A 144,179-nucleotide genomic window follows, 5' to 3' on the forward strand; every position below is an offset into this window, starting at 1 on the left:
AGAGTAGACAACCCTGTCTTGTTCCTGATTTAAGGGGGAAAGCCTTCAGTTTAGTGCCATTTAATATGATGTTAGCTGATGGTTTATCATATATGGCCTTTATCATGTTGAGATATTTTCCTTCTATACCCATTTTGTTGAGAGTCTTAAACATAAAATTGTGTTGTATTTTATGGAAAGCCTTTTCTGCGTCTATTGATAAGATCATGTGGGTTTTGTTCTTTGTTTTGTTGATATGGTGTATTACATTAACCGTTTTACATATGTTGAACCATCTGTGAGATTCTGGGATGAATCCCATTTGATCATGATGTATTATTTTTTTAATATGTTGTTGTATTCAATTTGCTAGTATTTTGTTTAGTATTTTAGCATCTGTATTCATTAGAGATATTGGTCTGTAGTTTTCTTTTTTTGTACCAACCTTGCCTGGTTTTGGTATGAGGGTTATGTTGGCCTCATAAAATGTGTTTGGAAATATTGCTTCTTCTTCAATTTTTTGGAAGACTTTCAGTAGAATAGGAACCAAGTCTTCTTTGAAGGTTTGATAAAATTCGCTGTTATAGCCATCTGGGACTGGACTTTTATTTTTGGGGAGGTTTTTAATGGTTTTTTCTATTTCTTTTCCACTAATAGGTCTGTTTAGTCTTTCTGCTTCTTCTTGACTCAGTCTAGGAAGGTTGTATTGTTCTAGGAATTTATCCATTTCTTCTAGGTTGTTGAATTTAGTGGCAAAAAGTTTTTCATAGTATTCTACAATAATTCTTTGTATATCTACAGTGTCCATGGTAATTTTTCCTCTTACATTTTGGATTTTGTTTATATGAGTTCTTTCTCTTTTTTCCTTGGTAAGTCTTGCTAAGGGTTTGTCAATTTTGTTGATCTTTTCAAAGAACCAGCTCCTTCTTCTATTAATTTTTTCTATAGTTTTTCTGTTCTCTATTTCATTTATTTCTGCTCTGATTTTTATTATCTCCTTTCTTTGGCTGGTTTTGGGTTGTCTTTGTTCTTCTTTTTCTAATTCCTTAAGGTGTGAAGTTAAGTGGTTCACTTGGGCTCTCTCTTGTTTGTTCATATAGGCCTGAAGTGATATGAACTTCCCTCTTATCACTGCTTTTGCTGCATCCCATAGATTCTGATATGTTGTATTGTCATTTTCATTTGTCTGTATATATCTTTTGATCTCTGCACTTATTTCTTCTTTGACCCATTCATTTTTTAAAAGTATGTTGTTTAGTTTCCACATTTTTGTGGGATTTTTTCCCTCTTTTTTGCAGTTGATTTCTAGTTTCAAGGCTTTATGATCAGAAAATATGCTTGGTACAACTTCGATTTTTCTGAATTTGCTGATGTTGTTTTTGTGGCCCAACATATGGTCAATTCTTGAGAATGATCCATGTACACTGGAGAAAAATGTATACTCAGTTACTTTGGGATGAAATGTCCTGTAGATGTCTATCATATCCAGGTGCTCTAGTGTTTTGTTTAAGGCCACTATATCTTTGTTGATTCTCTGTTTGGATGACCAATCTAGAGCCGTCAGCGGTGTATTGAGGTCTCCAAGTATGATTGTATTTTTGTCAGTTTTTGTTTTAAGGTCAATAAGTAGCTGTCTTATATATTTTGGTGCTCTTTGGTTTGGTGCATATATATTAAGAATTGTTATGTCTTCTTGATTCAGTGTCCCCTTAGCCATTATGAAATGGCCATTTTTTGTCTCTGAGTACTTTTGCTGTCTTGTAGTCAGCATTATCAAATATGAGTATTGCTACGCCTGCTTTTTTTTTTGGATGTTATTTGCTTGGAGTATTGTTTTCCATCCTTTCACTTTGAATTTCTTTTTATCCTTGTTACTTAGATGAGTTTCTTGTAGGCAGCATACAGTTGAATTTTCTTTTTTAATCCATTCTGCTACTCTGTGCCTTTTTATTGGTGAGTTTAATCTGTTTACATTTAGTGTAATTATTGACACTTGTGGGTTCCCTATTGCCATTTTATAGATTGCTTTCTGTTAGTTTTGTGTCTTGTTTGATCCTTCTCTTTCATTTTTCTATCTTTTGTTTTTATTTGGTTGTTTTCCATACATCTTTCCTCTGTTGCTATCTTTTTTAAATCATGTGCTTCTGTGGTGGTTTTTTCAATGGTGGTTACCTTTAATAATGAAAAGGGTTCCTACCCTGTTCATTGTAGTGCACTATTTTGTGAGTACTTTTGCACTCCATCATCTTTTGCTACTGTTAATCTCCATCCTCTACCCCCCTTTCTTTTTGTTGTTGTCACAGTTTAAATTTGGTTTTATTGTGTTCTTCTTGGAGCTTTTACTTGTGGCTTTTTTTGTTTTTTTGTTTGTTTTTTGTTCTTTGTATCTGATTGGAGAACCCCCTTTAGTAATACCTGGAGTGGGGGTTTTCTGATGATAAATTTCCTCATCTTTTCTATATCTGTGAATGTTTTTATTTCTCCTTCATATTTGAAGGATAGCTTTGATGGGTATAGTATTCGTGGCTGAAAGTTCCTCTCTTTCAGGATTTTAAATATTGGGGCCCACTCTCTTCTAGCTTGTAGAGTTTCTGTTGAGAAATCGAATGATAATCTAATGGGCCTTCCTTTATATGTTGTATTCTTCTTTTCCCTGGCTACCTTGAGAATTTTTGCTTTGTCATTGGTTTGTGCCAATTTCATTATGATGTGCCTTGGAGTAGGTTTGTTGGGGTTAAGAAAACTTGGAGTTCTGTTTGCTTCTTGAATTTGAGGCTTTAGTTCTTTCCACAGGCTTGGGAAGTTCTCATCTATTATTTGTTTGAGTATGTTCTCCATTCCATTTTGTCTCTCTTCTCCCTCTGATATACCTATTATTCTTATGTTATTCTTTTTGATGGAGTCAGATAATTCGTGTAGGGCTATCTCATTTTTTTTAATTTTTGAGTCTCTTTCTTCTTTTCTCTGTTGTGCCTCAAGTTGCTTGTCTTCTATTTCACTAATCCTACCTTCTATCTGGCCTGTTCTATTAGCTAAGCTTGTTACCTCGTTTTTCAGCTTGTGAATTGAGTTTTTCATCTCTGTTTGATTTGTTTTTATAGTTTCAATTTCCTTGGAAATATATTCTTTGTGTTTATTGAGTTGTTTTCTGAGCTCCCTAAATTGCCTTTCTGTGTTTTCTTGTATATCTCTGAGTATTTTTAGGATTTCTATTTTAAATTCTCTGTCGTTTAACTCCAAGGTTTCCAATATATTAAATTTTTTCTCCATAGATTTTTCCTCATCTATCTGTGTTACCTCTCTTTCTTTTTTATCCATGATATTCGATTTTCTCTTCCTTAATGGCATCTGAGGGTGGTTTTGTTGATATTAATGAGATTTAATAAAGAATAAAAAGTTAAAAAAATAAAAAATCAAAGAGTTGTTTTTTTAAAAAAAAATTAATAATTAAATAAAGAAAAATAAAATAAAATAAAAATTTTTTAAAAAGAAATTATTCCCTCCCCTCCTTTTTTCCTCTCCTCTTCTCTCCCCTCTTTCTTGAGAAAATGTTTTGGTAAACTGTGAATTATATTGTACTAAATAGAACAAACAATGCCTGTAATGGAGGGCCTGAATTGGGGAGAAGTAATAAAGGGGCCAAAAAGAAAAAGAATAAAAACTGGGTTATGGTCCCACAAAAAGCAAATAAGAAAAAAATTTGGGTCAAGAGTAAAATGATTTGCTTTTAGGTGTTGGTTGACTAAGAGTTATGATGAGAGGAATAAGAGGGAAACAGGAAAATGGGGGGACAAATTAAAAAATTACTATTGTATTTAGTGGAATAAGAACTAGATAAAATGGAGAGCCAGGGATGGGAGCACTGCTAGTGAGTTAAAAAGGTGAAGTAAAAACCCCCCAAAATGCCACAAACTTAAGTTTGAGTCCCAGATAAGATAATTTGTTCGTTATTGACATTTGAATGAGAGGAGACGTAAAGGAGAAAAGAAGAAACTAATATAGAGGGAGAAAAGAAAGAGAGAGAGAGGAAAAAAAGAGGGTACCACTTATTGTCTTTAGCTGTGCAAAAGCTTTTTAATTTGATATAGTCCCATTTGTTTATCCTGTCTTTTATTTCACTTGCCCGTGGAGATAAATCAGCAAATATATTGCTGCGAGAGATGTCGGAGAGCTTACTGCCTATATTTTCTTCTAAGATGCTTATGGTTTTATGACTTACATTTAAGTCTTTTGTCCATTTTGAGTTTATTTTTGTGAATGGTGTAAGTTGGTGGTCTAGTTTCATTTTTTTTGCAGGTAGCTGTCCAATTTTCCCAACACCATTTGTTGAAGAGGCTGTCTTTACTCCATTGTATGCTCTTCCCTCTTTTGTCAAATATCAGTTGTCCATAAAGGTGTGGATTTATTTCTGGGTTCTCTGGTCCATTCCATTGATCTATATGCCTGTTCTTATGCCAATACCAAGCTGTTTTGAGTACAATGGCCTTGTAGTATAACTTGACATCAGGAAGTATGATACCTTCGACTTTATTCTTTTTTAAGATTGCTGAGGTTATTCGTGTTCTTTTTTGGTTCCATATAAATTTTTGGAATATGTGTCCTATATCTTTGTAGTATGTCATTGGTATTTTATTTTATTGAATCTATAGATTGCTTTGGGTAATATAGATAATTTTAATAATTTTAATAATATTTATTTTTCCTAACCATGAGCATGGTATATGCTTCCACTTGTTTGTATCTTCCTTGATTTCTTTTATCAATATTTTATAATTTTCCAAATACAAGTCTTTAATTTCCTTGGTTAAATTTACTCCTGGATGCTTTATTTTTTTGTTGCAATAGTGAAGGGGATTGTTTTCATAATTTCTTTTTCAGACAGATCATTGTTGGTATATAAATATGTCTCTGATTTCTGAGTATTAATTTTATATCCTGCCACATTGCTGAATTCATTTATCATGTCCAGTAGTTTTTTGACTGAGACTTTAGGGTGTTCTATATACAATATTATATCATCTGCAAATAATGATAGTTTTACTTCTTTTCCAATTTGGATGCCTTTTATTTCTTCTTCTTGTCTGATTGCTGTGGCTAGGATTTCTAGGACTATGTTGAATAAGAGTGGTGAAAGGGGGCACCCCTGCCTTGTTCCTGATCTTAAGGGGATTGCTTTCAATTTTTGCCCATTGAGTATGATGTTGGCTGTGGGTTTGTCATAAATGGCCTTTATCATGTTGAGATATGTTCCCTCTATTCCTCACTTTGCTGAGAGTTTTGATCATGAATGGGTGCTGGATTTTATCAAATGCTTTTTCTGCATCTATTGAAATTATCATGTGGTTTTTGTCCTACCTTTTGTTTATGTGATGAATCACATTGATTGATTTGCAAACATTGTACCAGCCTTGTCTCCCCAGAATAAATCCCACTTTGTCATGGTGTATGATTCTTTTCATCTATTGCTGGATCTGGTTGGCTAATATTTTGTTGAGGATTTCAGCATCTAGATCGGTGGTAGTCAACCTGGTCCCTACCGCCCACTAGTGGGCATTCCAGCTTTCATAGTGGGCAGTAGTGGAGCAACCAAAGTATAAATAAAAAGAGAGATTTAATTATAGTAAGTTGTTTTTATAAAGAATTTATTCTGCCAAACAGTGAAAATCCAACTTAAAGTACTTGGTAAGTAATTATTATTATATGTTTTAACTTGCTGTAACTCTGCTTTATAAATTTTATAAAGTAAAGTTACTTCCCTGCTTTATAAATCACCATCGCTGTGAAACCAGTGGATGGTTAGAAAATTTTACTACTAACAGAGATACAAAAGTGGGCAGTAGGTATAAAAAGGTTGACTACCCCTGATCTAGATTCATCAGGGATATTAGCCTATAATTTTCTTTTTTTGTGTTGTCTTTTCCTGGTTTTGGAATCAGAATTATGCTGTCCTCATAAAAGGAGCTTGGAAGTCTTCCTTCCTCTTGAAAATTTTGAAATATCTTGAGAAGGATAGGAGTTAGTTCTTCTTTGAATATTGTGAAGGCATTGGGCCCCAGGCTTTTGTTTGTTGGGAGTTTTTTGATAACTGTTTCGATCTCATTTGTTGTAATCAGTCTGTTTAGGTTTTCCAATTCTTGCCAATTGATTTTTAAAATATTATGTTTCAAGAAATTTGTCCATTTCATCTAAGTTGTCTAATTTTTTGGCATACAGTTCTTTATAGTATTTTCTTACAATCCTTTGTATTTCTGTAGTGTCAGTTATTTCTCCACTCTCATTTCTAATTTTATTTATTTGAGTCCTCTCTCTTTTTTCCTGGTGAGTCTGGTTAAAGGTTCATCAATCTTGTTTACCTTTTCAAAGAACCAACTCCTTGTTTCATTGATCCTCTGTATTGTTTCTTTAGCCTCTATGTCATTTATTTCTGGTCTGATCTTTATTATTTCCTTCCTTCTACTACCTCTGGGCTTTACTTGCTGTTCTTTTTCTAGTTCTTTTAGATGCAGGGTTAGGTTGTTTATTTGAGCTTTTTCTAGCCTTTTAAGGTATGCCTGTAATGCTATGAACTTCCCTTTCAGGACTGCTTTTGCTATGTCCCATAAATTTTGAGTTGTTGTATGCTCATTATTATTCATTTCCAGGAATTTTTAAATTTCTTCTTTGATCTCATTGTTAACCCATTTGTTATTTAATAACATGCTATTTAGTTTCCATGTGTTTGAATATTTTTCAGTTTTTCTGTTGTGGTTGATTTCTAATTTCATGCCATTGTGAACAGAGAAAATACTTGATATGATTTCAATCTTTTTAAATTTGTTGAGACCTCTTTTGTGCCCTAACATGTGGTCTATCCTAGGAATGTACCATGAGCACTTGAAAAGAATGTATATTCTGCTGCTTTAGGATGAAAAGTTCTGAAAATACCTATTAAATCCAGTTGATCTAGTGTGTCCATAATTCTGCTGTTTCTTTGTTAATTTTCTTTCTTCAGTAACTGTCTAGTGATGTTAGTGGGGTATTGAAATCCCCTACTATTATAGTATTGCTGTTGATCTCACCCTTTATATCCATCAAAGTCTGCTTTATATATAATATGTTGATGCTCCTATATTAGGTGTGTAGATATTTATAATGGTTATATCTTCCTGTTGAATTCCTCCCTTTATCATTATGTAGTGACCTTCTTTATCTCTTACTATAGCCTTTGTTTTAAAGTCCATTTTGTCTGATATAAATATTGCTACCTTAGCTTTTTTTTTTCATTTCCATTTGCATGAAATGTTTTTTCTATCCTTTTACCTTCAGTTTATGTGCATTTTTTGTTTTAAGGTGTGTCTCCTGTAGACAGCATATGTATGGGTCCTGTTTTCTTATCCACACAGCTACGCTATGTCTTTTGATCAAATCATTTAATCCATTTACATTTAAGGTTATTATTGATATGTAGTTGTTTATTGCCATTTTATTCTTTCAATCTGTATTCCTTTTTTGCTATATTCTTTTCTCCCTTTGTTCTGTTTACAACAGGCCCCTTAACATTTCTTGCAGCATTGGTTTGGCTGTAATGAACTTCTTGAGTTTGTTTGTTGTTGTTTTTTTTTGTTTTGTTTTTTTTGTCTGGGACGCTTCTTATTTCTACTTCAATTTTAAAAGCTATCCTTGCTGGATAAAGTAGTCTTGGTTATAGGCTCTTGTTCTGCATTACTTTGAATATTTCTTGCCATTCCCTTCTGGCCTCAAGTCTCTCTGTTAAGAAATCATATGTCATCCTTATGGGGGCTCCTTTGTAAGTGATAGTCTTTTTTTTTCTAGCAGCTTTTAATATTTTCTCTTTATCACTTAGCTTTGGTATTTTAATTATGATGTGTCTTGGTGTAGATTTCTTTGTGTTTCTCTTTAATGGAATTCTCTGTGCTTCTTGAACTTGTGTGACTTTTTCCTGCATCAATTTAGGGAAGTTTTCAGCTATGATATGATTGAACAAAGTCTCTATCCCTTGTTCTTTCTCTTCTTATTCAGGAACCCCTATGATGCGGATATTATTTTTCTTCATGTTGTCACAGAGCTCTCCTAGAGTTTCCTCAGACTTTTTGAGTCTCTTTTCTTTTTTCTGCTCTGCTTCCATGTCTTTGTTTATCTTGTCCCTTAACTTGCTGATTTGATCTTCAGCTTCATCCATCCTGCTTTTAATTCCTTCCATTGTGGTCTTCATTTCTGATATTTTATTTTTCATTTTTGACTGATTCTTTTTTATTATTTCAATTTTCTTTTTTATACTTACTATCTCTTTATTTAGTTGTTTGTTATGACCATCTATTGTTGTTCTAAGATCTTTGAGCATCCTAATAATCATTATTTTAAACTCTGCATCAGGTAATTTGGTTATATCTGACTCATTCAAGTTCTTTTCTGGCTATTTCTCTTTATTCAACTGAGTTGCATTTCTCTGCCTTCTCATTTTGTCTGTGTATAGGAAGAGTGTGGCCACAGGAGTCCAGTGAGTGTGGTTTCTGTGTGGTCACAGGAGTCCAATGGGTGTGGCCTCTGTGTTCCCTATGTGTGATCTGTCTGCAGGCCCACCACCCCCTCTGCCACTGCCTCGGCATTTGAGTATGAATGGGCATTGCTGGCACCAGCCGGCTGTGGCTGTCACTGCTGTTTCTGCCTCTCCTCCATGAGAGGGGCTGTATTCATGTGCCTGGGTCTAGAACCTTGCCCCCATAAGTGGGGCTACGTGCTGCTCCCGGGCCGCAAGCCTCGGCACAGTAGGCAGGGGTGAGCACCTTTGCTCAGCCACAGGTCTGCGCCTGTTTCCAGGCTTTCGCCCCACCCTTGCAGTTGGAGCTGCACTCACAAGTTGGGCCGCAAGTTCCAGCTCTGTGGGTCGGGTGGGGCTGTGTGTGGTGCTCAGTCACAAGTCTCAGCAGTTCGCAGGCTTTTGCCTTTCCCCTCCAGGCAGGTTTTCAGGCCAGCCCACAGCCTGTGGGACCACTTTGGTGTGCCCCTTCTGCCCCCACCGGGAGAGACTGAGCTCACACTGGGCCTCAGTTGTGGCAGGCCCCGCTTCTGCCCCTGCCAACTTGACTGTGCTTCTGCGTCCCACCACTGCCTGCCCTCTGGCTAGCCTTCAGCAGTTTGGTTGGGGGCACTGCAGCTCAGACCCTAGCACTCAATACTATATTCCTTAAGGCTTCCTCCTTCTAAGTGACTCTGCTCTGAGTGCCACTGAAGAGCTTGTTTGACTGGTGTCTTGCTTCCCTTTGCTGGTATTGCTGGTTCCAGGGGTAATACTCACTTTAGATTTGGGGAGTAACTCAGCCTAGGGATTAGGGTGGCTGTCCCTCAAAGTGTTTCTGCCTGTGCCTCCTAGATTACACTCTCTTCCTGCTAATCTGAACCTCTCCTCTCTCCCCATCCCCCAGAACCCCGGGTGAGTGGTTGTGAAAGAGGTTTTCTGCATGGTCCCTTTAAGAACAATCCTGGGTCTGAGAAATATGTCTCTTTCTCACAAACAGTATTCTGACTCATTTCACAGCTAAATACTGTGCATACGCTTCTTTTAGGCTCTGGAGCTGCAGGCTGGGGCTTTGTTTCTGGGACCCAGGACCCTCCCTTCTCCCCTAAACTCACTTCCCACCATGTGAGTCTCTCTGGGCTGCCATTTGCTCCCAGGAGCTGGGCACCCCTTTCTGCATTTCCGCTTTTCCTACCAATCTCAGTGTGGCTTCTTTGGTATTCCTTGGTTAAGGAATCCTCTTAGTTTAGTTCAAAGTTGGTTTTTCCAGATGATAGTTCTTAAAATTAAGTTGTAATCTGCTTTGGTTCTGGGAGGTGGAAGTTGGTACGTCCACCTAGTCCATTGCCATCTTGCTGCCAGCCTACTACAAACATTTTTTAAAAAATTCTGTCAACATCATTTAATATGCAAGAGCTCTTTTTATTTTATTTTTGTTTCATTTTTTAAAAAAATATTGCCCAGCAATTAAAAGTATTAAAACATGTATTTTCTACACAATTTATTGTGAACTGATCAATGTTAAATAAAATATTAATTTTTATCATTTGCTTCAATGCATTTCTTCTTGACCATTTTTTTTGTTTTTCTATCCAAAATCTGAGCAAATCATGTTTTGCATGCTACATCTGAGGTAATGAAGAAATTTTAAATACCACAGCTACCTATATACTTGTCACATGCAATTGTGCTCATAGGGGTTTAGTCATCCTTTGTGATACATTTTTAGAAAACAGTCATCATGACAACCTTCATTCATCTTCAACTCATAGGTTCTCTATTCTATTGCATCTTGAAAAGCCTGGTGACAGCCTGTGGGCTATATGGCCAATGGTACCTCATGCAACTTCCTCTGACTGCTGCCAGATGGAAAAACCCAAGAGCTCTTTTTATGCTATTTTTTTATAATATGTATACTATTTCTAATTAATTAAAGTCCATACTGTATTCATATTTCCTTAGTTTGTATCAAATGCCCTCTTCCTATTTGAGGACACCATATTACGTCTCCTTTAGTTCTTTTTGGGTCTGACAGTTTCTCAGATTTTTATTGTTTTTGATTACCTTGACAGTTTTCAGGACCATTGATGACTATATTGTGGAATATCCCACATTTGGGTTTTTCTGATGCTTTTCTCGTGCTTAGACTGGGCTCATGTGTTTTTAGGAGGAAGACTACAGAAGTGCCCTTCTCATCACTTTATATCCAGGATACATATTATCAACATGTTTTATCATTGGTCACCTAGCTGAGGTCGTGTTTGTGAGATGTTCTATTTTTTCCTCTTTTCCATATTGAACTCTTTGGAGGAAAGTCACTATGTTTATGCCCCACATACAGAGGAAAGAGTTGTGCTTCACCTCTTTGAGAGGGTAGCATACCCATCAATTATTTGGAATTTAGTACAGATGTGTTTATTCTTCCCCATTTATTTTATTCATTAAATTATTTATTTATATCTATATCACTACAAACTCATGGATATTTATTTTATATTTTGAGTCATAGTTCAATACTATGTTGTTTATTTTGTTTCTCTTGTGCCCTTATGACATGTCTTCACATTCTTTGTGTGTGTCCTTTGTGAGCATGTCCTTACTTTCTTGCACTACAAGCTACTCCAGGCCCATCTTGTATATCCTTTGCCGTGGCCCTGGAATCAGCCCAGCTTCTTATATTGGAGACAAGACCTGGGCTCAAGGTGTGCTATTGCTACTGGGACATCATTGCTTCTAGGCCATCTCAGCTGGGAGAGCAAGCACATAATTTGTGTGCTGAATAATTTTTTTAACGACTAGTTCTCATTTCAAGGACACAATATATTTTCATTTTCTCTCTCTCTCTCTGAAGCCTGCATTAATATTTTCTTTTCCTTTGGGAATTTCTTTCTCCAAATACTCTGTTTCTTTCTGGATGCATTTTCTATTTGATTGTCTTAATTTTCTTTGCCACATGACCTTGGGCTGTCTAATCAGATTCAAAGGGGGGATAGTTCTGAGCACACAGTGGGGCCTATTGATGCCAAGATTTACTGCTGGGCAATCCCGGGAAGTTTGGGGGGGGGGTTGATGCAGGGGAAACAGGCTTTTCCTTTAGGCTGTAAGGCTTCCAGAGAAGAGCAGGAGTCCAGGGGCTGGTGCTGCATGAGCTGCCTGGAGGAGGATGGCTGAGAGCCACTGGTCAGCATTCAGTCACACAGTTATACAGCAGCCTTGTTTCCATACAGTTTCCAGGCCCTCAGCTGTGCCCCCCCCCCCCGGCTCAGACATCCTCTTTCTTATCACCCCCAGACTTCTGCCTTTCCCACTGTTTCTGCCCTTTCTCCTGCCATGTACTCACCTGAACCTGACTGCCATGCCCAGGAGTGGAAGCCCAGCCCAGCAGGACCATCAGAGCCCTCCTCTGGAGGTTTTCAAACAGCATTTAGGACAGAGGGCCTGACTCTTGGGTAGTGTAAAAGCAGATGACACAGGAAAAAGGCCAGCACATAAATATGGGGACATGAGGAACAGTTTGCCCATGACTTCCAAGGCCTCAACCTGGTTCTCTGGCCTGCAGTTCTGAGGCCAGCTCCAGCCCTGCCTCTCCATTTCCCATGCCCCCAACCCCTCCAGTGTGAAAAACCTCTCAATAATTGCCCTATTGGTTTAAGTGCAATGTGGTCTGCTATAACAGACATCTGAAACAGTCATGACTTGCACCCACCCCCTGCACCTCTTTGGTCCTGGTAAAAGGTGGGAGAAGGGACTGGGGAGGCCAGCATGAGGATGCTCACCCCACTGCATACATGATCTGTGACCCACCCCCCTGAGTTCTTGCTACATCCTCATCAGGCTGAGACCATCACCCACACCATCCCCACAAAGCTGAGGCTAGGAGAAGTGAATGCTTTGTCCAGAAGAGGCCAACTAAGTGGCGAGCCCACTGGAACCCAGGCCAGTTAAGGATGGATGATGAGATTAGAGTCATGGACACATGTCAGCACTCTGGCCCTTGGCCAGCCCCAGTGCCCCTAGCACGCCCCTTTCAGGGAGTGAAGATGGAGCTCTTCCTTCTTCCTGCACTCTCTTCTGCTTAGTGTCCAACAATGCAATCAAGGAGCCAAGTTAAGGGCAGGGGAGAAGCAGTGAGGTCTCAGGAGGAGGGAAGAGCTGGTGGCCTTTATCCCAGAAGGTATACAGCCAGGACCACAGAGCTGAAGGAGAGGGGGAAGGGGACAGTGGATGAGTAGCTAGGATGCTGGCTTGAAAAGGTCTTCATCACACTAGGAGGGTGAGCAGGCCAAAGGTAAAAGCCCCAATCCAAAAAACAAGCCAAAAACCATGGCATCCTTCCTGACCCATTCTCCTCCCTCATCCTACCTTTACCATTTGACAATTTCATAGCTCTCTCTCTCTCTTTCTGAGAAAAAGGGAAATAGACCTCCATATACACCCTTACCAGGATCCACCTAGCAACCTCTGTCCAGGGCTAATGCTTTAATCAATGGAGCTATCCTCAGCCCTGAAAGCTGACACTCAGGCCAACCAAGCCATCCTTAGCACCCAGGGGACCAAGCTCGAACCAACTGAGCCACTGGCTGTGAGAGGGGAAAAAAGAGAGAAAGGGGAGAAGGAGGGAGGAGATTCAGATGGTTGCTTCTTCTGTGTACCCTGACTGGGGACTGAACATGGGATGTCCACACACCAAGTCAAAGCTCTATCCACTGAGCAAACCAGCCAGAATCTTCCCTCTCTTAAAAAGACTTTTTTTCTTTTACATCGTTCTAGTATAATTTATATGTATTACAAGTCAACCTTTTTAGGTGCACATTCTGAGTTTTGAGAAATATATAGTCACATCACCACCATCATAATGAAAATATAGAGTATATCCTGGCCCTGGTTGGTTGGCTCAGTGGATAGAGTGTCAGCCTGGCATGTGCACATCCTGGATTCCATCCCCCATGAGGGCACACATGAAAAGTGACCATCTGCTTCTTTGCCACCCCTCCCTTTTCCCTTTCTCTTTCTCCTCCCCTTCTGCAGCCAGTGGCTTGATTGGTTCAAGCTTAGGCCTGGGCATTGAGGATAACTCAGTTGGTCCAAGCATCAGCCTCAGGCACTGAAGATAGCTCGGTTGATTTGAGCAGCAGCCTATATGGGGGTTGCTGGGTGGGTCCCATGGGTGGCACATGCAGGAGTCTGTCTCATTATCTCCCCTCCTCTCACTTAAAAAAATATTAAGTATACCCATTATCTCAGAAAATTACCACATGGCCTCTGGTAGTCATTCTCCTTCCTCCACTTGACCTTTGCCACCACTAATCTGATTTTGCTTTTTCAGAATGTCATATAAATGGACTCATAGGTGATGCAGCCTTATGTTTGGCTGCTTTCAGTTAGCATGATGTTTTTGTTACTCATCCATTTGTGCTCTTGTTGGCAGGTTAGTCCTTCCTGTTGCCAGATAATAGCCCACTGGATGGCTGTACATCCACCCACTGGATTCATGCAGTTCATCCACCCACTACATTATAGACATATGGGTTATTTCTAGTTTTTGTTTTTAATAAAGCTCATATAAACATTCATGTACAGCTCTCTGTGTGGACATTTTTCTCTCAGATACATACATAGAAATAGGACAGTAGAGTGGTATAATTGGTGTATGTTTAATGTTGTCAGAAACTGCCACACTGTTTTCCAAAGTGATATACCATTTTGCTTTCCCACCTGTTGGTGGTGTATGAGATTTCCAGTTGCTCCATATCATCACAGATATTGTCTGTGTTTTGTTTTTTTTATTATAGTCATCCTAGTAATGGTTGCTCATTGTAATTTTAATTTGCATTTCCCTAAAGTTTTGAAATTGTTATACAATCAGTTCCTTTCTCTTGACACCTTACTGGTCTTGTGGCCTTAACCCTTTTATCCCTGAAACTTCATGTGCCCTAGAAATCTTTCCAAAATAACTCACATCACTCACTTTCTTAACCCCCCTCAATAGCTGTCCTTTACCTCCACAACCAGGGCTCCCAAGGGCCAGCAGGTAAGGGATGAGTGAAGTTGCAGACAGAGGTGGGTAGTAGGGAGTGGTGAAGACTATGGTGAATTGGGAGCTTTGCATAAATGGCAGCTACCACTCAGTTCCAGCTAACCACTGCCCTCTGGGAATGTAGGCCACATGTTGCCAGAGCTTCTAACTTATATAAATGAAACCATCAATTGAGATTTTTCAAGTGCAAGCTCCCAATTTTTAAGTTGGCAATTTAAAAAACTCTCTGGGGTGGCCCTGGCCATTTGGCTCAGTGGTAGAGTGTTGACTGGGTTGTCCTGGGTTCGATTCCTGGTTAGGGTACACAGGAGAAGTGACTATCAGCTTCTCCACCACTCTCTCTTCCTCTTCTCTCTCTCTCCCCCCTTCCTGCAGCCATGGTTTGACTTATTCCAGGGAGTTGGCCCTGGGGGTTGAGGATGGCTCCCTGGTCTCCTTAGGTGCTAAAAATAGCTCAGTTGCTGAGCAACAGAGCAACACCCATATGGGCAGAGCATCGCCCCATAGGGGGCTTGCTTGCTGGGTGGATCCCAGTCGTGGTGCATGTGGAAGTCTGTTTCTTTGCCTCTCCTTCTCTCAATTAAAATAATAATAATAATAATAAAAACTCTCTGGGCCAAACAAGGCATATCAGTGAGCTGAAGCCAGCTCAGTCCTGTCCACCCCGCTCAAGATCCTCATAACTGTCCATCTCCGGCAAAACCAGGTGATATGTTCAGGTTCCCTGAACACAGCATGCAGGTCCTCAGTTCTGAACCCTTGGGCCAGAATACTGGCCCAGCACATTCCTGCTGGCTTTCCAGCTTCAGCTGGGGCTTCTCCTGGCCAAGGCCTTCCTCAACTGCTTCTCCCTATCTGGCAGGCTAGATCAGCTGTCAGTCATGCTCATGTGTCCTCCCCAGATTCTGATCACACTTGGCGTAGGATCCTCTCATTTGTTGGCCTCAAACAAAATTCTGTGCACTCTTCTAAGCATGGATCAGTGCCCCCTTGTCAACTCAGTTCTTTTCACTGTATTTCATAAGTCTCCCAAAAGCAGAATCCTTTCAGAAAACAACATAAAATATGTACAGGTGTGTGTGTGTGTACACTGATTTTTGGTACTAACTTTGCTTGGGGTGAGTGCTGTAAACTCAGGGCTGGAGAATGTCTGGGAATGGCTGCCCCTTCCTATTCTGAGGGGAAGCACACAAGTGCTCCCTGGTAAAAACCACAGCTGTGACCGCCAGGCTTCATTAGTGAAAATGAAGGTGGTGAAAATTCATTTTCATAGGCCTCGATGGTGAAAATTCTGCTTCCCTGTTTTCTGTTGTATGACTGGAGCAGGTGGCAGATGAGACTGAGAGGGGGACGGTTGTGGGCAGGAGCCCACCAAGTGGCCAGAATCAGGAGCTACAATTTCAAGCCGACACTGGGCCTTGCTCAATTTCAGAAAACTCCCTCTGGTGGCCAAGATGGGAGAGGGCCTAAGAGAGATACCACGGCGGGATCCCCTGCAGGCATCCCCAAACTACGGCCCTCCTGAGGCCATTTATCCGCCCCCCCGCCGCACTCCCGGAAGGGGCACCTCTTTCATTGGTGGTCAGTGAGAGGAGCACTGTATGTGGCGGCCCTCCAACGGTCTGAGGGACAGTGAACTGGCCCCCTGTGTAAAAAGTTTGGGGACCTCTGCATGATAGAGTCTAGACCACTCCTCCTCTGAGGTTCTGGTGCCTCCCAGCCTGACTCTGGGTCACAGGCTTGCCGCCCTCCCCAAATTCTGCCACAATCTTCCGTACCCTCCTGCCCCCTCACCTCCCTAAATGGAGGGTTCTGCTCCTTTCCCCCCATTTTGGCCCCCACCCTGTAGGCCCGGGCATCCAGTAACAGCTGCTTTTTCCCTAAAGTCCTACCACCCCATTTAAGGACCACTCCGCACCGCCCCACCCCGGCCTTGCGTCCAACCTCCTAGCTTTTCCTCCGCGGGTGCTCATCCAAACGATCTAGCAGCAACAGCCAATACCCTGGCCTCTCCCACCATTTCATAGGAGCCCAAGGGGCCGGAGGGCTGCGGGAGATGCCTCAAAAGGTTAGTGTCAACCGACCCCAGGCCTTAGGGAGCCCTCGGTACTGCATTCTCTTCCGCTCATTTACAGCCCTGCCCTTCTGAGACTGGTCTGACCCAGTCCAAGCGCGCTAGCCTGTTCTCTCCTCCCCTCTGCCACTGACCGACAGGGGACACTCGTCTGGATATGGCCATCTCCTTGGCATCCACTTCCCCATCCCCAACTTCTGACTGCATCCCTATAAGCCCGTTGACAGCGAGAAGCGGAGTCCAACGCTCCGCCTTCGTGAGGCCATCACATGCCGGAGTGCCCGGCGCCGAGACGCCCGGTTCTTCCTTTAATGGGCCGGTTCCGTCCCTGTCCAGGCCGCCTCGGCGCTCCAGTTTGCACCTGCAGCCTAGAGGCCAGGCTCTCTGTCCCAATGGTCTGCTTCTCGGTTGGCTCCGCTACAGGCCACCGCGGCGAGGGACCGTGGGGGGACTCCAGGGGCGCCGCGAGATGTGCCTGCAGCCCCCAACCCGCAACGAGCCCCTCAGCCGCACCGCGCCCCTTGGTCCGCACAGAGCCCGGGCTCGCCCGCCGCCCAGCAGCGGCCCGCCCCCTGGCGCTATTGGCTGCGCCAGGCCGAATCACTGCACATTGATTGGTCGGTGTGCGGGTCGCTCAGGAGGGGCGCCGCGGCGGCGGCGCTGGCAGCAGAGGGAGCCGAACTGGAAGGGTCGTAGCGACCCGGCACCCTCATACCCGCGGCGGCTGCGGGGCGGCGGGGCGACGGGGCGGAGCGGGCGGGACGGCTGGCGAAGCCCGGGGCAGGAGCCGCCAGTCTGCCCGCCCTCCCGGTCCCCCGGCGCAGCGGCGAGAGGCGAGGTGAGCCCGGCGGCGAGCTAGGCCCGGCGAGGATTGCTCGAGCTGCGCCCGCCCAGCCGGGGAGGGGCGACGGGAGGGCGGTGCGGCCGGGGTCGGCCAGGGGTGACGGGCCCCGGCACTGGGCGCTGCGGCGCCGGGCTTCGGGCTCTGCAAGCCCCACCGACGCCCCTGTCCTCACGGCAGGCCGCTCCCCGGCCCAGCCCCAGCGGACCAACCGTGGGTATGGGGGCGCCACTCCCCGGATTGTGTGGCGCGCGGCTGCACACCGCGCTGGGATGCTCAGGAGTCTGGGGTCTGATTCCTGCGGCGACCTTGGCTTTGGCACTGACTTGACAGTTGCCCTCTTTCCCCTCGGGAAAGTGGGGACGTGCCTCCCCTTTTGGACACGGCTGTTGCCAGGCAATATGAATGTGTAGGAAAGCGTCTCGGCCGGAGCCCAGGGCACAAATGTGGACAACGGGGTTGGGATTCTGCCTCTCGCTGCTTGCTGAGTGTGTAGCGAGAACTCCCTCAACTCCCTCCTCATCTGCCCGGCGGACCCCATCCTCGCGCTCCCCCGGTGCCTCGTCATTGCTCACTCAGTGCCCAGCGAAGCCAGAGCGGGCCCTGCCCACCTCCCCTTCCACTGCCCGCACCCAGCGCAGCGCTCTGTCATCCCGGCCATCTTCTCACCTGCCTTGAACGTGCAGCCCCGTTTATTTACCTTAGGACCTTTGCACTTGCTGTTTCTAGGGCTTGGAGTTGTCTCTGAGTTCTTTGCACAACTGGCTCCTTCTGGTCAAATGTTTCATTTAACATGAGGCCTTCTTTAACCACCCTTTTCGTTCAGGCATTGTTTTGTGCAGTTTTTTCCCCTATGAAAACACATTATTTATCTGATTGTCCACCCTGCTTTATCCCCAGTTTAGAAAGCACACAGTAAGTACTCAGGTGTAGCAGTTCAGGGCATTTAAATTAGGAGTGCATAATCAGTTCAGGGCATTTAAATGGAATGAATGACTGCCTGCCTATTGTCTCTGCTTTATCTGTTTTTTAGTGACTTCTGAATAATTTATAAAACATTGAAGCAGTTGGATGCTTGTTCTCATTTTAATGTCCTGACCCCTTTATTTTGTAACACTCAGAACAAGCTGTGATATAAAAAGCTTACATTTTCATAATGTTTTAGCTCTAATTCCATACATTCAGGATACATGTACTGAATTCTGCATTAATTAGGTCAGGCTTTCTGCTCAGCCTTGAGGACAAATACAACGGCAACACGTTGCCTTCCTCCAGAGACCCCTAAAACCCAGCAGTGAAGGAGGACACACACAGTGCCAGTACAGTGTGAGGTCTGCTGTAGTGGAGAGGCTGTACCGTGGAAACCTGGAGAGGATGACAGTTGGTGGTGGAGTTGGGCCTTGAAGGGTGAGAGAAATTTACCAGGGAAGGAGAGGCACATAAGTGGGAAAGGGCAGTGTGGGGTCTAGATTCAGTCTGCAGCACCAGGAGTAAAAAAGACAGGTGGTGAGAACCCTGGAGAACCAGACCTCACCCAGCAATTTAAAAAAAGAAGTCTGAACTCCAAATTTTTTTACTCTCTGGATTTTAAAATATTAGCAGTACCTAATTTAAAAAGTTTTTATATGCTGTGAGCCAAGCAAAATACAGATCTGATTCAGCTTTGTTGAAGTATTGTGGACCTCTAGGGCCGGCAACACAGAAGAGAAGAGGTACCGTGAGCCAGAAAGGTAGCCTAAGGCCAGGGGACCTGGTTAGCACAGGAGCCCTGTGAGTGGCAGCTGTGAAACCCATTTCTACAGCAGAGGAAATGAGGGTTGACAGTTTCAGGAGTTTGCTTCATAGCAAGCAGCTGGGAGGTGAAATTTGAACCCAGGTCTTTCCCAGATTAGTGTGCCTTCCTGGATCCCTCAGCTCCAAGCATTCCCTTTTGCTTTTTAATTTGTTCTGGAAGAATAATATCTTATCTAGCTAATGTTTTCCTTCATTTAACCTTTTTCCCTCCCTTTAGAAGGATTGTCCAGCTATTTTTGGTCTAAATATGTAGTTATACTTTACTCCAGGTTAAGAAGGTGACATTTTTACAAAATTTTCCTTGAGAATAATTAAATTTGTGCTTGGCCTTTTGTGATTGGTGAACTAATTTCAGTATCAGTCTTAATTTCAACTGTTTATTATGAGGACCTTCAAACATATATACAGGTTAGATAGATAGCTTTACATATGTCTCAAAAATAGTATCCAGCTTCAACAATGATCAACTCCTAGTCAATCTTGTATCATCCCTAACTTCATCTACTTACACCCTCACCTAATATTATTTTCAAGCAAACCCTAAATAGGTTGTTTTATTCATGAATTTTTCAGTATGTCTCTAAAAGACAAGACTTTTTTAAATTTGGAAAAGCATAATTTCTTTTTTTAGTGAGAGAGAGAGAGAGTCAGACAGACAGGAACAGGGAAGGGAGAGAGATGAGAAGCATTGATTTATAGTTGCAGCGCCTTAGTTGTTATTGATTGCGTTCTCATATGTGCCTTGACTGGAGGGCTCCAGCCGAGCCAGTGACCCCGTGGTCAAGCCAGTGACCATGGGATCATGCCTATGATCCCAGGCTCAAGCTGGCGACCCTGCACTCAAACTGGTGAGCCCGCACTCAAGCCAGCAACCTCGGGGTTTTGAACCTGGGTCCTTAGCATCCCAGGCCAACGCTCTATCCACTGCACCACTGCCTGGTCAGGCAAAGCATAATTTCTTAATATAACCAAATGAATGATCAGTATTCAAATTTCCCATTGTCCCATACATTTTTTACTTTCTTTAATTGTTTGTTTATTGGAGTCAGGATCCAGATAAAGTCCATACATTGTGATTAGTTGATAGGTCTTTTAAGTGTCTTTTAATCTATAGATTCCCCCTCTAGTTTTTTGTTGTTGAAGTGATTGGGTTGTTCTATAACATTTTTATAGTTGGGGGTTACTAATTACATCTCTGTAATTTTTTTTCTGCAGTGTAATTTAATGTGTTTCTCTGTATTTCCTGAAAATTCATAGTTGGATCTAGATGAAGCTTGGTCAGATTCAGAGTGCCTGCCTAGGTAGGGTGCACTCTCCTGTCTGGAGGCAAGTAACACTGCCTGGCCCCCTGGGATGTTAACAGCAGTTGACACTCAGTCATAGACCCATTGAGTCATTAAGAGCAGTGGTCCCCAACCCCCGGGCCACAGACCAGTATCGGTCCGTGGGCCATTTGGTACCGGTCCGCAGAGAAAGAATAAATAACTTACATTATTTCTGTTTTATTTATATTTAAGTCTGAACGATGTTTTATTTTTAAAAAATGACCAGATTCCCTCTGTTACATCCGTCTAAGACTCACTCTTGATGCTTGTCTCGGTCACGTGATATATTTATCCGTCCCACCCTAAAGGCCGGTCCGTGAAAATATTTTCTGACATTAAACCGGTCTGTGGCCCAAAAAAGGTTGAGGATGACTGATTAAGAGGATGTATTATTTGGGAGACAAGTTTGTATATCTTTTGCCCAATAAGAATTCACTTTTTTAAGAACTGTGGAGCCCTGGCCAGGTGGCTCAGTGAATAACACCTCCACCCTATGCACTAGAAGTTGTGGGTTTGACCCCCAGTCAGGGCATGTAGGAGAAGCAATCAATGAGTGCACAACTAAATGGAACAACTAAGTGAAACAACGAATTGATGCTTCTCTCTCACATCAATGGAAAAAAAAATAAGAACTGTGGATCTCCAATTTTATATGGCCTTTGAATTGCCACTTAAAATGTTTTGTTTTTTCATTGATTTGGGATAGAGAGATGGAAAGAGAGAGAGAGAGACAAAGAAGCATTTTTTACTCAGTTGTTCCATTTAATTCTACACTCAGTGCTTGCTTCTCCTAGGTGCCCTGACCTGGTTTTGAACCCGTGACCTCCATACACAGGGATGCCTCTCTATCCATGGAAAATTCTGGCCAGTGGCCGTCACTTAAAATGTTTTTAATTGATGCCTCAAGTCCTCTTTAGAAAATGTTGGAGTATAAATTAGTAGATACAAAAATATTGAATGAGAGTAGTCATCATTTTAATACAGGAATTCCTTACAGCTGAGAAAGTTTACTAAACGTTAGAAAGTGAAATTCAACAAATTTGATGTTATTTAATTTATTTGGTTTTGGTTTTTATTTGTTTTTTGGTCCTATAAAATATTCCACCACCACCATCCCTCCACAGCTAATTTTACCTTTGTATCTTTCCTAAGCAAAGACTATATATATATACTATGAAACATTTCACAAATATTAAAAATAGATTCTAAGGGTAAATGAATTACAAATTAGATAGTTCTTATTTTTTCTTAAAAAGGAGGCATTAATATTAACAAATATGTTAAATAGGATCTGAAATTGCTTTTAAAATAACTTTTTCTAAAACGAAAAGTATGTGTGTATATATACATATATATTTTTTCAACATATATTTCTATGGAACTTAAGTGATTTAATTTGTTAGTCTATTTAAATATTGCATATCTCAACTGATGCTGCTACTAGCTTGATTTTTATACTGGGCACGAGAGTGCAGCCCAGGTAATAAATCCACCAGCTCTGATTCTGAAATCAAAATCTGTTTCACCAACTTTTAACTGTATTCTCAGAAACATAGTTACTATTATATACTGTGAAGCAGATATCTTCAAAATAATTCTTGAAGCATCATCCCATCTGCCACACCCTGGAATGAAAGTAAATTGTTTGCATTGCCTCCTGCCTGTTGTCTTTCCCTGAGGTGCTTTCCCAGTATTAGTCATGGCATCAGCTCTTGCACTTCCCAGATTTTAGGTCACATTTTCAGAATTCACACATTTGTTTGGGGAGCAGTAATGGGTGTAGTAGCATCTGTTCTAATGTCAGCTGCCACTGGGGCACTGACCAGTGCTGGGCTCTGTGCGAGCTCACCTCTAAGGTTGATGCTGCAATTATCCCCATTTTACAGATGAGTGTAATGATTATTTTACAGATGAGTACAAATGATTATTTGCCCCAGGTCACCCAGTTAAGTGGCAGACCCACTGCCCTTTGACTCCAGAGTCTTAATTTATTTTTACATAGATGTCTTTTATTGTTTTATATACCACAATTAAAATTTTGAATAGCAAATATATAAATCCTAATATAGGCAGCTATTTTGACAATTGTGAGAAATATACACTCTAAATCTTGTCTGTAAACTGTAGTTTAGAGGAGGATAGTACATTGTTTTTATGTTTTGACCTCTGTCACCTATTTCTCCTATCTCCAGCCCCCATCTCTGGCATCCACCAATGTTCTCTGTATTTAATTTGTTGGATTTTTTATTGGATTTTTTATTTGCTAATTTGTTTTTGTTTTTATATTTTACATATAAGATTGTATGGTATTTGTCTTTCTGTGTCTGACTTATTTCACTTAGTATAATGCCCTTGAGGTCTACCCCTGTTGTCACAAATGGCAGGACTTCCTTCTTTTTACGGCTGAATAATATTCCATTTTGTATATATGCCACAATTTCTTTACTCATTTATCCATTGATAAATATCATGCTTAGGTTGCTTTCATGTCTTGGCGATTATAAATAATGCTGCAGTGAATATGGGTGTATATATACTGCTCACAAAAATTAGGGGATCAGGGAATGTGCAGATATTCCAGTACTTTCAGGCTTTTGTATAGTGCATTTTCACCAATGAAATAAAAGCTGATTTTGCACCTCATTTGCATAATCAAACAACTTTCTTTTACTTGTTGGCTTTTCTGATGTTCTTGTTTAATTAAAAAAAATCAAGTGCTGCTTTTTTTAATCGTTTCATATTTATTTTTGAAATATTCCCCTAGTTTTTGTGAGCAGTATATATCTTTTTAAATTAGTGTTTAATTTTCTTTCAATAGATACCCAAAAGTGGCATTACTGGATCATATGGTAGTTCCATTTTGTGTTAATTTTTGTGTATGATATAAGATAGTGATTGTTTTACTCTTTTGTACAGAGCTGCCCAGTTTTCCCAGCACCATTTGTTGAAGATCTCAAAGAATATACAGTGTAATTAATTAATCCTGTAGATGTAGATTTATTTCTGGGTTCTCTGTTCTGTTGATCTCTATGTGGGGTTTTATGCCAGTACCATATTTTTATAATTTTGTAATATATTTTGAAATCGGGGAGAATGATGCCTTCAGCTTTGTTCTTTTTCCTCAAGACTGCTTTGGCTTTTGGGGACCTTTTGTGGTTCCGTACACATTTTAGGATTATCTATTCTATTCCTATGAAAAATACCATTGGATTCCTTATAGGAATTGCATTGAATCTGTAGATTGTTTTGAGTGTATGTATATTACTTAACAATATTCTTCCAATTCATGAGCATCGAATATCTTTTCATTTATTTGTGTCTTCTTCAATTTCTTTCATTAATGTAATGTATACTACAGGTATTTAACCTCTGGTTAAGTTTATTCCTAAGTATTTTATTTTTGTTGCAATTATAAATGGGATTTTTTTCTTAATTTCTCTTTCTGAGAGGTCATTATTACTGTATACAAAAATAGCAGATTTTTATCTATTGATTTGTATCCTGCTACTCTTCTGAATTTGTTTATTAGTTCTAACAGGTTTTTTTGGAATTTACCCTCTGACTCCAGCATCCTGATCTAAACCACTGCATTAGATCTAATGGCTGCCCTACCCATTTATTCTCCCCCTCAGTTTTGCCTTCAACAAATGCCTACTGGGCACCCACTTTGTAGTTCGTAGGGGGTTGAGAAGTGAGTCAGACATATTTTCTTACCTCAAGGAGCTCACAGAATAGAAGTAGAAATAGACTTGCAATATAAAATGAACACAGGTGGTGGTAGCAAAAAAAGGGGCATGCCTGACACAGTTTGAAGGAAAAGGCTGGAGGGGAAACTTGCAGAAGAAGCAAGTGCTTGCACTGGATTTTGAAGGAGGACGAATATTGGCCAGAACAAAGGGAGAGGGAAGTCGTTTCAGGCAGACTGAACAGCTCAGGCAGAGACTGAAGGTGTGCAATAGCCAGTGTGTCTACTGTTCTCAGGTGATTTGGTATTCCCCGAGAGGGCCAGAGGGCATGCAGATTCCTCTGTTGTGGTAAGGATTAGAATTTTACTCTCAAGTCAGTCACTATTGAAGGCACTTAAATGGAGAGTGGCATGATCAGTGCATATTTTCAACACATCTCTTTTTTTATCCTTTTTTTTTTTTTTTTAGTGAGAAGTGGGGAGGTAGAGAGACAGACTCCTATATGGTCCAGGATCCACCCAGCAAGCCCCCTACCAGGGGATGCTCTGCAGCCTACTGCATTGCTCGGCAACCAACTATTTTAGCACCTAGGGCAAGGCCTTGGACCCATCCTCAACACCTGGGACCAACTTACTCCAATCATTCAAGCCATGGCTCAGGGAGGAGAAGAGAGAGAGAAAGAGAGAGAGAGAGAAGGGGGAGGAGTGGAGAAGCAGATGGTCGCTCTGTGTGCCTTGACTGGGAATCAGACCTGGGACTTTCAATGCCAGGCCGATGCTTTACTACTGAGCCACCCAGCCAGGGCTTCTTTTTTTTTTTTTTTTTAATTTTTTTAAATTCATTATTTTGAAATACAGTTACCAGAAGTTGCAAAAATAGTACAGAGAGATCTCTGCACCCTTCACCCAGTTTCCCCTAATGGTTGTATATTTTTATAACAATATACAACATCAAAACCAGGAAAGTGTCTCTGGTACAATGAGCAAGCACTTAAAGTTCTATCATTTTATCACATATGGAGATTTGTATACTACACTGCAGTCAAGATACATCATCCCATTTCATTACCCAGAGGTCTCCCTTGAACTGCCTCTTTATAACCACACCACCTCTCTCCCCACTGTGGTCCATAACCCCTGGCAACTGTTAATCCATTCTATAGCTCTACTTTTGTCAACTCAAGAATGTTGTATAAATGGATTATACAGTGTGGATCTTTTGCAATTGGCTTTTTCACTAAGTATTGCCTTTAAGATCCACCCAAGTTGTGTCCTTCAATAGTTCACTCACTTTGATTGCTTAGTGGTGTTGCATGGTTTGGATGCACAGCATTTTGGTTAACTATTCACCCAGTGACAGACGTCTGGATGGTTTTCAGTTTTGAGCTATTACAAATATAGCTGCTGTGAACATTTGTGTACAGGTTTTGTGTGGGCAAATCTCTCTTTCTAAATGGAGTATGTACAGTGGTTTGGAGATAGTGGGACTAGAGGCTGGGAGAGCTCTTTGGCTGCTGCCATGTCCAGGGTATGATGAAAAGGCCTTACTGAGTACCTTGGAAGTTGGGCTGGAGATGGGAGAACAGACAAGCCCAAGGACCTGCAAAGGGCTAGTGGGGAGGAATCCTCACTGGATCCTTAGTATCCAACTGTGGGTGATGTGATAACCAAATACAAGTTGTTCTTTATATATGTACTATAGCCTAAGAACCGATGTTCAGAAGGATGGCCCTGAGTTGCTATAGCAGCTAATCAATAATCTTGATTATTGAAGAAAGATTAAGTTGTGCAATGATATTTTTAATAAGGATTAAAGTAGGAAAAAACGATTTGATTAAAATTTTAGCAGCAAGTATTGAAGCAGAGAGTGTACTATGAAAATTTGCTTTTAATAACAGCAGTCAGTTAATTTAAATATTGCATATCCTGAGTATTCTGAAGCCATTAAAAAACAATGCTTGGAATTCATGTATTGACTTACTGACATGAAATAATGTCTAAAATACATAAAATAAATAAGGTAAATTAAAGAGTGCACACAGTAAGTGTCAATCTATGGAGAAACACACACACACACACACAACATGCTAGTAAGTGCACAGATACAGTGAAATGACACTTTCACTCTTCCATTTATAGCTTTCTGTTCTGTTCTGTTCTTAGTGTGATCAAAGGTTTAATTGAGCCTCTGAGTGACTGAGTCGTCTTCACAAGAAGAAAAAGTATCTAGGTGGAGTGAAGGCAGCAAGATGAAGTGGAGATCAGTCCTTGGACACATCAGTTTATTTTCTAACTAAAATTAGAGACATTAGAATGGTGTACTGGGAAGAACACAAATACTGTAGTCAAGCACACCAAAATTCAAACCCAGGCCATGCCACTCTCCACCTCTTCAGCTCTCCAAGCTGTGTCCTCAGTTGCAGAGTGGCAACAGTACTGTGCACCTCAGACGCTGTCAAGAGAGCATTTATAACTGCAAACTCAGAGCCCGGCCTACGCTCCTGCCTCCAGACTCATCTCTCTCCAACCCATCCTCCCCACGAAGGTCAGAGTGACCACTCTGCAGCTTTTCATTTAAAAGTGTTTGTTTAGTTAGTTTTTGTTTAATGTGAAATATGTGCATGGCTACCAAAAAACCCCAGAACAGAACAGAAAGCTATAAATGGAAGAGTGAAAGTGTCATTTCACTGTATCTGTGCACTTACTAGCATGTTGTGTGTGTGTGTGTGTTTCTCCATAGATTGACACTTACTGTGTGCACTCTTTAATTTACCTTATTTATTTTTATGTATTTTAGACATTATTTCATGTCAGTAAGTCAATACATGAATTCCAAGCATTGTTTTTTAATGGCTTTATTTTGCTTCTTGCCATAATTTTTCAGTCATTCCAAGTTTACATATTATGTTATTTTTAATTTTTTGCCTGTTACAAGAAGTGCTATAAACATCCTTGCACAAACATCTTTGAATATTTGTCACATAGTTGTCAATACATTTGTAGGATTGTAGTTGCCAGTTTGAGTCATCTGCATTTGAAATTTTTATTAGATATTACCTCTTTTCCTTCCAAAAAATCTTTCACCAATTTATACTTCTCACTGGCATATATGAAAGTACCAGTTTCTTCATACCTGGGTTGATACTATGAAAAAACTTGCTTTTAGGTCTCACCTCCTCCAGGAAGCCTTCCTATACTTCACCTCTCACTCGCATACTCCATCTGCTTGTTCACACCACTCCACTAGGCTCTTGCCATGTGGCCTGTGCACACCCCCATGGCACTTTGGATGTGGTATGATAATTATGCTGTTGGTGGTTTGAGGAAAGAGACTGTTTGGTTAGTGCTCTCAATAGCCCCTGCCTTAAGCTTTGTATATAAGAGGCCATCAGGACATGCTTGTTGGGAGAACCTGGTGAATGGTAGCTGACATCCCACAGGGCTGGGACTGTGTTCTGTGCTGTTCTTTCCCACTTTAAGAGTTGAAAACTATATGAAGCTGTAGTTAGAGCAATTTTTAAAATTTATAAATTATAACCAGAGATTTAATATTATATTTATAGTACCTAAATTGCTTATATTTAGAAAAAACTAGAGTTGGAGAGATTTTTTTTTAAGTGTTTCTTACTCTAGGTTCTAAATAGGTAGGAATGCTTTTCCCACCAGTATTTATTTATAGCATATCTTGGGTTTACTAACTATTTGGAGAGAATTCTCCAGGAGTCCCCAGTGTTAGAGAAATACAGATTTTAGATGAGTGTGTTTCATTCAGCAAGCATTCAGGAAGCGTCATGGATAGTGGGAAGACCATGGGGGGAGCCAGATGCCGTTAGCAGAGGCCATGCTGATGCCTTTCCTCTAGGAGTACACCCGCCACACTCAGGTCTGAGAAGCTTTTCCAGTGGATCAGTGGTGGGCCTGGACATTTCTTAAATTTGTCACGGAATGCTGTAGGAGAGGGAAGACTGGCCTTCCCTGCTTTTGAGGAGCCCCTGGCCTAGTGGGCACAGGTCCTACTGCTGGGAGCGAGGTAAAGGAACCAGCACCCACTGGGGAGGGACATGAAGGCAGTGACTGCAGCTTCAGTGTGTTGGAATGTTATTGCATGAGGGATTCTTTTTTTAATTTTTTCACTGATTTGAGAGGGAGAGAGGTAGAGCGAGAGGTGAAGGGAGGGAGAGAGAGAGAAGCATCAACTTGTTCCACTTAGTTGTTCCATTCAGATGTGCACTCATTGATTGCTTCTCGTATCTGCCTTGACCAGGGATCAAACCGGCAACCTTGGTGGGCTGGAACAGTGCTTTATCTGTTGAGCCATCAGCCGGGTCCTGCATGAGGAGGTCTTATACTTTCCAATTTGAAAACTGTCCTTTGAAACCCAGTTGTGATCCATTTTGTTGAAATATTATCACAGGAGAGTTATTTCATTAAGAACTAAAATTCATGAAAAACTAAATTTTATCACGTTGCCTAGAGGTTCTTTCTCTTGTGCTCATGAGGCCCAAGCTTGACAAAGAAGTTGGTTTTCACTTAGGTGCTTTTTTTCCTGCCCAATGAAGACAACTAATTTTAATTTTAAAATTATTTGAAATCTTGAGATGAAATTATATGAATAAGTCTTGTACCTAATGATGTGATATAGTCCCAAAATTTACAAAAGCTAACCTGATATTTTAACAGTCAGACTATAGGTCATAACAGCTGTAGCAGAGAGAGTCCCCCACTTGCTCAACAAGGTTGAGACTAGTTTATGCCAGTCTCAGTGTGGGCAGGTGCACCAGAACGGGGCATCTCTGTGCCACCAGATAATCCAGGGTGCTGGTTGGTGGGGGACTGTAGCATGTGACTTCCATTTCTGGGTTTGTGACAGCTAATCTCGCAGCCAGCAGCAAGAAAGAAAGATAAATTGGACAGCAAGCAGCTTTCTGTAAAAAAAAAAAAAAAAAGATGTGGAGGTAGCATACATTACTTAATGCTCACACCTCATTAGCCAGAGGTTGGTCATCTCGCTACACCCGGCTACCAGGAAAGGACCGGATGTTGTCTCTAGCTGGGCAGTCACTTGTCCAGCTGGAACAGGAAGGCTCCTGTTACTGAAACAGAGAAGGGAAGAGTGCGTCCTGGAGTGCCTCAGGAGCCTGTGCCTGTCATGCTGCTTGTCCATTAGGCACTTCAGACTCCAAAGGTGAACTCATTGACTGGGCATGGTCTCCAGCCCTCTCCAGATGCTTCCCCCTCGTGTCTCCTGTCTCCTCTGAGAGCAGCAGGCTACATGCACTCTTCCTCTGCACCATGCATCCCTTTTCCTACTGCCATGATCCAGTCAGTTTTGCCAGGTGTCTTCACCTGCAGTCCTGACCACTCAGATCCACCCCTTTCTCAGCTTCTCAAATGAGTGCTCCGAAAAGCAGACCAGAGCACAGGCCTCAGGCCCAGGCCTAGGCCCAGGCAGCTCCCAGCAGCTTCCGAGCCTGTGGTGCTCTGGCCTCATTTTCTCTCCAGCTTCTTTCCCCCACTACCCAGCAAAGCTCAGTCTCAAGTGACTTGTCATGCTCAGCGGCACCTCCAGCTCTCTGCACATGCTGTTTTCCTTTTCCGCACCCAAACCATCTCTGTCTCTCTGAGCTCAGGGCTTTCCTGGCCTTGGGTCTCTTCTTGAGTGAGCACCTTGGCTGCTCTGTCACAGGACCTCACCCACAGTGTGCTCAGAACATGCTTTGCACATGACATTACAATATGGCAAAGAAATAGCAAGTGATAGTAGCTACCTGCTTTTTTGCCAAGTCTGACTCTGATCCTTTGCATTTGTACCTCACTAGCCCACCTGAGCAGTTCACCATATCTGAGCAGTCAGCTTGAGCTCTGTGCCTCTACTGTCTGTCTGCCTAAAGAGACCAGGTCAGATACCACCTCCTCCAGGAAGCTGTCTTTGTCTTCTATACTCCTGCCTATGGGTAGGTCCTCTTTTGACTTTGCTTACATTTTGCTTAAGACCCTCACCTCATTGTAACATGCATTACATTATAAATAACAGAAGCATTCCTCACACTTCTCCAAATTGGAAACTACATGCTGCTTCAAGACAGGTTCCTAGCTGCTGCTGTGTATCTCCTACATGACTTGTCACTTTCTTGTACTGTAGCAGGAAGTGACCCGATGGAGGATACACACTCAGATAACTTTATTAGAAGAAAACAAAATTTATTAAAAGCTGGTGGAGCATGCGGGATTAGTAGCTCCAAAGACACATGTTCCCCGAAGTTGATTTTCTAACAGGTTATATACCTTTTACAGAATATAGGTTTTCATGCAAGGGGCTCATGATCCCTTTGTCTAGTCACTCTCATGACTCCAGGATGGGAGGGTGAGTCAGAGGATAAGTGTTGGAATTTTTTTTAATTAATTTATTGTGTTTACATAGATTCTAGTGCCCCCCCGAATACATCCTCCCCTCCCTCATGTTCCCCAGTACATCCCCCCTGTCCTCATCCCGTAACACCCTCCCTCTTCCATCCATGATTTGCTTTTCTGCTCTCATCCCATCCTATCATCCCCTTTCCTTCTGTCCGCTTTCCTTCTGGCTCCTTTGATCCCGCCTCTGACTCTATTCCGTTCCTCAGTTCATATTGTTCGTTGGATTCCTCAAATGAGTGAGGTCATATGATATCTTTCTTTCTCTGCCTGGCTTATTCCACTTAACATCATAGTTTCCAAATCTATCCATGTTGTTGCAAAAGTTAATATTTCCTTCTTTTTCATGGCCCCATAGTATTCCATTGTGTATATATATATGTACCACAGTTTTTTAATCCACTCATCCACTGAAGGACACTAGAGCTGTTTCCAGATCTTCGCTATTGTGAACAATGCTGCCATAAACATGGGGTGCATTTCTTTTTTTGAATCAGTTATATAGTAGTGTTCTTGGGATCTGTTCCTAAAAGGCGGATAGCTGGGTCAAAAGGCAGTTTTATTTTTAATTTTTTGAGAAATCTTCATACTGTTTTCCACAGTGTCTGCACCAGTCTGCATTCCCATCAGCCATGCAGGAGGGTTCCCCTTTCTCCACGTTCTGGCCAGCACCTATCGGGTGTTGTTTTGTCAATGAGCGCCATTCTGACTGGTGTGAGGTGGTATCTCATTGTGGTTTTAATTTGCATTTTTCTAATGATTAGTGATGGTGAGCATTTTTTCATCTGCCTATTGGCCACCTGTATGGCCTCTTTGGAGAAATGTCTATTCATTTCTTTTGCCCATTTTTTGATTGGATTGTTTGTCTTCCTGGTGTTGAGCTTTACAAGTTCTTTATAAATTTTGGTTATTAAGCCCTTATCAGACATATTTTTGAATTGTTCTCCCGTTGTGTGGTTTGTCTTTTTATTCTGTTCATATTGTCTTTAGCTGTACAAAAGCTTTTTAGTTTGATGTAGTCCCATTTGTTTATCCTCTCTTTTATTTCACTTCCCCGTGGAGATAAATCAGCAAATATATTGCTGTGAGAGATGTCCGAGAGCTTACTGCCTATGTTTTCTTCTAAGATGCTTATGGTTTCATGACTTACATTTAAGTCTTTTATCCATTTTGAGTTTATTTTTGTGAATGGTGTAAGTTGGTGGTCTAGTTTCATTTTTTTGCAGGTAGCTGTCCAATTTTCCCAACACCATTTGTTGAAGAGGCTGTCTTTACTCCATGGTATGCTCTTACCTCCTTTGTCAAATATCAATTGTCCATAAAGGTGCAGGATATTTCTAGGTTCTCTGTTCCGTTCCATTGATCTATATGCCTATTCTTATGCCAGTACCAAGCTGTTTTGAGTACAATGGCCTTGTAGTATAACTTGATATCAGGAAATGTGATACCTCCCACTTTATTCTTCTTTTTCAAGATTGCTGAGGCTATTCGTGTTCTTTTTTGGTTCCGTATAAATTTTTGGAATATGTGTTCTATATCTTTGAAGTATGTCATTGGTATTTTAATTGGTATCGCATTGAATTTATAAATTGCTTTGGGTAGTATAGACATTTTGATGATGTTTATTCTTCCTAACCATGAGCACGGTATATGCTTCCATTTTTTGTATCTTCCTTGATTTCTTTTATCAATGTTTTATAATTTTCTGAATACAAGTCTTGAACCTCCTTGGTTAAATTTAATCCTAGGTACTTTATTTTTTTTGTTGCAATAGTTAAGGGGATTGTTTCCCTTATTTCTCTTTCTGACAGTTTATTGTTGGTGTATAAAAATGCCTCTGATTTCTGTGTATTAATTTTATACCCTGCCATCTTGCTGAATTCATTTATCAGGCCCAGTAGTTTTTTGACTGAGACTTTACGGTTTTCTATATACGGTATCATATCATCTGCAAATAATGATAGTTTTACTTCTTCTTTTCCAATTTGGATGCCTTTTATTTCTTCTTCTTGTCTGATTGCTGTAGCTAGGACTTCCAGTACTATATTGAATAAGAGTGGTGAAAGGGGACACCCCTGTCCTGTTCCTGATCTTAGGGGGATTGCTTTTAATTTTTGCCCATTAATTATGTTGTTGGCTGTGGGTTTTTCATAGATGGCCTTTATTATGTTGAGGTATGTTCCCTGTATTCCCACTTTGCTGAGACTTTTGATTATAAATGGGTGCTGGATTTTATCGAATGCATTTTCCTCATCTATTGAAATTATCAGTGGTTTTTGTCCTTCCTTTTGTTAATGTGATGAATCACATTGATTGATTTACGAATATTACACCATCCTTGCCTCCCCAGAATAAATCCCACCTGATCATGATGTATAATTTTTTTCATATATTGCTGGATCCGGTTTGCTAATATTTTGTTGAGGCTTTTAGCATCTAAATTCATCAGGGAAATTGGCTTATAATTTTCTTCTTTGTGTTGTCTTTGCCTGGTTTTGGAATCAGAATTATGCTCTCCTCATGAAAGGAGCTTGGAAGTCTTCCTTCCTTTTGAATGTTTTGAAATAGTTTGAGAAGGATAGGAGTTTGTTCTTCTTTGAATATTTGGTAGAATTCACTTGTGAAGCCATCAGGCCCAGGGCTTTTGTTTGTTGGGAGTTTTTTGATAACTGTTTCAATCTCATTTGGTGTAATCGGTCTATTTAGGTTTTCTGATTCTTACAGATTGATTTTCAAAAGATTGTATTTTTCAAGGAATTTGTCCATTTCACCTAGGTTGTTTAATTTTTTGGCATACAGTTCTTTATAGTATTTTCTTACAATATTTTGTATTTCTGTTGTGTTAGTTGTTATTTCTCCACTCTCATTTCTAATTTTATTTATTTGAGTCCTGTGCCTTTTTTTCTTGGTGAATCTGGTTAAAAGTTCATCGATCTTGTTTACCCTTTCAATAAACCAGCTCTTGGTTTCATTGATTCTCTGTATTGTTTCTTTAGCCTCTATGTCATTTATTTCTGCTCTGATCTTTATTATTTCCTTCCTTCTACTACCTCTGGGCTTTACTTGCTGTTCTTTTTCTAGTTCTTTTAGATGCAGGGTTAGGTTGTTTATTTGAGCTTTTTCTAGCCTTTTAAGGTATGCCTGTAGTGCTATGAACTTCCCTCTCAGTACTGCTTTTGCTGTGTACCATGAATTTTGAGTTGTTGTATGCTCATTATCATTCATTTCTAGGAAATTTTTAATTTCTTCTTTGATCCATTGTTAACCCATTCATTATTTAATATCATGCTATTTAGTTTCCATGTGTTTGAGTATTTTTTATTTTTTCTGTTGTGGTTGATTTCTAGTTTCATGCCATTGTGATCAGAGAAAATACTTGATATGATTTCAATCTTCTTAAATTTGTTGAGACCGCTTTTGTGCCCTAGCATGTGGTCTATCCTAGAGAATGTACCGTGAACACTTGAAAAGAATGTATATCTGCTGCTTTAGGGTTAAAGGTTCTGAAGGTATCTATTAAATCCAGTTGATCTAGTGTGTCCATAATTCTGCTGTTTCTTTGTTAATTTTCTTTTTTTTTTAATTTTTATTTATTTATTTATTTTTTACAGAGACAGAGTGAATCAGAGGAGGGACAGACAGGGACAGACAGACAGGAACGGAGAGAGATCCTGTCTCTCTGTTCATCAATCATTAGTTTTTCATTGCGCGTTGCAACACCTTAGTTGTTCATTGATTGCTTTCTCATATGTGCCTTGACCGTGGGCCTTCAGCAGACCGGGTAACCCCTTGCTGGAGCCAGTGACCTTGGGTCCAAGCTGGTGAGCTTTTGCTCAAACCAGATGAGCCTGTGCTCAAGCTGGCAACCTCGGGGTCTCGAACCTGGGTCCTCCGCATCCCAGTCCGATGCTCTATCCACTGCGCCACCGCCTGGTCAGGCTAATTTTCTTTCTTGAGTATCTATCTAGTGATGTTAACGGGGTATTGAAATCCCCTACTATTACAGTATTGCTGTTGATCTCGCCCTTTATATCTATCAAAGTCTGCTTTATATATTTAGGTGCTCCTATATTTGGCGCATAGATATTTATAATGGTTATATCTTCCTGTTGAATTGCTCCCTTTATCATTATGTAGTGACCTTCTTTATCTCTTACTATAGCCTTTGTTTTAAAGTCCATTTTGTCTGATAGAAGTATTGCTACCCCAGCTTTTTTTCATTTCCATTTGCATGAAATATTTTTTCCATCCTTTTACCTTTAGTCTATGTATATCTTTTGTTTTGAGATGTGTCTCTTGTAGACAGCATATGTACGGGTCCTGTTTTCTTATCCATTGAACTACCCTATATCTTTTGATTGGAGCATTTAATTCATTTACATTTAAAGTTATTGATATGTAGCTGTTTATTGCCATTTTTTTCTTTAAATCTACATTTCTCTTTTACTATATATATATTTTTTCTTTTTTTTCCCCTCTCACTTTGTACTGTCTTCAGCAGGCCCCTTAACATTTCTTGCAGCATTGGTTTGGTTGTGATGAATTCCTTGAGTTTTTATTTTTCTAGAAAGCTCTTTATTTCTCCTACAGTTTTAAACAATAGTCTTGCTGGATAAAGAAGTCTTGGTTGTAGGTTCTTGTTCTGAATTACTCTGAATATTTCTTGCCAATCCTTCTGGCCTCAAGTGTTTCTGTTGAGAAATTGGATATAATCCTTATTGTGGTTCCTTTTTAGGTGATTGACTGTTTTTCTCTTACAGCTTTTAATATTCTTTTATATCTCTTAGCTTTGGGATTTTGATTATGATATGTCTTGGTGTGGGTCTCTTCGGGGTCTTTTTTAATGGGGTTCTCTCTGCTTCTTGAACCTGTGTGACTCTTCCCTGAATCAATTTAGGGAATTTTTCAGCTATAATTTTTTCAAAGAGTTTCTCTAGTCCTTGCTCTTTCTATTCTCCTTCAGGCACCCCTATTATGCAGATATTATTTCTCTTCATGTTGTCACAGAACTGTTTTAAAGTTTCCTCAGACTTTATGATCCTCTTTTCTTTTTGCTGTTCTGCTTCTGTGCTTCGCTTATCTTGTTTTCTAAGTTGCTGATTCAATCCTTTGCTTCATCCAGCCTGCTTTTAATTGCTTCTAGTATAGTCTTCATTTCTGATATTGTGTTTGTCATTTCTGTCTGGTTCTTCTTTATGATTTCCATGTCATTTTTGATGCTTACAATTTCTTTATTGAGCTGTTCATTAAGTCCATCCATTGTAGCTTTGAGATCCTTAAGCATCCTAACAATCATCATTTTATACTCTGCACCTGGTAATTTGATTACTTTCATTTCATTCAGGACTTTTTCTGAGGATTTGTCTTGTTGAAGCATATGACTTATGCTTCTCTGCCTTCCCATTATTCTCTGTATGGCTTGTAGGCTTCTTCCAGTTGTGGTCTCCTTTCCTAGTAGAGCCGCTTTGAAGTCTTAGAATTTTTAATTAAGGTATGTAAACATTGTCTCTTAAAGGCTTTTAAGAGAAAAAAAGAGGAATGGTTTTCAGATAAGTTCTATCTTCTTTGCTCTGTGTTGCAAGTGGCACCAGTCCTTCCAGAGTACTATAGGAAGTAGTTAAACTATGACTAGCTGACTCAGTTGTCCCTGCAGGCTCTTCTCCCTTGCATTCTTCTTATTTCTTCCTCCTCAGGGAGGAGGGGTTGGGGGCCTGACTTTTCCTCTCTTAGTACAAAGGCACCCACTAAATATTAAGTAGAATTGTCCCCAAATAAATTAATTTTTAGAACAGGATGTTCTTTCAGATGTCAGTAGAATGTAGCAGCACTGTAAGGGAATCACTAGATGCTGTATTACAGGTTAAATCAACAAAGGTCTGTTGAAGGCCCCCATTGTCACAGGGGCCAGGCTCTCCCTGTCCTTCTGTTCTGTGGTTGTGTAATGCCAGGGTAAACAAGATAGACCTGCCCCCGCCCTCCTGGAGCATCAGGTCCTCTCCTCACAACAGCATAACTTGGTCAGCCATCTAGTGTAGTATAACATGGGGAGGGTCGTCCCACTGTGGTGTCATGAGCGGTGTGATAATTCACCTTGTGCTGTGCTGGTTTCCCCGAGGCACGCCTTGGCAGGGTACATAGCTCTCAGAGCAGTGGCTGATGTTACTGATGGCAGTACCACAGCCACTGTCCTAATACCAGTAAAAAGCATAAAGCAATGGTCAGTTGGAGAAACTAGTCATTTGATTTAAATTCTTTGTTTAGGCTTGTTTTTTTACCATTTTATTTCCATATTTAATGGAAATTCTAGACATTATTATGTTGAGATCTAAATCACCACTGAAAAATATTCAGGAGGTAGACAGTAAATATTAGATGATAGAACAAACAGGCAGGAATTTGCTGGTGGTATAGAATAAAATTTAAATTCTGTGTTTTTAAACAGTATAGAATGTTTACATATTTGATTTAATTTGGGGCATTTTAATCTTTTTAGAGAGGGGGAGAAACATTCATTTGTTCCATTTATTTATGCATTCATTTTCATTGGTTTCTTCTTGTTTATACCCTGACTGGGGGTTGAACTCACAACCTTGGCGCTGGCTTTTTATTGTTTTTAAAAAGACAAACCTAAAGAGCTTGCTGGCTTCTCAGTAAACATTGTTAAACAAGAGCCAGGAAACCATGTAAGTAAGTGTATCTGCCTGATGAGTTTCTGTGTAAAGTCATGTGGACTCCTACAGAGTAGACATCCCAGCTTCTGCCCAAAACCTGGGACAGCCACTCCAAGCCTGCCAGGTTATGCTCATATTTCATGAATGAACATTGTGGCATCCATGTTATTGATTGCCCATTAGTGATATGGGGTGTGGGGACATGTGTGGGTCCAGGACTACTCTCATCAGCTAGGAGTGTGACCATGAGCACCAGGCACATCTGCATCACCCGGCATTCGACAACCCATTGTTCTTGAACTTTTCTCTTTTCCATCACTTTAACAAAGGACTTGCTTGTGGGATCATCACTTTAACCTGCATTTGTGGACTTAAAAGAAGACTGGTCCATATGTTTTTCTGCAGGAATCATAGATGTGATTATTTGAAACAGTGCCTCCTCTGGTTGAGATAGCTTCTTCTAAACTGGTCCCACAAGAAGCAAGCTAATGAGAATCATAGAATGACATAGTTTATTCATGGCTAAAATAACGTAGTTTCTTTTCTCCAAAAGGGATTATTTTCTAATCCAGTCCTATAAAATGAGGTCATATAGAACCTCATATTTTCTTCCTTTCATAATAGTTCTGTACCATTGCATTTTTTGTGTGTTGCTTAAGTTCAGAACTTGGTCAATCTGAGTTTATGAACTTACAGCCACATTGTCTTGTGTACCAATAAATTTGAAACACTATTAAGCTAGCTATGTATAATTTCAGTAAGAATGCATATTCATTCTGTTTTTCTTTTAAGGAATCTGACGACTGTACAGCCTTTGGAATATTACATGACACTACATCATGAGTGACGGTAAATGTGATAGTCAGTTTTACAGTGTGCAAGTGGCAGACTCAACTTTCACTGTCCTAAAGCGTTACCAGCAATTGAAACCAATTGGTTCTGGAGCCCAAGGAATTGTTTGGTAAGTATGATCTGTTTCAATAGTGTGGATTGAGTTGTTTTTGTAATTAAAATGAAATAAAATTAAATCATCAGAATTTAGAAACACTGATGATGCAAATACTCTTTTCTTTGCTGTAGGTTTATGACATAAATTGAATTAATCTCTTGCTCTAGTTATATGTAGTCAGATAGATGGTAGGATACAAACCCAAATTCTTAGAATGCTGCATAAATTAAATAGGTAGTAATTTTTCTTTTATCCTTTGTTTCTTTTTTTATCTTTTCCATTACCCCTATCATTATGATATTAGAGTAATAGGTATGACAGTGAGTTGTAACAGAAATTTGGAGTTTTATTCATTTCTTCATCCTGGCCACCTTTCCCCCTCCCCCTTTTATTCCCAATCACTCCTATTCATTTCTAGGCGCCATCATTGCAGTTCCTTGCCCTTCATTGGCAGGATGAGGCCAGTCAGTGTCATTATCACCCCATGGATTAACCAGGAAGGGATGCTGTTTGAGGGCTTGGGCTGGCCGTCTCTTCCTTGGTGTCTCACTTCAACTATGTGTCCAGCCCAGGACGTCAGAACCGTTGGTCTGACCCTGAACCTTAGTCTCTTGCATGGTAAGACAGTCAGCTGCTGCGACATCACTGGCCAGCTAAAGGTAAAGTTTTTCACATGTTTTCTGGACTACTGTTACAGAACTTCCCAAACTTCTTATTCCTTAGTTTTCTGGGCAAAACTTTTTTTCTTTTTTGGTCAATAAAAACAAAATTGTCTTTGTATCTAAAGAAACTGTAATGAAGCTAAACACTCAGTGTTTCCAGCTGGTAGCAGGGCGTACGAGATGAAAGAGAGTTCTTGGATATTGTGGTAGGGCAGTTTATTTTCCTTACAGACACTGAGTTTGGCGAATCTTCACTAGCGTTTGTAACTAATCCTCTATTGTAGAGACATGTGATCAGGGAAGTCAGTTGTTTTCTTTGGCATAAGTAGCTGGAACCCCTGTGAGTTAAGAGGAAGAGGACATGGCAGTCAGAGCTTCCCAGGCAAACAAATGCAGGAAAAGGGGCAATTGGAAAGGAATGTCCAACTTATGTCTAAAATAGTAGTGATCTTAACTTCTAAATGACAGCATGCCATATTGGTACTTAAATCCAGTGTGCCAAGAGGAATTATAAAGGTAATGTAGATGGTTCCTATTAGGACACTTTGATGTAAATAAAAAGTTCTAGATGATAAGACATTCTTTTGATTTAAAGTCCATCTCTTATTTGGAATTGGAAGGTAATTTGACACAGGTAATTCCGTAAGACTGGTATCAAGGACATTTAATGAAGTACTCATGTTAAGAGACTGACTAGAAGTTCGTAATTTATTGTAAAACAGAAGGCTGTATAAAGGGTAGGCAGTTAAAATTAATGACTTTGTTATACATGATTTCAATAATAATAAAATCACACACTATTTATAAAATACTGTTTTGCAGAGATTGTTGGTTTTTGTTGTTGTTGTTGTTGTTTTACAGTGACAGTGAGAGACTCAGAGAGAGGGATAGATAAGGCCAGACAGACTGGAACGGAGAGAGATGAGAAGCATCAATCATCAGCTTTTCGTTTTGACACATTAGTTGTTCATTGATTGCTTTCTCATATGTGCCTTGACCGTGGGGCTGCAGCAGACTGAGTAACCCCTTGCTCAAGCCAGCGACCTTAGGTCCAAGCTGGTGAGCTTTTGCTCAAACCAGATGAGCCCACGCTCAAGCTGGCGACCTCAGGGTCTCGAACCTGGGTCCTTCCACATCCCAGTCCGATGCTCTATCCACTGCGCCACCACTTGGTCAGGCCAGAGATTGGTTTTGATTTTCATTTTGTATATGTTACTTCTCATCTTTATCTTTTGAAGAATGTTTAAAATATGGATGTTCATTATGAATGTGTATTTTTCATTTAAAAATTCTAGTTTTGAAATAAAAGTTCCTAATATGCCATTATATACTAAACCTTCTCTGGTAAAAGCAGTGGTTTAATAATAGGATGGAAACTTAAGAATTTTTTTAAAAATTTAAAAACTGAGAATACAGAAATAAACTCATACATCTATGGCCCAATTTTCTAAACTGGTCCTGAGATTATTCACTGGAGATAGAACATTCACTTCAAGAAATGGTGCTGGGACAACTGGCTGCTCATGCAAAAGGATGAAGCTGGACTCCTGCCTCACATTATGTAAAAAGCAAACTCAAAATGAATCAATGACCTAAATATGGGAGCTAAAACTATAAAACTCTTAGAAGAAAACATACGGAAAAACTTCATGACTTTGGATTTTTAGAAATGACACTGAAAACATGAACAGTAAAAGAAAAAAATAGACTTTATCAAATTGTATATCAAAGGATACTAAAAAGTAGTGAGAAAACAACCTATAAAATGGGAGAATATTTACAAGTAATATATCTGATAAGAATCTAGTATAGAATATGTAAAAGAACTTTTACAACTTGACAACATAAAGAAAAACACAATTTTAAAAAACAGGCAAAGGATTTGAATAGACCTTTCCCCAAAGAAGATATACAAATAGTCAATAAGCACTTGAAAAGATGCTCAGCATTAGTCGTTTGGGAAATGTAAATCAAAACCACAGTGAGATACCACTTCATACCCATTAGGATGACTATAATCAAAACTGAAAATAACAAATGGTGGCAAGAAATTAGAACCCTGTATATTGCTGGTGAGAATGTAAAATGGTTCAGCCACTCGTGGAAAATATTTTGAGGTTCCTTGATGAATTAAACATAGAATTACCATGTGACCCATTAAATACTCCTGGATAAATATCCAAAGAATTAAAAACAGATGCTCAAATGAAGACTTGAACACAAATGTTTATAGCAGCACTCTTTGCAATAGCCAAAAGGTGGAAATCGCCCAAATGTTCATCAATGGATGAATGGATACACAAGTTGTGTAATATACACATATGCAATATTATTCATAAAAAGTAATGAGCACTGATGCGTGCTGCAACGTGAATGATCCTCAAAAACATGCTAAGTGACCCTGGCCGGTTGGCTCAGTGGTAGAGCGTCGGCCTGGCGTGCAGAAGTCCCAGGTTCAATTCCCGGCCAGGGCACACAGGAGAGGCGCCCATCTGCTTCTCCACCCCTCCCCATCTCCTTCCTCTCTGTCTCTCTCTTCCCCTCCCGCAGCTAAGGCTCCATTGGAGCAAAGATGGCCCGGGCACGGGGGATGGCTCTGTGGCCTCTGCCTCAGGCGCTAGAGTGGCTCTGGTCGCAACAGAGAGACGCCCAGGATGGGCAGAGCATCGCCCCCTTGTGGGCAGAGCGTCGCCCCTGGTGGGCATGCCAGGTGAATCCCGGTCGGGCACATGCGGGAGTCTGTCTGACTGTCTCTCCCTGTTTCCAGCTTCAGAAAAATACAAAAAACAAACAAACAAAAACATGCTAAGTGAAAGAAGCCAGACATGAAAGGTAGTATATAAGTCCATTTATGTGAAATATCCAAAGTAGGCAAGGCCACAGAGACAGACACAGATTGATAGTAAACAGGGGAAAGGGGGAGGGGAAGGGGGAACAACTGCTTAATAGGTTAGGGGTTTCCTTTTGGGATGATGAAAATCTTTTGAAATTATATAGACATGGTGATTGTACAACAATTGTGAATGTACTAAATGCCACTGAATTGTTCACATTAAAATGGTTAATTTTATGTTATGTGAATCTCACCTCCATAAAAATTATTTAAAATTTTTTTTCCATTCATTTGAGGGGTAGAGAAGAGGGGAGAGAGAGAGAGAGAGATATAGAGGCATCAACTCATTGTTACACTGAGTTGTCTCATTTAGTTGTGCACTCACTGGCAGCTTCTCAGATGTGCCCTGATTGGGATCAGCCCGCGACCTTAGCATGCTGAGATGATGCTCAGTCCACTGAGCCACCTGCCGGGCCATAAATATTATTTTTTAAAATAGTAAACTGCAAAGTGCCTTAAACTAAGGCTGTTTGTTATTTTTAATGGATATTTAACTTCTAATACTATAGTATTAAATATATATTCATGTTATATATTATGCATAAAATATGTTGCAGTTTAGCAGCTTAAGTTATACATTGACAGAATCTTAACAGCAATTTCACTTAACTTAATATTTTACTCAATGATATTACTCAAATGATTTTATGACAGTTTTATTAGTATTTTCAGGAAGAGCTTTCATCTCACATACAGAAAGATAGGAAGAAAGAGGTATGTAGAAACTAAAATTTTAACACCACCCTAGATCTTATCTTTTTGAAATCCCAATTTCCATGACTTGAATTTTGGTTCTAAGAAAAGTTCAAAAACTGTTTTGCTCTTTTCTGCCAAGAAAGAAGCCATTATTTTGAATCGGTTAAGGCAGCTCTTCATGAGCCCATGCACAGCTAACAGTCACAGTCTTTTTTTTTTTTTTGTATTTTTCTGAAGCTGGAAACGGGGAGAGACAGTCAGACAGACTCCCGCATGCGCCTGACCAGGATCCACCTGGCACGCCCACCAGGGGCGACGCTCTGCCCACCAGGGGGCGATGCTCTGCCCATCCTGGGCGTCTCTCTGTTGCGACCAGAGCCACTCTAGCGCCTGAGGCAGAGGCCACAGAGCCATCCCCAGCGCCCGGGCCATCTTTGCTCCAATGGAGCCTTAGCTACTGGAGGGGAAGAGAGAGACAGAGAGGAAGGAGAGGGGGAGGGGTGGAGAAGCAGATGGGCGCCTCTCCTGTGTGCCTTGGCCGGGAATCGAACCCGGGACTTCTGCACACCAGGCCGACGCTCTACCACTGAGCCAACCTGCCAGAGCCCAGTCACGGTCTTTGATGTCATTAATTCACTTAACTTTGTAACCTAAGCCACTTATTCGTTACCAGATAAAAACATTTTTGTTTGGCTTACTTTACTGGATATATGGAAAAGGGGCTACTTGATTCAAATTATTGATATTTCCTTTTAGAGTGTTTGTACAATTATGAAAGTTATTCTTAGACTCCTGGGATGTTTCATCTTTTGGTTTTAGCTGAAGTACCATCACAGAAGTTGGTCATTAGATGGTTTGAGATCTGGTCTCCATCATTACTTTATTGCTACTTTCTCCCAGAGCCAGAGCTGGCTGTGGGGTGCTGGTTGACTGCTCATTGCTTGCCTTCCAGGCTTTAGGCTTTGTGGGCCTGCTGAGCTGTAGCAGTGCTGGTGCTGCGTGTGGTGTCCTTGGATTGACAGGAGAGAAGCCTTTCCCTTAATACTATCCTCCCCCCTCTGCCACATGTCTTCTGAGGATTTTTCCCTGGCTCTATTTTGCATAGCATCTTGGATATTAGAATTATGCTGTACAATCTTCATAAGAAAACTGTACATTGTGCAAGAAGGAGGTTTATTACCTTGTCCTGCTATTTGGATTGAGCAAGAAACCCTGGTGCCAGTAAAACTCTTTTCTTCCCCATCTGACAGAAGGGCTTGAGTGTCCTTGTTGTCAAACCGTACCTTCCAGATAACCTTTTCTCTTTAGTGATCCTTTCCCTGCAGATATGGCAAATTCTCTGCAACATCCATCACCTGTGTCCCACTGTGTTTGCTGGTTGGATTCTCCTCTGAAATCCCCTGGGTCTGCTCAGATACTATCCATGGTCTTTCAAAACTTAGATCATCTATGAAATGTTCCCCAGGGGATCTCACCTCACGCTTGGAATAGGGTCTCTTCTCAGCTTGAACCAAATGCTTGACTGATGTGTGTGCCTGCACACACACATGCACACACACACATCTCAGAGCTGTACGGGAATGTATGTTTAAAACCAGTAAATTTGTGGTAATCAATTATAGAAGCAATAGGAAAGCAATACAGGGGCAAGTGGGTTTTCACATGTTTGAGAAATATAATAGCAATCGTACTTGTTTACAAAACATCTATTTAAACCATAGCTTTATAAAGACGTAAGGATAGGTCTTCAGGTAAACCAAAGTGCAGGTACTGGTACAGGATTGAATAGAAGAGCTGGAATTAGAATAAAATGTTTGACTCCTAATTTTGAATTGTTTTAATAATTATCTTTGATTTATTGTCTCCTAGTTTTTGTTCATTACAAATGTTAGTAAAATTAATTAGGAAATAAGTTTTAAAATGTTTATCATTTTGAAGTATTCATAAATATCAGCAAGTCGTACAGTAAAATTAAGTAATTCCAAGATTTTACAGCTCTAGTGGGGCAAAATATGTGTACATTTCTCTCATATATACTCAGTTTTTCTTTGCCTTCTAAAATCTCAAGTTGTTCAGCCAGTATAATAAAGATTATTTTAGGAAACAGTTCTATGAAGTGTTGAGCTTTTTCTTTTTTTTTTTGCTTTCTTTTTTCTTTCTTTTTTTTTTTTTTCCTTTAAAGCTGTTTAATCTTAGATCTGACAGCACTTAGAAGTGACTGTTAAAACCTTAATATGGCCTGACCTGTGGTGGCGCAGTGGATGAAATGACAACCTGGAATGCTGAGGTTGCTGGTTCAAAACCCTGGGCTTGCCTGGTCAAGGCACATATAGGAGTTGATGCTTCCTGCTCCTACCCCTTCTCTCTCTCTCTCTCTCTCTCTCTCCCCCCTCTCTAAAATGAATAAATAAAATATTTTTTAAAAACTTCTTTAACATAAAAGAAAGGAAATCTTAATATGAAATGGTTGGTTTGGCTCTTAATTCTTTTTGCTTTTTTTCTAGTTCTGTATAAGCAGGAATGTTGGCCTCTTCTTACACTGTTTTATTTTCTCTATTAATATAAACATAATGTCTATAATTTAATTTCTGTAATAAAGAAGATGTATGGGATCAGGCAGAGAACAGCTGTGATTCAGGGACATGAGCTCTAAACCCAGCTCTGATCCTCAGAGCAGTAGTTTTCTGTGACCTTAACACTTCATGTGTCTCAATGGGCCTTAGTAGTTTCACCTCTAAAATGAGTGGTTTGGAACTTCTGATTTAAGATAGTGGATCACACACCTAAACAAAAGAGAACAAGAGATCAGTAATCAGTGGATGAGAGCTTTTAACAGTTTTCTGAAATATAAGAAGTAATTGGAAACTTGATACAGACAAAGCAGAGCAGAGAAAGTGAGAATAAGTGTTGAGACATTTGCAACAAGGAAGAGAACCATCTATAGTAGAACCCCAAAGAGTCTGTGGGTAGAGAGGTGACAAATACAGAAAATGGAAGTGAAACAGGTGGCTAGAAATAGGGGTGTTAATTAAAAGTGTGTCGGCCCTGGCCGGTTGGCTCAGCGGTAGAGTGTCGGCCTGGCGTGCAGGAGTCCCGGATTCGATTCCTGGCCAGGGCACACAGGAGAGGCACCCATCTGCTTCTCCACGCCTCCCCCTCTCCTTCCTCTCTGTCTCTCTCTTCCCCTCCCGCAGCCGAGGCTCCATTGGAGCAAAGATGGCCCAGGCGCTGGGGATGGCTCTGTGGCCTCTGCCTCAGGTGCTAGAATGGCTCTGGATGCAACAGAGCGACGCCCCAGAGGAGCAGAACATCACCCCCTGATGGGCATGCTGGGTGGATCCCGGTCGGGCGCATGCGGGAGTCTGTCTGACTGCCTCCCCATTTCCAGCTTCGGAAAAATGAAAAAAAAAAAAAAAAAGTGTGTCTATGAACCAGTTGTGCCAGTCAGCTCCCAACATTTTTACCCTCACCTCTGTGTTCAGCATTTGCCCCTAGAGAGTACATAGGTGAGTGAAGAATCATTAGTCTAGGATTCATGAAAGGACAGAAACCTAAAGAGAGGAACCCAGGATTTGGGACTGTCTTTACCTAGAGAGCATTTGAAAATTCAGGAGTGGGCAACTAAGAAATTGAGTAGTGCTTTGGACTGCCTTGTGGCTTGGAAACAGGATTTGAGTGTAGGGTCCTCTAAAGAGGATTAGTCAACCTCCTTTGCTTTGAATTGGGACAGGTAGAGTGCTGCATTCTAGCAGTAAGAATGAACCAGAAAGAAAGAGGCCCTTGCAGGTACTGCCACTCAGCTGCAAATCATCTCATTTGCAAATCATCTCATTTGCTGAACTTGAACTTGAGGTGAACCCAAGTTACTATCACCCCCAGGTACCTTCTGGAGGAAGACAGCATCATACTGCATATCAAATTATATCTAGATGGCAGTTTTGTAATTGCAAACTCCAGCACACAATCAGAAAAAATCAGACAAGGAGATTAGACAATAGCACAAATAACAAATAAAAGAATAGTCCTAGCTAGTTGGCTCAGTGGTAGAGTGTCAGCCCAGCATGTGGATGTCCCGGGTTTGATTCCTGGTCAGGGCACACAGGAGAAGCAACCATCTGGTTCTCCACCTCTCCTTATCCCCATTCTCTCTTTCTCTCTCTCTCCCTCTCCTGCAGCCATGGCTCGATTGGTTTGAGCACATCGGCCCAGGTGCTGAGGATGGCTCCTTGGAGCCTCCATCTCAGGCGCTAAAAATAGCTCAGTTGCAGCCCTGGCCGGTTGGCTCAGCTTTAGAGTGTTGATCCGGTGTGTGGAAGTTCCAGGTTTGATTCCCGGTCAGGGCATGCAGGAGAAGCGCCCATTTGCTCCATCCTTCCCCTTTTCCTTCCTCTTTCTCTCTTCCCCTCCCACAGCCAAGGCTCTATTGGAGCAAAGTTGTCCCGGGCACTGAGGATGGCTCCATGGCCTCCACCTCAGGCACTAGAATGGCTCTGGCCTCAACAGAGCAAAGCCCCAGTTGGACAGAGCATTGCCCCCTGATGGGCATGCTGGGTGGATCCTGGTCAGGCGCATGCTGGAGTCTGACTGCCTCCCTACTTCTAACGTTGGAAAAATACTTTTTAAAAAAGAGATAGAAAGAAATAGCTCAGTTGAAAGCATGGCCCCAGATAGGGTTGCCAGGTGGATCCTGGTCGAGGCACATGCAGGAATCTGTATCTATATCTCCCCTCCTCTCACTTAAGAAAAGAAAAGAAGAGAAAAGAAAAGAAACATCTACAGGGCAAGTGGCATTTTGGATCCAAACTTTAAAATAGCTATGGTGTTATATTCAGTATGGTAAAAGGCAAGATGAAATAAATTTGGTGGAAAGATGAAAACTTAAACGAAATAGAAATTCTAGAACTGTAAAATAATCTAATTATGACGTTAATGGATGAGTTTGACAGCATATTAGATAAAACTGAAGAAAGAATTAGTGGTCTAAAGACACTAAAGAAAGACAATTTAGGAAAAATATCTAGAATGAAGCCTGGAGAGACAAAAGGCTGGAAAAATAGAGAAGAGAAGATATATTAGTTTCCTATTGCTGCATAACAATTTACCACAAACTTGTGGTTTAAAACAATGCCCATTTATAATCTCATGCTTCTGTAGATCAGAAGTCTGAGTGGGCTTGCCCAAGTTCTCTGCTCAGCATCACACAGACTGAAACCAAGTTGTCAGCTGAACTGGGCAGTAATCTGGAGGCTTTGGGGAAAAATCTGCTTCCAGGCACTTTCAAGTTATTGACAGAACCCAGTTCCTTGCAGCTTTAGGTCTGAGGTCCCCATTCCTTCTCATGTGACACTCCATCTTAAAGGTAGCAATGTCACATCTCATCCTTGTCAGGATTCAAATCTCTCTGGCCCCTCTTCCCACTAGCCAGAATAAACACTACTCCTAAGGGGCTCTCATGATAAGATTAGCCACCATCTCCCTTTTGTTAAATCAATGAGTGGTTAGTTCTGTTGCAGGAAACAGGGTCAGTATACAAAAATACTACTACTACTAATAATAATAAAATCCCTAAACATAGGGAGACTAAACCACTTTGGAAAATAAAATATATGCAGTTCCACTGTTAGCTATCTACTCATCAGATATACATGCATAGGGGACCCAGAGTTATGTACAGGAATGGCTTTTTTAAAATTAATTTTAGTTTATTGTGTTAACATGAATTCAAGTGTCCCACTCAATATAATTCCCTCACCACCACCCCTTGTCCCCCATTGCCTGCCTCTCCCTGCTTCCCTTTGGGATTTGCTGTCTTGTTATCTGTATCTATGTGTTATGTATATATAATTTCACTAATCCCTTCACCTTCTCTGATCCCATCCCCTCATCACTCTTCCCTCTGACAGTTGTCCCTCTACTCCCTGTGACATCGCCTCTGCCTCTATTCCGTTCCTCAGTTCACTTTTGTTCATTAGATTCCACATATAAGTGAGATCATATCATATTTGTCTTTTTCTGCCTGGTTATTTCACTTAACATAATAATCTCCAAGTCCATCCATGCCATCTGAAAAGTCAAGATTTTCTTCTTTCTCATGGCTGCATAGTATTCCATTATGGATATTTACTACAGCTTTTTTTTATTTATTTATTAAATTTAATGCAGTGACATTGATAAATCAGGGTACATATGTTGAAAGAAAATATCTCTAGATTATTTTGACATTTGATTGTGCTGTATACCCCTCCCCCAAAGTTAAATTGTCTTCTGTCACCTTCTATCTGGTTTTCTTTGTGCCCCTCCCCTCCCCCAACCCCTCTCTCCTTCTTTGCCCCATCCCTCCTCCCCCCACCCCCCACCCCTGTTGCCATCACATTCTTGTTCTTGTCTCTGAGTCTCATTTTTATGTCCCTTCTATGTATGGATTCACATAGTTCTTAGTTTTTTTCTGAGTTACTTATTTCACTCCGTATAATGTTATCAAGGTCCATCCATGTTATTGTAAATGATCCGATGTCATCATTTCTTATGGCTGAGTAGTATTCCATAGTATATATGTACCAAAGCTTTTTAATCTACTCGTCCTCTGACGGACACTTGGGCTGTTTCCAGATCTTTGCTATTGTGAACAATGCTGCCACAAACATGGGGGTGCATTTCTTCTTTTGGAGCCGTTCTATGGTGTCCTTGGAGTATATTCCTAAAAGTGGGATAGCTGGGTCAAAAGGCAGTTCGATTTTCAATTTTTTGAGGAATTTCCATTCTGTTTTCCACAGTGGCTGCACCAGTCTGCATTCCCACCAGCAGTGCAGGAGGGTTCCCTTTTCTCCACATCCTCGCCAGCACTTATTCTGTGTTGTTTTGTTGATGAGCGCCATTCTGGCTGGTGTGAGGTGATATCTCACTGTGGTTTTAATTTGCATTTCTCAAATGATTAGTGATGTTGAGCATTTTTTCATATGCCTATTGGCCATCTGTATATCCTCTTTGGAGAAGTGTCTATTCATCTATTTTGCCAATTTTTGGATTGGATTGTCTTCCTGGTGTTGATATTTACAAGTTCTTTATAAATTTTGGTTATTAACTCCTTATCAGACGTATTGTCAAATATGTTCTCCCATTGTGTAGTTTGTCTTTTTATTCTGTTTTTCTTGTCTTTAGCTGTGTAAAAGCTTTTTAGTTTGATATAGTCCCATTTGTTTATCCTGTCTTTTATTTCACTTCCCCGTGGAGATAAATCAGCAAATATATTGCTGCGAGAGATGTCCGAGAGCTTACTGCCTATGTTTTCTTCTAAGATGCTTATGGTTTCACGGCCTACATTTAAGTCTTTTATCCATTTTGAGTTTATTTTTGTGAGTGGTGTAAGCTGGTGATCTAGTTTCATTTTTTTGCAGGTAGCTGTCCAATTTTCCCAACACCATTTGTTAAAGAGGCTGTCCTTTACTCCATTGTAGTTCCTTACCTCCTTTGTCAAGTATCAGTTGTCCATAGAACTGTGGGTTTATTTCTGGGTTCTCTATTCTGTTCCATTGATCTATATGCCTGTTCTTATGCCAGTACCATGCTGTTTTGAGTACAATGGCCTTGTAGTATAGCTTGATATCAGGAAGTGTGATACCTCCCACTTTATTCTTCTTTTTTAAAGATTGCTGAGGCTATTTGTGTTCTTTTTTGGTTCCGTATAAATTTTTGGAATATGTGGTCTATATCTTTGAAGTATGTCATTGGTATTTTAATTGGTATTGCATTGAATTTATAGATTGCTTTGGGTAATATAGACATTTTAATGATGTTTATTCTTCCTAACCATGAGCACGGTATATGCTTCCACTTGTTTGTATCTTCCTTGATTTCTTTTATCAATGCTTTGTAATTTTCCAAGTACAAGTCTTTAGTCTCCTTAGATAAGTTTACTCCTAGGTACTTTATTTTTTTGGTTGTATTTGTGAAGGGGATTGTTTCCTTAATTTCTCTTTCTGACTGTTCATTGTTGGTGTATAAAAATGCCTCTGATTTCTAAGTATTGATTTTATATCCTGCCACTTTGCTGAATTCATTTATCAGGCCCAGTAAGCTTTTTGACTGAGACTTTAAGGTTTTCTATATACAATATCATATCATCTGCAAATAATGATAGTTTTACTTCTTCTTTTCCAACTTGAATGCCTTTTATTTCTTCTTCTTGTCTGATTGCTGTGGCTAGGACTTCCAGGACCATGTTAAATAAGAGTGGTGAAAGGGGGCACCCCTGCCTTGTTCCTGATCTTAAGGGGATTGCTTTTAATTTTTGCCCATTGAGTATGATGTTGGCTATGGGTTTCTCATAGATGACTTTTATCATGTTGAGGTATGTTCTCTGTATTCCCACTTTGCTAAGAGTTTTGATCATGAATGGGTGCTGGATTTTATCAAATGCTTTTTCTGCATCTATTGAAATTATCATATGGTTTTTCTCCTTCTTTTTGATTATGTGATGAATCACATTGATTGATTTACGAATATTGTACCAGCCTTGCCTCCCCAGAATAAATCCCACTTGATCATGGTGTATGATTTTTTCCATATATTGTTGGATCCGGTTTGCTAATATTTTGTTGAGGATTTTAGCATCTATATTCATCAGAGATATTGGCCTATAATTTTCTTTCTTTGTGTTGCCTTTGCCTGGTTTTGGAATCAGAATTATGCTCGCCTCATAAAAGGAGCTTGGAAGTCTTCCTTCCTCTTGAATTTTTTGAAATAGCTTGAGAAGGATAGGAGTTAGTTCTTCTTTGAATATTTGGTAGAATTTCGTTGTGAAGCCATCGGGCCCCGGACTTTTCTTTGTTGGGAGTTTTTTGATAACTGTTTCGATCTCATTTGGTGTAATCGGTCTATTTAGGTTTTCTGATTCTTACAGATTGATTTTTGGAAGATTGTATGTTTCAAGGAACTTGTCCATTTCATCTAGGTTATCTAGTTTTTTGGCATACAGTTCTTCATAGTATTTTCTTACAATATTTTGTATTTCTGTTGTGTCAGTTGTTATTTCTCCTCTCTCATTTCTAATTTTATTTATTTGAGTCCTCTCTCTCTTTTTCTTGGTGAGTCTAGTTAAAGGTTCATCAATCTTGTGTACCTTTTCAAAGAACCAGCTCCTAGTTTCATTGATCCCCTGTATTGTTTCTTTAGCCTCTGTGTCATTTATTTCTGCTCTGATCTTTATTATTTCCTTCCTTCTACTACATTTGGGCTTTACTTACTGTTCTTTTTCTAATTATTTTAGATGTAGGGTTAAGTTGTTTATTTGAGCTTTTTCTAGCTTCTGAAAGTGTGCCTGTAGTGCTATGAACTTCCCTCTCAGTACTGCTTTTGCTGTGTCCCATAAATTTTGAGTTGTTGTATGCTCATTGTCATTCGTTTCTAGGAATTTTTTTATTTCTTCTTTGATCTTGTTCTTAATCCATTCATTATTTAACAACCTGCTATTTAGTTTCCATGTGTTTGAGAATTTTTGAGCTTTTCTGTTGTGGTTCATTTCTAGTTTCATGCCGTTGTGATCGGAGAAAGTGCTTGATATGATTTCAGTCTTCTTAAATTTGTTGAGAGCACTTTTGTGCCCTAACATGTGGTCTATCCTAGAGAATGTACCATGAGCACTTGAAAAGAATGTATATTCTGCTGCTTTAGGGTGAAAGGTTCTGAAGATATCTATTAAATCGAGTTGATCTAGTGTTTTCAATAAGTCTGCTGTTTCTTTGTTAATTTTCTTTCTTGAGGATCTATCTAGTGATGTTAGTGGGGTATTGAAATCCCCTACTATTATAGTATTGCTGTTGATCTCACCCGTAAATCCATCAAAGTCTGCTTTATATATTTGGGTGCTCCTATATTAGGTGTATAGATATTTATAATAGTTATATCTTCCTGTTGGATTACTCCCTTTATCATTATGTAGTGGCCTTCTTTATCTCTTACTATATCCTTTGTTTTAAAGTCCAATTTGTCTGATATAAGTATTGCTACCCCAGCTTTTTTTTTCATTTCCATTTGCATGAAATGTTTTTTTCCATCCTTTTACCTTCAATCTATGTGTATCTTTTGTTCTAAAGTGTGTCTCTTGTAGACAGCATATGTATGGGTCCTGTTTTCTTATCCATGCAGCTACCCTATGTCTTTTGTTTGGATCATTTAATCCATTTACATTTAAGGTTATTATTGATATGTAGTTGTTTATTGCCATTTTCTTCTTTAAAGGTGTATTCCTTTTTTGGTATATTCTTTTCCCACTTTGATCTGTTTACAACAGGCCCCTTAACATTTCCTGAAGCATTGGTTTGGTTGTAATGAATTCCTTGAGTTGTTTTTTGTCTGGGAAGCTTTTTATTTCTCCTTCGATTTTAAACGATAACCTTGCTGGATAAAGTAGTCTTGGTTGTAGGTTCTTGTTCTGCATTACTTTGAATATTTCTTGCCATTCCCTTCTGGCCTCAAGTGTTTCTGTTGAGAAGTCAAATGTCATCCTTATGGGGGCTCCTTTGTAGGTGATAACTTTTTTTTCTCTTGCAGCTTTTAATATTTTCTCTTTATTGCTTAGCTTTGGTATTTTAATTATGATGTGTCTTGGTGTAGGTTTCTTTGGGTTTCTCTTTAATGGAGTCCTCTGTGCTTCTTGGACTTGTGAGAGTTTCTCTTGCATTAATTTAGGGAAGTTTTCAGCTATGATATGATTGAACAAAGTCTCTATCCCTTGTTCTTTTTCTTCTTCTTCAGGAACCCCTATGATGCAGATGTTATTTCTCTTCATGTTGTCACAGAGCTCTCTAAGAGTTTCCTCTGACTTTTTGAGTCTCTTTTCTCTTTTCTTCTCTGCTTTCATGCCTTCATTCCAGTTGTCCTCCAACTCGCTGATTCAATCCTCAGCTCTATCTATCCTGTTTTTAATTCCTTCCATTGTGGTCTTTATTTCTGATATTGTATTTGTCATCTCCGACTGATTCTTTTTTATATTTGCTATTTCTTTATTTAGGTGTTCATAATGAACATCCATTGTTGTTCTAAGATCCCTAAGCTTCCTTACAATCATTATTTTGAACTCCGCATTTGGAAGTTTGATTATTTCCATATCACTCAGTTTATCTCCTGAAGGTGTCTCTTGTGGTTTCATTTGGATTGCACTTCTTTGTCTTCTCATTGTCTGTTTTTGGGTGTTTTATTTGTAGAGTTGGTTGAGTCTAGGCTTGGTGTTGTCTGCCTCCAGTTTTCAGTTTTGTTATTTCTAGGTCTTCTTAGGTTGGTATCAGCTGTTATCTGTAATCCACTTTTGGATTTGGGCAGCTTTGAAGTCTTGATTTGTTTGTTTTCTTAACAGGTGATAGTCTTGTTTACTGATCTCAGCAGGGGGCTTCCTTGAAACTGTATCCAGGAATGGGATGGGTGTAACCTGAGACTCTGAAGGCCTCTTTAGCCAACTTATCTCTCTGGGGCAGGGTGTTTTCTCAGCTTCAGTAGTGGGAGGTGTATCTCAGATCTCCATGGAGACCTGAGTTACTGCCCCTCCTTCCCACTTCTTGTTTTCAGCTGTGTGTTGTTGCGCTGATTGGAGCTAGATAGATGTCCATAGATCTCTGATCCAGAAGCAATTCAGCCCTGTTTTGTGAAAGGTTTAGTCCCTCCCCCAGCTATGGCCACCTCCAGCACGGATGAGTCAGCTTTTTTAGGTCATCTCCTTCATTCCTTAGCCCCTAACAGTCTGTCCTTCTCTCTTTCCTTTCCACTTGGGAGATAAGCTGGTCTTTTCAACACATCTCACTCCCTGGTCACCAGGCAAGTGGCTGTGAGCAGTAGTCTCTGCTCTTTTCCCTTGTGTGAGATCCCCTCTGGGCTCTCAGCCTCACCCCCACTTCGTTCCTGTAAGCAGGGGAGATTCAGGCGCTCTCTACCAGGTTGGTTGTGGCTTCTTCTTTGCTCCTTGGTTTTTGAGAGCTGTTCTTGCAGTTCAGAGTTGGTTTTTCATGCTGATTTTTCCTAAATTGATTTGTATTTCAGTTTGGTGGTGAGAGCTGGGCGTCTGTGCATCCGCCTACTCCGCTGCCATCTTAGCACACTCTCTTCCTGCAAATGATTACTACCACAGCTTTTTAATCCACTTGTCCACTAATAGACACCTGGGCTGTTTTCAGATCTTGGCTATTGTAAACAATGCTGCAATAAACATGAGAGTGCATATCTTCTTTTGAATCAGTGATTTGGTATTCTTAGGATATATTCCTAAAAGTAGGATAGCTGGGTCAAAGTGCAGCTCCATTTTTAATTTTTTGAGGAAACTTCGTACTGTTTTCCATAGTGGCTGCACCAGTCTGCATTTCCACCAGCAGTGTGAGAGCGTTCCCTTTTCTCCACACCCTCGCCAGCACCTATCGTGTGTTGATTTGTTAATGAGCGCCATTCTGACAGGTGTGAGGTGGTATCTCCTTGTGGTTTAATTTGCATATCTCTAATGATTAATGACATTGAAAATTTTTTTCATATGCCTATTGGCCATCTGTATGTCCTCTGTGGAGAAGTGTCTATTCAGTTCTTTGCCCATTTTTTAATTGGATTGTTTTCCTTCTTGGTGTTGAGTTTTAGCAGTTCTTTATAAATTTTGGTTACTAACCCTTTATCAGACGTATTGGTGAATATGTTCTCCTATTTTGTGGGTTGTCTTAATTTTGTTTATGATGTCTTTTGCTGTGCAAAAGCTTTTTAGTTTGATATAGTCCCATTTGTTTATTTTGTCCTTTATTTCACTTGCCTGTGGAGATATATCAGCAAAAATATTGCTACGGGAGATATTGGAGAGTTTACTACCTGTTTTCTTCCAAGATGTTTACAGTTTCACAACTCACATTTAAGTCTTTTATCCATTTTGAGAGGATTTTTGTGAATAGTATAAATTGGTGGTCTAGTTTAATTTTTTTGCATGTACCTATCCAATTTTCCCAGCACCATTTATTAAAGAAACTGTCTTTACTCCATTGTATGCTCTTACCTCCTTCGTTCAATATCAATTGACCATAAATGCGTGGGTTTATTTCTGGGTTCTCTGTTCTGTTCCATTGATCTGTATGCCTGTTCTTATGCCAGCACCAACCTGTTTTGATTACTATGACCTTGTAGTATAACTTGATGTCAGGAAGTGTGATACCTCCCACTTTATTCTTCATTATCAAGATTGCTGAGGCTATTCATGTTTTTTGGGGTTTTTTTTTTGAATATTCTATATCTTTGTAGTATGTCATTAGCATTTTAATAGGAATTGCATTGAATCTATAGATTGCTTTGGGTAAATATAGACAGTTTAATGATGTTTATTCTCCCTATCCAAGAACACAGTATATATGCTTCACTTGTTTGGATCTTCCTTAATTTCTTTTTTCAGTGCCTTATAATTTTCTGAGCACAAGTCTTTTACCTCCTTGGTTGAATTTACTCCTAGTTACTTTATTTTTTCTGTTGCAATAGTAAAGGTGATTGTTTCCTTAATTTCTCTTTCAGACAGTTTATTGTTGGTGTATAAAAATGCCACTGATTTCTAAGTATTAATTTTATATCCTGCCACCTTGCCAAATTTATTTATCATGTCTAATAGTTTTTTGATTGAGACATTAGGGTTTTCTATGTACAGTATCATGTCATCAGCAGATAATAAGAGTTTTACTTCTTTTCCAATTTGGATGCCTTTTATTTCTTCTTCTTGTCTGATTGTTGTGGCTAGGATTTCCAGAACTATGCTGAATAAGAGTGGTGAAAGGGGGCACCCCTGCCTTGTTCCTGATCTTAAAGGGATTGCTTTTAATTTTTGTCAATTGAGTATGATGTTGGCTGTTGGTTTGTCATAAATGGCCTTTATTATGTTGAAGTATGTTCCTTGTATTCCCACTTTGCTGAGAGTTTTGATCATAACTGGGTGCTGGGTTTTATCAAATGCTTTTTCTGCATCTTTTTAATATAATTATTTGATTTTTCTCTTTCCTTTTGTTTAGGTGATATATCACATTGTTTGATTTGCAAATATTGTACCAGCCTTGCCTTCCTGGAATAAATCCCACTTGATCATGATGTATGACTTTTTTAATGTATTGCTGGATCCGGTTTGCTAATATTTTGTTGAAGATTTTAGCATCTGTGTTCATCAGGGATATTGGTCTATAGTTTTCTTTCTTTCTTTCTTTCTTTATTTATTTTTTACAGAGACAGAGAGTGAGTCAGAGAGAGGGATAGACAGGGACAGACAGACAGGAACGGAGAGAGATCCTGTCTCTCCGTTCATCAATCATTAGTTTTTCATTGCGCGCTGCAACACCTTAGTTGTTCATTGATTGCTTTCTCATATGTGCCTTGACCGTGGGTCTTCGGCAGACCAAGTAACCCCTTGCTCGAGCCAGAGACCTTAGGTTCAAACTGGTGGGCATTTGCTCAAACCAGATGAGCCCACACTCAAGCTGGCAACCTCGGGGTCTCGAACCTGGGTCCTCTGCATCCCAGTCCGACGCTCTATCCACTGCGCCACCGCTTGGTCAGGCAGTTTTCTTTTTATGTAGTGTCTTTACCTGGTTTTGGAATGAGGATAATGCTTGCGTCATAAAAGGAGCTTGGAAGTCTTTCCTCCTCTTGAAATTTTGAAATACCTTGAGAAGAATAGGAGTTAGTTCTTTTTTGAATGTTTCATAAAATTCACCTGTGAAGCCATCTGGCCCAGGACTTTTGTTTTTTGGGAATTTTTTGATGACTATTTCAATCTCATTTGTTGTAATCAATCTGTTCAGGTTTTCTGATTCTTCCAGATTGAGTCTTGGAATATTGTATGTTTCTAGGTATTTATCCATTTCACCTAGGTTGTCCAATTTTTTGGCATATATTGATAGATCTTCATAGTATTTTCTTACAATCCTTTGTATTTCTGTAGTTTCAGTTGTTACTTCTCCACTTTCATTTCTAATTGTATTTATTTGAGTCCTCTCTCTTTTTTTCTTAATGAGTCAGGTTAAAGGTTTGCAATCTTGTTTATGTTTTCAAAGAACCAGCTGTTGATTTCATTGATATTTTGTATTTTTTTTTTTTGGTCTCTGTCATTTATTTCTGCTCTAATCTTTATTATTTCCTTCCTTCTACTTCCTCTGGTTTTACTTGATGTTCTTTTTCTAGTTCTTTTAGATGCAGGGTTAAATTGTTTATTTGAGTTTTTTCTTGCTTCTTAAGGTATGCCTGTAATGCTATGAACTTCCCTCTCAATACTGCTTTTGCTGTGTCCCATAAATTTTGAGTTGTATGTTCATTTTCATTTGTTTCAAGGAAATTTTTTTATTTCTTCCTTGATCTCATTGTTAACTCATTCGTTATTTAATATCGTGCTATTTATCCTCCAAATGTTTGAATGTTTTTTAGTTTTTCTTTTCTCTTGTAGTTCATTTCTAGTTTCATGCTATTGTCATCAGAGAAGATACTTGATAGGATTTCAATCTTCTTAATTTTTGAGACTCGTTTTGTGTCCTAGCATGTGGTCTATCCTAGAGAATATACCATGAACACTTGAAAAGAATGTGTATTCTGTTGCTTTGGGGTGAAAGATTCTGAAGAATCTATTAAATCCAGTTGATCTAGTGTGTCATTTAAGGAGGCTGTTTCTTTGTTAATTTTTGTCTGGAGGATCTACCCTTTGATGTTAGTTAGGCATTATAATCCCCTACTATTATAGTACTGCTGTTGATCTCTCCCTTTATATCCATCAAAATCTGCTTTATATATTTAGGTGCTCGTATATTAGGCACATAAATATTTACAATGGTTATATCCTCCTGCTGGATTGCTCCCTTTATCATTATGTAGTGACCTTCTTTATCCCTTACTGTAGCATTTGTTTTAAAGTCTATTTTTTCAGATATAAGTTATGCTACTCCAGCTTATTTTTCATTACCATTTGCATAAAATACATTTTTCCATCTCTTTACTTATGCATCTACCCTGTGTCTTTTGATTGGAGTATTTAATCCTTTTATATTTAAGGTTATTATTGATATGTAGTTGTTTATTGCCATTTTTTTCTTTAAATCTACATTCCTCTTTTAATATATATATATATATATATTCTTCACACTTTGTTCTGTCTACAGCAGGACCCTTAACATTTCTTGCAGCATTGGTTTGGTTGTGATGAATTTCTTGAGTTTTTGTTTTTCTGGAAAGCTTTTTATTTCTCCTTCAATTTTAAATGAAAACCTTGCTATATAAAGTAGTCTTGGTTTTAGGTTCTTGGTTTGCATCACTTTTAATATTTCCTGCCAATCCCTTCTGGCCTCAAATGCTTCCGTTGAGAAGTCTGATGTCATCCTTATGTGGGCTCCTCTGTAGTAGTTAACTGCTTTTCTCTTATAGCTTTTGGTATTCTTTCTTTGTCTCTTATCTTTGGCACTTTAATTATGATGTGTCTTGGTGTAGACCTCCTTGGGTTCCTCTTTCATGGGACTCTCTGTTCTTCTTGAACTTGTGTGACTTTTTCCTTCATCAATTTGGGAAGTTTTCAGCTATGATTTTTTCAAACACATTCTCTGTCCCTTGTTCGTTCTCTTCTCCTTCAGGAACCTCTGTGATGTGGATGTTGTTTTTCTTCATGTTGTCACAGAGCTCTCTTAGAGTTTCCTCAGGCTTTTTGATCCTCTTTGCTTTTTGCTGCTCTGTTTCTGTGTTTTATTTATCTTGTCCTCTAAATTGCTGATTCGATCCTCTGCTTCACCTAGACTGCTGTTAATTCCTTCTAGTGCAGTCTTTATCTCTGGTATTGTATTTGTCATTTCTGACTGCTTCGTTTTTATGATTTCAATGTCTTTTTTGATGCTTGCTATCTCTTTATTTAGGTGCTCATTAGTTCCATCCATTGTTACTCTAAGATCCTTGAGCATCCTAGAAATCATTATTTTAAACTCTGCATCAGTAGTTTGGTTACTTTCATTTCATTCAGTTCTTTTTCTGGGGATTTCTCATGTTGACTCATTTGGGTCACATTTCTCTGCCCATTTTGCCTGTGCATTAGGTAGCGCTGTCTGACTTTGAAATTTATATGGTGTCTTTATCAAGAAGATGGGCTCTGTGGGACTGACCTCCAGGCCACCTGTTTACCTTGTTTTAGGAATGCTTCTTCAGGGTACTATTTTCCCTCTTGTTGTATGTGATTATTAAATGCAGTTGGTCCTTTCATGGGTATGGTTATCCCTTCAGGTTGGCTGGCTCTAAGGGTCAACCTTGATCATGTGTATTATACACTCTGCAATGTCTGTCCTATTGGGCATATTTATTCTCCACAGTGTCTGGTGCCTGCTAGACTCTACCTTTGGGCTTGCTGTTTGTGTAGGTAGCTGTGGTAGTGTTGGTACTGTCTGCCACTCACTACCAGTTGTGTTGGCTCTAGATCTTAGGTTGGCATCAGCTGTTGTTTGTAACCTGCAGTGGGCTACTTGTCTGCAGCTACTGCACTTTTTTCTGTTTGTGTCTGCATTTTCTGTGCCTGGGTAGCATGGGAGGGGCCAACATTTGTATAAGGATCATCTTCCTCCTGCTTAGAGATGACAGCAGCTCCGTAAAAGCCCCAAGCTTTGTAAGATTTGTTCACACTTTTCAGCTGCTCCTCCTCCTCTTTCAGCTTCCTGGTCTTTTCACAGAGTCTTCTGTAGTAAGACTGTAGTGTGGGCTCAGACTGGCGTCACCCGGCCAACCCCTCTACAGGTTGCACGCTTGGTGGGTTAGGGCAGCTGAGGTTGTGAATATGTTAGTGGGATCCTCTACATCAGGGGTCTCTTGGTCAGGAGCTTAGTACGGGGAATGTGGCCCCTACTCCAGAGCTTGATCCCTCAGCCACTGCTCGATACTTAAATTTATTTCTCCTCAACAAGATGAGCAGCAGGTTCAAACTGAGTGTGGCCAACAGGCCCTTCTGCAGAAGTTCTTTCAGCTGGTGAGACCCTGGTCTCAGGGAGGAAGACTGAGAGAGTTCTTTCCTGGGGCTGACTGTGTGCCCCCCCCAAAGATGGCTAAGCCCCTTGACCAGATCCAAAAATAGTCTCACAGAGACCCACACGTTAAATGTCCATGCTCTAAACCTCTCTCCCTTCCCCCTGTGGAATCTAGCCCAGCGGGGCAGGATATCCAGCGCCCAGGCCAGCTGACTATGAAGCTCCACCCTATCCAATGCACATGAGTCGCTGTGCCACTGCTGACCACAGACATTGGAACTTGCCTCAGCTGGGCCAGGTGTGAGGAGCCTTTCCTTAGGATACCACTCTAGCAAGGGTTATTAAGTCCTGAACCTTTGCTTTCTGCAGTTGGCCTCTGGATGTGCCAGCCCTGGGCCTCCCTGGCAGGAATCCGGTGCAGACCAGTGGGAGACAATGCCCGTAACTGGCCCTCAGCCATCTTCTTGGAGCTACAAGCAATCCAGAGTTTGTGGCTACCTCTGCTGAGCCCAGGTGTACATGGAAATGCAAAGCTGCATTCCTAGGCTGGCTTTTACCCACTCTGGGCCTGGGGGAATGTCTGCTTAAAAGGCCAAGTTTCCCTGCGTCCCGCCTCCTGCAGCTTCTGTCTGCTGGCTGCTTGTTGGACTCACCTGCTGAAAACACCTCTGCTAGAGTCTAGTGCCTGCTGCAATTCAGGGATTAAGAAGTGTTGTGGGTGTGGCTCCATCCCTGGGCCCCAGGTGTCAGTCTGTCCAGACATTTTTCACAGACCTCAGTAGGGTGTTGCCCCAGGAGTCTGGTGGATGTGGCCTCTGAGACCCAGAGATGTGGTCTACCGCTCTCTGGACAGTTTCTACTGAGTCTCCCATGAGGTGGAAGTACCAGTCTTAGACTCAGGAGCATGGGAGAGGGAGATAGCTCTGGCCTCAACACCATAAAACTGAGCCACTGATGCGCCCCCTACTTCCTGGCCTCTCAGAGTGACCCATCACCATGACTGGGGTAGGAGAGACTCCCGAGGGCGGGCCAGTTGCTTTTTCCCAGGCTGATGCTGCACAAAAGGTATGCTCTGCCCAAGAAAGATGGCGACTGCAGTATTGGAGAATGACTCAGCACAGGAGTTCTGGTGGCCGTCCCCCACAATGTCTCTCTCTGGGCCTCCAGCTTTACACTTTCCTCACGCAACTCAAGTCCTCTCAGCTCTTCCTCCACTGGAGCCCCGGGTAAGTGGCTGTGAATGAGATTTTCCTCGTGGGCCCTTTAAAACGGAGCCTGCATCTCAGAAAGCTCAGTCTCTTTCTTGCAGACAGAAACCCTGCTCTTTTCACTGCCAAATGCTGTCTAGGCACCTCTTCTAGGCTCTGGGGCTCTTGGCTGGGGCTCTGGGCCTGGGGCTGAGCACTCACACCTCTCAGGACGATCCTCTCAGCAGTGAGAGTCCCTCCAGACCCTCAGCCACCACTTGCTCCTAGGGGCGGGGCAGCCCTTTCTGTGTCTCCGCCCTTCTTACCAGTCTCAGTGTGGTTTCTTCTGCGATCCTTGGTTATAGAGTCCTCTTCATTTAGTCCAGAGTTGGTTTTTCAAGATGATTGTTCTTAAGTTAAATTGTAATCCAGTTTGGCCCTGGGAGGTGGCAATTGGAATGTCTACCTACTCTGTTGCCATCTTGACTCCCTAAGAATGTTTATGGACATGGTTTTGTCATTGCTTGCAGACTGAAAACAACAGTATGTCATATAGTCATGCAAAGGAATATTACAGCAACGACACAGAATGAATTATAGCTATGCAAAGCAAAAATGGATGACACATAATGTTAAGTGAAATAAGTCAAACACAGATGATTTCAAAATCCAGGCAAAAATAAACCGTGGTTCATGGCTTATAAAGAGAAAGAGGCACGTTTCGCTGGTAAAAGCATAAAAGTCATAAGCAGTTGGAGGACAGAAGGGACAGTGATTAGTAAGAGGTGTGGGGTGCTTTGGGAATGCTGACAAAACAGGCTCTTTGTGATAAATCACTGAGCTGAGGAACAAAAAAGGAAGCAAAGGAATGACAGGCATAAGCCTTGTCTCCAACGGCACTCAACATTGGAGATTAGTGGAGTTCCAAGAGAAAAGTGATTTTGGATTTGGGAGACAAACTATCTATCAAAGCTGAGGGCAAAGAAACATCATTATCTTCCATACACTTTTGAGGAAATTCCTTGAGGATGTACTCCAGGAATGAGAATACAAGAACTTATAACACAGGAAACAGTGGAGGCCAATGAAAAGAAGTCCCAGGGTGACAGCTGTGCAGCAATCCTTGAAAGAAACTCCAGGAAAATGTCTTCAGAAAGAATGGAATAGATCCCAAACAATAGACACTATGAGTAAGAAAGTACTAACTACTGGTAATAGGCTTAAATAGGTATATTTTTCTTCTCTTAATAAGGAAAAAAGAAGCACTTATTGGAAACTTACAGTGGGAAAGCTAGAAAAAGTCATGGTCTAAGTATAAATCAAATTTAAAAGGACAGTTTGAGCAATTGATGGAATGTAAGAAAAGAGATTCCATCTGACTTGTTTTTGATGCTGGAAACAATCTCTTTTATGAAAGGCAGCAAGAGCCATGTGATCTTTAGAATGAAAGTTCCACAGTTTATATGCATACACACATGTATATACTCTGTCTTGATTTTCAACTTTCAGTCAAATACTAAGTAAAAAATATAGAAGACTTAATTATAGAGATTTTATAGATGTGTTATACCAGGCTTGACCGAGTAAGACAGAAGTTTGGAGTGAACAGAGTAGAGAGCTGGAGGAAAAGGACATGGAATATAATAGTCTAATTTTATATACCAGAGAGTCAAGAGGGCCCTTTGGAAGTTGATGGAACAGAAGTTTGGTCATGTTATTTAAAATTACACAGTTAACCAGGGAAAGTTAAAAATAACATGAGAGCAAAAAACTGGGAGGAGTTTAAGTTTCCACTAAGTGACTAAATTCTCAGTGTTGGGAGTGAATAGGTAATTTCTAAAGTTGATAAATGAGGAAATGGTGATAAAAGTATATTCTTTGGAGTTGAGAAGATACTACAAGAAATAAAACCAGGAAGGTAGTCGCTCCAGGAGTGGAACTAAGAATGGAGAAGTATGTATCTGCTCAGATGCTTAGAATTGTCCCATTTTGCTCATTTTAGACAGAAACTGTTGAAGCCAAAAAAGATGTGTCTGTTACTGAGAAATATAAAGATATGAATACATATGTGTGTGTACAAGTACATTAATGATTTATATCACAAATAGGTTTCTCTTTAACATTTTATAGTTTATGTGAATAGTACATTTATATATGGGTATGTGAATTCACCTGTGTGTAAACATGAGCATGTAATGTGGGCTGAATTAGAAAAAAAATAATTCGAAAGTGACATGAAGTTTCTAAGTATTCTCAACCAAATGCTACAGCAGACAGCCTTCAGTTTAAAAGCAGGTTGAATTAAGTTAGGATTGTTTGGCAAAGAAAACCTTTTCATAGAAGTGAGTAAGTATAAGCCATGTTATAAATGAGTGTGTAAAAAAAAATAGAAGCAGTATTTTAAATGATGCAGGTGGCCTTAGCAGCTTTTATCCCCTGATGGGTAGCCAAAAGATAATCATACAAATGGTATGATTAGTACTCGTTTAAAATCGGTACAAAGTATGCAGTCAGGCTACTCAGTTTTTTCTATTTTTTGGAGGAAAATGAACCATAAATTTCAACTGAAAATTTGAGAGGCTGAAAACACAGACTCTAGAAGATTCTATCCTTACTATACTATGAGGTAGTGTTCCTAGTAGGATATATTTTTTTAAGTTTTTGAGTTTATTGGCTGGTGACTACAGGGGGCTAGGACAAACCCAAATCCTGTAGCTGTAAATTTTTTTTTTTTTTTTGTATTTTTCTGAAGCCGGAAACAGTGAGGCAGCCAGACAGACTCCCGCATGCACCCGACCGGGATCCACCCGGCATGCCCACCAGGGGGCAACGCTTCGCCCCTCTGGGGCGCTGCTCTGTTGCAACCAGAGCCACCCCAGCGCCCGAGGCAAAGGCCACAGAGCCATCCCCAGCGCCCGGGTCAACTTTGCTCCAATGGAGCCTTGGCTGCGGGAGGGGAAGAGAGAGACAGAGAGGAAGGAGACAGGGAGGGGTGGAGAAGCAGATGGGCTCCTCTCCTGTGTGCCCCGGCCGGGAATCGAACCCGGGACTCCTGCATGCCAGGCCGACGCTCCACCACTGAGCCAACCGGCCAGGGCCTAAAATTTTATATATAGCAATTGCTTACATTAGGGTTTTGTGTCTTAGGGCTTTTCTGTCAGCTGAGATTTTGGCTTCTGTTTTCTTTTTAGATTCTTTCATCTGGGAAAAATACACCGAATCAAAACTTATATTTATTATATTCTTCCGTGAGCTCAACCATTTCCTCCACTGTGATACTCCAAAATATACTTATATTTTATTCTGTGACAACCAGTGGCTTATTTTCAACTCAACTGTCATGTTTAAACTAAAGATTTCATTTATTTATTGATTGGTGTTACATAATCTATATTGGTTCTGAATATAATAATCTCAATTAATATAATCAGAAGTCAACATACCAAGGATTGCTGAACCCCATCTTAACTGCAGCTGTCGTGTCTGTGCCTCTGCAAGGAATCAGTCCATCTGTACCCTCAGCCAGCTCACCTGGCTCTTCGTATGTAGAAGTACCTTGAGTGGAAACAAGCAGAAAGCTTTTTCCTTGTTACTCATTTAAAAGATCACACGTTGTACATTTTGCATTGCTGTATTTTCCAAAATTGTTCTAATGGATTGCTTATTATATTTCCTAATTTTAGTGCTGCTTTTGATACAGTTCTTGGGATAAATGTTGCAGTCAAGAAACTAAGTCGGCCTTTTCAGAATCAAACTCATGCAAAGAGAGCTTATCGTGAACTTGTGCTCCTAAAATGTGTCAATCATAAAAATGTAAGTTATATCTGTGCTTCTTCAGTGTACTTAAATGTTGTCAGTGATGCAAGAATCTTATGGGTTACATGAGTGCAGACCTAGGGTAGCTAATGATAAAAATAACTACACTGCTCACAAAAATTAGGGGATGTTTTGTCACTTCATATTCATTTAGAAATATCCCTAATTTTTATGAGCACTATATTTAAATGGTTATATTTTATTGATAAAATTCTTCTCAACATTGGTGAAATTGAACTCAGCAAGAGGCATCATGGTTTGTAAGAATTTAGGTCACTCAGCAGGATAGGAATGTCAAATTATCCGTTTGCTTTTCACTATTTCTGCTTTTTGTTTGTTTGTTTGTTTGTTTTTTGTATTTTTCTGAAGTTGGAAACGGGGAGGCAGTCAGACAGACTCCCGCATGCGCCCGACCAGGATCCACTGGCATGTCCACCAGGGGCGATGCTCTGCCCATCTGGGGCGTTGTTCTGTTGCAACCAGAACCATTCTAGCACTTGAGGCAGAGGCCATGGAGCCATCCTCAGTGCCCGGGCCAACTTTGCTCCAGTGGAGCCTTGGCTGCGGGAGGGGAAGAGAGAGACAGAGAGGAAGGAGAGGGGGAGGGGTGGAGAAGCAGATGGGCGCTTCTCCTGTGTGCCCTGGCCAGGTATCGAACCCGGGACTCCTGCACGCCAGGCTGACACTCTACCACTGAGCCAACCGGCCAGGGCCTGATCTGCTTCTCCACCCCTCCCCCTCTCCTTCCTCTCTGTCTCTCTCTTCTCCTCCCGCAGCCAAGGCTCCATTGGAGCAAAGATGGCCCAGGCACTGAGGATGGCTCTGTGGCCTCTGCCTCAGGTGCTAGAATGGCTCTGGATGCAACAGAGCGATGCCCCAGAGGGGCAGAGCATCGCCCCCTGATGGGCATGCCGGGTGGATCCCGGTCGGGCGCATGCAGGAGTCTGACTGCCTCCCCGTTTCCAGCTTTGGAAAAATGAAAAACAAACAAAAATAAATAAATAAAATAAAATGGCATCAGGCCCTGGCCAGGGAGCTTAGTTAGTTAGAGCATCATCCCAATATGCCAAGGTTATAGGTTCAATCCCTGGTGAGGACCCATACAAGAATCAACCAATGAATGCATAAATAAGTTGAACAATAAATCAATGTTTATCTCTATCTCTTTCTCAAATCAATAAATGAAAATTTTTAAAGTGTTGGTATTGACTCAGCAAATTGAGAAACAACTATTTTTTAGAAAAACTGTTCTATACATAGCTTTCTACCTTATAATACAGACATTTTAGTTTCAAATAAATATTATCTGATGATGTTATAGTCAAGATTGTTGTGCTTGGTATCTCCACAGAAATCAAAGCACTGTAAATTTTAAGGAGAATAAGTGTCTCTAGAAAATGAGGTAGTCGGGCACATTTCATGTTCTGTATCTGGTTTCTGGGCATTCTTTTATAAACTTGCCACATTGTAAAATCATAAACTGTTAAGTCTGGAAGGGCCTTTGGCAATCCCCTCCCCATGTAACCTCTTTTTGTTGGGGGGGTTAAGATTATAGTTAACTTTATATGACTCCTTTGTCTTAACATTTATGCTGGGGTTTTCTATATAGTTTATAAAACTAAGATAGGTTGTCTTTTGTGTCTACTTTCAGTTTGTTTTTAATTTCTTTGATGCACGCATTATTTTACTTATTAATTTTAAAATTTGTTTATAAAAATATGGTTATTATTTTTAAAACTTCAAACAATGTAAACAAGGCAGTAAAAATCCTTGACTCCTACCACTGATAGATCACTGTTGTTAACATCTTAGGGAGCATCCTCATGAACACTTACACACACACGATCAGCTTTATTATGCATCCTACTTTTTTCCCTCATGGAATGTTGCTAGATCTCATATACATTAATGAATATAGATATAAACCATTTTTTAAATGGCAACATAGTACAGATGCACAATAATTTACTTAACCAATCACCTATTATTGGATATTTAGGTCATCTCCACTTTTCCCTATTATGAATGTGCTGCAATAAACATTTTTATTTTGCAGTAAACATCTTTATACATGCATCTTTATACACTTGTCCAGCTGAATTTCTTGACCAAGATTGTTGGGTCAAAGAGTATGCACACTTCTGATTTTAATACATCCTGATAAGTTGACCACAAGGAAGACCTTTGGTTTTATTCTTTTGTTAAGAGTATCAGAATTTTTCTATTTTAAAATTCCCCTGCACTACTGTTATCTTTGTTTTACTTTGCCAGTCTGACAGATGACAAATGAATTGGGTTTTTTTGTTTTGTTTTTTTTTGTGACAGAGACAAAGAGACAGAAAGAGGGACAGATAGGGACCAGACAGACAAGAAGGTAGAGAGATGAGAAGCATCAATTCTTCATTGAGGGACCTTAGTTGTTCATTGATTGCTTTCTCATATGTGCCTTGACCTGGGGGCTATGGCAGACTGAGTAACCCCTTGCTCAAGCCAGTGACCTTGGGCTCAAGTTGTTAAGCCTTTCTCAAACCAGATGATCCTGTGCTCAAGACAGCAACCTCGAGGTTTCGAACCTGGGTCCTCCGCATCTCAGTCCAACACTCTATCCACTGCGCCACTGCCTGGTCAGGCTGAAATATTTTTATTTATGAGGTTGAATTTTTTTCCATTTCTTTATTAGCCATTTATTTTTATTTCTTTACAATGTTTTCCATGGTCTTTGTCTATTGTTCTCTTGGACTGTTGGCCTCTTCCTCATACACTTATAGGATGTCTTTGTATATTAAAACTGTCAACCTTCACATCTTTTTCATCTTTTTATTGAGGTGGTTTTGCCCTACTGATTTTATTTTTGTTGTGTTGGTTTTGGTTTTGGTTTAATAGCATCAAATCTTCTAAGTTTCCTGTCATGTTTAGAAAAGGCTTTTCTATACTAGGATTATATAAATGTTATCCACATTTTAATGTTTTATGGTTTCATCTTTTAGATTCAAATCTTTGTTGCATTCCCAGTTTATCTTGGTGTAAATAAAGATTGAAGTGTAGATCCAGTCTTATTTCTTCCCTGGCTAGCCAGCCACCCACTTTCTATGGTATACTGAATAATTCCCTGGGTCGTTTAAAATGAGTGAGGATGTGTCATTGATGCTCAGGCATCATTGGACTGCCAAGACCAAGGCCTGCAGTGGGGCCATTCTAGAACCCTCTGTAAGTAAATAAATACATAATGCTGTGAACCATTTCATCTTTATCATACCAAAAATGCAAGCTTAGTCTTTGTATTTCAAAACTTTAGAAATTTTCACATAGTATTTGTTTACAGAGTTAATATATGCTTTGTTTAGTGTTTTTCTGCTCAAAATTTCTACTTTATGTTCAGAGTTAGAAAGCTGTTAAGTGTTAAAATTATTTAATAATAAATTACTAGGGACACACAAAAGTGATTTGATTAAAAGTGCATCTTATTTCCAAGTGAGAATCCTAATCATTTAACTTTTTTCAAATAACCATGTAATAGAATGTTTTTGGTAGAAGCAATAAAAATAATAATAAATACTGAACTCTGCTGTGATTTTTCCCTCATTTTTAATATGTTAAACTTAATTTCTAGAGCCATCTGACATGCTGAGGTTTAACTAATTTTCTCTTTACAGATAATTAGTTTGTTAAATGTGTTTACACCACAAAAATCTCTAGAAGAATTTCAAGATGTGTAAGTATCATTTTTATTCAGTAATGCACAATGCATCTAAGACTTAATATTTAGAAAAGAAAGTAATTTTTTTTTTTTTTTTGCATTTTTCTGAAGCTGGAAACAGGGAGAGACAGTCAGACAGACACCCGCATGCGCCCGACCAGGATCCACCCGGCACGCCCACCATGGGGCGACGCTCTGCCCACCAGGGGGCGATGCTCTGCCCATCCTGGGCATCGCCATGTTGCAACCAGAGCCACTCTAGCACCTGGGGCAGAGGCCACAGAGCCATCCCCAGCGCCCGGGCCATCTTTGCTCCAATGGAGCCTTGGCTGCGGGAGGGGAAGAGAGAGACAGAGAGGAAAGTGCGGCGGAGGGGTGGAGAAGCAAATGGGCGCTTCTCCTGTGTGCCCTGGCTGGGAATCGAACCCAGGTCTTCCGCATGCTAGGCCGACGCTCTACCGCTGAGCCAACTGGCCAGGGCTAGTAATTGTTTTTTTAACTTAGGATAATAATACATTTTTAATGACATCTTAGCCACTTTTCTCTGTGGAAGAGAGATATCAAGGAAATGGATAATATTACTCAACAATTTGTACCTAGATGGTTATCATCTCCATAACAAATAATGGATGATTGGAAATAATTCTTCAGAGCACACAGTAACCATTAGTACCACTAATTTGCTTTACTGAAATACAAAACATTTTTCTCTGATCCCCGCAAAAGCCAGGATTGTAGGGTTCAATTGTTTACAGTTATTATTTGAAATGGTTAAGTCATTAAATATTGTGTTTCCAAAATCTAAAATAGAATTATCTTACTAACAATGAAATTTAGTATTAATTTATCATATTGAAATATAAGCCCAACTTTATCCTAAATTAATTGCTGTAGTCATTCATTCAATAAATATTTGATGGCCAGCCCTGTGATCAGCACTCTCTTTGACTTGGCATACTTCATAGTGACCAAAACAAGCAAAGATCCCTTTTATTACTTTAGAATTGCTGGTTGTCATCCTCATTCCTAGAGGGACAGGAAAGCCAGGGGAAGAGGTCATCAACATAGGAAATAAAGGAATGCTGTCATTCATTAGAACATGGACAGTGCCATGGAAGATGTGGAGCTGGGTGAGGGGATCAGGGTGCTGGGCTAGGAGTCAGGATGTTTGGGGTTGGGGAAAGACCTCACTGGATTGGTGACATTTGAAGAAATCTTTAAAGGAGGTAGAGAGTTTAGTCTTGCAGATATTTGGGAGAAGGTGGAACTGAGATGGAAGGGACAGGGTGGTGCAAAGGAGTGGAAGTGGGAGCATGCCTGGTGTGTTCTGAGAACAGCAAGAGGCCAGTGTGGCTAGAGCATAGGGAGCAGAGGAGAGAGGAAGAGAAGGGAAGGAGCTAGACACTGTTGAGCCTGTGGGCCATTGTGACAGGTTTTTTGTTTGTTTTTTTATTCCAAGGCAAGTCAGTAAGACTTCCAACAAAGGAGTGAGCTTACCTGACTTTTATTTTAAAGGAATACTTTGGTTTCTGGGTTGAGAACCTATCATAAGATATGGGGACACAGAAGATCAGAAGGAGGTACAATAATTATACCAATTCAAGTGAAAGACTGTGGTGGCTTTATTTAAACCAGAGGATTAATAATGAGGGTAAAGGGATGGATTAGATGCTGAAATTGTTCTGAAGGTAGAACCTCAGTGTTTGCTCTGAGAGAGGATGTGTGGTGTGAAAGTGAGGGAAATTGAGGATGATGCCTCCAGTTTTGGCCTGATCACTGGAAGGATAAACGTGCCCTTGACTGAAATGAGGAAGGCTGCAGGAAGAGCATATCAGAGGTTGGGTGGAATCAGGAGCTCAGTTCTGGACATGACTTTGAGATGTCTTTTGGGCACCCATGTGGAACTATGAAGTGTGCAGTTAGATAGATGAGCCTGGAGAAAGGTCTGGGTTGAAGGTATGAACTTGAAGTTGATGGTTTATAGAGGGACAAAGACCAGAGGAGATCATCAAGGCCAGAGACAAGGTCAAGAACTGAGTGTTTCAGAGTAGCAGAATGGATTAAAAAAGAAAATCCAACTATATGCTGCCTACAAGAAACACATCTAAGCAACAAGGATAAAAACAAATTCAAAGTGAAAGGCTGGAAAACAATACTCCAAGCAAACAACACCCAAAAAAAAGCAGGTGTAGCAATACTCATATCTAATAATGCTGACTACAAGACAGAAAAAGTACTCAGAGACAAAAATGGCCATTTCATAATGGCTAAGGGGAAGTTGAATCAAGAAGACATAACAATCCTTAATATATATGCACCAAACCAAGGAGCACCAAAATATATAAGACAGCTACTTATTGACCTTAAAACAAAAACTGACAAAAATACAATCATACTTGGAGACCTCAATACACCGCTGACGGCTCTAGATCGGTCATCCAAACAGAGAATCAATAAAGATATAGTGGCCTTAAAGGAAATACTAGAACACCTGGATATGATAGACATCTACAGGACACTTCATCCCAAAGCGACAGAGTATACATTTTTCTCTAGTGTACATGGAACATTCTCAAGAATTGACCATATGTTGGGCCACAAAGACAATATCAGCAAATTTAGAAAAATTGAAATTGTACCAAGCATATTTTCTGATCATAAAGCCTTGAAACTAGAATTCAACTGCAAAAAAGAGGGGGAAAAACCCACAAAAATGTGGAAACTAAACAACATACTTCTAAAAAATGAATGGGTCAAAGAAGAAATAAGTGCAGAGATCAAAAGATATATACAGACAAATGAAAATGAAAATACGACATATCAGAATCTCTGGGATGCAGCAAAAGCAGTAATAAGAGGAAAGTTCATATCACTTCAGGCCTATATGAACAAACAAGAGAGAGCCCAAGTAAACCACTTAACTTCCCACCTTAAGGAACTAGAAAAAGAAGAACAAAGACAACCCAAAACCAGCCGAAGAAAGGAGATAATAAAAATCAGAGCAGAAATAAATGAAATAGAGAACAGAAAAACTATAGAAAAAATCAATAAAACAAGGAGCTGGTTCTTTGAAAAGATCAACAAAATTGACAAACCCTTGGCAAGACTCACCAAGGAAAAAAGACACAGGACTCAAATAAATAAAATCCAAAATGAAAGAGGAGAGATCACCGCAGACATCATAGATATACAAAGAATTATTGTAGAATACTATGAAAAATTATATGCCACCAAATACAACAATCTAGAAGAAATGGATAAATTCCTAGAACAATACAACCTTCCTAGACTGAGTCATGAAGAAGCGGAAAGCCTAAACAGACCAATCAGCAGGGAGGAAATAGAAAAAACTATTAAAAACCTCCCCAAAAATAAAAGTCCAGGCCCAGACGGTTATACTAGTGAATTCTATCAAACATTCAAAGAAGACTTGGTTCCTATTCAACTCAAAGTCTTCCAAAAAATTGAAGAAGAAGCAATACTTCCAAACACATTTTATGAGGCCAACATAACCCTCATACCAAAACCAAGCAAGAATGGCACAAAGAAAGAAAACTACAGACCAATATCTCTAATGAATACAGATGCTAAAATACTAAACAAATAACTGGCAAACCGAATACAACAACATATTAAAAAAATAATACATCATGATCAAGTGGGATTCATCCCAGAATCTCAAGGATGGTTCAACATACGCAAAACGGTTAACGTAATACACCATATCAACAAAACAAAGAACAAAAACCACATGATCTTATCAATAGATGCAGAAAAGGCTTTTGATAAAATACAACACAATTTTATGTTTAAGACTCTCAACAAAATGGGTATAGAAGGAAAATATCTCAACATGATAAAGGCCATATATGATAAACCATCAGCCAACATCATATTAAACAGCATAAAACTGAGGACTTTCTACCTTAAATCAGGAACAAGACAGGGTTGTCCACTCTCTCCACTCTTATTTAACGTGGTGCTAGAAGTTCTGGCCAGAGCAATCAGACAAGACAAAGAAATAAAAGGCATCCATATCGGAAAAGAAGAAGTAAAGGTATCACTTTTTGCTGATGCTATGATCCTATACATCGAAAACCCGAAAGACTCCACAAAAAGATTATTAGAAACAATAAACCAATACAGTAAGGTCGCAGGATACAAAATTAACATACAAAAGTCCATAGCCTTTCTATATGCCAACAATGAAATATTAGAAAACGAACTCAAAAAAATAATCCCCTTCACGATTGCAACAAAAAAAATAAAATACCTAGGAATAAACATAACAAAGAATGTAAAGGACCTATATAACGAAAACTACAAGGCATTATTAAGAGAAATAAAAAAAGACACAATGAGATGGAAAAATATTCCTTGTTCTTGGATAGGAAGAATAAATATAATTAAAATGGCCATATTACCCAAAGCAATATATAAACTTAATGCAATTCCCATCAAAATTCCTATGAGATTTTTTAAAGAAATGGAACAAAAAATCATCAGATTTATATGGAACTATAAAAAACCCCGAATAGCCAAAACAATCCTAAGGAAAAAGAATGAAGCTGGGGGCATTACAATACCTGACTTTAAACTATATTATAGGGCCACGATAATCAAAACAGCATGGTATTGGCAGAAAAATAGACACTCAGACCAATGGAACAGAATAGAAAGCCCAGAAATAAAACCACATATATATGGTCAAATAATCTTTGATAAAGGGGCCAACAACACACAATGGAGAAAAGAAAGCCTCTTCAACAAATGGTGTTGGGAAAACTGGAAAGCCACATGCAAAAGAATGAAACTCGACTACAGCCTGTCCCCGTGTACTAAAATTAACTCAAAATGGATCAAAGACCTAAATATAAGACCTGAAACAATAAAGTACATAGAAGAAGACATAGGTACTAAAATCATGGACCTGGGTTTTAAAGAACATTTTATGAACTTGACTCCAATGGCAAGAGAAGTGAAGGCAAAGATAAATGAATGGGACTACATCAGAATAAAAAGTTTTTGCTCAGCAAGAGAAACTGATATCAAAATAAACAGACAGCCAACTAAATGGGAAATGATATTTTCAAACAACAGCTCAGATAAGGGCCTAATATCCAAAATTTACAAAGAACTCATAAAACTCAACAACAAACAAACAAACAATCCAATAAAAAAATGGGAAGAGGACATGAACAGACACTTCTCCCAGGAAGAAATACAAATGGCCAACAGATATATGAAAAGATGCTCAGCTTCATTAGTTATTAGAGAAATGCAAATCAAAACTACAATGGGTAGATACCACCTCACCCCTGTTAGATTAGCTATTATCAACAAGACGGGTAATAGCAAATGTTGGAGAGGCTGCGGAGAAAAGGGAACTCTCATCCACTGTTGGTGGGACTGTAAAGTAGTACAACCATTATGGAGGAAAGTATGGTGGTTCCTCAAAAAACTGCAAATAGAACTACCTTATGACCCAGCAATCCCTCTACTGGGTATATACCCCAAAACCTCAGAAACATTGATACGTAAAGACACATGTAGCCCCATGTTCATTGCAGCACTGTTCACAGTGGCCAAGACATGGAAACAACCAAAAAGCCCTTCAATAGAAGACTGGATAAAGAAGATGTGGCACATATACACTATGGAATACTACTCAGCCATAAGAAATGATGACATCAGATCATTTACAGCAAAATGGTGGGATCTTGATAACATTATATGGAGTGAAATAAGTAAATCAGAAAAAACCAAGAACTACATGATTCCATACATTGGTGGAACATAAAAACGAGACTAAGAGACATGGACAAGAGTGTGGTGGTTACCAGGGGTGGGGGGAGGGAGGACATGGGCGGGAGGGAGGGAGAGAGTTAGGGGGAGGGGGAGGGGCACAGAGAACTAGATAGAGGGAAGCGGAGGACAATCTGACTTTGGGCGAGGGGTATGCAACATAATTTAATGACAAGATAACCTAGACATGTTTTCTTTGAATATATGTACCCTGATTTATTAATGTCATCCCATTATCATTAATAAAAATTTATTAAAAAAAAAAAAAAAGAACTGAGTGTTTTGACTCAGGCAGTAAAAAGCTGGGGAGAGGAAATGGGCACTGTCAGCCAGGATTTAGCAACATAGAAGTCACTGGCAGTCTTGAGGATGGTGTCAGCAGAGTGATGGAGGCAAACACCTGATCAAAGTGGGATTAAGAAAAAATGGGAGAATTGGAAATGGTGAATATAGACTCCTCTTTTGGGTGTTTTACTTACAAAGGGAATAAAAATAGGGGCATTAGCTGCTGGGGGAATTCAGATCAAATTTTTTTATTTTTAAAAATCAATTTGGCCTTGGCTGGTTGGCTTAGTGGTAGAGCATCAACCTGGTATATGGATGTCCTGTGTTCAATTCCTGGTCAGGGTACACAGGAGAAGTGACCATCTGCTTCCCCTTCCCTACCCCTCTCTCCCTGTGTCTCCTGCAGCCATGGCTCAACTGGTTGGAGCACATTGGCCCAGGCACTGAGGATGGCTCCATAAAGACTCCGCCTCAGGCACTAAAAGTAGCTTAGTTGAGAGCATGGCCCCAGATGGGCAGACGATCGGCCCCAGATGGGGGTTGCCGGGTGGATCCCCATTGGGGCCCATGCGGGAGTCTATTTCCCCTCCTCTCTCTTGGAAAAGAAGAATTAATTAATTAATTAATTAATGATAAATAAATACACTTATTTATTTCCTAATTACAGATGATATTCAATATTATATAAATATATATTAGTTTCAGGTGTACAACATAGTAATTAGACATTTATCTACCTTATCAAGTGATGACCTCAATATGTCTAGTAACCACCTGGCACCATATGCTGTTATTACAATATTATTGACTATATTTATTTTACATTTCTGAAGATCAAGTTTTCTTAAGATGAGAGAAATAACAGCATGGTTTCTATGCTGGTAAGAATGATTCAATAGCAAAAATAATTTTTTTAATGTAGGAGAATTTGGATGTGTTGAGATTCTATTTAATATAAAAATTATTTTGTTTTTAACTTGAAAAACATTGCAGTTAGTTTTTTTTTTTAAAAAAAAAAACTTTTACAAAGTTTCATTATACATTTTTTTCTTTTCAAGATACCTTATAAAATGTTTAGAGAAAACAAGTTGTTTTACTTCAGCCAGTGCATTCACTAGGTAATTATTACTGTTTCATAAAAATTCTGGTTTAATAGTCATGAAGGAATTTTGGGTGATTTTCATGTGTACACGGCTCGTCTTTTTTCCCCTCAGGTATTTGGTTATGGAGTTAATGGACGCTAACTTATGTCAGGTTATTCACATGGAGCTGGACCATGAGAGGATGTCCTACCTCCTTTACCAGATGCTCTGTGGTATTAAACACCTGCATTCAGCTGGGATCATTCATCGAGTAAGTAGTGATACCATATTAATTTTATTTTGTTGTCAGACTCCTCCAGGTACAAAAGGACTGAATATTTTTTAAAAATTTATCAGTGTTGAAAATCCAAATAAACTATGAGTTTCCAAATATTGTTGAGATCAGAAGACATCTGTAGAACGCCTGGTTAGCCTGAGCCATGGGCCGACCGGGGTGCAGGCCAGAGCCAGGTGCTCAGCTTGGTACTGCAGAAGAACAGGACCAAGAACTCCCAAATACCATTTATCCAGAATCACCTATTAATATTTTTGCCGTATCTGAAATCCCATTTTTAATGAATAAAGGGATTAAATTTGGGGTGGGGGAAATTTAGAGTCCAAGTAGTAAATGATCAAGTTGTTTGAGAAACCTTACATAAATTATGGCCCAAATATTCATTTCTTCTATTGTAAAATTTTGCCACTCTAGCTTCCTGACCCCACTGGTGGGAGCTCTTTGAATGGCCTGCGATAGGCTTCGTGACTGGTTTAAGACTGGGATTTAAGTGACAGAGTTGCCTGTACTGTCAGGAAGATGCAGGGTTGACTTGGACTGCTGTATAAGCAGAACATCATAATAGAATTTTTTGAAACAACTAAAATGTTGAGTGAAATTGTAGGCAGAAATAATGTAATTAATTCTATTGGAATCATTCATTTCTTTCTCTGAATTATTACCATACTAATTTTGTTCACCTACTGTTTTAAATATTATGTTTCAACATCAAGAAGTTGTCATTTCTTGGAATTAAATCTGTGTGAGGAGGAAGCTAGTGAGACAAAAACAATGAAGCCTATTCACACAGAGAAAAATGGAAAGATTTTCCATGGTGTAGTGGTGCCAGGAAAGCATGGTGCCATCCTGGCTGCTGGATCGAGGTCACCGACCCAGAGAGGGCCCAGCCTTTGCCCCTGTAATGAGCCTCAGGTCTGCAGCCTGAGGCCAGCATGTGAGTAGGTATCCCTAGTCCTCCCAGGGCCGGTCCTCTCCTCCCTCTCCCCCCAACATGCTGGCTGATGAGCACTTGGCTTCTGACCAGTGAACCATTGTGTAAAATACTGTATAGCCTTTGCTGCTACCAGGTATTCAGTTAAAATAATACAAATTCTGTTGAATTTGATTTAAAAATAATAACACTTTTTAAAAATTAAAAACAAAGAGTTCCCAACATACCATTCTATTTCTCCTAAAATTTTCACAGACGTTTATATAAATTAAGGCACTCTTAATATTTATATTAAATTCATGCTTTAGAATAAGTGTCCCAATTATTCTGTTAAGCCTTTAACTTTGTAAAGAGAGTGGTTTCCATTGCTTGTTTCTTCCCTCTTGAGCCCGGACATGCGTGCGAAAGCACATCGTCCAGTTCCTGGGGCCTGGTGAGAGCTGCAGCCAGCACGTGCCTGTGTCAGGGGGTGTGCTGGCCCTGCATCTTGGGCCCACTACTGCTGACTAGAGGTCAGATATGGTCCAAAGAAGTGTTTGGTTTGCCTAGCACAGTATTCAGAAACCTGAGAAGACTGAGTACATGATTCTATGGGCTACCTCTCCATCCTGCTCAAACCTTTTCGAGCCTGCTAGGCCACCCACCAGTGACAATGCCACATGCTCATGTGGGAAAGGCAATAAAGCAAAGTGAAAGGCCCTGTGTGCCCACCGCACCCACCCCTCCAGGTCCTGAGCGGTGAGGCAGGGCAGTTAACCCTTAGTATGTGACCTTTAGTTTGTAAGCGCTCCAGTCCTCCTGCCTGTGTGCAGTACCATGCACACAGATACGCACTTTCAATTTTGTTCATTAAGATGGTTTTATACTATGAATAAAATTTTACTTATTTTAAAAGGCCCATAATCCCAGTACTTTTTACTTTATATAATTTAAAAAAACTTAAAAGAAATTAGAGTCCCCCAGCCTTCCACTGTCATCTGGAGGTGGCCAGTGAGCAGGCAGGTATGTCCTTCCTTGTGTTACATAGACATGGACTTCCTACTTAAGCTGATACCAAAGTTTCTGTTATGTCCTTTTTAACTTAAATTTTTCAGAAATGTGATCATCTTGTACATAATTGTCTTGCAACTTGCTGAACTGGTTGATTTGGTTTTTTAGTCAACGATCAAACAGTTCTACAAATTTTATTTGAAAAAAAAAGTAGAGTCCACAGTGGTAGAGCGTCAGCCTGGTGTGCAGAAGTCCCAGGTTCGATTCCCGGCCAGGGCACACAGGAGAAGTGCCCATCTGCTTCTCCACCCCTCCCCCTCTCCTTCCTCTCTGTCTCTCTCTTCCCCTCCCGCAGCGAGGCTCCATTGGAGCAAAGATGGCCCGGACGCTGGGGATGGCACCTTGGCCTCTGCCCCAGGCGCTAGAGTGGCTCTGGTCGCAACAGAGCGATGCCCTGGAGGGGCAGAGCTTCGCCCCCTGGTGGGCAGAGCATCGCCCCCTGGTGGCCGTGCCGGGTGGATCCCGGTCGGGCGCATGCGGGAGTCTGTCTGACTGTCTCTCCCCGTTTCCAGCTTCAGAAAAATACAAAAAAAAAAAAAAAAAGGAGAGTCCAAACGCCTCTGTCTTGATTTCTCTCTTCCCAGAAGCAACTCTTTTCAGTTCTTTGAGCTGTTTTAGTGTTATCCCATATCTTGAAATAATATGGCTAGATCTCTATTTGTTGACCTTTTTTAACTTTGGGACTTAGCTCTCTTTCACCAGCCAGACCCTCACCTGCCTTGGCCTCATCTCCCAGTTGTTACAATGTAATTGGTTTTAGATCAATATCCTTATTGTGCATTATGTTACCATGACTGTGTCAGTGCTTTTCACAGGCTGGGCCTCGCACTAGCAGCTCTGTTGGTCTTGAGTCTAAGGCTCACCTCTGGAAAGTTGGCTTCCATTTTACTAGATAAGAAGCCAGTGGGGCCTGACCAGGTGGTGGCACAGTGGATAGAGCATTGGACTAGGATGCGGAGGACCCAGGTTCGAAATCCTGAGGTCGCCAACTTGAGCGCAGGCTCATCTGGTTTGAGCAAAGTTCACCAGCCTGAGCCCAAGGTTGCTGGCTTGAGCAAGGGGTCACTTAATCTGCTGTAGCCCCCTGGTCAAGACACATATGAGAAAGCAATCAGTGAACAACTAAGGTGCTGCAACAAAGAACTGATACTTCTCACATCTTTTTTCCTGTCTGTCTGTCCCTATCTGTCCCTCTCTCTGTCTCTCTCTCTCTCAATCACACACACACACACACACACACACACACACACACACACATTAGGAGTGATGAAGGAACAAGGTCTGTCTTCTAGGAAGGCTACTTTTCCCTTCTAAAAAGTTCCCTCGGCCCTGGCCGGTTGGCTCAGCGGTAGAGCGTCGGCCTAGCGTGCGGAGGACCCGGGTTCGATTCCCGGCCAGGGCACACGGGAGAAGCGCCCATTTGCTTCTCCACCCCTCCGCCGCACTTTCCTCTCTGTCTCTCTCTTCCCCTCCCACAGCCAAGGCTCCATTGGAGCAAAGATGGCCCTGGCGCTGGGGATGGCTCTGTGGCCTCTGCCTCAGGTGCTAGAGTGGCTCTGGTCGCAACATGGCGATGCCCAGGATGGGCAGAGCATCGCCCCCTGGTGGGCAGAGCGTCACCCCTGGTGGGCGTGCCGGGTGGATCCCGGTCGGGCGCATGCGGGAGTCTGTCTGACTGTCTCTCCCTGTTTCCAGCTTCAGGAAAATGAAAATAAATAAATAAATAAATAAAAAGTTCCCTCCGTGTCTTGCTTCTTGTGTTATTCTGGCCTCCCTAGAACCTGTCACTTGCTTCCTGAGCCATCTCTGGATCTTGGTCTAGATTGTCTCTCTGTGGCCCACTTATACTCTTTTGGTGGCTACCTAGGGCCACACTTTATTAGACATTCCACACTCTGTGGGTCAGTCCTCCAAATTCAGGTGTCATTTGTATTTTGACATGTGTTCCTGGTTTTCCTTGTTTTGGATGGTTTTTAAGATTTAAAGAGGCAGAACTGTCTTTACCCTGCTACCTTGAACCTGCAAATCTAGTTGTCTTGGAAAGCTGCCTCTGGTTGTGTGTGGAGCTGATGGGAGAGCAGTCAGCCATGGATGTGCAGAGTCTTCTGGGGCCTGGACCTCTTTACCCACTTCCAACTGTCTACATTATTTGCATTTTATCATCATTGTCCAGCAGATGGCAGTAAAGTGTGTTCCAAGAAAACTTGTACAAGAAGACAATATTCTGACTGGTGGAAGTAGCCAGAGGCAGTCATATTTTCCAGTCCACTCGGACTCATCGAGCTGGCCAGCAGTGCTGCTCATACCCTTGTTGGTGTGGCTCTGCTCTAGTTCAAAGCCAGGTTGGATTGCAGGGGCTGCTGGGGGTAAAATATAGACACTTTAATTTTTTTTTTTTATTACCCTTCTAAGAAGAAAGCACCTACTGCCATCCCCACCAGCCCTTGTCCAGAAGGGTCCGCTTGGGCTTCTCCCACCAACACGGGGTGTCACCCTGTCCTCACTGCCACAGGAGGGGCTAAAAACGGTTCTGTATTGCTTGAGGTTTAAAAAAATTTTTTGTGAAGTTGAGTATTACTTTATCTTTTAGTTATTTGTATTCTAAAATTCCTATTTCACCATATTCTTCGATTTTTTTTGAACAGGAAACTAGAAACAAACTGATTTGTTTAGTGTTGGCTGCCTTGTCTGTGAGTCTCCTCACAGGGTGCTGTGTGGGTGTGGCTGATTCTGCCTGGCGTTACCCGTGCAGAGCAGTGGCTGCGCCAGGGCGGCTGCGCACCCCTAGGACACACATGGGGCTCTGAGGCCGCTAGAGGCCGGGGCATCTGCATAGGGCTTAGTGGGAGATTTCTGAGGTTCTTAAAAATTATATATTTATAACTTCTGTTTCCCTGAATCAGGAAGTTTAGAAAGAGTATTTAAATGTACTGAGTGGAACTTCAGCTGCCGTGATTTTTAGATGACTCTCTGCTTGCCCCATCACACGTGGCAGCAGCACGCACTCACTTGTAGCGCATCAATTGGAGAGTTTGAGGTCATTTATTCGGCCTGAAACTTTACACGGGTCCTTCTGTGCGGTGTGACTTGGCAGTTTGACATGGCAGCTACTTCAGAAACTGGTGAATGGAGTAGATGGGGATTGTTCAGGAGTCACAGCCTCAAAGGTGGGTTTGCAGGCTGGTGTCCCCAGGCAAAAGTCAAAGCATCCAGAGTGGTGGAGTGTGACAGGTGTCTACTCAGCAGACATTTCTGACTGACTTCTCTGTCAAGCTCAGTTCTGAGAGGGGAGAGTGCAGGAGGGCCTCCTCTCCCAGTGCCTGCACTTGGGTGTGGGGGGAGAGATGAGGTGTGTGTGCCGAGGGACACAGGTTAGGGCTGGGGAGCAGGCCTAGTGATCATGGAATTCATCTACCAAGGAGAGAAAGAGCCATGGGGAGAGTCCAGGGCAAGGGCATTCTAGCCCTGTGCTATCCAGCATGGTAGCCACCAGTCGCCAGAGGCTGTTGAGCACTCAGAATGTAGCTCTAACTGGTGCCAAAAAAGAATGTAAACTATCTCAATAATTTTTATATTTTGGTTACATTTTGAAATGCTAGATAATACTGTGAGACAAACTCAAAAAAGAGCCTGGAGGCTCTTGCTAAAATAAATGATACATTTATTCAAGGGTCTTAGAGTTTGCACACTGGAAACACAGTCCGGCAAAAACCCAGAAGTGTTCTGAAGGAGCGAGAAAACTTAGGAGCTTTTATAACAGAAAGTTCATTCTCAGAATAATCAGCCCTGCATTCTTGGCTCCAGGGCTGGTCCAGGATGGTTATCAGTCAGATGTCAGGCTGTCTGGATGGTGGGCACCAGGAGGTCTGGTCACATCCGGTGGTCTGGGTAATGGATGTCAGGTGGCCTAGATATGTGCGTCCTTCAGGGGTGGTCAAAGGGCTATCTGGAGGTCTGGTGTATATCCACATGCATGTCCAGGCATTGACACAGGACTGGGAAGTTCTAAAAGTTTAAGTTTCCAGGCTACTTAGAATAAGAATTGTCTTGCCTTATGCCTCAGTCTTCATAATGTGAATAATTATAGCAGCTTGGTTAAAGTGATCCCATTTTATATGTTCCCAACCTTCACTCTTTCCTCAATACTATGATATATTGGATTAAATAAAATGTATTATTAAAATTAGTTTTACCTGTTTCTATTCACTCTTTTTAAGGTGGCTACTAGAAAATGTGAATTATATGTGTTAGGCAGTGGGGAAGAGCCAGTGTTGAGAACTGGAGGATAAGCAGGCATAGAAGGAGGGAGGAAGGGAGTGATGCAGGGAGGGTAGTGTGGAAGCCCTCAGAGGGTTCCTGTTTGTCTGTTACTGAGTTACCAAAAAGAATGAGATTATAAAACATCTGAACATGCACATTTCTTTAATGTACAAAGTTTGGTTAAGCACTAGTGAAAACACAGAGAATCCAAAAAAGCCCACTGCAAACTGAATATATTTCTTAGGATCTAACATTTAAAAACAGTTACCAGACACCCTCTAAGGAAACATTTATGGGTACAGACTACTTGGGGAAGGTAAGTGTGAAAAGTCCTAGGAGGAAGTTAAGGGAAATGACCACTACATACTGCAGAGACATACTGCAAGGCAAACAGGGCCCAAAGAGAAAGCTCCACTAAGGGAAAACTGTCAAAAGCAGATTATAAAACTAGTGTCCTGCTCCAAGGCCAACAACTTGAACAACCAAAGAAATGAAAAAGACTGCCCAATCCTGGAGTCAGTGAGGGACTCCAGGAAAGAGTCATGTGTTAATGAAACTTCCTAGAGCAAAGAATGATACTTCGCAAGGGGCAGGTCTTGATCTGAGGACTAAACACTCTTGGGCTTGACCCCGAGAGATTTGGTGCTGTCCTAGAAACGGGCACTCCTAGAGCATGTGGACCAGCAACCTGCATGTCATCCCACTGAGGGTTAGATGTTGAGTCTCTTACAGCTCCTTGCTAGAAATGTGGGTGGGTTTTCTTATTCTTTGCAAATCATAGGAAAACTGAACTTCTATACCTGTTACATCTCTTGAAGCTGAAATCAATAAAGGATCACCACTTATAACCATCTGCTAGATGGATCTCCATTGAGGAGTCGCCTTAACACAGGGTTTCCATGCCAGGGGTGGGGGAGGCTGCCCCCGGACCACGGCTGAGACCAGTCACTTCATAGGAACCGAGAACAAAATCCTCCAGAAAAATAAGTCAGAATCTCTGATTAAAACAGTGCTCACACATGGGTATTCAAATACACAAGTCCCCCTAGAAAGAATCTGAGCACACCTGGTGCCAGCGGCCATAGACTTGGCTGTTTTGGCAGGTTAGAATGGAGCAGTGTCTCTGAGATTTTAGATGTTAGCACATGGTGTACAGGGCCTACTTCTGAAGATGCAGTTAAAACCGAAAATAGGCCTGACCTGTAGTGGCGCAGTGGATAAAGCGTCGACCTGGAAATGCTGAGGTCGCCGGTTCGAAACCCTGGGCTTGCCTGGTCAAGGCACATATGGGAGTTGATGCTTCCAGCTCCTCCCCCCCTTCTCTCTCTCTGTCTCCTCTCTCTCTCTGTCTCTCCCTCTCCTCTCTAAAATGAATAAATAAAAATAAAATAAATAAAACAAAAGTAACTACCTTGAGAGAACATGCATGTTCTAAGGCCAAACTTTTTGTCTGGGTAAAGGAATGATTTAACTCATGAAACTCAAGAACACAAGAAAACAACAATTTCCTTGAATATATTCAACTATCAAGGCATGGCATTTTCCTATGTAAAACATTATTTTCCCACTACAAAGAAATCTAATAAGTAAGTTTACAGTGAAAGGCCTTGATGAGCACTGTGCATGACCATAGGTCCCTGAGCAGCTGCAGTGTGGGGGTGCCCACAGCACCAGCCCCTCTGTAAGATGGCCTGCAGCTTTGTCCTTTTCACATGTGACCCCTGGTGTTCCAAGCTGCTTTACAGATCAGTCCCATCGGGTAAACCCAGTGGGTAGTGAAACCAAAGGTACAATACAAGAAGTGATCAAACCTAAGGTTTCCTCATGATGCCTCTCTCCCCATGGGCCTGGAGACCACTGAGGCCTGGCTTCAGACTGAGCGTTCCAGCCGTGCGCCCGGCAGGTTGTCTACTCCCATCACAGGAAGGCTCAGGAGGGTTCTCTTTGTAGCAGTGCTTTGCTGTGGGATCCCTATAGGTGTTCTTGTGCTGCATGCTCTGGGATTTGGTTTTGCATTTAGCCAGACACTGTTCAAAGTGATCTTCAACTGCCTTGAAAAGGTTCTGGATGCCACAGCTGCCCAGTGGAGGAAGTACTTCAGGAGGAGCTGCTTGTTGGGCTGCAGGCAGCAGAAAATGCAGTGCTCATAAGCAGCCGTGGGAAAAGCAGCCACACACGAGTACTGCTTGGTACCCAGACATTGACGTGACAGCAGCCATTCACCAGCAAATTCTTCTCAGCTTGACCGTAATGAGGTGCTTCCCTTGAATGGAGTGCCAGGACTGGTTGCTGGGCCACCTGCTGTTGCCCATGTTAAACTGCACTTTCCACCAAATGGGTGGAACATGTTCCTGAACCTAAAGGAGATTCCCATCTCTCACCACGTCTCCTCCTCAGGAGCCAGTACCACACCATGACCACCAGACTAACCATGCCAGTGCAGCAGGGCATGGAATGGCAGGCCCCAGGCCGGGCGGCATGGTGGCCTTCAGCCAGTCCGCTCCCCCTCAGAAGGTTTTAAGCAAAGAAAGATTGTGGAGGTTTCCACATGGGTGGGGGTGAGGGCAGTTTCTAACCTCTTTAGGCTTATTTGTATGAGTTTCACTTTGAGAGTAGGATTTTCCAAAATTGTTCCAAAATGCCCAGATTGCATTCTGACTTTCCTCCTGCCAGCACTCGTGGATTTCAGTAGTCGCTGCCCTCTCAGTCCTTGCCAATGTGAAGTTGTTTACTTAGCATGCTTAGCTCATTTCATTCATTTAAACCATTTCTGTCCTAGGATTTGAAACCTAGCAACATCGTAGTAAAGTCAGACTGCACCCTTAAGATCCTGGACTTTGGCCTAGCCCGGACAGCATGCACCAACTTCATGATGACCCCCTATGTGGTGACGCGGTATTACCGGGCACCGGAAGTCATCCTGGGCATGGGCTACAAAGAGAATGGTGAGTGTAAACAGAACCGGAAGAGGCTGAGATGTTTAAAAATAGTGCCATTGGTCATCACTAGATTTCTCTCCTGTGAATTACATGAAATATAATGTGGGCACTGTGTTACATACAAAGAATGCAGATCTCATGTGCAGTCAATGGGAGCACACCCGTATACCCAGCACCACCCAGGCCTCCATGGGACCCTCCAGGTCTCAGCCCCTAGGGAAGCCATTCCCCTAATTTCTAGCACCATTGAGTAGTTTTACTTATTTTTGAACTTCATATAAATGGAATAATACATGTTCTTTTTGCATAAATAGGTGTTTTTTAACATTAAAACTCAACTTATTCTAACAAGACCAGAGCTTTTTCAAACTCAAGCTTTTGAAAAAGTTTTGTATATAAAGAAATCACACGTACTTGTTTTAAAAAAGGCTGAAAGTTTGCCCGTCATCTGAAATGAGCTTTGCTTCAGGTTTGTTTAGATGTTCTGTAGCCTGTGCGCCCACTCTGGGAGACACAGGTCTGTGGGCTTCTGTTGCTTCCTGTGGACGGGGGAGAAAACAGACTCCTGGTTACCTTCCCTACCACACTGTCTCCAGCAGGGGCACTAAATAGCCCCCTGCCTGGCTGGCTGAGGCCTGGGTTCAGCTGGCTCCACAGAGGAGGGTGCACAGCTGGCAGTCAGGGCACCTAGCAGGATCTTACCTGGAGCCCAGAAAAGCAAGCCTGCCCCTGTGAGGCCTGCTGATGGGATGCTTTAGAAAAGGACCATACAGGGGCGGGGGTTTGGTGTTTTCCAAAGCTCCCATTGAACAGCTGGGTTTGTCTTTGTATGGGAGGGAGTTTGAGGATGTGGGGGTCGCCTTCTGGTTTTAATCACCTGGTGTTTGGTAGTGGACATCTGGTCTGTCGGGTGCATCATGGCAGAAATGGTCCTCCATAAAGTCCTGTTTCCAGGAAGAGACTGTATCCTTCACAGGGAGATGCTGCATTGGCCACAGGGCTGGGCAGTAGGTGTGTGGCCTAAGACAGCTTTGTGTGGGCAGGTACTTCTTGTTTCTGGGTTTGGTTTGTTTTTTTAAGCTGTAAAGTATTGGACTCTGTGGCACTAAAAGCCCAGATTGCTGCGCACATGGCTACAATGGAGGCGACATTGACATTGTGTGAAGTTCCCCCTTAGCAATTTGTTCTTCCATATTTGTGTGTTTAGTATACTGTTAGAATTCCTTTTCCTCACCTTTGTTTTGTTCATGGCACTTTATAATTTTATCATTTCATTTTATTTTCAGTTGATATCTGGTCAGTGGGTTGCATCATGGGCGAGCTGGTGAAAGGTTGTGTGATATTCCAAGGCACTGACCGTATCCTTCCCGGGACCTTCCCGGCCATGCTTCCCCTAAATACCACAGGCAGCAGCTCAAAAGGAAAGTGTCATAATTCCAGACTGGCTTTTAAGGGCTTTATTATGTTTGTTAAATTAGTGTCACAAACCAAATGGTTCAATTTTACATGGTCTTTTTTGCTTGACTACCTCTAATGATTTTATTGAGGCTAGGAGTTAAGTTAAACCAATGACATTAGCTCTTAATTTTATCAAAAATAGCTTATTAGGAAGGTATTTACTGTTTGATGAACATACTGTAATTTAAAAGAAAATATTGTTTATTTAGTTTATTCAATTAATTTAATTAGGTAAGTTGCTATCTAAATTAAATAGGGCAATATTCTTGCATAATTTAATTAATATACCAATTTGTTAGTCATCAGTATATGCATTAAAGTACTTTCGCCCAAAGAACTGAAGCACACTACCTAAGACCTGAATGAAAAAGACTAAAATGAAAGTTTGTGAGGAACACTATATGGTAAATTTTCTTGTTTGTTACATTGCTGACACTCTATAGAAATTTTAAAAAGATTTGTTTAGAAGGTTATTTTGTGAGACATTGGGAAGTTTAAATAAATACAAAATGCAAAGGATTGATTTATGTTGTGGTCAGGAAGTCATATGAAGGACATACATGAAATAGGGTAGATGATACAATAGCTTTCTTTCCTCATGGTCCTCATGTTCTTCCATCTCAGTATATTTGCTATAACATGGTTCTTCACATATGACCTTTCCATTTGTGTTTTAGCCACTTAAAATTTTCATTAGTCTTTGATTTTGTTTTTAGTTATGAAACCTTTAAGTGTCTCTGTTCTTCGGCAGATTGATGGTTATTTTTAAAGAAAATCAAGCTATGTAGTCAGTATTTGTATTTTAGTAATTTTAGTTTTTATAATTTTATGAGGGTAGTCTTCTTGTATTATTAAAATAACACAAATTTGGCCCTGGCCGGTTGGCTCAGCGGTAGAGCGTCGGCCTAGCGTGCGGAGGACCCGGGTTCGATTCCCGGCCAGGGCACATAGGAGAAGCGCCCATTTGCTTCTCCACCCCTCCGCCGCGCTTTCCTCTCTGTCTCTCTCTTCCCCTCCCGCAGCCAAGGCTCCATTGGAGCAAAGATGGCCCGGGCGCTGGGCATGGCTCTGTGGCCTCTGCCTCAGGCGCTAGAGTGGCTCTGGTCGCAATATGGCGAAGCCCAGGATGGGCAGAGCATCGCCCCCTGGGGGGCAGAGCACCGCCCCTGGTGGGCGTGCCGGGTGGATCCCGGTCGGGCGCATGCGGGAGTCTGTCTGACTGTCACTCCCTGTTTCCAGCTTCAGAAAAATGAAAAAGAAAAAAAAAAAAAAAAAAAAAAAAAAAAATAAAATAACACAAATTTGGAATGAAAAGATTTTGTTCCTGTCATTTTATCTACCTTCCTTTACATTTCTACATCACAGATTTTATGTGAAGTTAAATGCAACATTTTATTTTGTTCTAATAAATTTTCTAGTAGTTTCCCATAGTCTACCTTAGGTTCACTTGTATCAAACTGTAAGAGGACCTTTATTTTGCAAATAAAGCCAATTAAAAAGGGAAAAGTTGACTTATGCCAAAGATAATTTAAAAATATCTCCTTAACATTTAGTTTATCTCAATTTGTATTCAATTTGTATTCATTTGAAATGAATTTGTATTCATTTCCTTTTTGTATTAAGAAATGCTTTCTCTAGAAAACACAAAAATGAAAAATGTGAGTACTTTTTGGTACATTCTTAAGTAATTTAAAATTCCTACTTTACATATTAACATCTTTCAGTATCAGTAATTAATAGTTATATAGATAAGGTTATCTAATGTCATTCTTAGAACATACACAAAGATTAACATCATTTTCCAAAAATAATTTTGCCAATTTTTAAAATGTTAGATTAAAAATTACTAGGATAGAAAAAGATTATGGAAACTAGACTGCAGTTTTTACAGATTTGCTTTAAATTTGTGACCTCCCCGGTTCGAAACCCTGGGCTTGCCTGGTCAAGGCACATATGGGAGTTGATGCTTCCAGCTCCTCCCCCCCCCCCTTCTCTCTCTCTGTCTCTCCTCTCTCTCTCTCTCTCTGTCTCTCCCTCTCCTCTGTAAAAAAATGAATGAATAAATAAATAAATAAATTTGTGACCTGGGGTAGAAAAGAACTCTTGTTCCAACATGGCCTATAAGAAGGAGAAAGCTCTAACCAGGCCACCTTGGGCCCAAGTTCTGACTCCCATGTGGTGTCTGTACATCCTTGAGGAGTCAGGACCTCTCTGAGCTTTGGTTCCTCTTTGCTATATTGAGCACAATAGTGCATTCACACATCCAAGACGTCAGCCAGGCTTGTTGGAACTGTTTTCCTATCGTCTCCTCCTGTAGTCTATAGACAAGACCATTTATCATGAATCTACTAGTTATTTATTGAGCACCCACCCTTTCCTAGGCTCCCATCTGATTTACTGTGGAAAAGGATGGCTCATCTGCTGAGCTGGGGGATAGACTTGCAAGGTCTAGGACTGAAGCAAGGAGACCACAAGGATGGGAGTGTAAGAGTGGGAGAGGGCTGAAACACTGCATCTGTTTTGAAGGTTAGATCTTCAGAGATCCTTGTTAGGATTCTGAGATGTCTGGTAGACGCTGGAGATGTCAAGAACCTAGCTTGGGAAAGAGGTCTGGAACTGAGAAATGAATGTGGGCTTGTCAGTCTGCCATGCCTTATAAAGCCAGGATACTGGGAGCAAGTGCTGACAGAGAGAGAAAACAAAGGAAGACCAAGCCCCCTGGGTGGCAGAGAAAAGAGGATCTAGAAAAAGTACAAGGCCCTTCCCAGAGAGGGAGGCCCTAGAGGCCAGGAAGTAAGCTACTGAGGGAAGCTGGGTGATGCTGTTAAAAAGGTGAGGATTGAGAACTGACCACTGGAGTGAGAGATGGTCACTGGAATCTCAATGGGCCAGTTTTCATGCAGTGATAGGAGAAAGCCTGACAAGAGAATGTTTAAGAGCAAACAAGAGACTGGGAATTGGAGATATAAGTGCACACAACTCTTTTTGCTACAAGTGGGAATGGTAGCTGAGCAGCAGATGTGTGAGCCCTGCCTCACAGGGCTCTGGTTCCCCAGCTGTGAACCAAGGAGTCCCATAGGTCTCCCCACTTTATGGAGCATTGGCTCTAACATAGCTTTAGTACGAAAACTGATTTCAGTTTGCCTGTGTAGTTATTATCTAATGTCATGTATAAGCATTTCTGTTATAGGTTTTCTTGAGTTACAAGATAACTTGATTTTGATCTAGAATGGGAAGGCATATAAACCTCAGTGTGTTGACTTAATAAACTGCAATCATAGTTTATAAAGATTCAGAGTGTAAGAGCTTTTTAAAAAGTAATCTAACCTTGGAAACCCAAACCTTATTTGAATATTATTTGAAAATGTTTCTGCTGACCCATTGCGGCGGCCTAGTTAACTACTTGTCAATAGGTATAAATATAGTTTTTTTCTTTGAATGATGCTACTTCATATAATAAGAATATAAGGCATTTCAGTTGTATTTTCCTCAAGAGACTCCTTAGATATTGATCAGTGGAATAAAGTTATTGAACAACTAGGAACACCGTCTGCAGATTTCATGAAGAAACTTCAGCCAACTGTGAGGAATTATGTAGAAAACAGACCAAAGTATCCTGGAATCAAATTTGAAGAACTCTTTCCAGATTGGATATTCCCATCAGAATCGGAACGAGACAAAATTAAAAGTAAGATACCTCTTTTCTTATACTTGTTGTCATAATCTGGGTGAAGCTTTCGTTTTTTAAGTTTGTATTCTAAAACCTGTGAACACTGGGAGACAAAACAGTTGAAACCTGCAAATAATGCCATCTATAGGCTAGAAAGAAGGCATTGCGGAGTAAAAGCTTTAAGACCTAGAAGTTTTGTCCTCAATAATATAGCTGAACTAAAGCCATTGATCAAAATAACATATCCCCACTCTGTAATTAACTAAGACTTTTATGTTAATTACAGCAGCTGGAATTTGAAAAGTTTTCAGGTTTACAGACTACTTGAATAAAGATCTAGCTCTAGCCCAGTTTAAAAGTCAGAAACCATGATAGTAGTTCAGTAAAAAAGCCCCTTCTCCCGTTCTCCTGTGTCCATCACTGAAACACTTATGGGAGAAGAGTAGATTTGTTTCCCTCCACATTGAGATAAACTGCCCCTCAGTCAGAAAAGCCCCATCTCTCCTTTGCCGATACACGTGAACTTTAACCGCCCAAACCTAGGTGAGCCTTGTATTTAACTTGTTTTTTTTCTAACTACTAATCTCTAGATTTTTTTTAAGTGTGTGTAGACAACATTGTGTACAGGTCAGTGGAGCAGAGGCATCTGAAGTGCTCGGTACTGTGTGAACATGAGACTGTCGTGTGGCTTACACAGTCTGTTCTGATTTTATTTCAAAATGACATTGGAAGAAAAGGCTCACCGTGCTCATTCCTGCACAACAGCAGTGCCACCTGCTGCTCAGCTCTTGCACCCTCCTGAACCGGACCGGCCTCTCAACCTGGGGCCCTGTCCTCTTCTCCCAGAGCCATAGGCTGAAACCATATTCAAAACCTGGCTTCTAGTGAAAGGGGATGCTTGAGTTGTTCTTAAAGAGAAAGGTTCTGTTGATCTTGAGCCCATCAAAAAATTCTCAAAGTTAAAATATCTTTGTTCTATCTGTGCTGTCACATTTAGTTCTTTATTGCAGTTTTCAGATAAACAGTATTACTTACTAATGTAATATTTGTTTTCATTCTAGCGAGTCAAGCCAGAGATCTGTTATCAAAAATGTTAGTGATAGATCCTGACAAGCGCATATCTGTGGACGAAGCTCTGCGTCACCCATACATCACCGTGTGGTATGACCCTGCTGAGGCAGAAGCGGTAAGCAGCTGCTGGAAGACTGAGTGCAGAGGCCAGGCCTGTGTTGCCTGGCTCTTCTGTCCACTCCAGCTGGGCTGGAGTGGCTCTGTAGGCTTGGCAAGTCCTAGAGTTAAGAGGATGACAAAGAGGCCATGTGACAGGCTCTAGCTCAGAGTACTTCAAGAGTGAACATGCTTATGCGGTGGTAACAATCGTCTGCTTGGATGCAGGTGCTGGCACAGTCACCCCATCACCATTTTTAAGCCTCCGCTGTATACCTGGCACTGTGCCTGGGTTTTGATCTTGCTTAGGCACCCACACAGGCTAAGAAACTTGCTGGAAATCACAAGTTTGTTTGTCCTTACCAGGGGCACCTGCTGGGGAGATCCACTCTGAGCTGGTGCCCATGTGTGTTTTTCTGCTGCTGCCCTAGTGTGGGTGACCTTGAGCTGTGAGTGGAAGAACCACAGAGTGGTGTGCTGTTGCATGCCATTAGGAGCACGTGTTTATGACTTCAACCACCATTTTTAAACGTTGTTTTATAAGCAAATAATCTGATATATAAACGTGATTTGTAAGCATATTTTTGGAACAGTAAATTGATGAGTTGAGGGCTGGGTTTGGAGTTGTAAGGGGAATAGCTGTCAGTCTGGACTGTGTCCTCCACTATCTGTCTCCTGTCACAGAGCCTGTCCATGGCTGGTCTCTGGGAAGCTGCCTGTGTTAACTCATACACCTGAGCAGATATCTTTAGAGTGTTTTGAGATCCTGTGATTATAAAGAAGACTATAATAGCTCTAATTGTTTGGTTAATTTTTTCTTAATTATTTTGATTCTAAAACTGATGTAGTCTCACACTTGTAAAGAAGTCTTTCATAAGCCATTTTTGAAAGAAATTACATCCATATCATAGATATATTAGAAGTCTCCCAAGTGATTCTACCTTTTTCTTTATGCCTCATTATTTTGTAGACTGTTGACTTTACACGTAATTTAATTTCTAGCCACCACCTCAAATTTATGACACCCAGTTGGAAGAAAGAGAACATGCAATTGAAGAATGGAAAGGTACAGATGAGCTTGTTTTGACCCTTTACTTAATGCCCTTTCTTGAAGTCCTGTAAAGGGGCAGTTTTTTACTTTTCAGCAAGAGCCTTGGGGGGCAGGAGTGGGAAACCCTGCAGGCCATCATCCTCTCTCGTGCTACCTCCCAGGAGAAAAAGAGCTGGCAGGTAACAGAATGAATGAGCAACATGTATGAGTTGGATATTATTGGCTTCAAAAGAAAGAAATAAGGACCTTTTTACATGACTTATTATCAAATCCTGGTTTGTAAACTAAACTTAGTAGTTATATCACACTTAGCTTGATAACATGTTGTAAAATGTTCAGTAACCCCAGTTTACAGTAAAGCAGAACTTGGCTGGGATCATGTGAGCTCCAGCTGTATTTATAAGTCATGTAGTTATATATTATTTTTTTGTTTTTATATGTGTTTTAAAATAGAATTTGGGAAAAATTGCAGGTCACAAATATGTAAATAGTTTTTATTACCACTATAAAGCTAACCAAACAAACTAAACCAGCAACAAAGAGACTAAACTAATGATTTTTCATTAAAAGTGGTAATTGAGAACTGTGCTCAGTACAAATCAAAAGTGGTTGGCCCTGGCCAGTTGGCTCAGTTGTAGAGCATCAGCCCGGCATGTGGAAGGCCCGGTTTAATTCCAGTCAGGGTACACAAGAGAGGCTCCCATCTGCTTCTCTACTCCTCCCCCTCTAGCTCCTCTCTCTCTCTCTTTCTCTCTCTCTCTCTCTTTCTCTCTCTCTCTCTCTCTTCCACTCCTGCAGCCATGGCTCAAATGGTTTGAACAAGTTGGCCCCAGGCACTGAGGATGGCTCCATGGCTTTGCCTTAGGCTCTAAAATAGGTTGCTGAGCAATGGAGCAGCAGCCCCAGATGGGCAAAGCATCCCCCCTGGTAGGGGGCTTGCCAGGAGGATCCTGGTCAGGACAGATGTGGGAGTCTGTCTCTGCCTCTCCCTCTCACACTTAATTAAAAAAAAAGTGGCAATACGTCCTCTGCCCAGGGCCCCCCCCAGCGCCCCAAGGGCCAGTGACCTGAATGCACTTACACACAGCAGGGCCCTGCACCCAGCCACAGTTGGCTCATTTTATTTCATAAATACTAAAATTTTAGGCACCCCTAATAACTAACTTAATAGGTAATTGTCTTTTTTATTTTTAAGTGAGATGAGGGAAGGTAGAGAGACAGACTCCCTCATGCTCCCTGATCGGGATCCACCCAACAACCCCTGTCCAGGGTCAATGCTTAATCAGCCTAGCTATCCTCGGTGTCCAGGACCAATGCTCAAACCAATCAAACCAATGGCTGTGAGAGGAGAAGAGAGAGAAATGGGAGAGGGTGGGCAAGAGAAGCAGATGGTCATTTCTCATATGTGCCCTGAACAGGGATCAAACCCAGGATGTTCACACACCAGGCTGATGCTCTATCCACTGAGCCAACTGGCCAGGGCCAGTAATTGTCTTTCTTATTGAGTAAAACTGCAGTTGAAACCAAGAAAAAAGGTTATTTGGATTAATTTCTGGTCAGTCTGGAGGGATACTGGTCACATTTGGAGAACACAGTGATGACTGAGCAAAACGTGCAAATGGGTGTGAGAGAGCATCCATTACTTTAAAATGTTCTATTGGAGCCACTTTGCTAGTTTTCTCCCTCTCTCTCTCTTTCTCTCTTCCCCCCTTACACTTCCCTCTGTAAAATGCCCACATGAACCCAGAACCACCTACATTTTTGGTGGCTTTAATATTTGTGTTTAAGCCCTGGCCGGTTGGCTCAGTGGTAGAGCATTGGCCTGACATGTAGATGTCCCGGGTTCGATTCCCAGTCAGGGCACACTGGAGAAGCGCCCATCTGCTTCTCTACTTCTCCCCCTCTTGCTTCTCTTTTTCTCTCTCTCTTCCTCTCCTGCAGCCATGGCTCAAACGGTTTGAGCGAGTTGGTGCCAGGCACTGAGAATGGCTCCATGGCCTCCATCTCAGGCGCTAAGAAGAGCTCGGTTACTGAACAACAGAACAAAATACCCCAGATGGGCAGAGCATTGCTCCCTTGTGGGCTTGACGGGTGGATCGGGTGCATGCAGGAGTCTGTCTCTGCCTCCCTTCCTCTCACTGAAAACAAAAATAGTTGTGTTGAAAAGACGTAATCAATCAAAAAACATGGATAGTTTGGTCTAGGTGGACTATCTTTCTGAATTAACTGTATACAACAATTAAAAATAACATATCATAGTGCCCTGGGGGTGGTTCTAATTGATTTGAACGCAGGATTTAGAAATTCCAAGAAACTGATGAAGCCTTTTAGCTTGGGTCTCTTTTTGCAGAGCTAATTTACAAAGAAGTCATGGACTGGGAAGAAAGGAGCAAGAATGGTGTTGTGAAAGAACAGCCTTCCGGTTAGTCATTGCTTTAGTAGTTTGGTCCCATTTTCCTTTCCCTGGTCAGCGATTACAGATGGCAGCCATGGGTGCAGTGCCAACAGGCCAGCCTTGGGTTTGAGAGTTCCTGGTGTGAGTCTTCCCATCTGGGTTTGTCCCGGGGATGGCAGCTGACATGACACTGAGGTGCCAGGCACTGAGCAAACCTGTTACAATCATTCTCATTTCATGCCCATGGCAGCCGCTGCCAGCTCCATTTATGGATGAGGGGACTGAATTAAAAGCCTTTCTAATGTGCATGACCCATTTTGTACTGGCCCCACCCAGTTAAAAAAGAAAATTAATGTCAATCTAGGTAAAATGGAATTTGGTTTTGTTTGAGAAAGTTGTGTATACAATTATCCCATTTTCTTTTTGACCTGCTAGTGGGAGAAGCCTGACCAACAGAGAGGTAATGTTATGATGGCCTGTGGTGTCACTTTGTGTCTGTAGGGTGCCACCTGTTCACTGACTGAAACTCTTCAGTTGCAGCTTTTTCTCACCCACTTCTCATGGAATCTGTGCCCTGCTGCCTTCTCAGCATGACACATGGGTCAGGCAGCCTGCGGGCGGGCAATTCCTACATAGGGCCAGGTGCCTTTGTTAACACCTGCAGACTCTGAACTCTGAGGGCTGGGCTGTTTCCATTTTGCTCAGACCAGACCAAAATATGGATAGTAGGAAGTTGGATCATTTACCTTAAATTTTCAGTTTTTGGCTTTTCTAATACAAAAATAACATGAATAAAAGACCACGACATTTTTTTCCTTTTTTGTTTGTTTGTTTGTATGTACACAGCTCTCATTTTAGAAGGTATTTTTATTACAAAAGAATCCTTAAGCCTGACCAGTTGGTGGTACAGTGGATAGAGTGTTGGACTGGGATGCAGAGGACCCAGTTTCGAGACCCCGAGGTCGCCAACTTGAGCGCAGACTTATCTGGTTTGAGCAAAGCTCACCAGCTTGGACCCAAGGTCTCTGGCTCAAGCAAGGGGTTACTCGGTCTGCTGAAGGCCCGCGGTCAAGGCACATATGAGAAAGCAATCAATGAATAACTAAGGTTTCGCAACGAAAAACTGATGATTGATGCTTCTCATCTCCATTCCTGTCTGTCTATCTGTCCCTATCTATCCCTCTCTCTGACTCTCTCTCTGTCTCTGTAAAAAAAAAGAAAAAGAAAGAAAATCCTTAAAAGGTTGATGCTTTTTGCCTGACCAGTGGTGGTGCAGTGGATAGAGCATCGGACTGGGATGCAGATGACCCAGGTTCGAAACCTTGAGGTCACCGGCTTGAGCGCAGACTCACCAGCTTGAGCACAGGGTCGCTGGCTTGAGTGTGGGATTATATATATGACCCCATGGTCGCTGGCTTGAGCCAAAGGTCACTGGTTTGAGTAAGGGGTCACTCACTCTGCTATAGCCCCCCGGTCAAGGCACATAAGAGAGAGTAATCAATGAACAACTAAGGAGTTGCAATGATGAATTGATGCTTCTCATCTTTCTTCCTGTCTGTCTGTCCCTATCTGTCTCTCTGTGTCAAAAAAAAAAAAAATTGATGCTTTTTTTATTGGATTGTTTTTGCAATTATATTGATAATTGAAATGCCTGATGACACTTGAATCCTATTTGGGCTTAAGCCTTTTGAAATACTTATCATTTTAAGATAAACAGCAACTTTCTTTAATATCCTTTTTAAACCAGCAGGTATTTTTAGGCAGTTAACGTGATTATAGATGAATGCGTATTTGATGCTTAACCACTGGGAAGGAAAGGTGAATGTTAAAGGGAAAAACAGGAATATTTGGGATTCTGGCCCAAACGAAAGACTAGGAAAACTAAAAATGTACTGTGGACTAATAGGACAGGGCACTTCTGAAATACAGAAGGACGGAGTGGGGCGTGAGGTCAGGCTGGGTCGCACACTGTCTGCCTCGGTTTCACTGTGTCTGGTTCTCTTAGCACAGATGCAGCAATAAGCAGCAGCGCCACTCCTTCCCAGTCATCATCTGTCAATGACATTTCATCTATGTCCACCGAGCAGACGCTGGCCTCAGACACCGACAACAGCCTCGAGGCCTCCACAGGACCCCTGGAAGGCTGTCGGTGATAAGTTAGAAACAGCAGGCTTGTCGTCACTGAAGAACTCTCGCCTCCATGGGCCTGAAATGCCCGGGAGTTGATGGAACCAAATAGAAAAGTCTATGTTCTGCATGTAAGAAACACGACGCCTTGCCCTTGCTCAGTCCTAATAGCATTGCCTGCCTAGATTATAAAGTGAAGCAGGTTATGTCTAAAGAAAAAAGTGCAAGCCACACTTTTAGAGATTTTGTTCAAGGTCATTTCAGGTGAGCAATTAGAATGGATGAATTTTTTTAAGTTATATGGTAATAGTAGTGACAATTTCTCATCCTCAGTAACTGTTGGGACTTATATGCATGTGACCACAAATGCTTGCTCCAACTTGCCATCTAGCACTTTGGAAATCAATATTTAAATGCCAAATAGTCTTCCAGGTAGTGTTCCTTCTAGAATTACCTCTTAATCCCCTTAAGTACTTTGCTGTCTGTCCAGAAAAAATAGATTTATGTGTATTAATTGGCCACCATCATATTACCATATCTCACATTGTTTTATAGTATGATTTAGTCTATCTTTTGTATTTCAGAAGGAATATAATTAAGTCTATTTAATAAACAATAGAACATTTAAAAAATTGGTCATGTTTGGGGCTAAAACCCACTTAGATACACACTTTGTTCTAAGTCATCTTAGTCTGTGATGGTTGTTCGTCAGCTTTATTGCATGACAAAATTTCAAATTTTGTGCTGCTTAAGACGTATATACCTTTAAAATGTTGTCTACTCTGTTTCTTGGTTTTCTGGACTTACTATTAATTTAAGATGCTATCTAGAAATTCACTGTCTTTATTAGCCACCTAACAATCAATTTCAATAATATGATGGTAAATAGCTCCTTGAATCCATTACCTGCCTTTAGAGTAGAATGCTACAGTGATCCCTGAGGGTGATTGCAGGCACTGAGCCCTCGCTCTGCCCCCAACGTGATCAGTCCTCTTCCTTCCTCATGCAAGGCATGCGGGACTTAGCAGGCAGTGTTTCCTTCCTCCAGTACTGCGTGCTCACCGGTATTTCTTTCTTTCCTTAAAGAAACCACATTAATCTCCCTGTGGTCTGTTAGTGGAGCCTGGGGCTGGTTTCCCAGTTGGTGGAGGCATCTGTTCCCCCTTGAAACCTTTGAGTGTCCTGGGGAAACTCTTCAGAGGGATGTGGAGGAAATGCCCAAAAGAATAGTGGTTAACTATTGAGGATTTCCTGATTCAAAACTGCTCACCTGAAATTGATACCTTCAGACTTTTGCATGTGGAAATTATCCCAAATTCACTAAGATATTGAGTGTTGAAGTTTCGCTGCAGAAAACTGCTACCGACGGTTGCATTTCGGCTGCCTGTGCGCACAGTACTTTCCCCGGGCTTTTCTGTTACAGCTTGTATGGTGTGTTTGATTATTTTAGAAGCTGTTGAGTCAACATTCTATAGAATTGTTTTGAGGAGGTTTGATAAGAAAGTTTATTATAAATGTTATTCACCATATATAATTCCCTCTATACCAGTTGTATCTTCGTGGTTGATCTGATCACTAAAAAGTGGAAACATTAATACTGAAATAGTAGTTTTATATTGTGATATATAGACACATTTGAGTACAAAATGAAAATACTAACTTGGGGCTTGGGATGATTTTGTTTTTGGAGGCCTGATGGGCTAGGGAAGACAGTTATCACTATACACATAAAAGCATCTTAAAATGACCTCTCTAACCTACTTTCTTTTTAAAAGCTTTACTAAATCTATCTTGAGAAAGAAAAACAAAGAATGGGAAGAGTTTTTAAAATGTATTATCTGCCCACAGCTTGAGGTCCCACTTACCAGGCCCTCCGCAGATGGGCTTCCTGCTCACTCACTCCTCTGCATGTTCACAGACAGAGCTGCACCTGTGCAGGAACTTTGCTGCCAAGACCACCTTCCCAGGTAGTGGCAAGTGCAGCCAGGATAGGCCAGGCCTACAGACAGCAGAGCTCTGTAGGAGTGCCCTGGCCCCTGCAGGGTCCTTCCTCCTGAGCGAGGTGTGCCAGGGTCCTGGTGCAATGCGCTGGGCTTCACGCCGGTCACTACGGATGAATGCCTATGTGTGGATAAGAACTGAAAATGTGCTCAATTTTTCATCTTCTCTATTTTATTTTTGTAACTTATATTGTACACAACCCTGAAAGTAACTATTTTGAACACATATTTTTATAAACCAGGTAATTTGTTATTAGCCTGGAATTTGGACTAGGTTTGTTTTGTTTGTTTTCGGTCAAAACTGAAATGATCGCCCCCCCCCCTTTGTCCAGTCTTGATTTCAAGTGCAGGTTCCCGAGAGCAGAGTCCATCAGAGTAGGAGGAGATCAGCTGTGGTCTGGAGATGCTAGGATGGCTCTGTTCTGATCTGCGGGACACAGACTCAGCCACAGTGCTGAATGGAGAAACCCTCCGCAGGGCCCTTGACAGCAGCCAGAGTCCCAGTCGAGAGGCTGAATGGGATGTTGGTTTCCTCTGGATCTGATGCTGTGTCAGTCACGGTGATGATCATGACTTCTGCTTGATCGCTAATGGAACGCCTCCGATATTTCATACTGGTTGTAAATCCAGATGTGACCTTTCAGATTGCATATCTCAAAAGTAACATTGCCTAATGTTTTATAATAAAATATATTATGTGTGTTTTGATTGGTGGAAATAATACAGATACATTTTAAAAGAGAAGTGTATAGCATGTCCAATTTTTGTGTGTTTTTAAGTGACAATTGACTGTATATTTCTACATCACCATCTTTGATTATAGATTTAACATAAACAAGGGTGGATGTTAGAGTGTTGTCATTTAAATCAGCACTAGGAAATGTTTTTAAATTGAAAGATAAAAATTTCTATTAGATCTTTTACTGAAGATATTCTGCAGATTCCTGAATCTAAATTTTCAAAATCATGCAGTGCAAAATCTAATATTCAGAACCTTGGTGTAATAATCTGCTCACAGATGTGGCCAGGAGCCTCCACTGGTGGGTCTGTCCTGGTGTTCCATAAGTCCCTCCTCGCACACATGGGCTTGCGGCTCGTGCCCAGGGTGAACACCCAGATTTCACTTTGGGTTTTGAAGCACTTTAGGATGTTCACCTCTTAAAACAACAAGAATAAAGGGCCCTTAGAGTCTCACTTTTCTCTCTGCTTAAAAGAACTAGAGTCATTCCAGACAAAAGAGTATCTCATTTTTAAAGGCCTCTGGAGAAGGAAAACATTTCTCTTGATATTGGTCTGGGTTACATTTTTCTATCTTACCCCTTCCCATTTTCTATATAAACAGTACTGAAGTACTTTTTATTAGTTTACTGAAATGGTACATGTTGGTGGTGGGGGGAGGGGTAATATTTCAGAATAACTGAATACCATCCTAGAGATTCATTCTGTGCCTACTTGTGTCAATTTGACAATAAGTCAGTTTTTTATATTTTTTGTTTTTAATCAGGAAAATTAGTAACTAAAGTAGTAATAACAGTGACAGAGTGTGGCCAGTCACATCACCTTGAGGTTATATGTAACTATGATTAACAGGGATATGCCCGTCGCAACCACGGGAAGCTTGTTTTTCACTGAGCCCTCAAGGCCCAGGGCCACACACACCCTCCTAGTTTGACAGATCAAGGCTTTGGGGCCCAGGGTCCTTGCAAGCAAGGATGTTTGCAACCATGCTTTCTCTGCCTTGGTGCTTTAGAGTTGGGGGAAATTCAGAATCAGTTCTCTAACTTCCCCTGCCCCCACCCCACCTGACAATGAGGAGCCTGTATCCCCCAGAGGAGGGAACCGCAGGTGTGCCTTGAGTATAGATCTCACTCTTCTTTTAGTCATAAACACCTCTGGGATGCTGATGAAAACTCGGACCTTCTCCTTAGATAAATGCCATGAGCACAAAATTTTTCCAAATTTTCCGAAGAATCCTGGACGCTGGTGGATGCTTTTTGTTAGCAGGAAGCAGAGCTGGCAGGAAGGTTCTGGGGCCTTTTCTGCTCTTATTGGCTCTAACACTTTTGCACATAGATGTTGGCTGTAAATAGGGGCATCCTCACTCTGAGCCCCAGCACTGGTCAGTATTCTTATTAAGTTCCAAGAAGAGAACATAGGGCTTAGCTGCAGTGCAGTGGGTCATCACCATCATCCCTTCATGTGGGACACCGTGCACGGTGTGGAGGTGGAAGGTGGGGCATGTAGTACAGACTCCTGGAAACAGTGAAGTGCATCTCTTCCTTTTTTTTTCTTTCATTTTTCTGAAGCTGGAAACGGGGAGGCAGTCAGACAGACTCCTGCATGCGCCCGACCGGGATCCACCCAGCATGCCCACCAGGGGGCAATACATTGCCCATCTGGGACATCACTCTGTTGAGTTCAGAGCCATTCCAGCGCCTGAGGCAGAGGCCACAGAGCCATCCCCAGCGCCTGGGCCATCTTTGCTCCTTGGCTGCGGGAGGGGAAGAGAGAGGAAGGAGAGGGGAGGGGTGGAGAAGCAAATGGGCGCCTCTCCTGTGTGCCCTGGCCAGGAATCGAACCCGGGACTCCTGCACTCCAGGCCGATGCTCTACCGCTGAGCCAACCGGCCAGGGCCCATCTCTTCCTTTTAAAGAAGTCGTTACGTGTGGAGCTTTGAGATAAACTCTTATTTAAATCCCTATTTTAAATTGTTGATTCTCCAATATTTTCTCCCCTTCTCCTATAACTTCCCTGTGACTTAGAATTTTTGTGTGCTTTAAAATTAATTTTATTGATACGCTTAGATGTCATAGAGAGTGAAAACAGGGAGGAGTCCTCTGGTTTACACCTCCATTCCAGGGTAAGAATCGACCTGAAGAGGCCAGCTAGCCTCTGCTCAGATGGTTTTAATCAGAGGATGCCCTTCCTACTGACTTGTTTGTAGTTTTTAAAAGATTTTATTTATTAACTTTTAGAGAGAGGAGAGAGAGACAGAGAGGGAGAAAGGTGGGGAGGAGTGGGAAGCATCAAGTCATGGTTGCGGCTTGTATGTGCCTTGACTGGACAAGCATGGGCTTTTTTCTGTTTTTTTAAGTGAGAGGAAGGGAGACAGACAGACTCTCGCATGCACCCCAACCAGGTTCCACCCAGAAACCCCCATCTGGAGCCCATGCTCAAATCAACTGAGCAATCCTCAGCGCCTGAGGCTGATGCTCGAACCAACTGAGCCACTGGCTATGAGAGGGAAAGAAAGAGAAAGGGGAGAAGAAGGGGGAGAGAAGCAGACAGTCACTTCTCATGTGTGCCCTGACCAGGGATCGAACCCACGACGTCTGCTCGCCAGGCCCACACTCTATCCACTGAGCCAACTGGCCAGGGCAAGCCCAGCATTTCAAACCAGCACCCTCAGCATTTCAGGTCAACACCTTTATCCACTACACCACCACAGGTCAGGCTGTTTGTCGTTTTGACTGTTAGAAAATTCTTCCCTAAACTGAACTGCAATCTGGCTCCCACAACTTCCATCCATGGATCCCAAGTGTTTCCTCTGGGTGAAATAGAGTGAGTCAGACCCATCTTACCAGACAGGCTTTAAGACATTAGTGGGAAAGGTAAGCTCCAGATCTTCCCATCACTAGATTAAACTCAGAGTTCTTCCAACCGTCATATATGAAAAAGCCCCCAGAGCCTCTCTACTTCTGTACCCCCTAAAAGACTTGCTTAGTTCCCAGACAAGAAAAACCTAAAGGAGTCCATCACTAGCAGGCCAGGACTTCTTGAAAAAGAAGAGGAAGAAGAAGGAGAAGAAATAAAAAGAGTTAATAAAATGGCAATAACTACATACCTATCAATAATTACTTTAAATGTAAATGGAATAAATGCTCCAATCAAAAGACATAGGGTGGCTGAATGAAATGAGACCCCCATGCCCATCAATAGCCAAGTGGATAATGAAGGCATACTACATATATATGCAATGGAGTATTTCTCAGCCTTAAAAAAAGAATGAAATATTACCATTTGCAACAGCATGGATGGAACTAGAGCAGGGGTTGGGAAACTTTTTGGCTGAGAGAGCCATGAACACCACATATTTTAAAATGTAATTCTGTGGGAGTCATACAATGACCCATGTACATTACGCATTATCCAATAAAAATTTGGTGGTGTCCCGGAGGACAGCTGTGATTGGCTCCAGCCACCCACAACCATGAACATGAGCAGTAGGAAATGAATGGATTGTAATACATGAGAATGTTTTATATTTTTAACGTTATTTTTTTTATTAAAGATTTGTCTGCGAGCCAGATGCAGCCATCAAAAGAGCCACATCTGGCTCGCGAGCCATAGGTTCCTGACCCCTAAACTAGAAGGTATTATGCTAAGTTAAATAAATCAGAGAAAAAATGATTTCACTTGTATGTGGAATCTAAAAAACAATATAAACAACCAAACAGAAACAGACTCATAGATACAAAGAACAAATTGATGGCTGTCAGATGTAGGTTTAGGGAGTAGGGTGAAAAAGGTGTCAGGAGTAAGAAGGACAAATTGGTAGTTACAAAAATTCATGGGGATGTAAAGTACAGTGTAGGGAATATAGTCAGTAAATTTGTAACAACTGTGTGGTGCCAGGTGGGGTCTAGATATATTGAAGGGAACACTTGAGTTATATAAATGTCTACTTCACTTTGCTGTACACCTGAAAATAACGTAATATTGAATATCAACTGTAACTGAAAAATTTTTAATTTTAATAAAGAAGGAACAACAAAAGAAGTTAAGGGATTCCAAGATGGAGATAGAGTAGGCAGACGTTCCAACTGCCACCTCCCAGGACTAAATTGGATTACAGCTTATTTTAAGAACAATCACCTTGAAAATCCAACTTTGTACTAAACAAAGAGGAGTCTATAACCAAGGATCACAGAATAAGCCACAATGAGACTATTAGGAAGGGCAGAGATGCAGAAAGGGCTGCCCTGCTCCCAGGAGTGAGTGGGGCAGAGGGTCCAGAGGGATTCTCACTGTGGTGAGGGTCGCTTTGAGAGGGGAGAGTCCTCAGCTCCAGGCCTGCGCCCCAGCCTAGAGCCCCAGAGCCTGGAAGAGGCATTTGGCAGTGAAAAGAGCCAAGATTTCTGTCTGTGAGAAAGAAACGGAGCTCTGAGAGATGCAGGCTCCATCTTAAAGGACCAGCACAGAAAATCTCGTTCACAGCCACTTACCCGGGGCTCTGGCAAGCAAAGACTGAGAGGACTAAAGTTGCCTGAGGAGACTATGAAGTTGGAAGCCCAGAGAGAGACACTGTGGAGGACGGCCACTGGAACTCGGGCTGAGTCATTCTCCAGTACTGCAGTCGCCATCTTTCTTTGGTGGAGCAGTCATCTCTGTGGGACATCAGCCTGGGGGAAGGCAACTGCCCCTCCCTCAAGAACCTCTCCTGCCCCACCCTATGGATACCAAGCTGTTCTGAGAAGTCACCAGGAAGCAGGGGGCACATCAGTGATTCAGTTTTCTGGTGTTGAGGCCGGAGCTTTCCCCCACACATGTGTTCCCAAATCTATGGTGCTTCCGCCCCAGGGAAGATTCAGTAGAAACTGTCCAGAGTGCAGGCAGACCACATCTCTGGGTCTCAGGGGCCACACCCACTGGATTCCTGGTGGCCACACCCTACTGAGGTCTGTAAAAAAACGTCTGGACAAAATGACACCAGGGGCCAAGAGGTGGGAGCCATACCTACCACCCTTTTTATCCCCAAATTGCCACAGGCTCTAGACTCTACCAGAAGTTTTATTCCAGTGGCCAAGCCCAATAAGCAGCCAGCAGACAGAGGCCACAGGAGGTGGGGCTCAGGGAACCTTGGCCTTTTTCTGACTTTCCTCCAGGCCCAGTGTGGGTAAAAGCCAGCCTAGGTGAGCAACTTAGCATTTTCATGTGCACCTGGGCCCAGCAGAGGCAGCCACAAACTCTGAATTGCTTGTAGCTCCAAGAAGTTTGCTGAGGGTCAGTCAAGGGGAGTGTCTCCCACTGGTCAGCACCAGGTTCTTGCCAGGGAGGTGCAGGAATGGCACATCCAGAGGCCAGATGCAGAGAGCATTGGTTCAGGATGTAACGGCCCTTGCTGGTGGCATGTCATGGCCCGGCTGAGGTGAATTCCCTTTTCTGTGATCAGTGCTGGCATGGCAGTTTGCACACAGTGGAAAGAAGGAAGCTTCACAATCAGCTGGCCGAAGTTCTGGGTCTCCTGCCCCACTGGGCTAGGTTCCCCAGGAGGACGGGAGAGAGGCTTGGAGCATGGACATTCAAAGAGTGAATTCCCACAAGCCTATTGTTGGGTCTGGTCAAGGGGCTTAGCCTTGGATTTGGGGAGGAGGAGGGGCACAGTCAGCCACAGAGGAGGAAACTCAGTCTAACTCCCTGAGACCAGGGGCTCACCAGCTGGAAGAACTTCAGGAAGCACTGTTGGCCCCACCCAACCTGAACCTGCTTCTCACCTTGCTGGGGAGAAATAAAATTGGAGTATCCACCAGTGTCTGAGGGATTAGGCTCTGGAGTAGGGGCCACTTTCCCTGTATTGAGCTCCGGACTAAAAGGCCCCTGAAATAGGGAGGTCCACTAACATTGTATTCCCAATCTTAGCTGCCCTAACCCATCAAGTTTGGAACCTGTAAAGGGGTTGGTGGGGTGAGGCCAGTCTGAACCCACACGACGGCCTTTCTACAGAAGACTCTGGGAAGACCAGGCAGCTGCAAGAGGAGGTGGAGCAACTGAAAGTGGAGGCAAATCTTATAGAACTTGGGCTTTTACGGAGCTGCTATCATCTCTAAGCAGGAGGAAGCTGGTCCTTATACATAGCTTGGCCCCTCCTATACTACCCAGGCACAGAAAACACAGACACAAACAGCAAACAGTGCAGTACTTTCAGACAGGTAGCCCACGGCAGGTTACAGTCAACGGCTGATGCCAACCCAACAAGACCCAGAACCAACACATACAGTAGTGGATGGCAGACTGCACCAATGCTAGACTCAGCTAGCTATACAAGGAGCATGCCCAAAGGAGTTCAGCAGGCACCAGGTACTGCACAGAATAAATACGCCCAACAGGACAGACACTGCATAGTGTCTAATATATATGATCAAGGTTGACCCTTAGAGCCAGCCAGCTTGAAGGGATAACAGCACCCACAAAAGGACCAACTGCATTCAATACTCACAACAGAAGCATAATTTAACTAAGGAGGTAAAAGACGTATACTCAGAAGATTATAAGACATTGAAAAAAGAAATTAAGGAAGATACAAACAAGTGGAAGCATAGAGCACATTCATAGATAGGAAGAATTATTATCATCGGCCCTGGCCGGTTGGCTCAGTGGTAGAGCATCGGCCTGGCATGCAGAAGTCCCGAGTTTGATTCCCGGCCAGGGCACACAGGAGAGGCGCCCATCTGCTTCTCCACCCCTCCCCCTCTCCTTCCTCTCTGTCTCTGTCTTCCCCTCCCACAGCCGAGGCTCCATTGGAGCAAAAGATGGCCCGGGCGCTGGGGATGGCTCCTTGGCCTCTGCCCCAGGCGCTAGAGTGGCTCTGGTCGCGACAGAGCGAGGCCCCGGATGGGCAGAACATCGCCCCCTGGTGGGCGTGCCGGGTGGATCCCGGTCGGGCGCATGCGGGAGTCTGTCTGACTGCCTCCCCATTTCCAGCTTCAGAAAAATACAAAAAAAAAAAAATTAACATCATCAAAATGTCCATACTACCCAAAGCGATCTATAAATCCAATGCATACTTCACCAATCTAAAACAAATATTCCGAAAATTTATATGGAACCAAAAAAGAATCCGAAGAGCCTCAGCAATCTTGAAAAAGAAAAACAAAGCAGGGACTATCACACTTTCTGATATCAAGTTATACTACAAGGCCATTGTAATCAAGACAGGTTGGTACTGGCATAAGAACAGGCATACAGATCAATAGAAGAGAACAGGGAATAAACACACACCTTTATGGTCAATTAATATTTGACAAAGGAGGCATGAGTATACAATAGAGTAAAGACAGTCTCTTTAATAAATGGTGTTGGGAAATTTGGACAGGTACATGCAAAAAAATGAAACTAGACTACCAACTTACACCATTCACAAAAAAACTCAAAATAGATAAAAGACAAATGTAAGTTGTGAAACCATAAAAATCTTGGAAGAAAACATACACAGTAAACTCTCTGATATCTCTTGTAGCAATGTATTTGCCGATATATCTCTGCAGGCAAGGGAAATAAAGGGAAAAATAAACAAATGGGACTATATCAAACCAAAAAGCTTTTGCACAGCTAAAGACACCATTAACAAAATAAAAAGACAACCCACTCAATGGGAGAACATATTTGCTCATACGTCTGATAAAGGATTAAGAACCAAAATTTATAATGAACTTCTAAAACTCAACACCAGGAAGATAAGATAAACAATCCAATTTAAAAATGGCCAAAGGACTTGAAATAGACACTTCTCCAAAGAGGACATACAGATGGCCATTAGGCATATGAAAAAATGTTCAATGTCATCAGAGAAATGCAAATTAAAACCACCAAGAGATACCACCTCACGCCTGTCAGAATGGCACTCATTAACAAATCAACAAATAACAAGTGCTGGTGAGAATGTGGAGAAAAGGGAACCCTCCTGCACTGCTGGTGGGAATGCAGACTTGTGCAGCCACTGTGGAAAACAGTATGGCATTTCCTCAAAAAATTAAAAACGAAACTGACTAATAACTCAGCTATCCCACTTTTAGGAATACTCTAAGAATCCCAAAACATCTTCAAAAGAAGATATGCACCCCCATGATTATTGCAGCATTATTTATAATAGCCTAGATCTGGAAACAGCCCATGTCCAACAGTGGACGAGTGGATTAAAAAGCCATGGTTCATATACACAATGGAGTACTACGTGGCCGTGAAAAAGAAGGAAATCTTACCTTTTGCAATGGCATGGATGGACCTGGAGAGTATTATGCTTAATGAAATAAGCCAGGCAGAGAAAGACAAATATCATATGATCTCATTTACATGTGGAATCTAGTTAACACAATAAGCTGAGGAACAAAATAGAAACAGAGACAGTGTCACAGGGAACAGAAAGACAGCTGTCAGAAGGAAGGGGGATGAGGGGACAGGATCAAAGAAGGGGAAGGGATTCGCCAATTTATATATACATAGCACATAGATACAGACAACAGGGCAGCAAGTTCCAGAGGGAAAGGGGGGATGGAGGTGGGGGTGGGGGAAAAGGGGGTGAAATGGGAATGGAAAGAGACTTTGCATGGGGCACAGGGGGCACAATGTGTGAGCTTGAGGGTGTTAAATTGAGTGGGAAACTTGAAACCATGTTAGCACAATCAATTAAAAATAAAAAAAATACAGTGAATGTGTTCTGGCAGTTATAAAGAAAAATAGTTGTATATTTATCTATGTAAATGAAATACTGCATACAAAAATAATTTTGTATTGTAAGAAATGCCATAGACAAAGTAAAAAGATAAATTATAAACTAGAAAAAAAATCTTTGCTGCCCATGTGACCCAGGCTATTTTTATATATATGTAGATAGCCTGTACCATTCACTGCACAACATAGAAAATTAAAAAATAAGAGATACCTGACCTGTGGTGGTGCAGCAAATAGAGCGTCGACCTGGAATGCTGAGGTCACCGGTTTGAAACCCCAGGCTTGCCCGGTCAGGCACATACAGGAAGCAACTACTATGAGTTGATGCTTCCCATTCCCCCACTTCTCTCTCCCTCTCTCTCTTCTCTCTCAAATCAATAAATAAAATCTTAAAAAAAATAAGTAAAAAATAAAAATGAGGCTACTTTACTAAAAATAATAATAACAAGCAGAGATTACAAAGAAGAGGCTCGCAGGAAAAATACAGGTGATCAATAATCATGAAAACATATTCAATGTCATCATAATAAAAAAACTCACAAAGCAAACCAACATACTTCACTTGATTGACAATAACAGTATCTAAATAAATCATTTTTACTAAATTCACAACAATGGCAACATTTGATAAAACTCAGTATTGGTGAGGATGAGGGAGAATTTTGGCACTCATTTTTATAAACCCCTTTTTTCTTTTTTTAAATTAAGTTTATTGGGGTGACACTGGTTGACATAATTATACAGGTTTCAGGTGCCCAATCCTACAACACATCTCTGTACACCATATTGTGTGTTCACCTCCCCAAGCCAAGTCTTTGTCCATCACCGTTTATGAGGTGTAAGCTTTCTCAGTGAAAATTTGGCAAGAGTAAACATTCAATGATAATTAGCCTGTCTTCCTCACCCACATGTGTGCACACTCACATTCTACTGCAGTTCAGATCAGAACACCAATTTCAACAGCATACAAAGCAGAGTCTGGAAAGGAAAAAGAAAGCTCAGAACGGCGGAAGGCTGCCTTTGGATTGAGAAGGAACCTTGGCTGTAGTCTTGACAGTGAATGGATTTTGGAACCGTTGGCATGAAAATGAACCTCGGCAGATTTTCAGAAGCAGCTAGCACACCACCTTATTCATTTCCTTTCTGACTTCCTTGAGTCATTGTGAAGACTCCTGCCCTTGGCTTTCTTGCCAATGAAAAGTCTTTGTTCACAACTGGGCAAAGGAAAATATACCAGCATGGATGGACCTGGAAAGCATTATGCTAAGTAAAATAAGCCAGTCAGAGAAAGACAAGTACCATATGACTTCACTCATATGTGGAATCTAATGAACAAAATAAACTGATGAGCAAATATGAACAGAGGCGTGGACATGTGGAACAGACTGACGGCTGTCAGAGGGGAGGGGTGTTGGGGACTGGATGAAAGAAGGTGAAGGAATTAAGCAAAAAAAAAAAAACCATATATAATAAACAGACACAGATAATAGTATGGTGATAACCAGAGGGCAGGGGGAAAGAGGGATAGATGGAGGTGGGCAAAAGGAAGAGAATGGGGATGAAAGAGACTTTGCTTGGTGTGATGGATGCATGATAGTCTGCAGATGATGTTTTGTTTAGTTGTATACCTGATACCTAAAACCCAATAAATTCAATTAAAAAAAAAAGAAAATCTACCCTGTGACCCAGCAGAAGCACCGTGGTGATACCCATGCTTGTGCTCGGGGGACCATGGACAAGGATGTCCAGTGCTGTATGGCATCTAGTAAGCCCAGAGTGGAAACCACCTCCAGGTCCAACAGGACAGAAACAGATAAATATGTCACAATGAAATCATAAGAGGAGATGCCACAGAGCACTTGAAATGAAGGATACATAGCTACAGATCACTATGAAAGATTTCCCAAGCACATTTTACACTGAAAAAGCAAGCTACAAAACAGTATACCATTAACATAAAAACAATCCAAAACCATATTTTGTACTTTATATGAATTATGAGGGTGTGTGTGTGCGCATGTGGGTATGTGTCCTGTATATGCACACACGGGGTAAAACACTCCACCTCTGGGAGGAGGGGGGGACCAGGATTGAGGATGTTAGTCAAAGGGGACTTTAGCTTTGTTACCAATGTTCTAATTTTTTTTTTCAAGAATTGAGTCAGGTCTATTACTTATAAAACTAAAAACGTTTAAAATACTTAAAGATTTCTTTGCATTCTGTCTTTAAAGAAGCCCTGGATAAGGTGATAACATTTCCCAAACTAGGTTCTGTGGAACACTTGTGCTCTAGCAGATATCAATGGGTATTTGGTTAAACAAAAACCAGTAATACCTTTCCTTTTTGCTCCAAAGTGACTTTTTAAAAAAAATCAAGTGCCAGGCCCTGGCCGGTTGGCTCAGTGGTAGAGCGTCGGCCTGGCGTGCAGGAGTCCTGGGTTCGATTCCCAGCCAAGGCACACAGGAGAAGCGCCCATCTCCTTCTCCACCCCTCCCCCTCTCCTTCCTCTCTGTCTCTCTCTTCCCCTCCCGCAGCCGAGGCTCCATTGGAGCAAAGTTGGCCCCGGGCGCTGAGGATGGCTCTATGGCCTCTGCCTCAGGCGCTAGAATGGCTCTGGTTGCAACAGAGCAACACCCCAAATGGGCAGAGCATCGCCCCCTGGTGGGCATGCCAGGTGGATCCCGGTCGGGCACATGTGGGAGTCTGACTGCCTCCCCGTTTCTAACTTCAGAAAAATACAAAAAAAAAAAAAAAAAAAAAAAAATCAAGTGCCTATACTTGTATATAAGGACTTCTGGTACCAAGAAGTAACCAATCAGATGCAACCTTATGATGCAATGTGACCAATAAGATGCAACATTATTATATTTATGGTGCAAGACAGGGCATTCACACCAGAGGGCTTTATCTAAGGCAGAAGAGGTCAGTGCCCCCAGCTAAGCAGTCAGGTATTGCATGTTTTAAAAGTTCTTGTGGCACACCGGTTGAACATCGCTGGTGCAAAAGCCTGCTGTCAAGTTAAGCAGAAACGCTATGTCACTGGTATGTGACTGGACTGCCAACTTGGCGGGCACACAGCAGTCATGCATTATGATAATGATGACCTTTGATTGTAAGGTGAGGAGTCTGGTAAGCAAGTGGGAGCTCTGTCCAAGCCAGGAGAGGCAATTCTTGGGCAGAGATGTGAAATTCAGGTTCAGGGCGTTGGTGGGCCTTGTACAGAAATCAATTCTCTTTCTCAATTTCTTGGAGGACACAGTGTGTCATCTTAGCCATGACTGATGTCTGCTGTGTGAGAGCCCATGATGACAAATTACCAAAAAGACTGAAGCAATTATCTAGTTAATTTAAGCCAAGCATTTATATCATCAATTCCAAAAAATGGCTGAAAGGCCAAGGGCCGCCATTGTGGCCATTCACATGCAGGTTCTCATTGAATTCAGGAAGATGGTAAAGAAATGGCGGAGTCGGAGGATGGTGGGCCATTCTGTTCATTGGTGTCTCACCAAGACAGGCAAGCCACAAGAGAAAACAAGGGAAAAGCAGAAAACCTGCTTTTCCCATGAAGGGTAAGGGATAGGGGAGGCCCCTGCAATGCTGATAGCAGGAACCGAGAGAGTGAGCCCCCAATCTGTCCCCATTTTATAGTGTAGAATTCAAAACCTTTAATCCAATATACAAATAAGGAAATCTCTGATACAAAGTCGCTTATCTGAGGCATAAATGGGATTCCTCATAAGAGTGCACCACCCCCTATCATGCAACAGTCAAGGGTGTGGGCAAAAGCTTAGTTTTAAAACTAAGCCTTAGGGTATAATGACTATGCCAGCTTACAGCCTGTCTCCCACACCCAAAGTGAGCAAACATATATGTCATATTTAAAAACTTATTTGACCAACAATGGCCTACTGCTAGCAAGAGAACTCACCTATTGATATCACGGCTCTGAGATTTACAGAATGATGTAAGGCAGAGGGTGAATGGGTCCTGAAGCCAGGGGGTGCTGGGCTGACAATGAACAGCCCCGATACATGGTGACAGGCAGTGATGAACTTAAAGTGTCTAACTGTGTCTGAGCCTTGCAGAAGAAAACATGTAAATCTAAGAATAGCCATCAGCGCAGTGGAAGCTCATGGAGTGTTTCTAATGTCTGTTTTCTTTTATCAGGACCCTATGGCCGATGGAGGGCAGAGACGTGGTTCCAAGCACTGGCTCCACAGCTGGGATCCTGAGGCCAAATCGCAGGCCTGCTGTGTCCTAGCTGTGTATGCTTAGACACCTGCGCAGAATTTTTTTTTCTTTTGTGCCTTACAACACAAAACACCTGGCTTGTTGTGCGACCAAAAAGAGTCAGGATGAATATGCAAAATGCTAAGCACAGTGCTTGGCACAGAGTGAGTACTCAATGGACAGAAGATAATTGCCACCACCAGTACCAACATCATCATCACTACGCCCTCGTATTTACAACCAACTGCCTGGAGAGGCGCATAAGAAATAATTTGGCTTCTAGTCTGATAGAACTATTAAATATAATATAGATTTGGTGCACAAACATCCTAGTCAGCTATGGGAAAGTGCCTTTTTCCTTATGTTTCAGAAGCAGGTTTGTTTTTGTAAGGTTGGGCTTTGATGATTAAGTTGTGTGCGTGGTGGAAAGGACGCATGTTTTTATTTGCATGGACTCCGGCTTGAATCCAGCTCTATCCCTGACCAGGTAAGTGACCTGGGGCAAAGTGCTTCACCTCCCCACCCCACCCAGCCTCAATGGCCTTATCTGAAAAGTGAGACAAATAATTCCTGGGTTTCAGGGAGAATCAAGTGTCAGATTACACTGGAACAGTCTTGGGCACATCTACCTTCCATTACTGTCAGCTCCCAGGTCTAGCGGGAAAAGAATGAACTCTCGGGAATTTTAAGGGAGCATTTTAATCTGCCGTTACAACACAGAACACCTAGCTCACAGGTGGCTGGATCCAGTATTTCAGCAAAGCTCCGCAGAGCAGCGAAATCACAGCTCAGTTGATCTGAGCCATGGGGGTCTCTTAACTTAGAACATAAGAACCACTAACGATACTACAGAGCCAAGAGAATCTTCTGAGAATGTGTAAGTCACTCTGCCAATACAAGTTCTCATTGTTAGTGGCTAGTTCCTAAAACAGGCTAAATCCGTGGCTGGTGTCCCTGCCAGTGTTGTTCTGGAGGTGGTGGATGGAAACATCTGGGGCACATCCACAAATTGATGGCCTGGGCATTTTGTTTTGTTTTTGTTCCCTCGTTACAGTCAAAATGGCTTCCTGGTATGTTTTTGCTGGTCCTACCTTCATTCTGGCCCCAGGAACCATGGCAGCAGTCTCATTTGGGGATGATGGTGTTTCAGGGGCTCTGGCTTCAGCATCACAGCTGCCAGCTAGTCCTCCTCAGGGCTCTGGAGGCCTTCAGCTCTGGCTGGGCTGGTCTGACAAGGGGAGGCCTGGGGAAGAGAGACAGAACATGGAGATGGCCTGTGCAGGAAACCTGTAAAGCCATTAGCCACGGCCACCATCACAGCCGCCTGGCCCATGCAGGTTCGCATTTGATTCGGACAGACGGTAATGAAACAATGGAGCCAAGAACTGGTGGGCTATTAGCTTTAATCCTAGCTTGCACCCGCGGGCAAGAAATATACACAGTGGGAAAACACTTCTCTTTCCATTCAGGGCTCCCTAAGCCACTGACTTATCTGAGTATTCCTAGAATCAAAGGTATCTACCTCACCAGCCTTATTTACCTCTGTTCCCCATCTCCTTCTCTCTGCACAAACTCTGCACAAACTGGCTTCTCCTTCAGCACTCCGCCATCTTGGCTGCTTCTCCTCTCTTCCACGTAGCCTTTCTCTGCTCTCCTCTCTAATGCTAATCTCAGAAACCGAGAGAGAGCAAGCTCCCGGTCTGCCCCATTTTATAGTGTAGAAATCAAAAACTTTAATCCAATATACAAACAAGGAAGTCTCTGATACAAAGTCACTTAGGGTGGGAAAGGCTTAGTCTTAAAACTAAGCCTTAGGCTATAACAATCCTGCCTGCTTACAGCCTGTCCCCCACACCCAATGCAAACTATAAGCGAGCAAACATATATATCATATTTACAAACTTATTTGACCAACAAAACCCCTGTCTGAAGAGAGGTCTGGAACAAGGGGCAGTTTCTGTGCTAAAGGGGGAGAGCAGAACAGGCTGCCCTAGTGGGGAGGGGGCAGAAGGATTGCTTGTCCTCTCTGCTGCTGTGGCATTTATGGTAGTGGAAGTCTGGACAGGCCAGAACACCCATCACTAGGGGAATGGCTAAGTACAAATGCACCAATGCAATCGTAGAGAATTATCCACCTGTTAGATAGTGAGAGCTCTGTCCCTGCCCCTGAAGGAATGTCAGTATTGTGAGGATAACAAGGTGCAGGCAGTATATGTAAACCCCCCCCAGTGTGCACAGATAATAACTTACACTCATCTTTTGTAAATAAGCCAGTGACTGGCTAAGTGCTCCTTATGTGTTAACTAATATGAATTTCTCAAAAACTCAATATGGGTGTTATAGTTATTCTAATCCTACAGAAAAATGATTCTAAGGCAGGGGTCTCAAACTCACGGCCCGCGGGCCACATGCGGCCCGCCCACCAATTTTGTGCGGCCCGCAGACTAATCAAACTTCGTGGATTAGTCTGCGGGCCAGTCTGTGGGCCGCACAAAATTGGTGGGTGGGCCGCGAGTTTGAGACCCCTGTTCTAAGGCCTAGAGATGCCTGTGGACATACAGTTAGTTAATTGCTAAGAGAGTTGAGTCAGAATTTTCACCAGGATTGAGGCCAGAGCTCTTGACCATTTCTCTATACTGTTAATTGTATATGTGTGTATGAACACAGAGAGAGCTATGCACAGATTCAGGTCAGAACCAGGTTGTCAGTGCTGAGCTCAAGGAGATAAGGAGAACACAGCCTCCAAGAACATGGGGAAATGTATACTTTTCTGTACTTCTATCTATGACAACTGCGAATATGAAAAAAAAAAAATGACTGTGCACATGGCCAAAGTCCTAGAAGGGAGTGGAAACAAATGAAAACTTAGGTTTAATGAGAAACGAGAGACTATGGGCAAGGTAAACCTTGAATTTTATTTATTATTTTAGTTTCTAGCAATACAGTGATTTTTTTTAAATTTGTGTTTCTAGGGGCTGCACTCTTTTTTTAAATTTTTTATTAATTTTAATGGGGTGACATTGATCAATCAAGGTACAGGTTCAGAGAAAACATCTCCAGGTTATTTTGACATTTATGTTGCATACCCATCACCCAAAGTCAAATTGTCTTCCGTCACCTTCTATCTGGTTTTCTTTGTGCCCCTCCCCTCCTGCTACCCTCTCCGTATCTTTCTCCCCCACCCTGGGTAACCACCACACTCTTGGAAACAACCAAAAAGCCCTTCAATAGAAGATTGAATAAAGAAGATATGGTAAGAGATGACGTCAGAGTGATGGCGCGGTAGGAAGCGATACCGAAAATCTCCCCATAAACTCAACAAGTTCTTCAACCAGAAACAGAAAAACCTATCCTTGGAGTCTTCAGAAACTTCACAACACACCCGAAGGTAGGGTCGAGCGAAAGATTGGCTAGATATATGGTCAAACCCCGGGGGAAATAAGGAGTAAGAAATGCTCCGCCTTCCTCTCTAATCCAAACAGGATGGCTTTCACTGAGAACTGAGAATATAGAAACTAAGGCGGGCATAGGGAGTGAATAGATCCAGGCCACGGTACAAACAGCCAAACCAGGCTGTGGCATGGAGATCCAAGCCGCGGAAAAACCTGGGCAATTCAAGCTAACACGCGCGCCAAACCCAGACAAAGAAAGACAAGTGGGGCAGCCATTTTCCGCATCTCCTGGTCGGCGCGCGCATGGATAGTGGGCAAGAGATTCCTACAAACACTTCAGGGGTGGGCGCAGCCCGTGCTAACCCACAGAGAAGCAGAGTCAGAGGCCTCTGTGTGGGCAAAAAGCGGCATCTCCTAGGAGCCCCAGCGCCCTGAGGGGACCGGGCACGGGGAGGGAGCTGGAGCCAACTCCAACGGCGGAACTTTTCTGTGCGGGAGGAGGGCTTTCTCAGAGTGAGAGGCGTCCCGCCTGAGCCTGATATTCTGGTAGCGTGCATGCACGGAGAGTGGGCAGGAGATTCCTCCGAACTCCTCAGGGGTAGGCGCCCGTGTTTTCCCACAGAGAAGCAGAGTCAGAGGCCTGTGAGCGGGCCAGGAGCGGAAGCCCCAGCGCCCAGGGAAAGCCGCACAGGGACAGAGCAAAAGCCAATTCCAACGCCGTAACTTTTTCGTGTGGGCAGAGGGCTTTCTCGGAGTGAGAGAAAGCCTGATTCCAACTAGCCTGATATCCAGGTCGGCGCGCACGGAGAGTGGGCAAGAGATTCCTCCGAACTCCTCAGGGGTGAGCGCCCGTGTTTTCCCACAGAGAAGCAGAGTCAGAGGCCTGTGAGCGGGCCAGGAGCGGAAGCCCCAGCGCCCGGGGAAAGCCGCACAGGGACAGAGCAAAAGCCAATTCCAACGCCGTAACTTTTTCGTGTGGGCAGAGGGCTTTCTCGGAGTGAGAGAAAGCCTGATTCCAACTAGCCTGATATCCAGGTCGGCGCGCACGGAGAGTGGGCAAGAGATTCCTCCGAACTCCTCAGGGGTGAGCGCCCATGTTTTCCCACAGAGGAGTAGAGTCAGAGGCCTGTGAGCGAGTCAGGAGAGGAATCTCTGAGCTGCCCCAGCACCCTGAGGGGGCCACGCACAGGGATAGAGCGAGAGGCAATTCCAATGCTCGATCTTTTCCGTGTGGGTAGGGATTTCACTCGAAATCCCTACCCACACGGAAAAGTGTGTGACCTGGCTGGTCTGACATCCTGGTGGGCGCACACGGAGAGTGGGCAAGAGATTCCTCTGAATGCCTCAGGAGTGGGCACCCGTGTTATCCCACAGAGGGGCAGAGCCTGAGGTCTTTGAGTGGGAGGAAGCCCCGCTTGATTATGCTAGCAGCTCTGACTGACTGAGCCTTACTCAGAGCCCTGTGCTGAGTGGGAATAGAGTGGGGAGTTGCCAGCTCTTTGAGCCTCTTACTATCCAGGCAGAGGCAGCAGCAACCCCATAGCTGGATTATCAGGCTTCTAATTGTGGAAGGAAAGACTAGGAGAGAGGCTCCAGGAACACTCTCACAGTGAGAGACCCTCTCATTGTTGGGGCCTATAAACACTAATGAGCCTCGACTGCCAACGAGACTGAAGCCCAATACATGACATTGCCATAGAGAATTATCAACTGCAAACCTCTTCCAGAGCGTGCCACAAGGGCAGAACCTGGGGTACAAAGTCACTGACCAGAAAGACAGAAAAGAAAAAGCAAGACGACAACTTCTCAAAATCAAGAATAATCTGCAGACTTTATAACCTATCCCATTTTATTATATTTGTTCGTCTGTGTCTCTTTTCTTCATTCTTGATTTTTTTTTCTATTCCAATTTGGTCATTTAATTCTCTCTCAGTCTTACTCTCGCCTCTCTTTGAACTACACTACCCATAAGTGTTACATCTCCCATTATCTTTTCTTTCCTCCTCCTTTCTCTCTATGAGGGTTGCAATCCAAAACCCCTAACTCTCTCTTTCTCTCTCCTCCTTTTTCTTTTTTCTTCTTTAAGTGGTTCCATCTTTTCTCTCTTTCTCTCTCTTTTCTCCCTCTATATTAGTCTCTTCCTCTCTCCTTTACGTCTTCTCTCATTCAAACCTCAATAACGAACAAATTATTTTATCTGGGACTCAAACTTAAGTTTGTGGCATTTTGGAGGGTTTTTACTTCACCTTTTTAACACATTAGCAGTGTTCCCATCCCTGGCTCTCCATTTTATCTAGTTCTTGTTCCACTAAATACAATAGTAATTTTTTAATTTTCCATCCCTTTTTCCTGTTTCCCTCTTATTCCTCTCATCATAACTCTGAGTCAGCCAACACCTAAAAGCAAATCATTTTATTCTTGACCCAAATTTTTTCCTAATTTGCTTTTTGTGGGTCTATACTGCCCCCTCTTTTTTATATATATATTTTTTTCTTTTTTTTCTTTTTCCTTTACCCCTTTATTACTTCTCCCCAATTCAGGCCCTCCACTACAGGTATTGTTTGTTCTATTTAGTACAATATAATTCACAATTCATCACAAGATTTTCTCAAGAAAGAGGGGAGAGGAGAGGAGAGGAAAAAAGGAGGGGAAGGAATAATTCCCTTTTTTTCTCAAATTTTTATCTTATTTTATTTTCCTTTAATGATTAATTTTTTAAAAAAACGCAATTTTTTATTTTTATTTTTATTTTTTTATCTTTTTATTCCTTATAAAATCTCATTAATACTATCAAGAAAACCACCCTCAGATGCCATTAAAGAAGAGAAAATCGAATATCATGGATACAAAAAAAAGAGAGGTAACACAGAGAGATGAGGAAAAATCTATGGAGAAAAAATTTAAGCTATTGGAAACCTTGGAGTTAAACGACAGAGAATTTAAAATAGAAATCCTAAAAATACTCAGAGATATACAAGAAAACACAGAAAGGCAATTTAGGGAGCTCAGAAAACAACTCGAACACAAAGAGTATATCTCCAAGGAAATTGAAACTATAAAAACAAATCAAACACAGATGAAAAACTCAATTTATGAGCTGAAAAATGAGGTAACAAGCTTAGCTAATAGAACAGGCCAGACAGAAGAGAGGATTAGTGAAATAGAAGACAAGCAACTTGAGGCTCAACAAAGAGAAGAAGAAAGAGATTCAAAAATTTAAAAAAATGAGATAGCCCTACAGGAATTATCTGACTCCATCAAAAAGAATAACATAAGAATAATAGGTATATCAGAGGGAGAAGAGAGAGAAAATGGAATGGAGAACATACTCAAACAAATAATAGATGAGAACTTCCCAAGCCTGTGGAAAGAACTAAAACCTCAAATTCTAGAAGCAAACAGAACTCCAAGTTTTCTTAACCCCAACAAACCTACTTCAAGGCACATCATAATAAAATTGGCACAAACCAACTGCAAAGAAAAAATTCTCGAGGCAGCCAGGGAAAAGAAGAATACAACATATAAAGGAAGGCCCATTAGATTATCATCAGATTTCTCAACAGAAACTCTACAAGCTAGAAGAGAGTGGACCCCAATATTTAAAGTCTTGAAAGAGAGGAACTTTCAGCCACGAATACTATACCCATCAAAGCTATCCTTCAAAAATGAAGGAGAAATAAAAACATTCACAGATACAGAAAAGAAGAGAGAATTTATCACCATAAAACCCCCACTCCAGGAAATACTAAAGGGGGTTCTCCAATCAGATACAAAGAATAAAAAATAAAAAAAAAAACAAAGCCACAAGTAAAAGCTCCAAGAAGAACATAACAAAACCAAAACTTTAAACTGTGACAACAATAAGAAAGAGGGGGAGAGGATGGAGATTAACAGTAGCAAAGGGCGATGGAGTGCAAAAGTACTCACAAAATAGTGCACTAAAATGAACAGGGTAGGAACCCTTATCATTACTTAATGGTAACCACCATTGAAAAAACCACCACAGAAGCACATGATTTAAAAAAGATAGCAACAAAGGAAAGATGTATGGAACACAACCAAATAAAAACAAAAGATAGAAAAACGAAAGAGAAAAATCAAACAAGGCACAAAACTAACAGAAAGCAATCTATAAAATGGCAATAAGGAACTCACAAGTGTCAATAATTACACTAAATGTAAACGGATTAAACTCACCAATAAAAAGGCACAGAGTAGCCGAATGGATCAAAAAAGATAATCCAACTGAATGCTGCCTACAAGAAACTCATCTAAGTAACAAGGATAAAAACAAATTCAAAGTGAAAGGCTGGAAAACAATGCTCCAAGCAAATAACATCCACAAAAAAGCAGGCATAGCAATACTCATATCTGATGATGCTGACTACAAGACAGCAAAAGTACTCAGAGACAAAATGGCCATTTCATAATGGCTAAGGGGACTCTGAATCAAGAAGACATAACAATTCTTAATATATATGCACCAAACCAAGGAGCACCAAAATATATAAGACAGCTACTTATTGACCTTAAAACAAAAACTGACAAAAATACAATCATACTTGGAGACCTCAATACACCGCTGACGGCTATAGATCGGTCATCTAAACAGAGAATCAACAAAGATATAGCGGCCTTGAACAAAACACTAGAGCACCTGGATATGATAGACATCTACAGGACATTTCATCCCAAAGTGACTGAGTATACATTTTTCTCCAATGTACATGGATCATTCTCAAGAATTGACCATATGTTGGGCCACAAAAACAACATCAGCAAATTCAGAAAAATCGAAGTTGTTCCAAGCATATTTTCTGATCATAAAGCCTTGAAACTAAAATTCAACAGCAAAAAAGAGGAAAAAAACCCACAAAAATGTGGAAACTAAACAACATACTTTTAAAGAATGAATGGGTCAAGGAAGAAATAAGTGCAGAGATCAAAAGATATATACAGACAAATGAAAATGACAATACGACATATCAGAATCTATGGGATGCAGCAAAAGCAGTGATAAGAGGGAAGTTCATATCACTTCAGGCCTATATGAACAAACAAGAGAGAGCCCAAGTGAACCACTTAACTTCACACCTTAAGGAACTAGAAAATGAAGAACAAAGACAACCCAAAACCAGCTGAAGAAAGGAGATTATAAAAATCAGAGCAGAAATAAATGAAATAGAGAACAGAAAAACTATAGAAAAAATTAATAGAAGAAGGAGCTGGTTCTTTGAAAAGATCAACAAAATTGACAAACCCTTGGCAAGACTTACCAAGGAAAAAAGAGAAAGAACTCATATAAACAAAATCCAAAATGAAAGAGGAGAAATCACCACGGACATCGTAGATATACAAAGAATTATTGTAGAATACTATGAAAAACTTTATGCCACTAAATTCTACAACCTAGAAGAAATGGATAAATTCCTAGAACAATACAACCTTCCTAGACTGAGTCAAGAAGAAGCAGAAAGCCTAAACAGACCTATCAGTAGAGAAGAAATAGAAAAAACCATTAAAAACCTCCCCAAAAATAAAAGTCCAGGCCCAGATGGCTATACCAGCGAATTTTATCAAACATTCAAAGAAGACTTGGTTCCTATTCTACTCAAAGTCTTCCAAAAAATTGAAGAAGAAGCAATACTTCCAAACACATTTTATGAGGCAAACATAACCCTTATACCAAAACCAGGCAAGGATGGCACAAAAAAAGAAAACTACAGACCAATATCTCTAATGAATACAGATGCTAAAATACTAAACAAAATACTAGCAAATCGAATACAACAACATATTAAAAAAATAATACATCATGATCAAGTGGGATTCATCCCAGAATCTCAGGGATAGTTCAACATACGTAAAACGGTTAACATAATACACCATATCAACAAAACAAAGAACAAGAACCACATGATATTATCAATAGATGCAGAAAAGGCTTTTGATAAAATACAACACAATTTTATGTTTAAGACTCTCAACAAAATGGGTATAGAAGGAAAATATCTCAACATGATAAAGGCCATGTATGATAAACCATCAGCCAACATCATACTAAATGGCACAAAACTGAAGGCTTTCCCCCTTAAATCAGGAACAAGACAGGGTTGTCCACTCTCTCCACTCTTATTTAATGTGGTACTAGAGGTTCTTGCCACAGCAATCAGACAAGACAAAGAAATAAAAGGCATCCATATCAGAAAAGAAGAAGTAAAGGTATCACTTTTTGCAGATGATATGATCCTATACATCGAAAACCCCAAAAAATCCACGAAAAGACTACTAGAAATAATAAGCCAATACAGTAAGGTCACAGGATACAAAATTAACATACAGAAGTCAATAGCCTTTCTATATGCCAACAATGAAACATTTGAGAATGAACTCAAAAGAATAATCCCCTTCACGATTGCAACAAAAAAAATAAAATACCTAGGAATAAACATAACAAAGAATGTAAAGGACTTATACAATAAAAACTATAAACCATTGTTAAGGGAAATCGAAAAAGATATTATGAGATGGAAGAATATTCCTTGTTCTTGGTTAGGTAGAATAAATATAATCAAAATGGCCATATTACCCAAAGCAATATACAAATTTAATGCAATTCCCATCAAAATTCCAATGACATTTTTTAAAGAAATGGAGCAAAAAATAATCAGATTTACATGGAACTATAAAAAGCCTCGAATAGCCAAAGCAATCCTAAAGAAAAGGAATGAAGCTGGGGGCATTACAATACCTGACTTCAAACTCTATTATAGGGCCATGACAATCAAAACAGCATGGTATTGGCAGAAAAATAGACACTCAGACCAATGGAACAGAATAGAAAGCCCAGAAATAAAACCACATATATATAGTCAAATAATTTTTTATAAAGGGGCCAACAACACACAATGGAGAAAAAAAAGCCTCTTCAATAAATGGTGCTGGGAAAACTGGAAAGCCACATGCAAAAGAATGAAGCTGGACTACAGTTTGTCCCCCTGTACTAAAATTAACTCAAAATGGATCAAAGATCTAAACATAAGACCTGAAACAATAAAGTACATAGAAGAAGACATAGGTACCAAACTCATGGACCTGGGCTTTAAAGAGCATTTTATGAATTTGACTCCACAGGAAGAGAAGTGACAGCAAAAATTAATGAATGGGACTACATCAGACTAAGAAGTTTTTGCTCAGCAAGAGAAACTGATAACAAGATAAACAGACAGCCAACTAATTGGGAAATGATATTTTTAAACACCTGCTCAGATAAGGGCCTAATATCCAAAATATACAAAGAACTCATAAAACTCAACAACAAACAAACAAACAATCCAATAAAAAAATGGGAACAGGGTATGAACAGACGCTTCTCCCAGGAAGAAATACAAATGGCCAACAGATATATGAAAAGATGCTCATCTTCTTTAGTTATTAGAGAAATGCAAATCAAAACTGCAATGAGATACCACCTCACACCTGTTAGATTAGCTATTATTAACAAGACAGGTAATAGCAAATGTTGGAGAGGTTGTGGAGAAAAAGGAACCCTCATCCACTGTTGGTGGGAATGTAAAGTAGTACAACCATTATGGAAGAAAGTATGGTGGTTCCTCAAAAAACTGAAAATAGAACTACCTTATGACCCAGCAATCCCTCTACTGGTTATATACCCCAAAACCTCAGAAACATTGACTTGTAAAGACACATGCAGCCCCATGTTCCATGCAGCATTGTTCACAGTGGCCAGGACATGGAAACAACCAAAAAGCCCATCAATAGATGACTGGATAAAGAAGATGTGGCACATATACACTATGGAATACTACTTAGCCATAAGAAATGATGACATCGGATCATTTATAGCAAAATGGTGGGATCTTGACAACATTATACGGACTGAAATAAGTAAATCAGAAAAAACCAGGAACTGCATTATTCCATATGTAGATGGGACATAAAAGTGAGACCAAGAGACATTGATAAGAGTGTGGTGGTTATGGGGGGAGGGGGGAGAGGGAGAGGGAAGGGGAGGGGGAGGGCACAAAGAGAACTAGATAGAGGGTGACAGGACAATCTGACTTTGGGTGATGGGTATGCAACATAATTGAACGACAAGATAACCTGGACATGTTATCTTTGAATATATGTATTTTGATTTACTGATGTCACCCCATTAAAAATAAATAAAATAAAATAAAAATAAAAATAAAAAAAAAGAAGATGTGGTACATATATACTATGGAATACTACTCAGCCATAAGAAATGATGACATTGGATCATTTACAACAACATGGATGGACCTTGATAACATTATACTGAGTGAAATAAGTAAATCAGAAAAAAACTAAGAACTACATGATTTCATACATAGGTGGGACACAAAAATGAGACTCAGGGACATGGACAAGAGTGTGGTAATACAGTGATTTTTGAAAAGGGGATCATCCGAGCCTGACCTGTGGTGGCACAGTGGATAAAACGTCAACCTGGAAACGCTGAGGTTGCCGGTTCAAAACCCTGGGCTTGCCTGGTCAAGGCACATATGGGAGTTGATGCTTCCTGCTCTTCCCCCCCCCTTCTCTCTCTCTCTCTCTCTCTCTCTCTCCTCTCTATAATGAATAAATAATAAAAAAAATAAATAAATAAAAAATAAAAAGGGGATCATCCGTATGGCCACACTAGTGATATGTAGGCTGGTCACTCCTGTTCTCCCAATGTGGGCTCCAGACCCTCAGCATCAGCATTAGCTGCAAACTTGTTAAAAATGCAAGTTCTCCAAGCCCACCCCAGATCTATCAGAAACTTCGGGGAGGGGCCTACGGTCTGTGTTTTACTCAGCTTTCTAGGAGATGCTGCCGCATCCAAGTTTGAAATGAAACAATACTGCATCCAAGGGGAGGAAGGAGGTGTCAATGGAGGCGCAGTCTGCATCCCTTTGCTAGTTGATCCCCTTGGCAGAATGTATTTGAAATTTTGACTACCTCTGAAGGTGTGCAACTCATTTTGACCTAATCCAGCCCTTGACCATGCATGGTCTCAAATGGTTCCACCATCATTTTAGGTGACTCATTGCACACAATGCACTGGGAGATATTACCACACCCCCCTTCCCCAAATCTGGGTCAGAGTGAAGACTGAGGGTCACTAACTAATGGTCTCAAAATGGTAACTAAATGGTTACCATTTAGTGGTTAACTGCTATGTGAAGGAAAGGTGTTTCAGATCATAGAACTGACTCTGGGATTAGAATTTTTTAATTTGGTTAACCTCAGGGATCAAATTAACAGACACCTCCTGATCACTCTCCTTTTGTTACAGTGTGGTAATAGCCTTTTGACTGCCTTTTCCCTTCATTATAAAAGTGATATATGCTTACTTAAAATTTTCAGAGAATGCAAGTAAATGTAGAGGAAAATGCAATTCACCTGTAATTCTATAACCCAGAGGTAATGACTGTTAGTAGTAACTCAACATTTGAGATATATCTCTCTAGATTTTTAAAATTAAAATGTGATCATACTATTGATTGTCTTATAACGTGATTTTTTTCACATAACAACATAATGCAGACATCTTTCCAACTCAACAAAATAGTGATCATTTATGACTGCAAAAATATACCATTGTATAGATAAAATATTTTATTTAACTAGTTCCCATACTGAAGCAAATTCTAATGTTTACTATTACAAATAATAAATTTCCCTGAATCCTTTCCTTTAAAATTATAGTTGATAATAGCAGTTACTGACTAGTTATATAAGCAGTAGATGTATGATTATAATTGACATACATTTATTATAAAACACTAGTCTGATTATATCTTTAGACCAAATTATTAAAACTGGTATTTCTAAAAAGGGGCTTTTCAGGATATTATATATTTTGTGATACTGACCTCCAGAAATGTCCCAATTTACACTCCTACCAGTTGTCTACAAAAGGGCCTATTGCTACAACCCCTTGGTTATACTGGTATTTTCACTGTTACCATTTTGCCTTTTGAATGGGTCACATGTGTTTCTTCATTGGTTTTTTTTTTTTTTTTAATTTTTTTTATTTGTTTATTTTTTTACAGCGACAGAGAGTGAGTCAGAGAGAGGGATAGACAGGGACAGACAGACAGGAGTGGAGAGAGATGAGAAGCATCAATCATCAGCCTTTCGTTGCACATTGCGACACCTTAGTTGTTCATTGATTGCTTTCTCATATGTGCCTTGACCGCGGGCCTTCAGCAGACTGAGTAACCCCTTGCTGGAGCCAGCGACCTTGGGTCCAAGCTGCTGAGCTTTTTGCTCCAACCAGATGAGCCCGCGCTCAAGCTGGCGACCTCGGGGTCTCAAACCTGGGTCCTCTGCATCCCAGTTCGACGCTCTATCCACTGCGCCACCACCTGGTCAGGCTCTTCATTGGTTTTTATAACCATTCTTTGGTTACTTGTTAGGTAGACAAATTTTTATCTTTATTTACTGGCCATTTATAATTGCATCCTCCATTCTTTTGATGATTTTTTTTACTGGGTGAGTCTTTCCTTCACATAGCACCTCACTGATGAGCTGGTTTCCCTGAATGCTTTCCTTTAAAACAGCGGTTCTCAACCTGTGGGTCACGACCAAAACACAGGGGTCGCACCCCACAGGTTGAGAACCGCTGCTTTAAAATTATAGTTGAGGAGTGATGTCAGAGCAAAGGCGCCGTGAGGAGCACTCCCGATACCTCTCCCCAAAATTTCAACAAGTTCTTCAACCAGTGACAGAAAAATCTATCCTTGGAGCGTCTGGAAGTCCCATACACTGAACACGAAGGTATGATGGAGCAAAAAATTGACTAAATATATAATCAACCCTGTAGGAAATAAGACAGAGAAAGGAACACTTCGCCTTCCTCACTAACCTGAGCAAGGGCTGCTTTCACTTGGAACTGAGAGAGAATGGGGGCTGGTGGTGTGGAGGGAGCTGAGCTGGGGCACAGATGTTCAAGCCGAGGAAGGAGTGTGCCTGCGGTGACTCAGCCCACGTGAGACAATGCCCATGCTGGACTCCAGCAAAGGTGGGCAAGTGGCAGCCGCCATTATCCTCGATATCCTGGTCAGCAAATGTGGATAGTGTGCAAGATGTTTCTCCTAGCGCCCGGGAGTGGGTCGCCCATGTTTCCAGACAGAGGGGCAGGGTCAGAGGTCTCTGCGTAGGCTGTGACCAGAGTCTCGGTGTGGTCCCTGCACCCCCAGCAGCACGTGGGGAGTGCACAAAAGCAAACTTCCCTATGCCCAAACTTCTCCAGGCGGGCGGGGCGCCTCACCCAGCCATTCAGGCTATCATCCTGGGGAAGAAAAAATACAGAAGTGCTAGGGGGAGGAGCATGCAAACAGCTTGCAGACTGTCTGTAGAGCAGATCTGCGGATCCAATCGCTGAAAATAGCTTAACCCACAGTCTGCTCACCTCCCAACTGACTTACGTGGCTCTGGTTGACAAGGTCTCTCTCAGATCAGCGATCTAAGACAAGAGATGGGATATTTTTTAGTGCCTCTTGCTATGCATGTAGGGGTGGGGGCAACTTCCTGTCAGCCGATACAGGGTGAAAAACACATTCCTATGGAACAAACCTCAGAGAACACTGCAGAAGTTAGACAGGATAGGCTGTAGGCTTTTTAACAAGGAAGAAGCCTGCAGGAAACAATCCCACAGAATGCTAGGGCAAATTTAACTAGATATACCTGGGGAACTGAACAGAAGTCAACACGCTCCCCTACCTGCTTAAGCTGGTGGCTCTGATTGGCAGAGCTTTCATACTCAGGGCTGTGCACTAAAAAGAGGGACTTGGCATCTTTTAAGACCTCCTGTTCTGCAGGTAGCGACTAGGGCATCTTCTTCCCAGCCAGAACAGGTTACAAAGTGCAGAAAGCCTGGGGAAAGTGGTCCCACAGAGTGCTGAGGCATACTGGACACACATGGAGGCTCATAGAAAGGCTCCTTGAGAGCAATTGGCTCCCAGCCTGGCCTGATTACACTGGCAGCTCTGACTGACAAAGCCTTACCCAGAACCCTGCACTGAGTGGGGATAGAGTGAGGATTTGCCAGCTCTTTGAGCCTCTTACTCTCCAGGCAGAGGCAGCGACAGCCTCATAGCTGGATCATCAGGCTGCTAATTCAGGAAGGAGAGACTAGGAGAGAGGACTGGGAAAATGGACTCTCCCATTGTTGAATCCTGCAAATGCTAACAAGCCCGGACTACCAACGAGACTGAAGCCTAGTATATGACATCACCATAGCGACTCATCAACTGCAAATCTCTACCTAAGCATGCCACAGGGGCAGAGCCTGGGGTACAGAGCCACCAACCAGGAAGAGGGAAAGGAAAGAAAAAGGAAGAGATAACCTCTCAAAATCAAGAAAAATCCAGACTTTACAACTTTTTCCACTTTTTTTTTTTGTTGCTTTCATCTTCTTGTCTTCATTATTTTTTTTCTTCTACCTTGGTCCTTTTATTATCTGCCCATCTTATTCTTTTCTCTTCATCTTGAACTACATTACCCATAAGTGTTACATTTCTTATTTTTTTCCTTTTCTTCTTCCTTTCTCTCTATGAGGGTTACACTCCAAAACCCTTAACTCTCTCTTCTTTTTTTATTTTTCTTTCTTTTTTCCCTTTTTCTTTTTTCTCCCTCTTTCTTAGTTTCTTCTTTTCTTCTTTACTTTTTCTCTCATGTGATCCTCACTCATGAAAAAATTATTTTCTTTGGTACTCAAATTTTTTCTTTGTGGCATTTTGGGTGCTTTTTACTTTGCTTTTTAACTCATTAGCATTCCCCCCAACCCTGGCTCTCCATTCTACCTAGTTTTTGTTCCACTTAATACAATAGTATTTTTTGTTCTTTTTCCTGTTTCCCTCTTATCCCTTTCATTATATATCTCAGTTGGCCATCATTTATAAGAAAATTGTTTTATTCTTGATCCAAATTTTTTCCTTTTTTGCATTTTGTGGGTCCCTACTTCCTTTTTTGCTACTTTATCACTTCTCCCCAACTCAAGCCCTCCTTTATAAGTAGTTTTTGTTCCATTTAGAACAATATAATTCACAACTTTTCATGGTATTTTCTCAAGGAGGAAGGGAAAAAAGGGAAAAAAAGAATAAAAATGATTTTTTTTACTTTTTTTTTTTACTTTTTATTCTTTATTAATTCTCATTAGTGCTATTAACAAAACCACCCTCAGATGCCATTAAGGAAAAGGAAATCAAGTATCATGGATACAAAAGACAGAGATATAGCACAGATAGATGAGGAAAAGTCTATGGAGAAAAAATTTAATAGATTGGAAACCTTGGAGTTAAAATAAAAATCCTAAAAGTACTCAGAGATATACAAGAAAACACAGGCAATTTAGGGAGCTCAAAAAACAACTCAATGAACACAAAGAATATATTACCAAGGAAACTGAAAACAAATCAAACAGAGATGAAAAACTCAATTCATAAACTGAAAAATGAGGTAACAAGCTTAGCTAATAGAACAGGCCAGATAGAAGATAGGATTAGTGACATAGAAGACAAGCAACTTGAGGCACAACAGAGAGAAGAAGAGAGAGACTCGAAAATTTTAAAAAAATGAGAAAGCCCTACAGGAATTGTCTGACTCCATCAAAAAGACTAACATAAGAATAATAGGTATATCAGAAGGAGAAGAGAGAGAAAATGGAATGTAGAACATATTTAAACAAATAATAAATGAGAACTTCCCAAGCCTGTGGAAAGAACTAAAGCCTCAAATTCAAGAAGCAAACAGAACTCCGAGTTTTCTTAACTGCAACAAACCTACTTCAAGGCATATCATAATGAAATTGGCACAAACCAATGACAAAGAAAAAATTCTCAAGGCAGCCAGGGAAAAGAAGAATACAACATATAAAGGAAGGCCTATTAGATTATAATCGGATTTCTCAGCAGAAACTCTACAAACTAGAGAAATGATCCCTGAAAGTATAGTCTTGCAGAAACTCTACAAGTTATAACAGAGTGGACCCCAATATTTAAAGTTCTGAAAGAGAGGAACTTCCAGCCAAGAATATTATACCCATCAAAGCGAAGGAGAAATAAAAACATTCACAGATACAGAAAAGATGAGGGAATTTATCATCAGAAAACCCCCACTTCAGGAAATACTAAAGGGGGGTTTTCAACCAGATACAAAGAACAAAACAAAACAAGACCACAAGTAAAAGCTCCACCAAGAACACAATAAAACCAAATTTAAACTGTGACAACAAAAACAAAAAAAAGGGTAGAGGACAGAGATTAACAGTAGCAAAGGACAATGGAGTGCAAAAGCACTCATAAAATAGTATACTACAATGAATATGGTAGGTACCCTTTTCATTACTTAATGGTAACCAACCCTGAAAAATCCACCACAGAAGCACATGACTTAAAAAAGGTAGTAACAGAGTAAAGAAGTATGGATTACAACCAAACAAAAACAAAGGATAGAAAAACAAAAGAGAAGAATCAAACAAGATACAAAGCTAACAAAGCTATTTATAAAATGGCAATAGGTCATAATTACACAAAATGTAAACGGATTACAAGTGTCAATAATTACACAAAATGTAACCAGATTAAACTCACCAATAAAAAGACACAGAGTAGCAGAATGAATTAAAAAAGAAAATCCAACTGTATGCTGCCTACAAGAAACACATCTAAGCAACAAGGATAAAAACAAATTCAAAGTGAAAGGCTGAAAAACAGTACTCCAAGTAAATAACATCCAAAAAAAAGCAGGTGTAGCAATACTCATATCTAATAATGCTGACTTGAAGACAGCAAAAATAATCAGAGACAAAAATGATCATTTCATAATGATAAAGGGGACACTGAATCAAGAAGACATAACAATTCTTAATATATACGCACCAAACCAAAGAGCACCAAAATATATAAGACAGCTACTGATTGACCTAAAAACAAAAACTGACAAAAATACAATCATACTTGGAGATCTCAATACACCGCTGATGGCTCTAGATCATTCATCAAAACAGAAAATCAATAAAGATATATTGGCCTTAAATGAAACACAAGAGCAATTGGATATGATAGACATCTACAGGACATTTCATCCCAAAGCGACAGAGTATATATTTTTTTCTAGTGTACATGGAACATTCTCAAGAATTGACCATATGTTGGGCCACAAAAACAACATCAGCAAATTCAGAAAAATTGAAATTGTACCAAGCATATTTTCTGATCATAAAGCCTTGAAACTAGAATTCAACTGCAATTAAGAGGTAAAAAAAAAAAACCCAAAAAAATGTGGAAACTAAACAACATACTTTTAAAAAATAAGTGGTTCAAGGAAGAAATAAGCACAGAGATCAAAAGATGTATACAGACAAATGAAAATGACAATACGACATATCAGAATCTCTGGGATGCAGCAAAAGCAGTAATAAATGGGAAGTTCATATCACTTCAGGCCTATATGAACAAACAAGAGAGAGCCCAAGTAAACCACTTAACTTCACACCTTAAGGAACTAGGAAAAGAAGAACAAAGACAGCCCAAAACCAGCCAAAGAAAGGAAATAATAAAAATCAGAGTAGAAATAAATGAAATAGAGAATAGAAAAACTGTAGAAAAAGTTAATAAAACAAGGATCTGGTTCTTTGAAAAGATCAACAAAATTGACAAACCCTTGGCAAGACTCAACAAGGAAAAAAGAGAAAGGACTCAAATAAATAAAATCCAAAATGAAAGAGGAGAAATCACCACAGACATCATAGATATACAAAGAATTATTGTAGAATACTATGAAAAACTATTTGCCACCAAATTCAGCAATCTAGAAGAAATGAATAAATTCCTAGAACAATACAACCTTCCTAGATTGAGTCACGAAGAAACAGAAAGCCTAAACAGACCAATCAGCAGGGAGGAAATAGAAAAAACTATTAAAAACCTCCCCAAAAATAAAAGTCCAGGCCCAGACGGTTATACTAGTGAATTCTATCAAACATTCAAAGAAGACTTGGTTCCTATTCTACTCAAAGTCTTCCAAAAAATTGAAGAAGAAGCAATACTTCCAAACACATTTTATGAGGCCAACATAACCCTCATACCAAAACCTGGGAAGCACGGCACAATAAAAGAAAACTACAGACAAATATCTCTAATGAATACAGATGCTAAAATACTAAACAAAATACTAGCAAATCAAATGCAACATATTAAAAAATAATACATCACGATCAAGTGGGATTCATCCCAGAATTTCAACGATGGTTCAACATACGTAAAACAGTTAACATAATACACCATATCAAAAAAACAAAGGACTAAAACCACATGATCTTATCAATAGATGCAGAAAAGGCATTCGATAAAATACAACACAACTTTATGTTTAAAACACTCAACAAAATGGTTATAGAAGGAAAATATCTCAACATGATAAAGGCCATATATGATAAACCATCAGCTAACATCATATTAAATGGCATAAAACTGAGGACTTTCCACCTTAAATGAGAAACAAGACAGGGTTGTCCACTCTCTCCTCTCTTATTGAACATGATTCTAGAAGTTCTAGCCCAAGCAATCAGACAAGATAAAGAAATAAAAGGCATCCATATCGGAAAAGAAGAAGTAAAGGTATCACTTTTTGCAGATGATATGATCCTATACCAGTGTTTCCCAACCTTTTTTGTGCCATGCCCCACCTTAACCTTTCTAAAATTTTTATGTCCCCCCCATGTAACATACATAATTTTTAACATTAAAAAATTGATTTGTTCACTTAATAAACATAAATGATAGGTTCTAGGAAGAAATCACTATGAAATTGTTAACAAAACACAGTAAGTAGAATTTCAAAACATATAATGAAAAACAGAAATTTAAATTCCAAATAATTTTAATACAGATTTTTCTATATTAATTTATTATTTTAATTTAGTGTGATCCTTGCGCTTGATGCTTGCTGCACAGAGATTTTATATTAGGTTCCAATTTGGTTAGCTTTAGTCTCAAGTCTCCACATTGTGTTATATCCAGCCGATTTCTTTTTTTACCAGTAAATCATTTACAGCACTAAATCCACATTCAGCTAAAAATGAAGATGGAAACGGTAGCAATAGTTTTCTTGCACATTTGGTTGAATTTGGGTATTTGATTTCTGTTTCCTCACAAAGCCATGCCATCGCTCCTTTGATATTAAATAAAGTTTTAACTGACTCATCGTTTTGCAATTCTGCGAGTTCTTCTTGATACTGCATATTTGATATATCAGACAAATCCACTAACATTGGCTGCATCATCCATGTTGGGAAATCAATTTGTTTTAAATCAGAAAATCTTTCTTTTAAATCAGCTGATAGAATATTCAAATGACTGACAATAACAAGTAAAGCAGTATCAGTTACTTCACATTTTTGGAGCCAATGAAACTGTTTAAAGTTTTTGTTGTTAATATGTTTCTGACATAACTCAATATTGGTAATGAAACCAAATATCTTTGCTTTTGCATCGACAAGAGTTTTATTTGTTCCTTGAAGTTGCTTATTTAATATATTTAGTTTTTCAAAGATATCGGTTAAATAACTCACAAATGCTTTACCATCTATTGTTAACAGATACTTCATTTCAGGTTTGTCGCTTAAAAAATCACTAAGAGTATCAAACAGTCCATAAATCTTTTCAAACAGTTTTCTTTCGATAGCCATCTTACTTCAGTATGAAGTAAAAGTCTCACATGGTCTTCATTTTGTTCTTCACAAAATAGCTTGAAAAGACACTCACATTTGGCACTAGCTCTAATAGCATTAACACACTTTATTACTGTATGTAATACTTCATTCAGAACAGGCAAGATGTTTTTAGCTACCAAGTTTTCCCTATGAATAACACAATGCACAAGAATCATTTCTGGATTCGCATCTTTCATCAATTTTAAGCAGCCATTTTTCTTGCCCATCATATTGGGAGCACCATCTGCAGCACAAGATGTTATCTTTTTCATTGGTATATCATTGACATCTAAGTAGTTTTTTAGCTTATTATATATATCTTTGGAGGTAGTGGTGCTTTCTAATCTTTTAAAGAACAACATTTCTTCAGCAAAATGTCCTTTATCAATATATCTTACGTAAGTTATCAATACTGCCTCACTGTCTCTCAAAGTTGATTCATCCATTTGCAAGGAGAATTTTCTTGTTTTCAGCTTTTCAATAAGTTGTTTTTCAATATCCTCACTCATTTCGTCTATTCTTCTGCTAACAGAATTGTTACTGAGTGGCATAGCTTTTACATCTTTGTCATCTTTTTCAAGAACCGTTTTAAGAAATGCTGATATTGACGGTTTTATTAAATTCTCTCCTATAGTGTGATTTTCTCCAGTTTTAGCGATGAATAAAGAAATTTGATAACTAGCCTCAAGAACACGATTATTAGTTGAAGTATGAGCAGTAAATAGAGACTTTAATGTTGTTCTTTTTTCAAAATTTTTCTTTAAAGTTTTAAAGTAACAAATCTGAATTAATATGAGCACTATGTTTCGCCTTCAAATGCGCCTCAAGACAACCTCGTTTCATTGATTCGTTGGTCAAGCATTGCTGGCATAAAAGACAAAAAGGAATCCGCTCATCGTGAACAGCGGGTATGAACCCAAATTTTAAATATTCCTCTGAATATTGACGAGTTTTTTTCTTGCTTGCACCACTCATTTTACTATGGGCTATAATAAAAATAAGATCAATTAAAAACTAATATTAAAATATGTGTTAAAATATATTCAATATGACATAGAGTAAACGTATACTAAAAATTCATATTTATTTAAATATATATAACACATTTACTACACTACCACCACAAATCAAAAGGTATCTATATTTTTTCTACTTGAAAAAATTTTCTGGAAAGTTATGCTTCTAAAATTAAAATTGTTGTGCATGCACTATTATAGCCCCAATAATATTTATAAAATATTTTTGCTATCTAGCCCCGATGCAAGAAGTACTTAATAAAGAGTTTAATATTGATAAAAATCAAATCAAATACTTACCAATTATATCTATACAATATATATATGAATATTTATTAAATCAACGAGCTTTTACAACAGTTTTGACTGACACTTATTTCAAATTAACACCAACTGAATGATGTGAAACACTACAGAAGTTGCGATGGGCCAATTAGGTGAGAATAACTGCGTTGTTTAGAGAGTTTTTAAAATGTCTGGGGTTCCCCGCGGCAGACGGCACGCTCCGCGGTGAACCCAGGATGAAGTTTACTTGACGACGCCAATCACCCAGTTGATATTTTGGTCTCGTCAAACGAAATTATATTTAATAATTATTTACCGCAATTATTTAAGAATTGCATTTTTTGTTAAATTTGGCACCAATATCTAGCATTGCATTTAAATGGCCCGGGACGAAAGAGTTAAAGTCGTGTCGAGTCCATTTTCAAATTGCCCCCCTGTGGGGCATGGGCCCCACGTTGGGAAACACTGTATTAGATTATATTAGTGTTTTATTTTTATTATATTTCTCCCAGGTTTTTTTTTTTACTTTGTATATGGTGGATTTTGCCATTAAAAACTTTCTTTTTTTGGCCCTGGCTGGTTTGCTCAGTGGTAGAGCGTTAGCTTGGCATGTGGAAGTCCCGTGTTCGATTCCTGGCCAGGGCACACAGGAGAAGCGCCCACCTACTTCTCCACCCCTCCCCCTCTCCTTCCTCTCTGTCTCTCTCTTCCCCTCTCGCAGCCGAGGCTCCGCTAGAGTGGCTCTGGTGGTGACGGAGCGACGCCCCGGCGGGGCAGAGCATTGCCCCCTGGTGGGCAGAGCGTCACCCCCTGCTGGGCGTGCCAGGTGGATCCCGGTCGGGCTCATGCGGGAGTCTGTCTGACTGTCTCTCCCCGTTTCCAGCTTCAGAAAAATACAAAAAAAAAAACAACTTTCTTTTTTTGTGTAGTTGATTTAATCACACCATTTTTAATTGCATCTGGATTTAGAATTCTAGTTAGAAAGTCTCATACTTAATTGTAATGACTTTACCCACATTTCCTTATACTTGTTTGGTTTTGTACTTAATTTTTAGAACCAATTTAATCTATTTCCAAATGTCTATCCTGCTATCCCAACACAATTGATTTAGGCTCTCTCTACTTCTTCTTCAGTGACTGAAATGCACCTGTCTCATCCACTAAACATCCCAATGCAATTAGACCTATTTCTGGTTTTCTAGCCTGTCTCACAGCTCGGTCTCTTCATCTGTAGGAATTACGGGAACATCACTGTGCCTGTGCATGAGAGGGACCAGCGAGAAGACTTTATCCACAACTATTGCAATAGGGGAGGTAGACTAAACTCAGATCCCGTCACTGTGTTTGAATAACCAGTAAAGTCTATGGCCATACCACCCTGAACGCGCCCGATCTCGTCTGAATAACCAGTAGGACAGATCCTCCTCCCGCTGCTCTTTGTTCCTGGCTATTTAGTGCCGGTGTCTTGTTAGGATCAGATTAAATTTATTGATGACTTCAGGATAATTAATATTTGTATGAAGTTGAGTCATCTTATCCAAAAATAAGGAATGTCTTTCTTTGTGTTCAAAACTACTTTCAAGAGCATTTTAAAATTTTGCTTACATTTTTTGTTAAGCTTATTCATGAGTATTTTATTTTGTTGGTTGCCATTATTTTTTTTCTTCCGTTTCCATTATACCTTGTAACTAGTTACTGTCTGTGTATATGTTATTGTATTTAACTATCTCACTAAATTTATCTTGTTGCTAGTTTTATCATTGATTCTTTTTAGATAGTTCAGTTATTCTGTCACCTTCAAATTGAAATAGTTTTTACTTCTTTACTGATTTTGATGCATCTAATTGCTTTCTCTATTTAAATTGGCTAAATACTTCTAATTCAATATTGAATACTGGATGTATTGGGCATCCTACCTTGTTCCAAACCTTAGTAAAAAGGGCTCTATACTTCTCCCATAGAGAAAGATGCTGATTTTAGAATGGGGGGATATATATCTACCAAGCCATTAATTCATTAATTTCTTAAAATCAGGAACAAATGTTGCTTTTGTTGAAGAGATGGAGATAATTCTATGATATTTCTCCTTAGTCTATTTTCAAGGTGAATCATACTAAAGGATTTTCTGGTATCAGCTCCAGGATGAGGATGAGGCAAACAATAAGACATAATCTTTGTTCATATGAATATTAAGCCATCTTTGCATTTCTGAAGTAGATACCACTTGGGCATGATATATTATGTTTTAATATAGTTGTATTAGCCATCTATTGCTGTGTAACAAGTGACTAAAAACTTAGTGACTTAAAACAACACACATATTTGATCTCATAGTTTTTGTGGATCCAAAGTTCAGACATGCCTTAGCTGGGCTCTTGCTGATGTTGACCAGGGCCAGGGCCTCATTTAGAGGCTCACCTAGGAGTGGGTTGCTGTTCCACTCATGTGGTTGTTGGCAGCATTTGGTTCTTTGTGGTTGCAGGGCTGAGCTGAAGTATTTTGCCAGTGGGTGGCACTCGGCTCCCTAGGAACCATTGCTATTCCTTGCAACATAACTTCCCCAGCATGTCCTCTTGCTCCATCAAGCCAGCAAAAAATCTAGAGTAAATTTTCTAGCAAATTTTATTCATAGAACTTTATTCATAGAATAGAACCCTGGAAGTGACATCCCATCACTTGCCACACATCCCATGGGTTAGAGCAGTGGTCCCCAACCTTTTTTGGGCCACGGACCAGTTTAATGTCAGAAAATATTTTCACGGACTGGCCTCTAGGGTAGGACAGATAAATGCACAACATAAAGTTATGTGACTTGTGTAAAAACTGTGGTGTTTTTTGTTTTTTTTTTGTATTTTTCTGAAGCTGGAAACGGGGAGGCACTCAGACAGACTCCCGCATGCGCCCGACTGGGATCCACCCGGCACGCCCAGCAGGGGGCGATGCTCTGCCCATCCGGGGCATCGCTCTGTCGCGACCAGAGCCACTCTAGCGCCTGGGGCAGAGGCCAAGGAGCCATCCCCAGCGCCCGGGCCATCTTTTGCTCCAATGGAGCCTCGGCTGCGGGAGGGGAAGAGAGAGACAGAGAGGAAGGAGAAGGGGAAGGGTGGAGAAGCAGATGGGCGCCTCTCCTGTGTGCCGTGGCCAGGAATCGAACCCAGGACTTCCTCACGCCAGGCCGACGCTCTACCACTGAGCCAACCAGCCAGGGCCAAAACTGTGGTATTTTTAAAATAATTGTCAAACTTATGAGACAAGCATCAAGAGTGAGTCTTAGACGGATGTAACAGAGGGAATCTGGTCATTTTTAAAAAATAAAACATCGTTCAGACTTAAGTATAAATAAAATGGAAATAATGTAAGTTATTTATTCTTTCTCTGCGGACCGGTACCAAATGGCCCACGGACTGGTACCGGTCTGCGGCCCGGGGGTTGGGGACCACTGGGTTAGAGGAAAGTCAGAATTCCATCCACGTTCAAGGATGTGAGTACCAGGAGAAAGAGTTCACGCACCCTGGAGCCAGTCCCTCTCAGTGGTCCTGGTGTAACAGCTGCCACCTGTGCTTTATCTCATCGCTCATCACTTTGGCTGAACCATTTCAGAATCAATTGCCAGAATCATGTTCGGCTGAACCATTTCAGACTCAGTTGCCAGAGTCATGTTCTCCCCCTAAATACACCAACATCTCCTTTGAACAAGGACAGTCTCCTTTAAAGCCTCAATCCACTTTTAAAGCATCAATGTCAGATGCAAGAAGCAACATTAACACAAAAATGTTTTCTCATGTATAGTTCATATTCAGCTTTTACTAGTGGCCCCAGTAATGTCCTTTCTGCTCTTATTTTTATATCCAGGACCCAGTTCAGAGGTCAGGCATTCCACCTATTGGCCGCATCTTTCAAACTCTTCATCTACAAGGCTCCCTCCACATTTTCTGTTCATCTTTCCTGACATTGTTTTAAAGGTTCCTCATCAATCTTCTCCCATAATCTAGATTTGCTGGACTCTTTCCTTAAAACTTGATTCAGGCTACGAATTTTGAGTTGAAGTTGTTTTAAAATTGCAGACTATGATGCATCTTTAGGAAGAGAAATCCACCCACCTTCCAACTGCCCATCCTGTGCCCTCCTGAGGGCCAGAACATGTGCCAGCAGCGGTGTGGGAGGGGTGTCAGAAGGACAGTGGGGCACCTGGGGCTGAAGGCTTTACCTGGTGGTGTTTTATGGCACGTTGGACTCCAGACTCAGTTTCCCTTCCCACCCATCCTTCCTGGTCCCCTTCTGGTCCCCGTCACTATGCCTCCCAGGGGGCTTCCGCCCTGGCCCTATGCGCCTGGCTTTGCCCCAGCATTTGCTGGCTTGACTTGTGCCAAGATGCCCACTATGCCCACTTTACTCAAGCCCAAAGAGCCTCAGTGAAGCAGGGGTAACAGAAGCCCTGCAGGATGCCAAGCCAGGTTCCAACCCACTGCTTCCTCACTGACTGGTTGCTTTCATCCCCAGGATCACTCTGGGCCTCAGAATCAAACAGGGCCCTTTATGGATGAGAAGACAGAGGCTCAGGAACATAGGGGACTTCAGGGTCACCAGCCAGTGTGAGACGTTTATGGTCAGGGCGGTTTTCAAGCAGGATGGCCTGCCTTCTCCTCCTGTCTTTGGCCCCCACCCCCACACAGCTGCCCATCTGTCCATCCACCTGGTGGACTCTGTACTCTCATCACCTATCATTCTATCAGGCATAGTGTGCCCAGTTGTTTATCAACATTATCTTATGAGAATAGAGACAAGTAAAACAGAAAACACACAGTAGGAAAAAAAAGCCCTTTGAAAAGATCCCTAAAATGATAAACTCCTGGTAAATCTGACCAAGAGAAAACATAAGGTGCCAATATCCTACAGACAATAAAAGAATAACAGGGATTTTTAAAAAGAAATTTATACTAATGTATTTGATAAAGGGAGCAAATGTCTTGAAAGACAAAACTTAGCAAAACTGACAACTGGTAGCAACAACTGGAATCAGCCTAAGCTCCATTGGCAGGAGACAGGAACACTCCCATAATGGACTGTCAAAGAGTAGACTCTTAGAAACATCATGTTAAGTGAAAAAATCAAGTTATGGAGAGCTCTGTATAGAATGACACCATGTTTATAAAACTTAAAGGCAAGCTAACTATAAGGTGTATTGTCTAGAGATACATATTTCTGACAAAATATTTTTACCATTAAAATTTTATATATAAACATAAAAGGAACTTAAAATTTAAAAATTAAATATTAATTTAATACAAATTTTAATTTAACATAAATATAAAAATTTTAATTCACTAGCTTCATAAACATAGCCTACCATATGTCACATGCATATTCTCCTTTGTTGAACATCTTTAAGTTTCTTTCTTTCTTTTTTTCCTTTTTTATGTGAGAGGAGGGGAGATAGTGAGACAGACTCCTGCATGCGCCCCAACAAGTATCCACTCATCAACCCCGTGTGGGGCCAATGCTTGTGTACCAACCTATTTTTAGCACCTGAGGCTGATGTGCTCAGACCAACCGAGCTATCCTCAGTGCCCAGGGCTGATGCTCAAACCATTAGAGCCACTGGCTATAGGAGGGGAAGAGGGAGAGAAAGGGGGAGAGGGAAAGAAGTAGATGGTCATTTCTCCTGTGTGCCCTAACCAGGGATCAAACCCAGGCTGACACTCTATCCCCTGAGCCGTTGGCAGGGGCAAAGTTTCTTTTTTTTTTTTTTTTTTCTTTTTTTGGTATTTTTCTGAAGTTGGAAATGGGGAGGCAGTCAGACAGACTCCCACATGCGCCCAACCGGGATCCACCCGGCATGCCCACCAGGGGGCGATGCTCTGATGCTCTGCCCATCTGGGGCGCTGCTCTGTTGCAACCAGAGCCATTCTAGCGCTTGAGGCAGAGGCCATAGAGCCACCCACAGCGCCCAGGCCAACTTTGCTCCAATGGAGCCTTGGCTGTGGGAGGGGAAGAGAGAGACAGAGAGGAAGGAGAGGGGGAGGGGTGGAGAAGCAGATGGGTGCTTCTCCGGTGTGCCCTGGCCGGGAATTGAACCCGGGACTTCCGCACACCAGGCCGACGCTCTACCACTGAGCCAACCGGCCAGGGCTAGGGCCAAAGTTTCTTTAGAGATTTTAATACAATTATAGTCAGACCTGTTCTCTCTCTCTCTCTTTCCCTTTCTTTCTTTCTTTCTTTCTTTCTTTCTTTCTTTCTTTCTTTCTTTTTCTTTTTCTTTTTCTTTTTCTTTTTCTTTTCCTTTCTCCTTCCCTTCCTTCCTTCCTCCCTTCCTCCTTCCCTTCCTTTGCCTTTAGCATTAAATTTAGAAATATCTTTTCTATTCCAAGCATACATATATATTTACCTATATTTTTAATAACCAAGTAGCATTTTAACTTTTTAAATTTTATTTAGACAATTAATTTTAACGGGGTAATATTGATCAATTAGAGTACATAGATTCAGAGAAAACATCTCCAGATCATTTTGACATTTTGATTATGTTGTATACCGATCACCCAAAGTCAAATTGTCTTCCATCACCTTCTATTTGGTTTTCTTTATGCCCCTCCCCTCCCCCTCCTCCCCCTGGTAACCACTGCACTCTTGACCATGTCTATGAGTCTCAATTTTGTGTCCCACCTACGTATGGAATCATACAAATCTTAGTTTTTTCTGATTTACTTATTTCACTCAGTATAATGTTATCAAGGTCCATCCATGTTGTCCATAAATGTCATCATTTATTATGGCTGAGTAGTATTCTATAATTTTGGTACAAGGGGACAAACTGTAGTCAAAGTTCATTCTTTTTCATGTGGCTCTCCAGTTTTCCCAGCACCATTGATTGATGAGGCTTTCTTTTCTCCATTGTGTGTTTTTGGCTCCTTTATCAAAGAGTATTTGACCATATATATGTGGTTTTATTTCTGGGCTCTCTATTGTATTCCATTGGTCTGAATGTATATTTTTCTGCCAATACCATGCTGTTTTGATTATTGTGGCTCTATAATACAATTTGAAGTCAGGTATTGTAATGCCCCCAGCTTTGTCTTTTTTCCTTAGGATTAGTTTGGCTATTTGGGGTTTTTTATAGTTCCATATAAGCCTGATGATTTTTTTGTTCCATTTCTTTAAAAAATGACATTAGAATTTTGATGGGAATTGCATTAAATTTGTATATTACTTTGGGTAATATGGTCATTTTGACTATATTTATTCTTCCTATCCAAGAACAAGGAATATTTTTCCATTTCATTGTATCTTTTTCGATTTCCCTTAACAGTGCTTTGTAGTTTTCATTATATAGATCCTTTACGTTCTTTGTTATGTTTATTCCTAGGTATTTTTTTTTTTTGCAACCATAAAAGGGATTATTTTTTTTAGTTCATTTTCTGATGTTTTATTGTTGGCATATAGGAAGGCAATAGAGTTATGTATATTATGTATCCTATGACCCTACCGTATTAGTTTATCATTTCTAATAGTCTTTTTGTGGAGTCTTTGGGGTTTTCGATGTACAGGATCATATCATCTGCAAAAAGCAAAACCTTTGCTTCTTCTTTCCCAATATGAATACGTTTTATTTCTTTCTCTTGTCTGATTGCTCTGGCTAGAACTTCCAATACTACGTTGAATAACAGTAGAGAGAGTGGGCAGCCTTGTCTTGTTCCTGATTTTAGAGGAAAAGTCCTCAGTTTTTTGCCATTTATTATGATGTTAGCTAATCATTTGTCATAAATGGCCTTTATTATGTGGAGATATTTTCCTTCTATATACCATTTTGTTGAGTGTTTTAAACATAAAATGATGTATTTTATCGAATGCCTTTTCTGCATCTATTGATAGGATCATATGGTTTTTGTTCTTTGTTTTGTTCATATGGTATATTATGTTAACTGTTTTACGTATGTTGAACCATCCTTGTGATTCCAGGATGAATCCCACTTGATCATGATGAATTATTTTTTTAATGTGTTGTTGTATTTGATTTGCTAATATTTTGTTTAGGATTTTAGCATCTGTATTCATTAGAGATATTGGTCTGTAATTTTCTTTTTCTGTGTTGTCCTTGCCAGGTTTTGGTATGAGGGTTATGTTGGCCTCATAAAATGTGTTTGGATGTATTGCTTCTTCAATTTTTTGGAAGACTTTGAGTAGAATAGGAACCAAGTCTTCTTTGAATATTTGATAGAATTCACTAGTATAGCTGTCTGGCCCTGGACTTTTATTTTTTGGGAGGTTTTTGATAGTTGTTTCTATTTCCTCCCTGCTTATGGGTCTGTTTAGGCTATCTACTTCTTCATGACTCAGTGTAGGAAAATTGTAT

General features: G+C 41.0%; 1 protein-coding gene, 2 non-coding genes and 1 pseudogene across 12 annotated transcripts; 1 reads left to right on the top strand and 3 right to left on the bottom strand.

The window, feature by feature from the left end:
• Positions 1-17,246: 17,246 nt before the first annotated feature.
• MAPK9 (mitogen-activated protein kinase 9) lies at positions 17,247-113,736 on the top strand. 10 transcript variants are annotated; one of them, XM_066344626.1, is made up of 13 exons: positions 17,314-17,443; positions 30,070-30,204; positions 38,125-38,293; positions 65,369-65,498; positions 69,155-69,213; positions 76,503-76,641; positions 85,686-85,851; positions 87,132-87,203; positions 90,809-90,991; positions 92,035-92,159; positions 93,143-93,206; positions 95,542-95,613; positions 97,597-100,003. In XM_066344626.1, exons 3-13 carry the CDS (start codon positions 38,172-38,174, stop codon positions 97,737-97,739), a joined length of 1,275 nt encoding a protein of 424 aa, XP_066200723.1. In that variant the 5' UTR covers positions 17,314-17,443; positions 30,070-30,204; positions 38,125-38,171; the 3' UTR covers positions 97,740-100,003. The 10 variants fall into 10 exon arrangements, with proteins under 10 accessions (XP_066200732.1, XP_066200727.1, XP_066200726.1 ...); XM_066344630.1 differs by lacking the exons at positions 30,070-30,204; positions 97,597-100,003 and adding an exon at positions 113,328-113,736 and having other exon boundaries at positions 17,308-17,443; XM_066344629.1 differs by lacking the exons at positions 30,070-30,204; positions 87,132-87,203 and adding an exon at positions 86,737-86,808 and having other exon boundaries at positions 17,308-17,443.
• On the bottom strand, positions 69,604-69,679 carry TRNAA-AGC (transfer RNA alanine (anticodon AGC)). The gene has a single exon. It is a non-coding gene; the product is annotated as a tRNA-Ala (tRNA).
• On the bottom strand, positions 84,718-85,559 carry LOC136376020 (SREBP regulating gene protein pseudogene; annotated as a pseudogene).
• A 28,147-nt stretch (positions 113,737-141,883) lies between the features above and the next one.
• On the bottom strand, positions 141,884-141,959 carry TRNAT-GGU (transfer RNA threonine (anticodon GGU)). The gene has a single exon. It is a non-coding gene; the product is annotated as a tRNA-Thr (tRNA).
• Positions 141,960-144,179: the final 2,220 nt, after the last annotated feature.

Source organism: Saccopteryx leptura, chromosome 6, assembly GCF_036850995.1.
Source record: "Saccopteryx leptura isolate mSacLep1 chromosome 6, mSacLep1_pri_phased_curated, whole genome shotgun sequence".
Lineage (NCBI taxonomy): Eukaryota > Metazoa > Chordata > Mammalia > Chiroptera > Emballonuridae > Saccopteryx > Saccopteryx leptura.

Bases quoted from the DNA above. Each gene is read 5' to 3' on its own strand.
- MAPK9 (XM_066344629.1), top strand. From the start codon at position 38,172: ATGAGTGACGGTAAATGTGATAGTCAGTTTTACAGTGTGCAAGTGGCA. The intron at 69,214-76,502 runs GTAAGTATCATT...TTTTCCCCTCAG, and splicing joins CTAGAAGAATTTCAAGATGT to GTATTTGGTTATGGAGTTAA. The intron at 76,642-85,685 runs GTAAGTAGTGAT...TTTCTGTCCTAG, and splicing joins CAGCTGGGATCATTCATCGA to GATTTGAAACCTAGCAACAT.